At 42.8% G+C, this 140015-nt stretch overlaps 13 protein-coding genes across 14 annotated transcripts; 6 read left to right on the top strand and 7 right to left on the bottom strand.

Annotated features, from left to right (window-relative positions):
• Nucleotides 1–5481: 5481 nt before the first annotated feature.
• Nucleotides 5482–19270, bottom strand: mmp14b (matrix metallopeptidase 14b (membrane-inserted)). The gene is made up of 10 exons (XM_069684531.1): nucleotides 18663–19270; nucleotides 11173–11321; nucleotides 10937–11059; nucleotides 10304–10611; nucleotides 9680–9841; nucleotides 9383–9543; nucleotides 9161–9299; nucleotides 8873–9023; nucleotides 6996–7111; nucleotides 5482–6886 (listed from the first exon to the last, which is right to left on the bottom strand). The coding sequence occupies exons 1-10, from the start codon at nucleotides 18759–18761 to the stop codon at nucleotides 6408–6410; spliced, it is 1887 nt and encodes a 628-aa protein (XP_069540632.1). The 5' UTR covers nucleotides 18762–19270; the 3' UTR covers nucleotides 5482–6407.
• Nucleotides 19271–21019: 1749 nt separating this feature from the next.
• Nucleotides 21020–28284, bottom strand: sall2 (spalt-like transcription factor 2). Its single transcript, XM_069684814.1, has 3 exons — nucleotides 28273–28284; nucleotides 22635–26500; nucleotides 21020–22423 (listed from the first exon to the last, which is right to left on the bottom strand). The coding sequence occupies exons 2-3, from the start codon at nucleotides 26157–26159 to the stop codon at nucleotides 22112–22114; spliced, it is 3837 nt and encodes a 1278-aa protein (XP_069540915.1). The 5' UTR covers nucleotides 26160–26500; nucleotides 28273–28284; the 3' UTR covers nucleotides 21020–22111.
• A 6178-nt stretch (nucleotides 28285–34462) lies between these two features.
• LOC138611588 (proteinase-activated receptor 2-like) lies at nucleotides 34463–35416 on the bottom strand. Its single transcript, XM_069684766.1, has one exon. It carries the CDS (start codon nucleotides 35414–35416, stop codon nucleotides 34463–34465), a length of 954 nt encoding a protein of 317 aa, XP_069540867.1.
• A 5377-nt stretch (nucleotides 35417–40793) lies between these two features.
• On the top strand, nucleotides 40794–46859 carry trim110 (tripartite motif containing 110). The gene is made up of 7 exons (XM_069683926.1): nucleotides 40794–41279; nucleotides 41368–41463; nucleotides 42955–43188; nucleotides 45344–45366; nucleotides 45571–45716; nucleotides 46139–46410; nucleotides 46590–46859. Exons 1-7 carry the CDS (start codon nucleotides 40794–40796, stop codon nucleotides 46857–46859), a joined length of 1527 nt encoding a protein of 508 aa, XP_069540027.1.
• Nucleotides 46860–48699: 1840 nt separating this feature from the next.
• cbln12 (cerebellin 12) lies at nucleotides 48700–51694 on the top strand. The gene is made up of 4 exons (XM_069684833.1): nucleotides 48700–48891; nucleotides 49587–50264; nucleotides 50803–50922; nucleotides 50998–51694. The coding sequence occupies exons 2-4, from the start codon at nucleotides 49986–49988 to the stop codon at nucleotides 51193–51195; spliced, it is 597 nt and encodes a 198-aa protein (XP_069540934.1). The 5' UTR covers nucleotides 48700–48891; nucleotides 49587–49985; the 3' UTR covers nucleotides 51196–51694.
• Nucleotides 51695–53380: 1686 nt separating this feature from the next.
• chd8 (chromodomain helicase DNA binding protein 8) lies at nucleotides 53381–76458 on the top strand. Its single transcript, XM_069684765.1, has 39 exons — nucleotides 53381–53433; nucleotides 54551–55560; nucleotides 55742–56047; nucleotides 57690–57803; nucleotides 57897–58396; nucleotides 58527–58638; nucleotides 60248–60454; nucleotides 60576–60644; nucleotides 60735–60790; nucleotides 60881–60998; nucleotides 61096–61179; nucleotides 61275–61412; nucleotides 62455–62576; nucleotides 62881–63124; nucleotides 63204–63380; nucleotides 63534–63677; nucleotides 63779–63877; nucleotides 63976–64135; nucleotides 66116–66326; nucleotides 66429–66624; nucleotides 66768–66941; nucleotides 67033–67323; nucleotides 67441–67661; nucleotides 67753–67955; nucleotides 68176–68332; nucleotides 68431–68520; nucleotides 68622–68725; nucleotides 68888–69011; nucleotides 69136–69211; nucleotides 69315–69586; nucleotides 70872–71104; nucleotides 71203–71859; nucleotides 71945–72051; nucleotides 72170–72391; nucleotides 72476–72571; nucleotides 72657–72770; nucleotides 72875–72976; nucleotides 73069–73173; nucleotides 75525–76458. The coding sequence occupies exons 2-39, from the start codon at nucleotides 54652–54654 to the stop codon at nucleotides 75891–75893; spliced, it is 7683 nt and encodes a 2560-aa protein (XP_069540866.1). The 5' UTR covers nucleotides 53381–53433; nucleotides 54551–54651; the 3' UTR covers nucleotides 75894–76458.
• Nucleotides 76459–78932: 2474 nt separating this feature from the next.
• Nucleotides 78933–86211, top strand: tox4a (TOX high mobility group box family member 4 a). Of its 2 annotated transcripts, XM_069684829.1 has the most exons (9): nucleotides 78933–79368; nucleotides 79462–79527; nucleotides 80589–80888; nucleotides 80998–81219; nucleotides 81343–81678; nucleotides 81766–81846; nucleotides 81930–82640; nucleotides 85278–85420; nucleotides 85503–86211. In XM_069684829.1, the coding sequence occupies exons 1-9, from the start codon at nucleotides 79264–79266 to the stop codon at nucleotides 85558–85560; spliced, it is 2022 nt and encodes a 673-aa protein (XP_069540930.1). In that variant the 5' UTR covers nucleotides 78933–79263; the 3' UTR covers nucleotides 85561–86211. The 2 variants fall into 2 exon arrangements, with proteins under 2 accessions (XP_069540930.1, XP_069540931.1); XM_069684830.1 differs by lacking the exon at nucleotides 79462–79527.
• A 257-nt stretch (nucleotides 86212–86468) lies between these two features.
• Nucleotides 86469–92472, bottom strand: LOC138611653 (E3 ubiquitin/ISG15 ligase TRIM25-like). Its single transcript, XM_069684832.1, has 8 exons — nucleotides 92385–92472; nucleotides 91993–92264; nucleotides 91508–91825; nucleotides 90742–90834; nucleotides 90565–90643; nucleotides 90395–90484; nucleotides 89169–89225; nucleotides 86469–87614 (listed from the first exon to the last, which is right to left on the bottom strand). Exons 2-8 carry the CDS (start codon nucleotides 92260–92262, stop codon nucleotides 87076–87078), a joined length of 1446 nt encoding a protein of 481 aa, XP_069540933.1. The 5' UTR covers nucleotides 92263–92264; nucleotides 92385–92472; the 3' UTR covers nucleotides 86469–87075.
• Nucleotides 92473–93873: 1401 nt separating this feature from the next.
• LOC138611651 (uncharacterized) lies at nucleotides 93874–98114 on the bottom strand. The gene is made up of 4 exons (XM_069684831.1): nucleotides 97778–98114; nucleotides 97319–97464; nucleotides 96995–97088; nucleotides 93874–95767 (listed from the first exon to the last, which is right to left on the bottom strand). Exons 1-4 carry the CDS (start codon nucleotides 98034–98036, stop codon nucleotides 94812–94814), a joined length of 1455 nt encoding a protein of 484 aa, XP_069540932.1. The 5' UTR covers nucleotides 98037–98114; the 3' UTR covers nucleotides 93874–94811.
• A 12925-nt stretch (nucleotides 98115–111039) lies between these two features.
• casq1a (calsequestrin 1a) lies at nucleotides 111040–121068 on the bottom strand. Its single transcript, XM_069684626.1, has 11 exons — nucleotides 120658–121068; nucleotides 117411–117504; nucleotides 117048–117148; nucleotides 116777–116888; nucleotides 116442–116515; nucleotides 115176–115306; nucleotides 115035–115080; nucleotides 114830–114884; nucleotides 114525–114625; nucleotides 114325–114399; nucleotides 111040–112011 (listed from the first exon to the last, which is right to left on the bottom strand). The coding sequence occupies exons 1-11, from the start codon at nucleotides 120892–120894 to the stop codon at nucleotides 111658–111660; spliced, it is 1380 nt and encodes a 459-aa protein (XP_069540727.1). The 5' UTR covers nucleotides 120895–121068; the 3' UTR covers nucleotides 111040–111657.
• A 2674-nt stretch (nucleotides 121069–123742) lies between these two features.
• LOC138611860 (crystallin J1C-like) lies at nucleotides 123743–127584 on the top strand. Its single transcript, XM_069685112.1, has 10 exons — nucleotides 123743–123886; nucleotides 124503–124569; nucleotides 124800–124976; nucleotides 125274–125372; nucleotides 125476–125568; nucleotides 125657–125813; nucleotides 126486–126601; nucleotides 126841–126918; nucleotides 127091–127230; nucleotides 127312–127584. Exons 2-10 carry the CDS (start codon nucleotides 124503–124505, stop codon nucleotides 127408–127410), a joined length of 1026 nt encoding a protein of 341 aa, XP_069541213.1. The 5' UTR covers nucleotides 123743–123886; the 3' UTR covers nucleotides 127411–127584.
• A 1008-nt stretch (nucleotides 127585–128592) lies between these two features.
• Nucleotides 128593–134146, top strand: eif2b5 (eukaryotic translation initiation factor 2B, subunit 5 epsilon). The gene is made up of 16 exons (XM_069685008.1): nucleotides 128593–128776; nucleotides 129010–129134; nucleotides 129217–129402; nucleotides 129492–129669; nucleotides 129753–129833; nucleotides 129912–129989; nucleotides 130079–130391; nucleotides 130509–130654; nucleotides 131794–131935; nucleotides 132017–132118; nucleotides 132219–132320; nucleotides 132527–132617; nucleotides 132703–132826; nucleotides 132913–133038; nucleotides 133188–133298; nucleotides 133882–134146. Exons 1-16 carry the CDS (start codon nucleotides 128618–128620, stop codon nucleotides 133942–133944), a joined length of 2127 nt encoding a protein of 708 aa, XP_069541109.1. The 5' UTR covers nucleotides 128593–128617; the 3' UTR covers nucleotides 133945–134146.
• A 70-nt stretch (nucleotides 134147–134216) lies between these two features.
• Nucleotides 134217–136741, bottom strand: mul3 (mitochondrial E3 ubiquitin protein ligase 3). The gene is made up of 5 exons (XM_069685174.1): nucleotides 136659–136741; nucleotides 136396–136525; nucleotides 136223–136310; nucleotides 136015–136135; nucleotides 134217–135931 (listed from the first exon to the last, which is right to left on the bottom strand). Exons 2-5 carry the CDS (start codon nucleotides 136510–136512, stop codon nucleotides 135439–135441), a joined length of 819 nt encoding a protein of 272 aa, XP_069541275.1. The 5' UTR covers nucleotides 136513–136525; nucleotides 136659–136741; the 3' UTR covers nucleotides 134217–135438.
• Nucleotides 136742–140015: the final 3274 nt, after the last annotated feature.

Below are 140015 nucleotides of genomic sequence, written 5' to 3'. Positions count from 1 at the left end.
TAGGTCTTTGTGTCCAGCACTGTTCGGAGCTCAGCATAGAGGCCCTCTAAGCTCCACTTTCAAAGGCACCTCTGATGTGGCCTTTCTGATCTCTGCATGTCTCACTGACTTTGCGCTTACTCTCCTCTGACTTGGAGTTTTCCTTTCCCAGTATGTCTCATATTTCCCCATGGTTTCTCTCCCTCACACATGCACACTCGCTCCTATGGATTTCTTTTTGTTCTTTGACTGAAGGGTATCTGGCCCATGTCATGAAAACATATGTGAGGGGAATGATTAGAGGCAGCGATGTCTTGACAGTGTGTCTTACCACTCCTAGAAGTTCAAACCTCTCTTGATAAATACACTCCCTTCCCCCTCCTCTTTCTGTCCTCCCCTCCTTTCTCCCCCTCCTCGTCGTCGTGGTGACATGTATGTGCTTATGGAAACCAGATGTGCCTTGTTGCGATGGAAGAAGCGATGAGAGAAAAATCAAAACCAAGCATGAGGTTGTATGATACTTCATTAACAGACGGCAGGAGATGTGGAGAGGGGGAGGAAGACGACTAAGGAGTTTTGGGGTCTCGCTGAGTCTCTCTTGTGGTCTAAGAGTTCAGACAGTGATGTATATTTAGATGTTAGATCAAATGTCCCCGCTATCCTGTCCAGGCCCAGAGAAAAGCAGGGGGGTTTCCTTGCGGATATGGCTGGGTCAGAGTGAGGGTAGCTGGGTTGTAGAGCCTGAATCAGCATCTCCTGTGATGGAGATGTTTTTCTGCACAGCCTGGGAAACCACGGCATATGAGACCCTAAAGAAGTTTAAATGTTTATTGTTCAACTTCCTTGCACCTGTGTTTTTTTCACCCACACAATACCTCCCTCCGACATTTAAAGACCGCCACACCACACCCAATTCAAAGAGCAGAGTGTAACCAAAGCAGGCACGCAGCTTTTAACTGATATCTTCATGCAGATTCAGCACTGAGGGGGCAGACGGGGGCAAAACTGCATGGCTAAGAAAACAAAGATTACAAACTATGCAGAAATACTCGCTGGAAGAGAGAAAACTAAGAGTGGGACATCTGGGGCAACCAAAAAAGATATGTTTACCTAATGAGGAAAGTTATTTTCCATGCATAGCTCCTCGTGAAGCTAAATGGAATAATAAGATGCAGACAGGACGGAAAAAAGTATTAGGTATTGATCCCCCTCTTTCACTGGCAGTGTACACAGACCACAAATAAACTGTGTGTGTGTGTGTGTGTGTGTGTGTGTGTGTGTGTGTGTGTGATTGCATCAGCTGAAGAACTATTCTTGCACTCTTCCACAGTGTATCTTTCCTTGTTGAAAGGTCAAACTATTTTCTGCTTTAAAACAGATCATTGAATGGAAAGCAGACGCCTGTTGATGCAGGATAGACCTTTGCACAGCATTGTGACATGGTTCAAGCAGGAAAAGCACAGGTGTAACTGATAACCTTAACGACGGTTGCATTCCATTTATATCAGCCAATCAGAAGGCTGTCTGGGATCCTTCATTGTCGTTAATGGGCAAGCCCCATTGGGTAACTTAGATGAAATGAAGCCATCGTTAATGATATTGGTTACACCTGTGCCTCTCCTGCTATAAAAATGGAAAATTCTGTGCAAGTCTTTCCTGAACTGGGCCAGAATATCACAGTGGTACGTATTTAATGTTTCGTATTCAATATGTTTATGTCAAAATAATACAGATTTGGCAAATCTATGTGGTTAAACAGAGGATCTTTGAGCTAATTAAGGCAACAAATGACGACGTTTAGCAGGTAGAATATTTACCATGTTCATCATGTTACTTTAGCAATTTAGCATGCTAACATTTGTTAATAAATAGAAATATCTTTGGTTTTGCAAGTGATAATGATAATGGCACTAAATAAAAAGTTAAGATTCGTACAGTTATTCCTGACAGGAATATGACAGTTGTTATCAAATTTCAAGACAATCCATCAGTATTTTCCCTTCCCGTGTTTCTTTTGAAGACAATTCCCGCTGAACTACGAATGTTGTTATGGATTAGGAGTTACAGAGAATGTCGGGATAACCAATGTCAGTAGGTTACATTAAATTGTCTGAGAACTGTGTATGTCTGCACAAAATTTGCACTTTAATAGTGGTTAAAATGCACAACTGGGAAAGCACATGTGGTCTGGTGACCTCATCAGGGTTATCTCATCCCAAGGCGTGGAGAATGTTTTTTTTTTACCAGGCAGAGGCGGTGCTGAAAAGAAACGCCTCAGATTGCATTTCTTGTGTCTTTGCAAAAAAATGTCTCTGTCTTTTTCAACTTTATTAAGTGTTGTGCTAAATTGTCCCTTTGAGGAGTGACAGGCCTGCAGACTTAAAAATAGGGCCTTGTGATAGCGGTCAAACAATTGCCTTAGGGCCACAAAATCAACATGATTGTTTTTATCAGATGAGCACGAACAAAGCAACAAAGCAGATTGATGCCAGATTCATCCAATTTGATCTGGAAGGTCAGAAGCAATAAAAAGGCAACCACTTCACCTCTGCTCCTTGATGGAGAAGTGGACACCGTATCAAGCTCTTTACTTCCTGTTTGTGCATGTGTGTTTGGTCGTGTGTGACAGAGACACCAGAGAGAAAACCCTCCTTTCCTGTTGGCTCTATTAGTTCCTGGCAGAGCTTTAACTGATGCAAATGAAAACCATGTGTAACCTATATACCCACTCACCCTTTCCCTGTCGAAGTTCCCTTTCCATCATCCCAGATCCTTGTTACCAGGCAGACTGCAACCATTCTCTGTTAATCACTCACTCTGATTTAATGGGAAAGTTACTCAGTCGAGTCACTGAGGTTGGTGCTGCAATTACAGTATGATGTTCAGGCTATTATGAGACACAATAGCCAAGAGCAGGACTTCCCCTACTTGGAAGTTTCCATTCATCAGCCCGCAGGCTTCATGCATGCCAACTAAACAGGCAGGAAGTGTCCAGCACGGGGAAGGACAGACACATAAAAGGAGCTTGTTAATGGCGCTTGTTGAGTAGATTTCATTTAATGAGAGATTGAGATTAGTGGATGGGATGTGCAGCACTTGGCACGGAGGAGTTTACAGTTGAAGAGCAGCTTTTGTGGACAGTAGAGTCAGGATGGGAAATTACCTTTTCATATATCTGGGTTAAATGTTAGAGCCAGAGGAGTGGAGGTGGCTGGCTGGAGGAGGACGGGGCATTGTGGTGTGGTCTTTTTTTTTTCTTCTTTGTTGGGCTTTGTGAAAAAAGAAGTGAGTCATTCCGCAGACAGTGAAGAAAAGCTCTCCAGTTACACAGAGAAATGAGAAAAAAAGACTGTGGGGAAGGATTGTGCTGAGGCGAATCTTTTCGCTGTGCAGAATCAGCTGGGAAAGACAGAAAACATCGAGTAGTGACCCGCAGCTTAATGTCTGCAAGCGTGTGCAAGGTCAAGATAACATCATGCACAAATAAAGAAACAAAGTGAAACCTGATAAGAAAAGAAAGACACATGATTTATCCGTTGACATAGCAGATCCTTTTGTTGTGGTCTTGATAATTCAAAAAAGCTCATTAACAGATCCAAACCATTTCCCATCCCCCACCGCCCGTGTCCCGTTGTGTGTCTGGCCTACATGATGCAGTTGGAATTCCAGATGTTGCTGATGGAATTCTGCTCCATCTCTGGTCTCCAAATGTGACTTAACCCTCCTCACTCCTCCTTCATCTCCTCCCTCCTCTCTCTTCCCCCCCCCAAAAAGCCTCGTGACTTCTCTCCCCAGCTCTTCAAAACACCGCAGCAAAGTGGAGACAAATGGGCGCCCTAAATCTTTTCGGCACAATAGGAAAATACCTCATCATTTTAATTGCATAAAACCCTGTTGCTGTAATCATAACATATCATAGGGTTGCCGACCCCGACCCACCCTCTTGCTCTTGCAGTCACTCATCTTAACAGTGAGACTCTTGGCTGTACGGCAGTTATTCATTAGTGGGTTCATTAAGGAGAGGGGAGACGCCTAAGTTTGCTGTTTGAGCTTTTATTGGCACATGCTGAATGGGAGTGCACACATAAACATTGCAAAATGCACAAATAAACGCATTTATAGCCGTCCAAAACATGCATGAGCACACGTTTGTTTTGCTGTACTTGTGAGGGCCTACATTCCAGAGCCGCCCATCATAAAAAACATTTATTATCTCCTCTTCTTATCGAGCCCGGAGAAAAGATCATCCTCAACTTTGCATGATTTGCCGAATCGTTAAACTCTTGTGCAGGGATTATAGTCCTCACAAGTATGGAAACACAAGAACACCCACACACACTCTTTCTTTAACTGTATAGCTGAGATATGTTTTCCTGCTGTGCAGCAACGGCTTCACACACTCGTCCTCATCCCTGTTTCTACTTAAGCTTTGGATCCACTCCTCTTTTTCCAACCCAGTTTCTGGCCTGCCAGTTTCCGAGCCCCAGTAACGCAGAGTGGTGCAGTCGGGGAGCAAGAAACCTGGAGGTCCAGGATGACTGGGGAAGACCGGACGGAGGGGCAGTGTGATTGATATGAGAGGAAAATGCCGAGTCCATGTAAGAGCTGCAATATATGACAAGCAGTTAAGTTTTAATTTTACTGCATTTAAGGGGAGTGAGTAGCTTAAAGTGATAATTTAAAGATTTTCATGTAAATAAATGTCTGTTAAGTCACTATCTATGGCCAAATGAGGTAACACAATGGTGATTGAGCCTATGGCCCACTGATGAAAGCCTTTACATTTGCAGTATTACAGACTGGGTGTCGACTTGAGCGGAAAAAAGCACAAGCGCCGCCCAGTTAGTGACGCGTTTTCCATCACCCAGCAGTGGTTGGTCTGCCAGAGAGGGAAGGCGGAGCTAACGCAACAAATACACTTCCGGTCCCTGCTAGTGTTGCGAGTAAACAGTAATCTACTTAATAAACAAACAAAAGATCGATGACTACAGATACAACTTCAACAATAAGTGAAAATCCAAAGAAAAAGAAACAAATTTGACGCTCAGATGAAGGCAAACAGTCTGAAAAGGAAAGCGACCATCAGCGAGGAAAATCAAGAGTTACAACCCGAGCCAACCGTGGACGTCACACATGCAACGCTGTCTGAATATCTGGGAAGCGTAGTCCCGCAGTTACCATGTATCGCCATAGGTGTCGCCAAAGAGAGCAAAGATCATCACTTTAAGTTAAAGAAAAGCACTTAACAGAAAAATTGAGTGAATGATTTACTAAGTGAAAATCAAAGCACGGAGAGCCTTTTGTAAGTACTTTATTATGTAAGAAAGCTTAAAAATATAAGGGAGGAAGAAAACACACACAGTCTTGTTGAGTAAATAAGAATATTACCATTATCATCGTCACTAGAATCATTATCATTGCTGTTAAACTGCTTATAACCCCTGACTAGTAATGTAGCACCATGGTTTGAGAACTGTAAACAAGTACAATGACAAAAAGGAGTCATTTTCAGATCTTCAATTTATTTTCATTTGAGATGGATTCAAAGTAAAAAAAAAAAAACAATCAAGTTTCATTAATACATAACCCATTTCCCCATTCACTGTCCCCACATATATAAAATTAAGGCCACTTTCAAAACTGTATGTCACTGTCCAGCAGGACTTTTTAATGACAATGTACAAAAACATTCTTTACACAGAGGACAACAAAAATAATAGTAATAGTCATAATAATAATGACAACATCATTTATAATAATAATCAGCACTAAAGACATTGATATAAAAGAGGAAGAGACACAGTCGCATTTGTTGCTTTACTCTGATTCGATGATCTCATGCTTCACGAGGCTAATGTTTTGTTTCCCTTTTATGGTCTACATTGGCTCTGACATGTCACTTTACTGGAAGATTAAGAAACACAATGACTATGCCACTGCGGTTTCCAGATGTTTGTGTTAATGTCAGTGTGTGCAAGTTAACAAGGGGGAAGAACAAGCGATCAAACACACTTTTTGCTTACTCAAAAGAACATGCGAGAATGGGCGTCATCGAGATGCAGGTTCAAAGCGGAAATTCAAAAGGACGCAAACACTGACCACTGAAAAAAAAACCTAAAAGTAGGACATTGAAAAAGGCTAAAACAAACAGCAATGAGCTGGCGTCAGAAACCACGAGGAGAGAGGCAGAGACATAAGAGAGAGAGAAAAAGAAAAAAAGGAAGGACGGAGTGGTTGAGAGATAGAGCAAAAGGAATCTGGCAGTGGTACGAATATTTTAAAATGCAAGTCTGTGCTTTTCCTTCTGCTCTTTCTCCAGTTTTATCTCTTTCTCTCCTGCTCTTATGATCTCTGTTCATCATGTCTTTCCACTTATTTCTCCTTCTCTACCTGTATTTCCCTCCTCTCTCCCTCCCCTCCTCCTCCGTCTAAACCTTGTCCAGTAAAGATCGTTGGCAGTAGAGGAGTCGGCGTGGGGTGCCGTACCGACGGAAAAACACCAAGGCTGCCAACGTCGCAATCACGCACACTAACAGGAACAGGGGCAGCACCACTGCCGCCACTCCGCTGCCACCACCTACGCCTTGATCCTCATCCACTTCAATAATGATCACCTCCGTATCCTCCTCCTTCTCTGTCTCCTTCTCCCTCTCCTTCTCTCTTTCCCTCTCCCTCTCTCTTTCCCTCTCTCTATCTGTAGTTCTGTCCTTATCCTCGCGCTCCTTGTCCTTCTCTCTCTCTTTGTCCTTGTCGTGTCCGCCTCCGCCTCTTCCTCCGTCAGTCTTCGGGTCCTCATTAGGGCAGCCCATCCAATCCCGAAGGGCCGACTTGGGGTATCCTGGCTCCACGCGCATCATCTGGTTGTTGAACTTCCAATACTTGTTGGCTTTGTAGAAGTACGTGTAAGCTGGAAGAGTCAGAGGTGGAAGAAAGAAATTAGAGTGACAAAGCTAAACTGAAAGAAAAAGCAACTGCAACAAGTATCAGTTCACATAAAGATGTGGAGCCACCCTTACCTTGGTCTTTGCTCATGAATGCTGACTTTATGTTATCAGGCACTCCTTGCCATGTACTAACAGCTTTTGGATAGCCATCGTCAACAGATTGTGATTCTTCATTGAAGCGGTAATACCTAAACAAAGAATGAGAGGGGAGAGGTAAAGAGAGGAAGAGCTATTGTAAGTGAAAGGTCACATCTAGAGCCCTGAAAGACTTGCATCTTGACTTACTCTATGAACTTGACTTGGACTTTGACTTGGACCATAGACTTGTCTCGAGCCTCGTTCTGACAAGCAGGAGATTTGACTTACATGTCTTTAATAACCTAAGTTTTGACCCTGACTTGCCTCAAGGGACTTGACTTGAACTCTTAGATTTATTGAAGCTCGACTCAGTCTTGCCCTAAAAGACTAGAGACTTCTTTAGACAGACTTAAGACTGGACTTGGTTTCCCTTCAAAGACTTCATTTTAAACTTACTTGAACAGTTTTAAGACCTCACTCAGACTTGCCCTTAAGGCTTGTTCTGGCGCACTAAACACCTGGACCTGGCTTAAAAGACTTGAGTCTTAGACTTACTCTAAAGGACTTTTGACCTGATTTGGGACTTTTTACGACAGTTCAGAGACTTGGCTTTGATTTCTCCAAAAAGACTTGACTAAGAATTGACTTTACTTAAAACTTTGATAGACTTGAGACTTGACTTGGACTTATCTTGAATGACTTGAGACCTGACTTGGACTTGTTTTAAAATAGTTCAGACTTGGAAGCTTAAATTAATTCAGGCTTGACTCATGTTTGCCCGTATTGACCTTTTCAACAGACTTAAGACTCAAATTCAATTTCCTTTCAAAGACTTGGCTTCAAACTTGTTTACATAGTTTTGAGACCTGAGTTGAACTTAACTCAAATGACTCGTTACCTCACTTGGACTTGACCTGAATGAATTGAGACTTATCTGATAGGCTCAAAACAAATGGCAAGTCATTTGACGGCCTCAAGAATTTTGTTATTGACTTGAATTGCTTTGAGACTTTTTGAGACAAGTGAGTCTTGACTTGGACTTGGCTTACATGACTTGGCTTGGCTTTAAATCACCCTAAAGAATTTTTTACCTTATTTGGGACTTGAGATATTTTTAAGACTAGGCTTCAATTTCTCCCAAAAGACCAACAAATTGACTTGACTTGAAATCGTCCTGAATGACTGACCGACTCGGACTTGCCCAAAATGACTTCAGATTTGACTTGAGACTCTTCCTGCCAAAGCTTAGACCTGAGTTGGACCTTTCTTAAATAACTTGAGACTTGACTTTCTTTTGACCCCAAAACCATTCAGTGTTTGTGTTTCTGCTGGAGTAACCCTCTAGACAGGCCACAAAATTAGTATTGTTTCTGCAGAAATATGATGATGATGGATGTGTGTTAACTCTCCAAACAGCCAGACATGGTCTGAATGACTAAGATGAGAAATAAACATGTTGTCTGGTCTGAGGGTATGTGCAATCTCAGGTATATTTTAAAAATACAAGCATACACTTGTCATGGACTTTGTTTATGTAGGTGGCTGTTTGCACTGTAATCACTGGTTGGCACATTACACCTAGTGTTTTTTATAACCATGACTATGGCGTAAATATAAATAAGGGAGGCTCAGCAAGCTGTGGGCCTCAAGGTTTGGTCTAATGTTTAAAGAGAGGAATGTTTGTAACTCAGGATAAGTTATGGACCTAAAGCATTTTGGACCTTATAAGGTCAGCTTTTGGTGGTGGCGACGTAAGGGATTTTCTTTGGAATCAGTAGTTTATAAACTTCAGCACAGTTCCATCTTGGCACATGATACGAACACACACACACCATTGCACAGACATGCACACACACAAAGAGATGACTAACTTGTTTGCTCTGAAGAAAAATGTCTGTCCAGTTGGAGTGTAGTAGAGAGCAGCATCTATTCGATCTTTGGGAAGCCCAGTGCCCATTTCCCTTAGACTCTTGGGGTAACCAGGCTCCAGAACTGATTCAGTAAACACCCAATACTTGTCACCTGGAGAGGGACATGAAAAAAAGGTAGAGAGGGGACAGAGAAAGAACAAAGTTGAGAGAACTGCAAGATCTTTCCCATTTGTTGATGACTTGATGGTGGTTGTACATTTTTTAACAATATACTAAAGCCAGACTGACCTTTAAAGAAAGCAAATTTCCCATCTTCCCTTTCAAAAGCAGAAGTGACATGAGAGGGCAATCCCCTCCAAAAGTGACCAATCGGCATGGGGTATCCATCCATAACATGTTTGTTACGTACCCTCCAGAACCATTTGTCCTACGAGAGAAAAAAGAGATTTTGTAAACAGCCTGCCAGACGACCTGACGTATCAAAAGTCCGACAAGGTTGTGTGGGTTTACCTTGAACACAAACATTTCTCCTCTGAGGATGGCGATGGTGTCAAAGTGTCCATCACAGATGTTGGGGCCAAAGCGAGGCTTGTCTGGTGCGTATGTGGGCTGGGGGTCGTGGTTTGGGGAACGGGGTGTCACGGGTGGGGGCTGAGGACCTGATCCAGTCCCTGTGTGAATAAGGACATGGAAAAGATCTAAAACTGATCCTGTTCGACCTAATGAAACTCCAAGCATGGAAACATTAAGAGGCAGTTAGAGTTCTTTTTTGGCAGTGATTTGGATGATGAACTGTCAATAACGCACCATAAAGTTGCTGTATGCCTCTTTGATCATCTTCAGGAAGTATGAAGTTCTCAATGTCCATCCACTGGTAGAAGGGGGCCATGATGGCGGAAGGGTCATTGGAGTGCTCCAGACCAAGAGCGTGACCCAGTTCATGCACCGCAACCAGGAATATATTATTACCTGAAACAGAGTCAACACATAAACACCATTTAATCTGTCTTTATTATGAATTATAGTAAGAGATATCAAATTGAAAGTTTACTAAGGAGAAAGAATAAATGTTGCTGTTTCCTCTTTTTTAAGTGACTCAACCGCCACAAATAAACATCACAAAGGTTATGAATAGTGTAGGTCATGGGATGATGTGTCTGACTCAAACAGCTGATCCTTCAAAAATAAATACTTCTCCATTTTTGCAGTGTTAACACAACCTGGGGCATTCCCTCGCTCAAATGTTTTGACACAAGACCGGACATGCTGCTGCCTGTGTTTTGCTCTCAGCAAAATGAAGAGAGATCTCATTCCCACTATACAAAGTAACTCCCAACATTTGTGTCATCATGTTTAAGGGACAGAAGAGGAAAAACAAATCCCCTCATTTATCAAAGTGTCAGCATGAACATGGATATAACAGAGCCTCACCCGAAAAATCCTGGTTTCCAATAGTCCATGGCTCAGCTGCGTCAAAGTGGGTGTCCCCACCGATTCCATGAGCAGGGAAGTAGGCGTGCGCCAGGAAGCCCCCCTCCCCATCGAACGGGCTGCTGTCACCATGGAAACCCTCGGCGAAGAAGATCATGATGTCGGCAAACTCCTCCACCTTGTCCCGTATGTAGCTGTAGGGGATTTCTCGGAAACGGAGCGGGGTGATGTTCTCCCACACCTTGAAAGCCCTCTTGATGGCCTCATGGGTCCCATACTCTCCGACCTTTGGGGTGTAGTTCTGTATACTGAGGATGTGTGGGTGGGGGATGGGAGAGGTGGAGAAAGAGGGGAGACATGGAGTTATTCCATCTCTATTGGAAAACCATTTCAGCTGCTTAATAGTTACATCATCACTTTTGGTTTTCTCACTTTGGTTCATTGGGTACAACCGAGAGTTGTTCCAATACTGATACCAGTATTTGTATTGGCTTCCGATGCTGGCTAAAATGTGGTATCAGGTATCAGTGAGTATACCAATTAATCAGAAACCAAGCCCTTTGGTTTAAATTCATTTCAGGTAATCATGCCTCTGAATTTGCAGCAGGTTCATTTGGAGCTCTTCAGACTTACGAGAACGTGATTTCGGTCTTGTCCCACTTCATGCCCTGGAGGGCGTATCGCTTCCTCCTCAGGTTGGTCTTCAGCTCGGCTCCAAACTTATCTGGCACACCACAGCGCGGTCGCTTCATGGCCCTGCCAAAGACAAGACACAGTCCACTCAAAACAACGTAAGACCTACTCTTTTTATTTTAAATAGGAGTATTTTTTTTTTTAGTAGATGTAGAATAAAGCTTGAAGTTGCTCACTCAATGGTGTTGGTGTCAAAAGTGCCGGTGACGCTGAGGCCGTAGAATCTCTGCATGGCAGCGATGGCTGAGGTAACGGAGTGAGGGGAGCGGAGGGCGTGGGTCCTCATGTCCCCCGGGGGCAGGTAACCATACTGCTGCAGCCATGACTTTAAAGCAAAGCAAAAAGGAGAAAACAGTATGACTCATGGGACATGTGTCAAAATAAAACCAAGGAAACTCCAGTCTCGCGTTGCAGAATCACAGAAAGTTAAATTAGAAACAGAGGCAGAAAGAAAACAACATGAGACCTCACCTGTTTATTTTGTTGTAACAAAGCTGAATCAGGTTAAAGGAACAACAACTCCAGGATGTTTTTATGCGACTGAAGCAAAAACACATTCCTCACTGACAACGAAAATAAGCTCTTGAAAAATATCTTTCCATGATTTGGTATTTTGATACTCAGACCATCATTATTTCAAACACCTGGCATGTCTCCATTTGATGACTGAACGCAAAAGCTATTCACCCATCAACATTTGGCTCGACTGAAACTGAGGTCAACATGAAGAAAGTCCAAAAACAAAGACAGGTTTCAACAAAAAACCATGAAAGACCCAAACAGAATGAGGAAATACCCCTCAAGGAGTTAAAGATTAACTCCAGTTTCTACGTTCTGCAGCTACTTGTTTGTGCTTCAGTGCAGATTGCGACACTTATAGCTGAACCTATCCCTATTGTTGAGTTTGTAAATGAAGAAAGTATCGGTTTGAAGCACCCACCTCAGTGGTCACTGAGTTTTTCAAGCCTTCAGACTCTTGGTCTCGGCTTAGCTTGACCTTACTTTCCCCTGGAAACCCATTTCTTTGCGGTGCTGGTTTGACATCTGGACCTGTGCCAGCGGCTTTGCTCTGCACCTCTCCCACACAGTTTCTCCTGAACTCTTTCCCTCTCAGACTAGAGCTGAAAAATAACACTAAGGCTATTGTAAACGCAGTAAAAACCAAGAGTGCTTTGATATTCTGCTTTATACAGTCACTTTGCGAGCTTGGATGTAGTTTACACTTGACTAAATAGGTTACCTGTCAAAACTAAGTGACTTGCTTTTGGGGTGTTTTTTTTGCAAGCTATGGGGCGTAACTTTATGCAATCTGTTACTTGTTTTGTATGGTTCTGATTAAAAACCAAAGGCATAGGTATTGTTTGTGCAGAAGAGGATTGAGAGAGAGAGAAAAGAAAATGATAGGGAGTGTCCCAGGGTGAGACTCAGGCCTTGGGCAACCTCAGCCGATGTCTCCAGCCGTGCTGCAGCGTCAGTCAGTAATTTAACTGGGAATTTCTTCCTTGTTGCATCCAAACCTCAAAGTCAAACTCTTCCCCCAACGTCCATGTCCCTGTCTTCGCCTCGTCACTCCACCCCTTTTCCTCTCTTCTCCCTCATCCCTGTCTTATGGAAAACCCAGAGACTCGAGGGCAAATACTTATGAACAACCACACCCTGATCCACTCAATTATTGCTGCTAAAAGTTGCTAAATACAATGTTTCAGCATTTTCCCCCTTATTACGTACAGCACAAAGCAAATGTGTGCAAGTAGTGCTGACATAGATTATCCTAATTTGTTTTCAGGTCTGTGGGTTTATATTTACGCATGGCTTTGCTTGTGTGTGTTTGGGCAGGAGTGAATGACAGCATGGCGTTTTGGAGGCACTTGAAGGAGTAATCTCTCCCTTGCTGTCTGTCCTAAAGAGACATGGAGGTCTCAGTGTTTAGACTTCACCCCTGAATGAGCCCTTTCTCGTTCTGACTCACCCATGGAGCTCCAGTGGACACATAAAGACTCACTGTTTGCCTCTGTTACAGCACATCCACATGAGCGGGAAACCTAAACTTCAGCATTTCAGAATTTAATTCTTTTCAGTGTGAATATAAGAAAAGGGGTGTTCAAGACTTGTTAGACTGTGCTTGAAACCTCGGTCTTGTATTTTACACTTTCACTGTTTTCTTTTCGACAGAATCTGCTCTCAGCTGGGTCAAAAGACTGCTGTTGAGTGACACTGAACATTTGTTCTTAGCTTTAAGTTTCCCACACCTCTTTCACGAGGCCTTCAGATGACTTGACAAAGTCTTATTCACCATCATACTCTGCTATTTTTGACCACACTAATGGGCTGAGAAACTAAAGCAGTAGCAGGAAGAGGAAATGGTCACTATTTATTGTGGCAAAGGAGATGACAGGCCAAGCTTATACAGTCTTTTAATGTAGCTACAGCAGTGGTTTCCAACCCTTTTCGCTGGTCTTACCCAACAGCTCAAATACGTCTTCATTCACAGCCCACCCATAATTCCAATTACTTAATGATAACTATAACTGTTTATTAGTTACATAAAGCTATTTGAACAATTTATCCATAAATTTAAGCTAACAATTTGAACCATTTGTCCATATCTTTATGCTAATTGTTTTAACAATGTATCTGTTTCATAAATGTTTATGAAACTGTTTCATAAGTTTATCCATAGTTTTAAGCTAGCTGTAACTTAAGCTAAGCGTTTGACAATTTATTACAGGCTAACTTCAAGGGAACTATTTTATAAATTTATCCATAGCTTTAAGCTAGCTGTTTGACTGTTTATACATAGCTTTAAGCTAGCTGTTTGACTGTTTATACATAGCTTTAAGCTAGCTGTTTGACTGTTTATACATAACTCTAAGCTAACTGTTTGACAGTTTATCCATAACTTCAAGCTAGCTGTTTGGTTGTTTATCCATAACTTTAAGCTAACTGTTTATTCCTAACTTAAAGATAAGTATTTTAACTATTTATCTATAACTTTATATACTTTGTGGCTGATCTGTTTTTGCATCACTTTGAGCTTACAGTTTAAAATGATCTGCTTGTTTGTTTGCTAACTAGTTTTGCTATGCTCTTAAAACTTAGTGTTCACATATTTCAGCTGTCTCAATATGAGGAGTGTTTTGTTTTTTAATTAGTTTTGCAACGTCACAATCCACAACTGCTCAAGGACTACCTGGAGTACTGTAGGCTACCCCCGGCTAGAAACTGATTTAGTTTACTTAAAACTATGGCTCTTTATTGGTCGATATTTAACTGAAGGTACTTTGAGGAAGCCATTTCCAGGGTTTTGAGGTAAAGGGTGCAGCTGGCTCACAGGCAGTGATGTGAGTTTATTGTTTAATGGAAGATCCACAGGAATCAAACAGCGGTTGCTATGCACGTCAGGGGGCAGAGCGCTCTTTTTACATAGGATGAGAGAGGGAGAGGGAGGGATTGTGTTTCAGAAAAGAAAGGGAGTCAGTTGTTCCGTTTGGTGAGGGCCAATGGAAAGAAACTCTGGTCAACAGCGATGGGAGTCCAACTGAAGCATGCTGGGTATACAGCACACACACACAGCTGCTCATTACACATCCACTCACTCTGCCCAGAGAGCTGCAGTATATGTCACATGTCATAAATATATGAAATCATTGCCCCCGCTTTGCTTGCAACAGCTTGTTATTGGCTGTTAGCGTGCAATTGTGTGTTTGCAGATATATTGAGCGCAAAACCTTAAAATCGAGCTAATTAACATGAACATGTACCCGAGGCTAATTCTGCTCCTCTAGGAAGGTATTTACGGGCTTGCAGATCCTTCAGCACACATGTAGAAAAGTCTTTAAATGTGTAAGTGTGTATGTGTGTGTGTGTCTAATTCACCCAGCTGCTGTCTATTAAAAAAAGCATTCTCCAGCCAACACCAATAAGACTCAGTGACAAAAGAGTGGAAAAACACATCTCTGCCAGTGTCATTTGAGCAATAAGTCTTTCTCAAGTAAATCTCAATGGCAGGATTTTGTCTTCCCAGAAATTTGGCTCATTGCTTGCTTCCTTTATGAACAGGAAATGAGGTAATGGCTTGGCGTATTACCTCATTTCCTGTAACACCTCCTATCTTTCCTCAGGGAGGCTGCCCTCAGGCCACCCACTGGTGAGATTTAGGATGTGGCTTTGTCTGAAAACTACGTATCCTTCCTTCCTTTCCTCCTCTAAACAAATAGTCCGAAATCATAGTGTGACTGGTGTAAAATTAGCAATTAGTGCAATCTGAATTCTCTTTAGAGCAGAAGAAGAGAGACGTATATTCATACAGGATGTGAGCATGACAGCTATGATATACATCACGTCCTATTCAAATGAATAATTGCTTCATTTTTTCCCAACTGTCCTTTTCCCAGATTGCATCACTCCCATCACCACAATGGCTTCCTTTCTAGTTACAACAGCCTCCTCACTGTCCTCTCTGCTTTGCTTTAATCATCTCATTTCATGCCCATCTATCTTGCTTTGTAGTCAATGACCTCAGCTTGAAGCCATTTCTGTGTGCGTGCGTATCAGAAAAGATGTGTGCACATATGAGAGCGGATGTATGTGTGTGTGTCACGGGCAGGTGGCAGCTGACACACCAAAGGTATTCTTTCCTGCAAACTCCGCGGCCCACTTCCTGTCTCTGCCACAAACCACAGGACATGACTTCTGCATCCTTACATCCTACGTCAATTCATCTGACCAACGCAGAACTGACAAACACAACCACTCACTTAATTACGTTTTGTTAATTAAAGCACAAACATCCTACTCAGGAGAGGAACAGTGCACTGATACTGGCGACCTGTGGGTTTGTGGTAGCAACGTGATAAAAACGTCCCTTATTTGAATGAAGTAAATAAAGACACAGGAAGCAGTGAGTTTATAAAAATGTCAAGAAAACACACAGAAGAAGTGAATCACTAAATGAGAATAAACTCATTGAACCAACACACTTTCCAGGGCATTTGAGGCCAAGCCTTTTCCAGCACTTTGGTGAAAAGTCGAAACTTGACGGTCAGTTTACGTAAAAGGCCAACCACTGCTTTTTGGGCGTAATAACGTAGGAGTAGTAGAAAGTTCCACTTTCTCTCATGTAGACATGAAACATAATCAAAGTGCGCTGTTTGCTGCCTTACTTGTTGAATGTTGATGACTCAGCCTATTTACAAAGTAACACTTGGCTTGTAACTGATCTCCATGCTTCAGTTCTTGTTCTTTATTCTTAGACTTTTCACGCAACTCTTTTTGTTGATACAAGAAATATGGCTGAAACGTTGTTCCTATGATTAGATTAGAAAGGCAGTTATTATTGAAAAATATGCACTTTGTGTTTATTAACAGTTAACTGTTGCTAATAATCGATTCTGAAAACTCTTTGCATGATATTTGCATCACTAATAGTTTAACCTTTAGCTATGTATCCTCCTTTGATTGTTACTGTATGTAACATGTTTCTTTAGAATTTAAAGCTGTGAGGAGTTTTTCACTGGTTATGAAACAGACTGAAATGAATTCTGATGACTCTCTATGAGCTACAAAAGCAAACCAGACCATCAGAGACAAGATGGATTATTTCTATGTAGTTATATTTAATGCCTGGGACGAAAGCGATAAACAGCACGCTGCATTTGTTTACATTTTCCAGGGCAGAAATGTAAAGTGAGTGATACACACGACTGTTAAAGAAAGCAGGATGAAAAACTCCACTTAAGCATGAACGGGACAAAGTAACAAAGAGATAAGAGGTGCGGCTTTGTCCACAGGGGGCGCCAAAATCAACACAAACCAAAAGTTCCTCACAGCAGCTTTACAGTGGATTTTTGTTTAATTCATTATTATTCTTAATTTGGAAAAAAAACTGTAAATCCCGGTTTGAGGCCAGCCCTTCTGTTTGCATTGGGAACAAAAAATGAATAACTTTGATCGTGCAGCCCATAATGATGATGTCCCTCTCAAACATTGACAGTTGTATGTAGGTCAGTGGTGTTAACTCTACTTTCTTCCACTAGCACAGCTGGAATTATTATTCCACAGGCCATGGCAGGGTACAACGATTAAAGAGACGCTTGGCGCCGCTGTATGACCTACCAAAATCATTGAGGCCTTCTGCTCTTGTGCATGCATGTACAAACCCTCTCTCTTTCTTCTTCTCACACAAACAGACACAGAGTATTTTCTGATGACAGAGTAGGAAGCAGGTGTGTGGGGGTATCACAACAATGTCACTTCCTGCAGCACTCCCTGATGCAACACCCTCTTTGTGTTGGAGGATTACAGATGCAGCAGACAGAAGAGATCTGAGTAAACATCTCAGCTCCAACACTAGACCCACTATCTCAGCTCCGTGGGTTATTGGGAGTCTTTAATGTACTGAGCCAGGGTTCAAACTGTGGCGGGTGTTTTTCCACAGCTGACCCCGGCTGAGATGCTGCAGAAACTCTGATTGTAAAACTCACCTCCCCCCAATCCTCTGAGCCACAACTCAGGACAGATGTCAACAATTACATCTCCCCCCGTCCCTCTGAATACAACTGTACCCACGACTATCAATCCCCCCCCCCTCCACTCCGCTCCCACAAAAATGGCCTCTGTCTCTGCCCAGACCACAATACAAGCTCATGCATTTCTCCTCATTTGCTTTTTCTCTTTCTCTCCGGCTTTTGCACGCTCAGCATTTCTCAGCGTTTTCACGAGCGCCATCATCGTTATGGGCTGCTTCCTCTAACCCGGGGTCAAAGAAGCCCTTCCCATATCCCCGAGCTAACAACAGGCACCAGTTTAAATCAGCATCCCTCAGGAGGCAAAGTTTGAACAAAGCTTTAAAAAAACATGACGGGCTCTGAAATCAAAGTTGGTTGTTTTTTTTGACAAATCAGAAAACTTTTGCAGAAAACATCATTTGATATCACTCTAAATGTTTCATCATTTGTTTTTCTTTATTGCTCAACTTCAGAACTATTGATACGTTTTTAATCATCCATTTTGAATATATTTATCTGGCTAATTTGACTTTTCTGCATTCATTCAGTTTGTTTAATTCCTTTAACCTGTTGTTTTTCTGGTTTAATCCTTGATATTGGATGTCTTTACACATCTTTATCCCTTGGTTCTGGATTTAATTATCTGGCTTTGTTGACTGAGTCAGGATTTGTTTATTTGGATTTATCCCTTGATTATAGATTATTTTATCTGGATGCATCACTTGATTCTGCTTTTATGTATCTGGCTTTTCCCATTGATTATAGATTTATTTATCAGGGTTTATCACTTGATTCTGGATATATTTATATAGATGTATCCCTTGATTCTAGATGATTTTATCTGCCATTATCTTTTGATTCTTTATTTATTTATCTGGATTTATCACCTGATTGATGATTTACTTGCAGGCTTTATTCCTCGATTCTGCATTTATTATTCAGGACTATTTTGGGGGGATTTATCACCTGATTCTGGATTTATTTATCTGGCTGCATCCCTTAATTCTGGATCTATTTGTTTTTACAGATTCGTCACTTATTTGGGTGTTTGTTTATCCGGCTTTATCACTTGTTTTAGCATTTTCGTCCGGCTTACCCTGATTCTACCAAGCTTTACTTCTCTTCTGGGTTTGTTCTGCACATCTGGCCTCATGTCTCACCTCTGGATTGATCTGTCGCTCCGTCGCTCCTTGTGCGCTCAGCTCCCACACCACCGCCAGCAGCAGCAGTCGGAGAAGCGATTTGAGCTCCGGTGCCATCACGTGATTATCGAAAACAATAAAAAAAAACGGACAAATCCTCCTGTAACACTTGGCGCAAACTTCACTATGCTATTGTCAAAACATTATCTATGTATAAACTATCTCATAAACTATTTTCCGGGCGCCACAAAGATCGACAGATGACAGAAAGAGTTCCCAGAGGATATGCAGCCGTGCGTTTCTGCAACTTATAACTCGAGTTACTTAAACCACGGGAGGCTTTTGTCCTGGCTTTGCATTCTTCTCGCGTTTTTGGTGGAGTTTACCCAAATTATCGGACGTTACTTGAGGCAGGAAGTCTGAAGGGGGCCCTGGAGCTGCAGGCTGTGCGTGTTTTATGTCCAAATTCAGCTCGCGCTTCGCCCGAGAAGTTGCAGCCGTCTTTGTTTTCATGAAGCTGTCTCAACTGCTCGCTGTCCTCTCTTCTCTGTCCTCCACTCGGCTTATTTTGATCCCTTCTCCTCTTTCCCTCTCTCCCCTCTGCAGACGTGGTAGTTTGATTTTCCCCGGAGACATTCAGCTGGAAAGTAGAGGATTGTAAACCTCCCACTCTTAAATCAACCCGCCCCTCTGAGGGCTGGAATCAACTTAGTGACCTTCGCATTAGACTTGGCTTTCTCTTACCAGAAACAAATCACCTTCAAAGATGTGCTCGTTTATCAATAGATTCATAACAAAAATATGGCTTCACCTCGTCACAAACGTGAGAGATTTACGCCAACAGTTTTGACCCTAACTTTATTTTTTTCAAACTCAGTCCAAGAACCAAAAAACTATTAAAGTATTTTCAGTGTTACATTCTTTAAACATGTGACACTTCATTTTATTAGGCTGCTGGCTCTCCTTACGATAACTCACCGATTAACCAGTTATTTGTTGTGTAAAAAGTAAACATTCCTATCTCACACTGATTGTCCATGAGCTGTGCGCAAATCGGCCCAAACTGATGTATACATTATGGAGCAGCAGCCTGAAGCTGTGTTTAAAAGGTGGAATTGCGCCCTCTAATGCACACATTGCACATACATTCAAACGGTTACATGTCAGATGAGGTAAGCTGCTTTTATACCCACCGATTTTAGAGCCATGTCTTGCACTGACCTTGGATTATTCGTCTTGCATGCCGCTTTTTAAGGGTAAATCTGTTCTCCACCTTTCTACAGAAAGTGTTGGATTGATTTGAGATCATAACTGAAGGCTGCCACGTGCTATTATTGCAGGAAATGTGTGTTCAGTACAAATACTTTTACTATATTGTAATGTACATAAATCAAGGTTTGTTACTATTTTATTGTTAAGCTTATTTTAATTGTTTTCAGTTGAGTTTTATTATAATGTTATTGATTAATAAATTTTTTTGTCTGTTAAAAAATGAAACATGGCTGTCACAGTTACCCAAAGCCTGAACTGACACATTGACGGCGTATGTCCAACCAACAGTCCAAACTGCTGAACTATTAAAAAAAATAGTTGAAAGGAAATTTAAGCAAATCCTAACATTCAGCTGGAATCATGAAATATTTGGCATTTATGTAATAAAAATGACAAACAGCATTTTTCTGTAAATTAATTGTTTCAGCTCTACGTGTACACTTTATAAAAACATATTTATTACCTCTGCTTTTCTAAGTGTAGAGTTATAAGTACAATATTCTGCCATCAATTGTTATAGGTAGAAAGTAGCATAAAAGTAGAGTAGTGCAAGAACTTCAAAATCATATGGTAGCACACTACATGAGTAAATGTAATAAGTTACATACACAGCCTAATGCACACTTTAACAATTGACACAGCGCACTCATTGGCATGCATGTGGTAGCACTCGTTTGTTTGTGATAATGGCAGCAATGGATTTCACATCACATGGGATGACTGCTGTAGGCATGCTGCTAATTAGCAGCTAAGTCTGCACATGCACAGGGAGACAAATGAATATAGACATACACACATTTTTTAGACTTTCCTCCACGTGCACACATACTGAAGCTCAGCTGCTGTGCTGGCCATGACTGAGGAATCACAGCTGTCCTCCTCCACTCCACTTGTCTTCTTGGTTTATGTGACACAAAAGAGGGAAGCTTTGATCGTCTTGGCAGAGAGCAGGAATCATGGACATTATAACTCGACACAAAAAAAACTACAAGCTTGTGTACATTAAATGTTTACTAAAAATAATAAGTCTGTGCCCAAGTATATTTTGTTGTGTACAATTACATTAAATGAAACTAGGCAACATTTAGTTTTCCAAACTGGTTTTTAATATGGAGATACTCAAATTACATCTTACAACAAACAGACATAGACGCCGATATATATAGAAACTTAAAGGTTTAGTAACTGAAAAAGTGTTACAGATATTACTGTTGGACCAAACAACATTCATAATATTCACAAAGCTGAAGGTCAAAGGTCACACAACAGACCATGTCCTCACTGGGTTCACAAACACTGCAGGTGTGCTTCTGGTTTGACAGGACAACATGATTAAAGAAAACCACAACAACTTGAGTGAGTAGTTTATCCGAACCACAAAATGGTGGACAAACAACCTTACATTTCCCAAGAAACACATTCATTGTGTGTGCTTTATTCTTGCAAAGCAAAACAAAGTTGTATAAAGTAGTTGAGCCAAACAACTATACTTTGTTTCGGTTTCCTAATTTCCTCGTTTGTATGAGTTCCCTCTGTAACTGAAGGGAAGACTGTTTTAGAAATGAAACAGAACAAGGTTGGGATGCATTTGCAAAGGAATTTTCTTTTGGTTAGCGTGAGCCTCCTTTGGTGCCAGTTGGATCAGATTTGGTACATGGCACAACACAAAGACTACAAAAATGCTTACAAACTGGTACACAATTATTTAAAACTGCTCTTTAAGTGTTATTCTCTGTGAATCACGTATAAGCTGATAATATCCAATTTGCTCAGATGTGTTAAACTTGTCTATCTGCACTTGGTAATGGAAAAAAACGCTTATTACTTGATCCAGATTGGATATGAAACATTGATACAACAGGGATATTTTTTTGTTAGAAAGTGCATCAAACTATTAACAACTTCAGCCGGACAAATGTTATGTCACATTTTTATCAAATCCAGCAAAAACCGGACTCACTTTGTCACATCTTGAATATTTTTATTTTTACAATAGCTTTCTCTTTTTTAACACAAGACCAAGCTGGTTGACTCACAACTTTCACTTACAAACATATTACTCTGACTATCAAACTGACAGGATACTAAAATGTGTTAAGGAAGCAGGACTATGCAAATGCCCATACAGTATCACCAACAGGTAAACATTGATTAAAAACACCAGAACATTATCGGGTCTATCACGCTGACTCGAGTTATGACCCTTCACTAGACTCTTCCCCGGTTTCATCAAGGATTCTTGGATCCATCTGAGACTGAACAGGTGATTTTGCAGACCGTGTCAAGTCATTCTCCCCTTGGCTGCCAGCAAGTGGGTCATCAGTTGGCTCATTACTTGTGTTGAGGAAGGCTTGGTACTGGTTCCAGAAGCCAGCTGAGCTCCTGGTGGCAGGAATGTTCAAGGAAGTCATGGATGTAGAAGACGGAGGCTGGTCAGCGGAGGAACGACTACTCCGGGCGGAAGGACGTGTTGTTTTTGTTACCACGCCATGGTGCTTCATGTGCCCCTGGGAACAAGAAACGATTTGGAAAGGCTAAATATTATTATTAAACATAATGCAGTGTAGAGCAAAATCTATGTGAAGTTAAATCAACCATATGACTGGAGCAAAGAAATATTAGTCCCTTGAAACATATTGTTCTGTACTACCAATGTTAAAAAAAAACATCTTAAAGGTAGATTGTTTTTTCTCTTAATATCAAATATTTTCCCCTCACCTTGAGTCCACTGCGACTGGCATACTCCTTTCCACACTCAGCACAGCAATAGGTCTTCTTCTCAGGACGAGACATCGGAGATGGGAGTGTTGGGGCGAGGCTGATGGGGACAGAAGCATCCAGTGCTTCACTTGAAGCCGATCCACTACTCTTAACACTTTCCATTGGGTCTTCTTTCCCATAAGAACCAAAATGAAAGCTCTGACGTGTCTCCCTTACAAAAGTGGCAGCTCTCTGTGATGTACCCCTTACTTCAGCACCAATAGTGTCAGCAGTCTCCAAAGTGGGCATTATTTTGGAGTCCTCGTCAGGCACAGTTGCTTGGTCTTGCTTTGGTGTTGCTGGTGGGGAAGACTGATCTTTGTCTTCTTCCATGGGTTCCGGTGATTGGGGCCCTTGAGAGTCTGATTCCAAGGTTGGTGTTGCATCAACATTAAGAGCCTCTTGAGTCAGGATGGGGTTGGCAGAGGTGCTGGGACAGGTGTAAGCAAAAGAAGCATCAAGGCCAGGTGTGCTTTCTAAGTCCTCCAGGTTTGATCTGGAGCCAAGGAAGGAGGAGGTAGATGCTTCATCCTCTCCACAGTCTACTACCATATCATTAGATGACACCGTGGTTTTGGTTACAGTGGAGGAAATTGGTGAGGATGTGGATTTAGAAAGATGGACATCACCAGTGATTTGTTGTTCAACTTGGTTATCCTTGCCAACTGGGGAATCTTGACCCATCTGCTGGGACGCTGCCAAGGGGGCACTGACACAAAGGACAGGGGGGTCTACAGTTCCTGGCGGTGGAGTTTGTGTTGTGGTATTCAAGAAGGGGTCGGGGCTAAGGTCAGAGGGGGGAATAGGGTTCGGGCTAGGGGACCCAGACTTGCTGGACTTATTGGTTAACTCAACTGATTGATCATTACTAGAGACAGGGACAGAGCCAACTGCTGGAGTTTGTAATTGTGAGCCTGGGGCTGGGCTTTTAGAGTGGCCTGCTAGGGGAGGTGTTTTACTAGAGGCAGTATTTGAATCAGTGGACTTGGATTGAGATTCTGACAAGGGTTTGGCATTGGATTCAGCTGTAATCTCATGTGCAGAATCCTCTGTGCCATCTGTGGGCAACTGTCCACCAAGGTGCATACGGATATGATGCTGGAGCACTAGGGCATTTGTGAACTTGCGCTGGCACAGCGGGCAAGAGTTCTGGACACGTGCATTGGGTGGTCTGGCATGATGGGTGGCCAGATGTGACCGTAGGCTGCCTTTGGTAGAGAAGGATCTGCCACATATCTTACATGGGAAAGGGCGCTCTCCAAGGTGTGTAGCCTGGTGCAGACGCAATGCTCTGGGACAGCTCAGCACCCGTAGACACACCCCACACTGATTGGTTGTCAGGTTTCCAGCTGGTCCTGTAATGCCTAGTGATGGTAGTAACCCCCTCCCTAAAGAACTCCCTCCATTGGCACTCATGCCAAGGGCAGCAACCATCTCATGGGTGAAGTTTGAAACAGAAGTGGAGACAAGAGTTGAAGATGGTGGGGAAGCCATGACATATGTGCTAGAAGTGCTGGCATTTGTGAAACGACTATTGGCTGAACTTGCTAAAGAGGTAGTGTTACTGTTAGATAACATCTCCAGTATTGAGGTGGAAGTAGAGGATGAAGTCCATGGGGAAGAGGAGCGGGGAGGTGCCTTCTCTAGCTTCTCCACCAGCCTCTGCAGCTTGGAAGTTTCAGATGTAGGAGTGGCCATGGAAGAAGGAATAGAGGAGGGCGTGATGGTGGGTGGACCTGGGACTTTAGGAAAGGAAGAGAATGGGAATGAAAGCTGAGAATGGCTGGAAGAAGCAAGTTGGTGAGTGCCTGGAGTAGAAGGTAGTGGGTTACGCAGCAAGCCCAAGGCTGGATGGTTGTAGAGTGAGGCATGTGCCGCAGGGGAAGAGGAAGAAGTAGAGACAGATGGGAAAAGAAGCTTGGGCAGGTTGGCTAGCTGGGAGTAAGCTGCAGGTGAAAGCATTGGGGTGTGAGGGGGAGTGTTCTCATCAAACTGCTTGGTGCCCTTGAATAACCCTGCAATGGTGGAAGACGAAGACAAAGAAGGGTTTGAAAGGAGGGAGGTAGCCAGAGAAGAGGCAGAGGTTGAAGAGGAGGATGACTGGGATGACTGGGATGAGCCAGAAGTGATAGAAGCTGCAGCAGCTACAGCTGCAGCCCTATTGAGTTGCAGGAGAGAGTGGGAAATCAAAGCCAGATCCACACTCGGGGGCAGGGGTAGGGTAGCAGGGGTAGCTCCTCCAGAGGCCCCCAGAGAAAATCCAGTGCCGGTTCCACTAACCTCCAAATGGTCTCCACATGTTTCATCCTCAGGCCTGCTTTTTGGCTTCTTCTGTATCATATTTATACCACTTGTACTACTACCACTGCTCATGACCTGTCCCATATCTGATCCCCTAGTAGCTCCTAATGCTACCCCAAACAAAGAAGGTGGCAGGAGTGACAGTGAGAGCTCTGGGTTTTGCTCACGATGGCGTAGGAAGTGCACCTTGAGGTTTCCTCGTGTTGTGAAGCGGCTGAGGCACACAGGACACTGGTAGGGTCGTTCCCCTGTGTGTGAGCGAAGATGTATCTGTAGGGAAGAGTCACTGCTGAAAGTTTTACCACAAAAGCGACAGGCATGATGGAGGCGACCAGTCGTGGTGGAGCTGGATGCAGAGGAGTCTGCTCCTCCAGAGACAGATTGCAGAGCTTGTTGGGAGTTTGGGATCATTGGAACTGATGAAGAGAGGGTTGAGTTTAGGAAGGACATGGCACTTTGCCCACTCGATGTAGTGGTATTTGAAGATTTCTCATGAAGATAGCGGTTCGGCAGAGCTAAAGACAGGGCTAGTGGATAGTTGGAGGAAGCCATGGAAATGGCAGCAGAGGAGGAGGTGGAAGGAGCTGTGGATCGGGAACTCCCCCTCAGATAACCTGCCCCTGCAGGCCCTCCGGTTCCTTCCATCTGGGCCTTGTGAGGCTGCAGGATTTGAGACAATGAGCTGTTGGGTTTTGTTGGTTTATTGGCTGCTTGGGAAGGCAAAAGGGAGGAGAAACATGCCAGAAGAGGAGCCACAGAGGTGGAAGGCTGAGTTGCAGTTGGCTCAGTAGTTGGGCTGGCTTCCATTTTGCTGCCTTCCAGGCACAGCTGAGGCAAGGAAGGGAGGAGATGCTGGGAGGGAGTGTCTATGGTATAGGAGGCTCCACCAAGGCGTAGCACCTGTCTGCAGATCTCCTCAGTTATTTGCATCTGGTGGATCTGCCGTTGCTGCAGCACCCGCAGCTCCTCCAGGATCAGGGCAATGCTCAGTTGGGCCCTAGAGGGTGCAGCTGAGGAAGATGCCACTCCTGGGCTAGGACTGGGAGTTACAGGACTTGGGGGGCCCTCAGGCACACGGCTGGGGCTTCCAGGGTGTGGTGGAGGACAAAGGGAGGCAGAGGATGATGAGGAAGAAGAAGAGGTGGTGGTGGTGGCTGACAGCCCCAACTTGGGAGAGGCCATGTCTGCACTTCTAGAGGAGTGAATAAGGGCACTTGAAGATGACGTAGGATTGCAGTCAGACAGTCGAAGGGCAGGTGGATATTGAGAGTTGGAGAGGAGCGGAGAGTAAGGGAATTCAGGAGAAAGGGAGGGCTGTGGGTCTTTTAGGGGCTCGTGGGAGTGCTGTCTGGTTGAGCAGGATAGCAGTGGACCCTCAGTGGGTAGAGAGGGGGTCTGAGAGCCCTTGAGAGATGAACAAAGTGCAAGGGGCAACTGGGAGCTTTGAAGAGGGGAGGATGGAGAGCACAAGGGAGAATCCAGGATAAGTGGAAAGAAGTGTGATTTCACCGCCAAGTTGTCATCTAGGGAAATTGAGAGAAGAAAATTCAAATGTAATTTTACTATCCTTAAATTTTGTTTATTGTTTTTTAGGGCACTTGGAAACAACGTAAAAGAACCTGCAGCCAGAAGTGAGAGATGTTATAAATTAATTTGTCCATAAGGTGACTTTCATTCACTTGTTTAATTTCGTCCACCTTATCATCCACTACTGCTTTCTTTTCGTCTTTGTGCTGTCTATTCTCATCAACTGCTGCCTCCCTACCACTGTCGCCACACACATAAACTGGACACGTCATGCATGCAGGCACACATGCTAACGCACACATACACACTCAGACACATAGATTCCACTGATCTGCAAGAAAACACTGCTTACCCGTAGAGGAGTCTACCTTGTTTCCAGGGCAACACGCACAAGACAATGGACTTTACCTCACCCCCCACCCCAATAAAAAGAAGCCACATTCACTCACTGAGACACTCTTCCATCCCTGCCTCTCTCTTTCTTTCTTCTTCCATTCAATCTGTCTTTCTTTCATCTTCTTTAGAGCCCTTCCCCCAGTAGCCCAATAGGGGTGCTCAGGGTTGGGTCCTGGTTGGGTCCTGGACACTGTAGTGAGTGCCTGATTGGCTGGCAGACTTGACCTTAAACACTCTGAGGTCGCATTCCTGATATGGTTTAGGGCCAGGCAAAGGAAGAGAGGTGTCGTGCAAAGAAAACAAACAGCCCTGCAGACAGACATGATGACTCACAGACCATCAACAAGCTAACTTAGGCCGGAAAACGTAGCAGGACAGAGGTGAAAAAACATACACATAGCATACCTGTCAATGCACAACACGCAGGCACAAAAAAGCAAATACTTTGTATGCAGAAGGTTGCTCATGCACACTCAAACACAGACAGAAGTTACTGCTATGACACGACGTGGGCCCTTTTCCTGTAACTGGAGTGGACGGACAGAGACACATACACACTCTCACAAACCCTGTCACATACACACTTCTTCATGGGTATGCTCATGCTTCAGTGCCCAGCAACAAAGCTGAAAGGGGACAATGGGGTCTAATGCTATTGCAGTAAGAACACCTTATACAGTGCCCCACAAAGTTTCCTTTTTCCTGAACTCCTCATGCTCATCTGTTTGCCTCGACCAAACCTGCATCTTGCTTTCCCGAACACATTTTCATCACTAAACATTCTTTTCACAGATGTTTCTTTGGGGGTTTACAGTATGTGTCTTTATTCTGGGTGGTCTGTGCCTTTGAACCTGGCAGTGATGAGGAGTGAAGACATTTGGGTTTTACGGGGCAAAGAAAGCAGCTAATGGCTGCCACCACAGAGAATGAATTAAAGACGCTGCAGGCCGATAAGTCTAAGACGTCTTCTTTTTCTTAGAGTGCAAGTTGCCTATAACATGCACATAAATATTGTACTTGTGTAAACTGTTTTATAATCCTTGTATAAAACCATTTATGAATGATGATTCAGATCAAATTATTACCTTTTTATAAGCAAAATTTAAGTCCAAAATCCATAACAAAGTTTCTTTTCAAATACAAAACAGCTATTTCCCATATAAAAGGTAGTTAAAGTGATCCTAAATTACAATATGGTTCAAATGGTTAAAGCATTAGTTTAAAAATATGTCAAAAGTATACCATAACATATATTAACATTTAAACACAATTAACTAGACAATCTCTTCATGACAAATAACTTCTTTGACGTCTATCATAATTTGACCCACTGAGAGATCAGCATTCTTTTGATTAATAGTCTATTTCTCACCATGCTCATGTATCCGACAGGCACCGAGGGTCAGGCTCATAAGCTGCTGGGGTCGTTTCTGTTTCCGACGGGACATGCTGCTGCAGGATGGGACCGACGCAGGGGCGCATTGGCCAACACACAACTTTTATTCTGTCTCCCTGCACACTGAAAAAAGTAGGTATCTAAAATTACTAATAGGTTAAAAAAAACAGAAGAAAATCTAAGATATAAATTCCAAAAATGTAACAACATCTGCTCCGGGTTGATGAGCCTTAATAAAGTTTGTCCACGTTGGTGGCATTGTGGAGCAGAGAAAGGAAAACAGAACTAAAGTGCCATGTGACAGTTTCTCTCGACAAGTCTCCCTTTTCTCAAACTCACCGTTGGCCCTCCTTCCCTGCACACACACACACACACACACACACACACACACACAGCTCACTTGTTCATCCACTACTTTGCATTCAAATGGTGAGTGAACACCCCTTCTTTTGAGCCAAGAGTCCACTGCCTCTCTTTGGTAAACCCTCATAAATTGACGCTCAAGTTCATCGCATAATGGCCCTTTCCTGAGCTTTCGTGCACTGATATGATCCCATAAATCTACACCTCACCGTGTGTGTCTTTTAATGCGTTAGAGAACGAAAGTGGGCGCACAGGTGGGCGCATAAGCCAACGCCAGATCGGTTAAATTAATTCAGTTTCTTTTTTTTTTTCACGTTAAAACAGACATTTTGTGTCAAAGGCCACCTTGTCGTACGTCCACACAAACCTATTCCAGTCTCTTCGAGCTGAGTGGTTCGTGTGTGTGTGAGATTGCAGGATGCCCCCGCCGCCTCTAAAACAGGCTCCTGTGTGAGCTCAGTAAACAGAGCCGCTGAAATGAGGTGGAATTTGCAACAATGGCGTTGAGGGAGCACAGCTGAGTGAGCATCACCCTCTTAGAGCCTCTCCAGCACATAAGGCCACTGACTGGAGGCACAATGCTCCCTTTTCACCCTCATCCCGACCGCTTACCACGTGGAGAGAGGTAGTGAAAGAAAGACACAGCCAGAGTGTGGAGGAAAATAATTTTTCACCCGGGCCTTGTGACACCCACCACCCCACCAACACCCCCACCTCCTTTATGTCTCTCTGAGGCTTCGGTAGAATAATAAAGCGCATCTGAGGTTTGAAATTAAGTCTAATAGGTCCTCATAGGGTCGTTGTTAAATCAGGAAGTGAACTGTGCCTGAATTATTTAAAATAGATTTTCCTTTGTTGGACACTGAAAGTCAGATTAATTTCATATAAAAGACAGTTTACCATTAGATTTGTGTTATTTCTGTAATGGGCTCATGTACAGCTTTCTACGCAAACAAATTGATTTCCGAACAATATAAAATGATTAAAAATAAATTAATTGGGCTATAATCATGCGCGTCATTGCGTAATCGATCATATTTTGTCAAAGAGAAAGAAGTGATAACTCTTATATAGTTGTCAAAGAGTCAAAACGGAGAATATCGCTGCTCATTTCAACAAAACAGAACTCTATTGTGCCAAAAACGCATTCGTATTTTTTGTGCCATCTTGCCAATATGTTCGCGTACACGACGATCGGACGTTTTCTCACCAATGTTTGGAAACAAGCGCAAAAACGGCGGTGAGATGCGCGTCCCCGCTACTGTACGGCGACCTGTTGCACGCCACGCGCGCTCCCACATCATAACAAGTTATGATTCATAAAATATTATGACTTCTCCAAAAATACAGTCCCGGATGTGCATTTCCCCCACAGGCCGCTCGTCGCCGACACAACCCCGTTAAAAATAGCAGAAAAACAACTTACCATGTTTGAAACGATGATTTTGGCAGCGATATTGTGTAATGACAAGAGGGGAAAGGCTCAGGAGCTTATGTTGGGTCAGATCGGCTCCGTCTCTCAGCCGGGACACTGGCGCAGCATTTCCCTATTCACTCCCAGGGATGCGCAGTCGGACAGCCGCATTTTTTTCAATTATTTATCTCCGTCGCAAATCGCGTTTCTTTCTCTTTTGACAAAGGGTTATTATGCCTGAATGTATTTACTCATAGTCCTCTGGCGGGAGGAGAAGCGGGGCGGCGCGGAGAGCTGAACTCGCTACAGGGGGAGGATTATTTTTCTTGGCCGCGCGTGCTGCTGCTCTTCCTCCTCTCTTTGTATTTGTCGGGGCCTGCTCCTGTCAGGCCTGTCTGCGCTCTCTGCGGTACTGTCTCTCTGTCTGTCTGTCTGGTTAGCTGGCTAGCTGTCTGTCTGCCTGTCTCTTATAATTAATGGCCCTCGCCGCCAGACGGTCCTCTGGGAAACAGTGACCACGGTTACCTCCACATTGGCTCTCAGTGTGCATCTCACACAGGAGTGCAGGCCCGGACACACACATAGACACACACACACATCTAACGCAGGGCTGAGACAAACCAGACGGTGATTTAAGATTTAAATATGTGCACAGGTGTGCCCTTGAACCCCCCCCCCCTGCCCCAACCTAATAAGAATAATTCATATATTTCATATTTTCTGGAAAATCATATTTAATATCAGTAATAAAATAATTTTGTCTTTAATGTGGATCATCTGTTGCACTGGTCCCAGTGGGGTCTAATTATAGTCTCTGTTGGGGTTTGTCTCATAATCAAATTATTCTACAAGCCTCAATGACATTGATTGAAACCCACTGAAACCATTTCCACAGACAAAGACAGGTGCTTGAATCTCTTCAGCATCACATTTGTTCATTTTGAGACCTAATACTGATCATTTAGATCAATTAGTATAGCTAGTAATAGTTCTGCGCAGTGTTTACAGTCCAGTAAACATTTGGCACAAATATCTATAAGGAGTAGACTTTAGTGTAAATGATTTTAGCCGTCACACCGCATCAGTATTAATAGTTTTATTAGTTTATGTCCCGCTTAATACGGCACAAACCGCCCTGTCTCAGAATAAACATTATACGCTACACCCTTCTCTGATGATGTAAATAATATAAACCAGAGTCGCACGTATTGTACATTCAAAGCATTCATTACTCATGTGCTGAACACAGAAAACATCTTGTAAACACTTAAAAAAAAAAAAGGACAACCGTTGGAAAACTCAACTCATCATTATCGCTTAAAAATGTTATTAACGACATTTTCACAACACCTATTGTTGATTAACAAGACTGAGAGTCTGCAGCCATGCTGGCAGACATAAGAGGCTGTATGTATAGCTGTGTCTTCAGCTGATGAAGATATTTCAGTCTGGATCCACACTGTCGGATTCACTGTCTGTACCTTAGCCTGGTGCCTCGAGGTCAAAGGTTAGCACACAAATCTCATAACCTAAGGCTTGTAGGTTCAACATTTCATTTGGCAAGTATCGATACAGGTACAACCTGTGTGAAGTTTGATCTGCGAACAGGAATAGCACTAATCTCCTGATTAGATTTAGATAATCCTTTAATAATCCTACAGGAGGGAAATATGCAGTGTTACAGAGACAGCGAAGAAGGAACAGTAAAAAAAACACGATATTAAAAAGAAATCTAATCAAATATGAATATTGAATATTTATACAATAAATATTTCAAACAAAACAAAAGTTACTATAGTTTTTTTAAAGGCATTTCCACAGAGATCAATAATTTATTTATTTATTCTCTCTACTGGATCTGTTGCTGAAAGGCTACTAAATGTGATGCCGTGTTAACGCGCACTGATGATTTAACCAAAATGATGCCCCCACCTGCTTCTGTTAAATAAGATACAACTTTATTTATCCCGAAGGAAATTATAGTGCCAGATCCAGCTCCAAAAATATACAGTACAATTAGAGAGATACAAAAAACAACTCAAATACAAAGTTGATCAAAATCAAAGTGAAAATATAAAGTGCATGTGTTAATGCAAAGAGACTGCCTGATAGAAAAACAATATTACAATAGTTATTTACAGAAGTAGGCCGGAAGTAATGTGGGGCCCCGTCTTTTTTAAAGCCAAAAACGTGAACAAACTACTTCCATAAAGAAGAAAATTTAAAAAGGTAAAAGACGACGAGGAGCGACGTCCGGGACGGCGCCAGAAGTAAATGTGAAACGTGAAAATCTCGCTGTACTGAGGCTGAAACACCACGCGTGTTACATCATCTAGTGCAGGGTCAGTATAGGTCAGTAGTCGCAGCTTGACAGGAGCAGCACAACACTGAGTTTATCAGCTAATGATGGTGCTGTAAGAGGGCAGGCAGTGTTTCTAACATCTTCTTGCTTGTACAATTTTTCCAATGTACACAATTTTTATCTCATCATTAAATTGATCCATGTGCTCTGGCCTCAAGTGCTCTGGTTTATGTCTTACATCCTTACAGCCACTAGGTGTCTCTCAAAGACAAAACATTAGGGGCATTTGGCCTCAGTGTCTTATTTATTTTTAAATTACTGATTCCAGTGGTAATGTTTTTTAATATATATAGTACAGAAAAAAACAGACACAAATGAATAGCACGTTATATTCCCATGTATATGTTTTAACTTTCAAAAATAACACAATAGAGTGACAACAGATAAGTCTTCTAAGCTTAATTCTTCAAGGCCTCAAAAAGAAGATGTACGTGAAGAGTAACAATTTAAAGTACTAACAAAAGGAAATGTGCCACATTGAAATGCAAAGAAAGCTACTAGCAGCCTGTTGCATCACAGTTGATTTTAACACAAGTCCCGCCTCTGACTAAGCAAATAGCCAATCATAGTTTAGTAATCAGTTTATAAAGGGGGCCCAGGTCACCCCTCTGGATCCGGCCCTGTTCTAACTCACCAGTATTTTCCTGCTCTAAAGACAGTTTCTTCTTTCAGCATCTGCAGTCGACATTTCTGTTGTGTCTGGTACAGACATCCTGACAAACATAAGTCCATAGCTTCGCTCTCTTTTATCTCTGTTCGTCCTCCTTTTGAGAACAAAGCTGCTAATTGCTACAATACACTCACTCGCTAGCTCACTTTGTCTTTCTCCAATATCTTCCAGGGCAGGTAGTGTACAGAGCGTTTATTAGACTTGTTCCTGGAAACACCTGCCTGCTGTGCCTAATAACCACTGTAATGAGAGCAGTGAGAGGGAACCAAAACAGCAAACACTAAAACAATTTGCTGAAAGATGCTAAAATACTCAGTAAAGCTGAGGGACACTGTGGAATTAGGTGATAATTCCTTGTTAGTTTGTCAACAATGCAGAATCATGCCGCTTTAATCTAACATCCATCCATCCGTTATCTATACCGCTCATCCTGTTCAGGGTCGCGGGGGGCTGGAGCCTATCCCAGCTGTCATTGGGCGAAGGGTACACCCTGGACTGGTCGCCAGTCAATCACAGGGTTGACACATAGAGACAGACAACCTTTCACACTCACACCCACACATATGGGCAATTTTAGAGTCACCAATTAACCTTACAAGCATGTCTTTGGACTGTGGGAGGAAGCCGGAGACCCCGGAGGGAACCCACACATGCACGGGGAGAACATGCAAGAAAGGCCCACTATAGCTGTGAGGCAACAGCGCTAACCACTGCACCACCGTGCAGCCCTTAATCTAACATACTTTACATAATATACTTTAGGCTTACTTTACATAGCTTCACTTGCACATTGGAAGGTTTTGTGACCATAAGAAACTTGTCAGGTGTATTAGCGCAGTTTGGGTTTTTCTCAGATCCTTTTCAAGCATAATTTTGCATATTTGTGAGACAGCCAGAATTGACGCATCTGGTTTGTGAGGTCATTCAGAAATTCAAAGAATGTAGGTGTAACCTGGGAAAACCAGATGATTCAGACTGAGCCACAAAACAAGGCGTGTGATTTAAAGCTCCTGTAAGGAACTTTCAGTTGGTGTCGAGTTTGGCGCCTCCTGTGGACAAAGACATACCTATTATTTAATTGCTGATCTTGTCGTGTATGTGCGTGTAAGTAGTGTTTTCTGGTAAAAATCTCATCCTGCTTTCTTTTAACATTTAAACATTGAGAGTCTTTGCAGTGGAAAAAGTAAACACAGACAGTTTCACCCACATGATCTCCCTGTCTGACACCTCCCACGGCAGCAGTTTCAGGCATTACAAATAATCATATCGAAATAATCAATCTTGTCGTTGTCATGTAGATGCATCAGTAAACTCCCTCTTAGAAGCAGTTCCCTTTACAAACCAATTACTTCATCAGTTATAACTCCGTCTCTGTCTGCGAAAAGTCCCGAAATCCTTTTAGCTTCCTCAGAGCTGTATTGCAACAGGGAAATGCTTCCACCGTGTCTTTTATGTCACTTCTAATGAAAATATAGAGTAAACAGTCTATCAGAGGGCTGAGGTAGACCAGAGCACTGGTCAGAACACTGGACCAATCCCTGACTAAGTCCTCTGCGTCCGAGTCGTCTTGACCTTTCAGAGAGTAGTACAGGTTCCTGAAGCTGAAGGGGAAGAACAAAACAGTGTACGTCCCCAACACCAGACTCAACACCCCCAAAACTCTCCTCTTGTTCTTCATGTTGTTTCTCATGGTGTTGCTCTTGTTTAAGGCTTTCCACGTGGCTATGAAGAGACCCAGAAGAAACGGGGCAGGGAGGAGGCAGAAGATGGCGAAAACCAAGAAGGGGAATCTGGTGTGGCTCATTAAGTAATAATCCATAGTGGAGAAGGCCAGTGAAAAGATCCACGCGCTAACTGAGATCAGGATGGATAACTTTGCACTATTCTTTGTGTGATACCACACAGGACAGGCCACCATTACATACCTCTCTGCAGAAATCAGCAGCATGAAACTCAGACTGGAGGAAAGGCCCAGGCGGACAAAGAGTCGCGCGACGCAGCGGGCCCTCAGTAAGGGGGGGAAGGCGGGATCAAAATACCTGCTGATGACGAAGACCACCGTGATCCCGATCTGAATGAGATCTGACAGGAGCAGGTTGAGGGCGAAGATCGGTGCTGCTCTGTCCTTCTTGAGGAGACACAGGAGAGCATAGCAGGCCAGGCAGACTTCAGGAAGTCCTACGAGGAATATCACCCAGTCCACGGTGATACCGAGGATATTTGTGTAATAGAAGGGGTCTTCACAGGGAAGTGAGGCGTTTTCATTTACCTGAGTCATCTGGCTGCTGCTAGACACCTGTAGATCAACCATGTTGCTTTCAGCTCTGCAGTTCACAAAGTGAAGTTGTATTATCAGGCGTTAGTTTCCACTGATGATGAGAGATGATGACTAACTTCAGCCGAGAGCTGTGATCATCAGATATTATATAGTGTCACATCCTGTGCACACAAAAACAAACACACAAACTGATCACCCGCAAAGACAAAAAAAACATACAAACTATATCCCTAAATCTACAAAAAATGCTTCCAAGTTAACAATAAGTATCTTGTATATAACTTTAAATGATAGTTAGACACTGACATTTAACTCAGAAACTAACAAAGTATATGTGGAAGAGTTAATTTTGAATGACTTACCTTGCATCTCTGCTTCCCTGAATAATTTAGACCAACAAAATATTCACACCGCTTCCTGTAAGAGCAGTGATGTTATTCACCGTCACATCGTCGAGCAGTCACCTTTGTTACACCCAGTCATGGGAGGAATATGAGGAATTATGCAAACTTTTATGGATATCTGTTTCTGAGAAAAAACACCCCCCCACACTGTAACAGTATTCAAAACCAGGCAAAGCAAGCGAGCCTCACAGAGCAGCAGATAAGCAAATGTTTTCATATCTCTATTGGAAAATTATGTTGCCCAATTATTACACACAATACGCACAAACAATATATGTAATGATGTATGTAATTCAACACAACACATCAAAGTGAGACTGTAATGGAGCTGTTTCTGTCACTTTGTTCAGTCAAGTTTCTAGCAGTAGATCGCATATGTAAGAGTGAAATAGACTCAATTAAAATGTGAATTTCATAGGTTATGATTATTTATTTATTTAAGGTTACATAATCTTGATTAAAAACCTGCATAAAACGGTACATTTTATCCTACAGCTCATTTGACATTTCATGAGTCCTTTTTTGAAGACAAAGTCGTGTAAATTTCAACTACCTCAAATTTCCAGGACATGTTTAGCCTACCTTAGCATGAAGACTGGCAGCAGGGGAATCGGCCTAGGTTCATAAAAAAGTAACAAAATCTGCCTGTTAGAACCTCTATAGCTAAGTTACTGGAGTTTGGTAGCTCGTTCCACCGCCTGGGGACTACTGAGGAGAAGAGTCTAGATAGCAACTTAGGGCCCCGTTGTGATGGGAGTACCAGGCGCCTTTCATTGGCAGAGCGTAGTGGGTGAGAGGGAGTGTAGACCTGGATGAGGGCGATCAGGTAGGCAGGAGTTGTTTTTGTTGCTGTTTTGCAAGCGAGCTGCAGGGTTTTGAATTTGATGCGAACGGCGACTGGGAGCCGGTGGAGAGATATGAACAGTGGAGTGACGTGTGTTGTTTTGGTTTGATTGAAGACCAGTCGCGCTGCTGCGTTCTGGATCATCTGCAGAGATAAATACGACAACTGGTCATGAAAAATGACAACAGGTTGTTCTGTGCAGCGCCAGGCTAGCTGTTTTCTCTCTGCTTTTTGCTAAGCTAAGCTAAGGAATGGCTTACATTTTAAAAGACAGACATGAGAGAGGTGTAGACCTTTTCAAGTAAGAATTTTTATAAGTCGTCAACACCAGGTAACACAATGATCAGAGTTTTAAAGGAGCGTAAAACCGCCTTTCATATTTTATGTTACACAGTAAAATGCCAATGTTAGCTGGGAAGTGGTGACATTAACTCATGTCTAGCAGTAAGTAATGGGTCTGTTTTTCCAGATTTAAATATTCATCATCTTTTCAGTTGCCCATCAATTGGGAAGCAGTGAACGACACATTCGCTTTGCACCACATGCACCCTTCTCTTGACACCTATAGTCCTTTTGGAATGAGGTTGGTCTTGTAATAATGGCAGGCGAGGAAACGCTCACCGGTACCTCTTACACACCTGCTTCACCTCAGGGAGATTCCAAAAACCCCAGAGACCAACCCCAGGCTCTCCGTCATGCGCGCTCACTCTGATACTGCTCACTCTAATACACACAGAAACACAAGCACTCATGCTCACACATGACAAAAAGCTAGATTATAATACTCAAACATAACTACCAGTGCCCCAAACAATCGTGCCCACAGTTATTAATAAAGACTGTCCATTGTACATTAGGCACGCAGTCGAGAATAAAGACATGGATCCCAGCAGCAAAAATAAGTGAACGTATGTATACAGCCTTTCTCTGATGGTAAGCACACAGAACGCTTGTTAACATAAGATCTGATTGGTCCGATACTGTTGATAAAGACTTAGAGAGTTACGCTGTTGTGCCTAGTGCGTACATGTACGCAGCATCTCTCTTGATTTGGAAAGGTAATCGTCAGGTTTGCACTGCGTGTACCCTCACCAAGAATATGGACGCACAGTAGCGTGGGGCAACCCACATTCACATAGCAGCAGAAATCTGTTATTTTTAAATGTTATATTGTTGTTTCGCTGTCTCACTGACATGTGGCACTATCCATGTCATCCCTTTCACCAACATCTATGAAAATAAATTGCGAAAAAAAAAACATTCAAACTATTTTATTCAAACAACATTGTCAAAATAAGACATTAAAACAAGACTTTAAAAAAAGATATTAATTCTTAAGGCCAAGAGCCCCCCCAGTGGCTCAGGGCCCTGAGCACGTGCCCACTTTGCCCATGCAGTAATCCATTACTGGCTAACGGCAGCCACAGTTAGCAGCAGTTAGTGCTTACTTTATCAAAGCTATGGTCTATCTGGAAATCACCTAAATGTTTGAAAGTTGAGGAAGAGAAGCTGGTGTACATCGGAGGGCTAAATTGAAAATGACATTTCAGCAAAGCCGAATCACAGCCGTGCTGATATACAGTACAACAGCACACCCTCTCATGTGAAACTGCCTTAGAGTCAGAATCGGAATTTGTTTTGGTGTTTGGTGCAGAACAAATGAGCACCATGCACGAGGCAGCCATCCGCGGCTATATATATTCAACATATATTAAGAGCAAAGGCTAATCATTGTGCTGTGATCTTAACTGAATACAGTTTTACCTTGAAGTTGTTCAATAATTCCCCCTCCCATCTCAGGGTCATGTGACGTCCCTGAGTCCTGTGCGAGGGTTCAAGCAGAGGCTGATCTGTTGGGATTAGCCTCCACAGCCAGCACACTGTCAGCACACAACGCACACGCTCACCGATGGCCACCGTCTGCAAACATCAGGACAACAACAGGTACGAAATCCACTTTTGTTGTAGATTAACTGATTAATTGTCCTTAACATGAGTTGAGTTGAACGTATGTGCGTTTGTGTTTCAACACGTAAAAGCAGAGCACATGGAGACTTAATCAGGCCAACAAGCTGTCAAGGATGATCTCTTGATCCCCTATGCTTGGGTTCGAGTTAAGTTAACGTTCATTTAGGGTCAGTGTTTCAGCATTTTACCCTTTCTGTGATAAACAGCAGGTCATACTTTACTTTGTGTGCGTTTATATCCACTCAGTAAATCAATATATACGGTTACATGTCACCAAACGGTCCTACTTTACACCAGATTACGTCAAAGAGGTCTTGGATCAGCTTTATCAGGTTATAGTTTTTGTGCAGTCTGTGTATTACTTTGTATTAAGTTGTTGAGGTATTTCTGTTACTTGTCCCCTCTCTGAACACATCTTAGTAACTGGTTATAGTTAAGTGTTCTATATATAGGGCACAGTAGGCGAAAGCCCAGTACACAGGATTACTGGTCTGAGCGCACAGTTGGAGTGAAACAAGGACTTCACACTTGCCAACACCTCAAAACCAGCTGTCAGTTAATTCTCATCAGCATTAGTGCTTCTTACATGTAACAGCAGCATATGTCCTGTGCAAACGTTTTAATTTGGTGCTGCTCAGCACACAGCAAGATGTTTGGATTCATTTAGTTCAGTTTGTTTCGCACAAAATACAAAGCACGTGAGGGAAGTCTAAAAGCACGTGTGTGGGTGTGGTGGAAAGCTGTCAAAAGCTTGGATGGAAACCACACACTTAATATATACATGTATCTATAAGGTGATAAATACATACAAAATCACCAAAACACCATAAACATCAGTGTTAAAAGGATAGTTCTTTTTTTTTAAGATGGGTTGTTTGAGGTACTTATCTACGGAAGCCCGAAGCCGACATGCTTGCATACTTTTTATTTTCTCCTTTTTCCCGTTATAACGAGTAATTTACGGTTGTTTTTAAAGCGAGATCTCGATTTATTTATCTCAAGATAACAACGCTGCACCACTGTAACTTAAGATGATCATCACTCGTATTCTCAGAGTTGCAAATCCGCAAAATAAAAATAGAAAAAGGCTTAACTTACCTCATTAGTGTGGGCAATGGCAGCATGGCATGTCCTGCTCTGTAATATCACAGCAACATGTTGTTTTGTTTTCTAAATCGCTGGAAATCTCTTGAGAAAACAACCAGAAATGATCATAGGAAAATGGAGTAAAAAAAATGTATGGATGCATGTCCGCTTAGAGCAAGCTGTAAAGAGGGTCATGAGAAAAGCAAACTTTTACCACTTAAAGATATAATCTGGAAAATTTTCATGTAAATAAATGTCTGTTAAATCACTATCTAATGAGGTAACACAATGGTGATTGAGCCTATGGCCCACTGATGAAAGTCTTTGCATTTGCAGTGTTACAGACTGGGTGTCTTTCATGGAAAAAACCCCAAGCAGCGCCCACTTAGTGACGTGTTTTCCATCAGCCAGCAGTGGTTGGTCTGCCAGAGAGGGTAGGCGGAGCGAAGCAGCTGCTTTTCCGCTCTCTGCAAGTGTTGCGAGTAAACAGTAATCTACTATGGCTGAACAAACAAAGAAAAGGTTGATGACTACAGATACAACTTCAAAAATAAGTGAAAATCCAAAGAAAAAGAAACAAACTCGACGCTCAGATGAAGGCAAACAGTCTAAAAAGGAAAGCGACCGTCCGCAGGGAAAATCAAGAGTTACAACCGGAGCCAACCGTGGACGTCACACATGAGACACTGTATGGATATCTGGGAAGTGTGCTCCTGCAATTACCGTTTATCACCATAGGTGCCGCCAAAGAGAACGAAACTGAGATCTTTGAGATTACAACTTTAAATAAGTCCTACAAATAAAAAACATTTCAGGTGAAGTGTGTGCTATAGCTTTGAATATTTTCACTGTGTCAGACCGGAGACTAGACCGGCAAGGTCTCAGACGATTTCCATTAGAAGAAACAGGCTGCAGATTTAGAAACGATGCAAATTCAAAAAAGCCCAAAACAAATGCAACGAGTCAAACTTATCTGTGGATCATGTTTTTAAGATTGAATGAATATGCATTTAAATCAATGTGTCTCTGATCATCTCTTGTGTATATGTTGACTGTGCAGTTAGTCCCCGTGTGACAAACATACATCCAGAGCCTTCATCTGCCCACCATGACGTCCGCAGAGGAAGAGCTCACCTGCTCCGTATGCCGAGACTCCTTCAGCCAAGCCCACCCTCTGCCCTGCGGCCACAGCTTCTGCCCCGCCTGCATCCGCGAGGCCTGGAGCGCCCAGGACGAGGAGAAAACCCGCTTCACCTGCCCGCAGTGTCAGGAGGAGCACGGCGAGGTGTTCTGTGACTGCTGCTCAGAGGCAGAGGATGGACAGCAACCGTTAGCTGTCAAGACCTGCCTGAGGTGTGAAGTGTCGCTGTGCGCCCAACACATACAACCCCATCTGGAGAGGCCGGCGTTTAGCACCCACCTGCTGGTGGACCCGCTGATGGACCTCTCCCAGCGAAGATGTCAAACACACATGGAAATATTGCGCTACTACTGCGCGGACGAGAGGGTGTACGTGTGTGGAGACTGTCTGCTGGACGGAGGACACGCTCAGCACAAAGTGAAGGCGCTGAGACAGGTGGAGGAGGATCTGAAGGTCAGCCGGACGACTACACAGACTGTGTGTGTTCATGTTTGTGTGTGCAGGAGTGTGTGGTGGCTCATACATGTGTGTTTCTCCACAGGTTATTCTCCAGACGCTGCTCAGAAAAGCTGAGGAGAAGCTGAGAGAAGGAGAGCGAATACTCAGAGAGCATGAGAACATTGATAACACCATGACTGTGAGTAAAACTGTTTAAACAGCAGGGAAAATATTGTCAAAACTTAATTAAGTGTGAACGGATACAAGGAGTTTAACTCTGGTTTTACTTTACTCTCAATATATAGACACAGAAAAAGACATAAACGTGAGACAAGGACAACAAGCTTAAAAAAAAAATAACAGTCAATATTTAACTACCATCTGGCGACTACCTGGATGTCTACTGATGTAAATATATATATTGAAAGAATGATATATTTATACAGTTTAAAGGACAGTATTTACAGTGCATACAGTGTCCATAGATTCCCGTTAAATGCAATGATGATGCATAATTAAATCGTGGCGTATCCAAACATGAGAATAAATAATATATCTTACAGCAAAGTCCATCCATCCCTTATCTATACCTCTTATCCTGTTCAGTTGTGGGGGGTCTGGAGCCTGTCCCAGCTGTCATTGGGCGAGAGGCGGGGTACACCCTGGACTGATCGCCAGTCAATCACAGGGCTGACACACAGAGACCGACAACCTTTCACGCTCACATTCACACTTACGGACAATTTAGAGTCACCAGTGAACCTAACGAGCATGTCTTTGGACTGTGGGAGGAAGCCGGAGTATCCGGATGGAACCCACGCATGCACGGGGAGAACATGCAAGAAAGGCCCACTTTACGTCTTAACCAGGATTTGAACTAGGAACCTTCTAGCTGTGAGGCGACAGTCCTAAACACTGCACCACTGTGCAGCCCTTTAAATAACAATAAGTTTATTATTTATTCGCTGTTGTTTTGTTAAAGAAGTTATATGATTAAGTGGAATTATTGTTTACAATATTTGTTGCTTTATGCTTTTGTTTTGATAGAACTGGGCAGTTTGGGCACCAGATGGCGCACTTATATCAGTAGGTAGGATAGGATAGGCTTGCTACAGGGAAGGGTTAGTTTTTTACCAGGATAAGGAAAGAAGAAGACGCTGCCGATTTTTGCTTTTCTGCTGGAAAATTGTTCAATAAACCAAAGAACCAAAGAACTTAATTCTTGGCATTCTTGGATGTTTGTGTCCCTGGGTTATTGTACATGCATTTTGAGTTAAATGAGTTTAATGAGAGGCTGCACGGTGGTGCAGTGGTTGCCTCACGGCTAGAAGGTTCCTGGTTCGAATCCTGGTTCGGGCGTAGGGGGCCTTTCTGTGTGGAGTTTGCATGTTCTCCCTGTGCAGTGTGCGGTGAGTATGTGTGAAAGGTTGTCTGTCTCGATGTGTCAGCCCTGTGATTGACGGGCGATCAGTCCAGGGTGAACCCCGCCCCTCGCCCAATGACAGCTGGGAGGTAAATGTTGAAGATAGATCAGTTGTAAATCCTGTCCTATCTGATTTCCGACACACAAAGGATCACATTTAAATCCTTTCCAACAATAACCCTCAGACTGTCCTTGTTCTTTGATGATCTTTGGTTTGATCATCTGACGCAGCACCAACAAACAATCTCTCACGACTCACGGTTTCAGGACTCTCTGAAGCAGGACGACACCCAGGTGGAGCGGCTGGGCTCAGACCTGCAGGTCCAGGTGAAGAAGCTGGTGATGGCTCTTAGAGAGATCACAAAGAGGGAGCGACACCAGGTGATAGAGCGTGTGCAAGAGGACTGCTCCAAGGTGAGAGAGGATATGAGCCAAGCGCTGAGCATCCAGCACTACCTGTCCTCGCTGCTGGCAGAGTCCGACCCCTTCCTGCTCATCTGGGTAAGAGTCGGTGCTGGACATCTCTGACTTACATCACCAGGTTTATTGAGAACTATGTCATGAAAATGCAAATGATTCTGATCATTATAGAAATTTATCATAGATGTCTCTCAGTGTAATTAACTCTTGATGCCGTTGAGCTAATCTGAATATCTAAACCCAACAAATGACAACAGTGGTCTGTTTGTCAGTTCATCACGTTAGTCGAGACTGTTCAAAAGGAGTGGATGAAGCCCACGTGATGTCACCTTATTGTTTATGAACACCCCTTTTGAAGCCTCAAATTCAATTTGGGTGTCGCCATCTTGTTTTTTTGGATGCAGAGGTAACTATATTTCACTTTAAATAGGACCAAAGTTTACAAAATGAACATCATACTGTATTAAATCAGAATTAAAACTTTGAGACTTTGAGAAGTAAAGTCAGGTTTGATTCACTTCTTGGCTTCACTTTTAAAACACTTTCATACAGTCCCTGGTGCAGACTGAAACATTGAATGTTTTTTATCATTCAAGGTCTGAAGATGATGAACGATATTAACTTTGGTGATCCTCTGACTTATTCTCTAGCAACAATGAGGTTGACAATTATTGTTTGGATATCCGTAGAATTTAGTTCAGACACTCATGTTTTCCTCAAGATAAACAGGAAACATGCTAACATGCTAAACTGAACATGCTAAACATCTGTATTGTCAGCGTTGGCATATAGCTCACCTATGGTGAGAAATGGTAATTGCAGGAGCACCCTTCCCAGATATCCAGACAGTGTCGCATGTGTGGCGTCGACGGTTGGCTCCGGTTGTAACTCTTGATTTTCCTCGCTGACGGTCACTTTCCTTTTTAGACTGTTTGCCTTCATCTGAGCGTTGAATTTGTTTCTTCTTCTTTGGATTTTCACTTATTGTTGTATCTGTAGTCATCCATCTTTTCTTTGTTTGTTCAGCCATAGTAGATTACTGTTTACTCGCAACACTTGCAGCAACCAGAAAAGCAGCCGCTTAGCTCCACCTACCCTCTCTGGCAGACCAACCACTGCTGGCTGATGGAAAACGCATCACTAACTGGGCGCCGCTTGTGATTTTTTTAGCGAGAGACGCCACAGACACCCAGTCTGTAATACTGCAAATGCAAAGGCTTTCATCAGTGGGCCAGTGGGATTTAAAAAAATCTACGAGATAATGACTTTATTAAAGGTTTGGTTTCTCATCTGTTGTTCGATAAATACTAAATACACACTACTTGTTTGTATCTTCTATGTGGCATATTTCCCCTCATTAGGCAGAAACCGAGCAAAGAACAATTTTCTTCATATTGCTGTCAACAGAGGGAAAATCAAAGCCTCTGAAAACCTGTTTATACTATTAAATATTAATCAGAGTATTGCACCTCAAAACTGTTTATTTAAGTCATCCAGACTGGAAAACTACCTCAAGAAAAAACTCACTGTTATCAGATCCTGATTTAAATGCTTCTAAATTATGATTAGGGCCCAAATCAGTGAGAAGAGAAGAGACAAAACAGCACGGACTGTTATTTCTTATGAGAAATAACCAGAGCTGGTTAAACCTCTGCTCAAAACGTTGTGTTGATGTAGGACTGAATGTGCTAGTTGTAAGACGCTGATGGAGAAAACAGACTTTCAAGGCCTTTTAAAGTGTCCATTGTTGTCACATAAAGTCAAGTTATCTTCTGGAAAAGAAGAAAAAAGTGTCAGAAAATTCTGTGATTTTGTTTTCTAATCTTTCGTGCTTCTTTCTTTCTAAAAAATGGAATGTAAGAAGGTGTGTATTCAGCGACCTATTAAGCAAATGTTTTATATTCTGCTCAGTAAGAAAATCAACACATAAAATATTCTGAATTGCATTTTTAAGCGGTGAAATATCGCCTTGAATATCTGGAAAATATAAGTACAGAGCCACAGGTTTGTTCATTACAAGTATTGGATAAGTTTATATATTGAGGAGAAGAAATGCTGCATATCTCAGTAATAAAACATCCAGGGTCACAGATGTGCTTGAATAAAGGTGTAGCCTCGTGTTTATTTACTTTCAATGCCGCTCGGCAGATTCACGAGGACATCTGTGAAACTTTCTGTGAATACATCGATTTGTGTCGCCTTTTTCTCAGCTGTCCTTCACTCTTCTTTTCCTCAGGCCTTTCAATCAGATGACACAAAGTGAGTTCACACCAAGTCAATGACACTGTGATGTTGTGTGAGGCTGCGTCCTCCGGTGTGTGGATGTGTGTGTGTGTCGATGCACAGCCTTTGACTGTAGCTACGTATATGAGATAGAAACAGTGAACACAAAGACAGAAATGAATGGGCAAATGAATTAGATCGTTTACTCACAGGGAACACGTGTTGTGCTCTTGTGTTTAGGTTATTAGAAGACCTGAACAGCCCTCTGTTCACCCCTGATGGCGTCAGTCTGGACAGGAAACACATCTTGGAGGACATAGAGAGCAAGTACAGAGAGTTCATCACCGCCACCCTGCGCTGCCTCACCGACCTCAAACGGGAGCTCTGTGAGTGGCACATGGGTGACACACGGCCGCCATGTTTGTTTTCTTTAGGAGTTTGACTTCATGGGAAATTCATTTATTTAATGTCTTCCAGAAAGTTTATAAGATTGATCTCACTCTCATATTCATTCTTTAATAATAAGCTACAACCTGGTTAGCTTAGCTTAGCATAGAGACTGGAAACAGCTTGCTTGGCTAGGTCAAAGTCCCACACATAACCCTCTGTAAAAACACAACATCTTTGCACATTATTAAGTATATGTGGTAATAAGTTAGCATCTATGTTAAGCTAAGCTAACTACACTAAGCTAACCTGCTTCAGGTTTACAGCTTCTGCTTGAAAAAAGGTGTGAAATTCACACAAGAAATTACTAAAGCACCTATTTTAATATATTTACCAACCAGTTTTCTTCCCTCTCACACAGTAACCAGTCCGTTGACTCTGGACACGAACACGGCTCACCCTCTACTGAGCATCTCCGACGACCTTCGCTCAGTGTCGCGGGTTAAAAGCCGTCTGCCCTGCGCTGCTCACCCCGAACGTTTCGACCACTGGCCACAGGTGCTCACCGCCCAGACCTTCTCCTCTGGGACTCACTACTGGGAGCTGGAGGCTGAAGGATTCTGGGATATCGGCGTCTGCTACAGAAGTATTGGACGGAAGGGGAAGGAAGGCAACGCTTTTGGAAACAACAAGGTAAAAATGCAACATATACCGCTTTCCCACCTAAAATTAGCACGTTGACACAGTTTCTTAGACCCGGGAAGACTGACCAAGGATCAAAGTGTTTGCTGCCAATCAATAGTTTCATCTTTAGTTTAAACCAAAAGGCAAAACAGATTCCTCGATTTAAAATGCCTTTGCTTATATTCCAGGTATCTTGGAGCTTAACTCAGCAACACGACAGGAAGCTGGCTGCCTGGCACAACCGCAGGAAGACCCGCCTCACCTACCAGATGACTGGCAAACGAGTAGCCGTGGCGGTGGACTACGGCGCGGGCACCATCACCTTCTCTGAGGTGGGACCGTCCAACAACCTGAAACACATCCACACTTTCTCCACCAGCTTCTCTCAGCCGGCGTGCTTGGGCTTCGGACTCTACAAAGCTGAGCTCAACAGTCACATCTCCATCGTCAAAGTGTGAGGCGGAGGAAAGAGAGAAAATACCACTGATGGGTTAAAGTTAGATCAAATCATGCCAAGACAAAGTAGTGTTGATTTATTCACAGATGTCTGGAAACTTTTGAGGGAACTGTAACCATGAGACTCTCAGATGTTTCTCTGGAGCTCATCTTCGTCCTCGATAAACAGTAAAATCAGAGATCAGGGGAGATTTACATGGACATTATCTCAGCCAGAGAAAAATTACAATGGAGCATTGATAAGTGAATGATTGGATCCAATAAATGGACTGCAAAGAAGACAAAAAGGGACATAAACCGGTACGATTTTAACTGATGATTTAAAGATGTTTGAATGTTGTAAAAGAAGGTTTTAATGGTTGCTATTGATCATTTTTGTCTTATGGTTTGGAAACGTGTCCCATGTTTTCTTAAGCATCACTGCTCTACCTCAGTTTTCTGCTAATTGTTGTTTATACCAAACTGTGTTTGAGGCATCGAGTGTATGTTCATCAGGCTGTTTTAAAGACCCGCTCGAGTGAAACTCAACTGTTTAACATCTCCATGTGGTGTTCTTCATGTGCTATAAGACATATCGGGGACAACATCAGCAGTCATCTCCATGGCTGGGCCTGTCTGATTTTAAACTGCAGTGTATCAAGGACAGGCTGAACAACATGTTTTCAGATTGGCAGATTTGAGACATCACAAACCTAAGGAGCCAATCCCGTTAATGGACGGGGTGACGCTATGCATATCATTATGTGTAACCAATGGCAACCACTTTGGTGATGCGCGAGCCAGCTGTAACCATCGTAATTTTTGCAAACTCACTACTGACTACTAAACGTTAAACTGACAAACTCGATTTCAGTTTCATTCTCTTGGGCTCCCCCTCATGGCGACTGTGGGAGCACACTTCCCAGATATCCAGACAGTGCTGCATGTGTGACGTCCACGGTTGGCTCCGGTTGTAACTCTTGATTTTCCTCTCTGACGGTTGCTTTCCTTTTTAGACTGTTTGCCTTCATCTGAGCGTCGAGTTTGTTTCTTTTTCTTTGGATTTTCACTTATTTTTGAAGTCGTATCTGTAGTCATTTCATCTTTTCTCTGTTTGTTCAGCCATAGATTACTGTTTACTCGTAACACTTGCAGAGACGGGAAAAGCAGCCGCTTAGCCCCGCCTACCTTCTCTGGCAGACCAACCACTGCTGGCTGATGGAAAACACGTCACTAACTGGGCGTCGCTTGTGATTTTTTCCGCAAATGTCACCACAGACACCCCGTCTTTCATCATTTATGCATTCCGATACTCAGAAAAACACTTCTATGAATCTGTATCGGGAGCGCTGGTTAAGCTCAGTGTGTAGAGCAGACGCCTCGTGTACAGAGGCTACAGTCCTCAACGCAGCGGCTGCAGTTTGACTCCCGCCCTCGGCCCTTTGCTGCATGTCAGTCCCCACTCTCTTCCCCCCATATATCCTGTCTCTCTTCAGCTGTCTAATCTAATATGAATGGCCAAATAATAATAATAATAATAATCTATATCTGCTATAGTGTCTCTAAATACGTCTAACTAGCTACATAAAGCATCGAGTTGTAGCTGTTTTCTCCTGAAGGTGTAAAAGCAACAAAAGCAGCATGTGCTCCTTTTAACTCAGCTTTAACAAAACACACAAGGGAACCACTGATTTGACTGGACCCTTCAAAATAAAAGAGGAAAACGCCACTCATGCATTAGCTCGGCTCTTTTTCAGCTCAGATACCCAGTTATCTTCCCATTTTTCTTTACTTCACTGTAAAGGTGAGTGGGCGGATGTAACATAGAGGGTGAGAAAGAAGCGGGAGGAAAGGGAGGTGTAGCTGAGAGAGAGAGAAAGGGAAGGATCAGAGCAGACGCTGGCTCGGCGGCGATCAGACTGACTGCCGTGCAGAGAAACAATGTGACACAGGAACAACAGAACAGAGATTTTTGACTGTTTTACAGACAATCAGCTGGGAGGAAGCAGATCTCTGCTCCTGATATGGAATACAAGATCGCTCAGACGGAAACAGGTGATCATCTTTTTTTAAATTCAATTAAAACAGGAATTTTGCCACACAAAGAAAACCGATCGCTCATTTTAGGACACTTGTTTTACGGTGAATTTTGCAATAATGTGGCTCATTCTTAACGCAGGAAGCAGCTGTCTTTGTGTGTGATGAAATAAGTTAAACTGAAGCTCGGAATAGATGTTTTATACAGGCTGCGACTCATCTTGGTGAAAGATAAATGAATGGTTTTTAATGATTTATTGTTTTGAACTTCAGGGCATCACATGATGTCACGCTTCAGCTTTAATTATTGTGTTTTCAACGAAGAACTTTAAATAAACAAATAATGCAAAAAGCTTTATTTCTATGTTTAGATGTATGAGCATGCGTAAGTGTGAAACAAAAGTGTGTGTGTGAGGGAATGCGTGTAGAGCAGCGTTGGTAGGGAGGAGGGGGATACGTGTACAAGACAGATGGTCACTCAGTGGAGTTGTTCCCCCTCTCCCTCTCTCTTTCTCCCTCCCTCCTGGGTCTGACATCTTTTCCCTGTCACCTCTCCAGACTCTTACCTCAACTGTTTGCTATTTTCCCTGTCTCCTCTCCTCTCCTCAGCATCTTTTATCTTCTCCTCCATCTTTAACTTGAATCTTCACTCACTTTTTCTGCTCTTTAACTTAAAAAAAAACAACCTTTCTTCCCTGTCCCTCCGGCTTCAGCTCTTCTGGTTTCGTGTCGGGCTTTTTGCTGATGAAATCAACTTGAAAGTGCCGAGAGATTTCTGTTGTGATTGTCATTCTGGCCCCTGCTGACACAGCACGCAGGACGCTGAGGGGATTTGGGATTTGAAGGGGCATAAAAAGAGAGACAGCAAGATAAAGAAAGGGGGGATGATTGACGGCTGAGAAGGAGCCTGAGATTTCCCTGTATATTATTTGGTTTTAAGACATCTGCTGGTTCTACTGTAACCTAAACGTAGAAACTAAAACTACTAAGTTAAAGTTTAGAACATTTCTCTTCACCGTAGCATGATTGCTTTCATCCTAAGTTGTCCAAAGTGACACTTCCTCACAGCAGAATCAATCAGAAACATTCAACCAAACATCCCAGGTTCAGCCATGCACCCCGGGTTACTCCCCTCCCACCTCCCCACTCTGCTCCTCCTCCTGATGTGGGGTCCTCTGGAGTCCAGGGGCCAGAATGACACCGAGCCCATCATCCTCGAGGGGAAATGTTTGGTCGTGTGTGACTCCACTCCTTCCTCCGAGCCCGCCGGTAACGCCCTGGGCATGTCGGTCCGCTCCGGCTCGGGCAGGGTGGCCTTCTCCGCCAGCCGCCAGACCAACCACGAGCCCACAGACATGAGCAATCGCACCATGATCATCTACTTTGATAATGTGAGTACGGGACTGTGTTTGTCTGTCTCTAACAGCATAACATAAAGCGCACTCTTAAATTAGAGATCTCCACTGTAGTTTCATGACCAGGAGATTCTATTGTGCCACGATTAAAAAACAAGCTGGTCAGTTTCCTCCACACACCTCCTTGAAGCTGTATTCCCAGTAGTTTGTTGTCAGGAGTTTTATTCAAATGAGATGCACATACGATTAGAGTTCAGAGGAAAAAGTGGGAATAATGAGGTAAACACTGAACTTTAGACCGAGCTGCATTTTCACTGACATTTTGGGCTTTTTGGAAATGGAAATATCAGAATATTGACTCTGTATTTTGGGAAAAGTCTGAGACATAACTGGAAATAAATGGACAGAAAACTGATTCGAGTGACCCTGTGCAGGGTAATCATCTCCCCTGTTTGTCACTCGTCTTCTTGGAGATTTCTTCTACTTCACACCTTATAACCCCTTTCAGAATTTTCTGTATCACGCCCGTCATCTTGCATTTTCCTTGTACTCCTTCTCTTTACTGATGCATCAGATTTTGGTGAACGTGGGGACTCACTTTGACCAAGAGAGCAGCGTCTTCCTGGCACCAAGAAGAGGCGTGTACAGCTTCAACTTCCATGTAGTAAAGGCCTACAATAGACAAACTATTCAGGTACGACCTTGACTACGACACATACTTCACTGCATCAGCGTGCACTCTTTAACCCTTTTATTCGCTCTCACTTAGGTCAGTCTGATGCTCAACGGCTGGCCAATGATTTCAGCCTTCGCTGGGGACCAGGACGTGACCAGAGAGGCTGCCACTAACGCCGGCCTGGTGATCATGGAGAAGGGGGACAAGGCCTACCTAAGACTGGAGAGAGGGAACCTGATGGGAGGCTGGAAGTACTCCACCTTCTCTGGGTTCCTTGTCTTCCCCTTGTGAGAAAGATGGATGAAGTGTTGAGAGGAGAATTAGTAAGGGAAGAAAGGAAGGCTTCAATCTGTAACTCTTTATACAATGCATGAAAGGATGTGTTTTATGCAAATACGATGAAGATAATTCTCACTCGAGGCCAAAACAAAAGTAGGAAAGAGAGGCTAAAACATCCAGTAAATATGGTCTATCTGTGGATTTCATTTGCTGTTTCCGTGTATAAATATTTGCTGGGTTTGTAAAAGAGATACTTTAATTGTGACTAAAATATAAAGTAGCCATGTGCAATGTGGGCTTCTGTGCTGAGATATCTTTATTTTTCTTCACTGACAATGTTTAAAACACTGCTGTGCTCCACATGGCCTCCTGTCTAGCTAACAAACTTGCCAAACTTGCCCTTTAATCTGCTGTGTTGTATGACTGATGCTCCTCTATATGCCTGTTTGTCTCCTGCAACAAATGTTTATTTACACAGAAATTTATAATGAGGAGAAAATAAAATTATATAAAGTCGTCTCAGTATATTTTATGAATTATTAACACAGTTATCAGAGTTGACCCTTAACTATGTTGTGACAGATAATCTTCTCATGTAAATCAGTGTCCCTCCCTCCTCTCACGGCTCTCTACACAGTGCCACGGCAGCTGTTTGTAAATATAGCTCTCACCAGCAGAGTTGGCGTTGGCGTGGACCGAGCAGAGCAGCGTGGGGCAGAGTGTGAGTGTGGTGGGTAGCGGATACTCCTCGCAGGGCCGCAGACAGATGGAGGCTCTGGCGAGCAGGCAGGCTCCTCTCTGCAGGGCTGCTATGGAGAAAGTGCGGAGCGCTGTCACATGCAGTCACTCACGCTTCCCTGGTTCATGGCCACCACCTCTATTTCTTTCTCTGTCTCCCCGTCTTATTTCACAATATCACGTTCATGATTTATGGAGAGAGAGAATTCCTGAAAATAAAGAACCAAGACATTAATTTAAAGTGTCACATTAATGCACTCTCTGACAAAGCTTTAATGGCAATAGAAGGGAGACTTGAGTGTTTCTTTTTCTTAAGATGACTGAAGTTCTTTTGCAGAAAATTCAAGGCTTTTTTCCTTTTTCAACTCAGGTTATGTCCTACCTGAAACAACCTCTTTGACATTTAGGCTGAGGAGAAAATGAATGGTAACTATGACAAAGTAAAGGCAGCGACTTGCTGATTCCCAGATAATATCATAAATTGTAACTTCATTTGACACAGCTAAAATACTAAAATACAGTATAATCTGATATGGGCCGTAAGGTGTATTTTATTACCTGATCTCAAGGCTTCATCTTCATCTTAAATCATCTTATTTTGTCTTTACATGGTGCATATTCCTGAACTAATTTGTTATTCATTACATTGCCACCCAAAAAGAAACCTCTGGCACTTCACACATGCACAAAAAGTACAAGGAACGATGGGTTAATAGGGGCCCATTTCTGACAGGATAATCTGGCCATTCTTAAAATAAACACTGAAAATCCGAATAATTAAACGGTTTGTATTCAAGTTTCTGTCCGGGGGCGCTAGAGGGCGCCAAACCCGAATTACACAAAACAGAATGACCGAGGCAAACACACAAGAATGTCATTGATACCTAAAAGAAAGCCGTAGTTGAGCCCTCAAATTGTAAAATATAATCAGAAAAATGACGAACACAACCCGTTCATGTGTCTTCAGTTTTAGCATATATGTATTTTTTAAAAATTAAACAAGCGATATCATGAGCTGGTGATTGCTGAGCTGTGGCCAATGTAATAAAACCGTGAAAAAAAAGACCTGCCAGTGTCTTTCACAAACAGGCCTGTTGGGTTGCTCGCTGCGTTAAACATAAAAGATGTTTAAAACGTCGTTTATTTTTCTCCAGTCAGCTTCAAAACTCTCGCGCTCTCTATCAAGAGCATCTATGGCTGTAAAACAGCGATGTTGGAGATCACTCAGTCAAATGATCCAAGCTAGGCCGCATTTATTGTTTTCGCAACCTAACTATGGCTCTCATCCCGCCCAGAAGCGGACGCTCATGTGACGGAAAGCTCGCAAAGCCAATCAAGTAGCCGCATGCTGCCGGCTTAGGAGGAAATGGACCAATCAGAGTCTGATAGCATCCGAGGGGCACGCTTTCTACGCTCTCTCTGGCAAGAATGTTAGTTCCTGCTCTTCCCTGGCCGTTTCCTGTAATCGTACAGTGTTGTGAGACGGAGAAAGCCATGTGTGTCGATGCAAAGGTAAATTTAGCACCCCGAAATTATTACTGCGAGAGTTAGGGCAGTGGATATGATGGATATTTTCAGGTATTTTCGCCGAAAATTAGACGCAGACCAAGCGAAACAGTATTGCGGCCTAACCCGTGTCTGAACGTTGAGGGGCAATGGTTATTGTGGCACGTTGCTTTGGTTTGGTCCGGTTTGTTGATGAGATTGAAGGAGTCCGGTGGACTGAATGGTAGGTAGTAAATGACAGAGAAGCGATGTATCGGTTGCAAACATACAATTTACCGTATTTTTAAGCTTAAATATGTTTTCGGAGGCACACACGGTTTTGTAACAGGCACATCTTGGTGGCGGTCGAGCTAATGCTAGCAGACGGGTTTGAGAGAAAAGACTGCAACACACAGCAGAGGAGCATCCATCCCTCCAGCATCAGTACCCTCCACGTCTGACTTCCCTACTAACTATTTTCATTCACACTATCTTTACTGGGTCGTCTAACTTTGTATATTACAATGAAAACTCCCTGATTGAAGTGTTTTAGTGTTTTTCCGACCCGTTTATTGTCACATTGAGCCCGTTTTCTGGACACGTTGGCCACGAGTTAGATGTTGACTCACAAACAATATCTTTGAATAATCCAGTGATAGTCATTAAGTCATTTAAACTTTTATATATTAACTTAATAGTTATCAAATTGTTAGATGGTTTGAGGCACATAACTTACAGTAAAGTTGATCAATTCAGACACAACTCCGCAGAATTTAAATGTTACGTTTGTTGCTACAGAGTTTTTTGTTATTAACCAATCTTTTGTGCATTAAGAAATAAACTTATAATTAATTAAGTTTTGTTTTTTATCTGAATGGGAACAGAGAAAACATGGGAAACTGAAAGAGAAACAAGGACCAGAAATGACAGGACCGCTTTTTTTGCCTCATTTTTGCTTTGTGCTCTCTTTGTACTTTCAAACTCGCATACACTCATCATTGAATGAGGCACACTAAGTTGCAGTTGGTGTATACAGGTTTGAAACCAGTTCTGGCTATATAATAAGCAGTTTAACATTTGTGTAAATAATGCCAACGTCAGTTACTTGTGCTTCACTGACATGTGATTTTCTATCTTTTTCCAGCTCTTCATTTAAAAGTTGAGAAGAACTGGACTTCAACTATTTAGCTTCCATCTCGGAGTTCTTCTAACGCTGTGCCCGTCTCCCTGTGTGGAGTGGGCAAGATGGCAGATCCAATCATGGACCTCTTTGAGGACACGCCCCTGTTCAACCTGGACGCCCTACCGGATGACTCCTTCACTCAGGGCTCCTCGGACCCTGTGGAGGAGGCACTGAAGCTGGCCTTGGGCCAAGTGGACCCTCCGGCCGAGCCCGAGCTCACGGTCAACACGAGCCTTAATGTTCCTGTAGCAGCTCCCGCCATCCCTGACCCTGCCCCCATTCAAGTCCCCACACAGCAGCCAGTGCCAGTGGTGACTGCTCAGACTGTTTCCATAGCAGCAGCTCCCGCTGTAGCCTCTGTCCCTGTTGATACTGTACCTCAGATCCAGGCCCAGACCACCATACCCATTGCTAGCAATACCAGCGTGGCCCACAGTAGCACTGTCCTGCTGAGTTCACCTCTGACTGTTTCCAGCCCCACCATCACCACCACGGCCGCCACGCAGCAGCTCACACAGATTACCCACCAGCTCACCCCTCAGCAGTTAGCCGCCATCACACAGCAGGCTGGAGGGAAGATTGTGATTCTCAAAGGTCCCCAGGGTCAGGCCCAGGTGCTGCAGACTGTATCAGGAGCTGCAGGTCAGACCACTGGAAAGGTCATCCGTGTGCTGTCTGGCACTCCGCTTAAACCCGGCATGTCCATACTGCAGGGGGGGACGGTCTTGAATCAGGCGAGCCCAGGACAAGCTCAAGTCAAGGTGGGTGCTGCGGGGGTGCAAAGGCTGCTTCAGTCCCCCAACGGACCAGTGAAGCAGATGCTGCTTACCTCGCAAGGCCAGCAGGTTCAGGTGCAGATCCCAGCCCAAGCACAGATTGGCCAGACTCAAGTCCAAGCCCAGACTGCACAGATCCAGGTCCAGACTCAGGGTCAGGTGCAGCTTCAGCCAGCCATGGCGGCCCAAACGCAGGTAAGAACCTCCGAATCTTCTGCACAAGAGCAAGATGTCACACTGAGAGCTGCACACAGCCGGTGACGCTATGACTGGTTTTATGATTTGCTCATTGCTGCTGAGTTTCACAAGCTGTGTTTTCAGGTTTTTCTCTTTCCTCAGCATCTTAATGAGTATCATTCTGTGTTTCTGATTCTAGGGTGGAGAAGCAAAGCGCATCACCCTGGTGCTTCAGCAGCCCTCCCAGGCCGCTGTGACAGCAGGTCAAGCTGTTGCAACCCAGCAACAGGTGACTCAAGTTCAGCAGGTTCAGGCAGGCCAACAGCAGCAGACCCCAGCTAGACTGGTGCTGGGCCAGCTCCCCGGAGGCAAACTGGTGCTCCAGGGAAGCCAGCTCGCAGCCCTGACCCAGGCTCGGGCTGCAGGCCAGGCAGGAGGGCAGCCCAAAGTCCTCACGATTCAGCTGCAGGTGCAGCAGCAGCCCAACCAACAAGGAGGAGTTAAGGTAGGAGAGAGTTCAGAATTAATCAGATTAGTGTTTTACTGCAGTACATGTTTCTTGTTTTTCCTCTCTTCTTGTTTATTACTCAGAGCTCTGATGGGTTTTTTGGTGATAGTGTTTCTCTTCACAGAAATGAATTTGACACAGTTATTTCAAATGGCTCCTTATTACTTGTTAGTGGCCTGCAAAATTCCCCCAGCTATCACATCAGAACTTTCTCTGTGACTAAATTGAAAGGGTAGGGATTAATGTTTGTAGCGTTTATTTTATTTGTTGAAATTATGTTTTAATTCCGACTGAAATCTAAAATCAAAAGCTTTAACAAAATAATATCCGGACTATCTCATCTTAAAAATAGATTCTTTCCACTGTTTTTACCGGCGCCTGGTTGTACTCAGGTACTATTGCAAGACGGTGACTGTTTCGCATCTGAAAGCTGTTTGCTAACCGCCATTAAATAACAAGAGAAGAAGAAAACATCAGCGCCAGGTGCTTGTAAAACGGATGCGGTGCTGTGAGATTAGGAACTGGAGAAAAATAAAAAAAGAGTTCTTTGTGGAAGAAACGAAAAGAGGACAAGTGGAAACTTTGCCAGGTAAAACTAGCACATCATAAGTGAGGCTGATTCTCACCGTAAGAGAAACGATCCATGTCTGTGTATTATACAGGGAAGGTGGAGAGTTTAACGTATGTTTTATAGGAGTTGTTGCAGTACAGACTTTGTTGGTTTTATTTTCATGTCAGAGTTGTGAAAAAGGAAACCTGCCTCTCTCTCACTCCTGAACGTCGACACAGTTTGTGCGCGTGGGGACGATCTTTTCGAGTAATAGTCGAATAGTTCCCAGTGAATATCGAGTTGTATTTTTGCTTGACCCAACCGTAACCTTAATGTGCTTTTACATTTCTTTTAATTGGGTACCTTCAAAGTCTACTTTACTCTCGCTGGTTTGTCGCCTTCCCTCGCTTTAATCTTACTCGTACTGCTCAGCACACCACTTAAGTTCTATGTCTTCCTTTAGAACAGATCAGTCCAAATGACGAACATTCCCACATCGTCTCTGCTAACTAGTATCCATTAGTACTAATGTTATTGCTTTATTTGTGTCTAGCAGAAGAATTTGACTGTTGTCTCTTTAAAGGTTAAATATCCTACAAAATGTAGTTTCTAAAATTGCTAATTGATCACATCCATTAAGGTACAGGTTTACATCTTCAGCTGCTATTATTAACTGTTGCAGTTTTGTTTTGCCGTGGCCGTATCTGCAACCTGAAGCATCATATCAGTATTTTGGCAAAGGTACAGGATCTATTAAGCCTAGCGTGGCACAGTTTGGACGCATAGAGAAACAATTAGCCCAACACTTTAGAACTCAAAAGCTGTCAAGTCTAGAATATTTTTATTCCTGATCACAAAGAAAACTGCTCTTCTCTGACTGCTGAGAAGAAGCCAAACAAGCAGATTTCACACTTAGTCTGAGCGCTCTTTAAAATTCAGCCAGATTCTCTGATTCTCTGAACATAAACACACAAACTCTGCAACTGTTTTTCTGTCGTACCTCTTACCTGACGTGGGCTTGTTGGGTTGTGCATGTACGTCTTGTCAAAGGGCTTTTGACTTGACCTGTTTGTTCTTTCACTCTCACAGTACCAGCTGGTGTCAGGAGCTGGAAACGCCGGCAGCCCACAGGTGTTGCAGATCTCACAGGGCCAAGGAGGACAGAGAGTTGCGGTGCCACTCAAAATGCTCCTGCAGCCACAGGTAGGCCTCCAGATGTGCATGGAAATTATTATTTTATATACAATAAAGTGAGGCTCGGTGTTTCTTATATAATATGTCTTCTACACAACACAGACAAGCTCAGTAACCACGGCCGGCGGCACAGTCTCTGTGGTGAAGGTCATCAACACGTCGTCTGCAGGCCCCTCCACAACAACCACCACTCCGTCCCAGGCCATCCGCATCACCAAGGCGCCCGGCGAGCCTGCCTCCGTGCGACGAGTGGAGATCCTGTGCAAGCAGGAGAAAGCAAACCGCATCGTGGCTGAAGCTATAGCCCGGGCCAAAGCGCGCGGCGAGAAGAACCTGCCCCGAGTCCTGAACCAGGACGAGCTTCCATCCACACAGACCTCCCCGGAAACGGGAGGCACTGTCACCATTGTGACATCTGCAAAGAAGAAGAGCAGCGGAGGGGGAAGCAAGAAGAAAAGTCCCGTAGCTGGAGCAACGACGCCCAAATCCGCAGGAGGGGCCGACAAAAAGGGCAAAGTAAAGACCCCGGGAGGACCAACAGTGGCTGGAGGCACGGTGATACCAGGAGCAGGGAACAAGAGCAAAAGCAAGATTAAGACAAAGTAAGTGCCGTGAGGAGGAGGTGATCGATCACTTCACTCTAACTGATATCTGTATGTTAGGCAGGAGATAACCGCTAGTGTATGTGTGTGTTTGCTGCTGCTTCATTCGGTCTCTTCCACCTTCCTGCAGCACTATAACTCTAGTGGGAGCAAAGAAGAGAAAGAGGAACGCGTCCTCCGATCACTCAGACGGTGAGATGAGCCCAGCCTCACCTGCTGCACTGGAGGAGGATCTGATTACGGTACAAACACAAACATGGTCACGCAAACAAGATCTGCACACTTTTCAGACGGCTCTGTCACTGCTCAATGTGTTTTCAGTCCCGCTCTTCAGCCCTGCATGTATTCTGACTTGTGCGATTGGGCTGCACGATATATGACCATCGCATTTGTGATGTGGGAGTGTGCAATAGTTACATTGCACGGTGTTCGATGTGAAGCAAATTATCTTAACACGTCAAGGAGCGGATGTGTTTACTTACAGCGGCTACACCTGCAGCGCACGTACGCTGTAGTGTTGTGTGAGTCGACATGAAGTAGGAGTTGGTGAGCTTTTGTTTCAAAAAGTTACAGTTACTGGGCTGCACGCGCAGATTGAACAGACATTTAAAATTGTAGATGACATAAAATGAGACAACTGAGACACACAAGTCTGTTTGTGAAGAAATGTATCACTTCACCTGCACGCTCTACTTTCCATGCAAGCGTCAGAGTTGCTGAACCAAGTGTGGGTTTGTGTTTGAGGAAAATTAATCTGTATTTACAGATTCAACATTGAAATGTACGATCTGTAGGCAGGGACGTGGACTTTAGGGAAGGCAAGTGTTCTGGTTTCCGTCTGTAGTACGCTTGTAGTCTGAGTGATATCGAACAGGCTGCTGCGTATGCAGGAGTAACAGTCCGTGTGGAAAGCCAAAGCAGGCGGAACGTAATCAGCGCCATCTGATGATAATTTAGCTTCTTATTAATCTCTATAAACAGACGTCTTCATGCTAACAGCTAGCAAACCGTTCTAGATCAAAAATTCAACTTGAGATAAATTCCCTTGACACTGTGTCACGAAAGCCGTTCAGCATTCAGATTTCCGGACTTCCTTAAATGCATCACATCAATCTGACCTTTTCTTCCTCTTTTTTTCTTCTCCTCTTGAGGACAGACCTGACAAAGCTTCATTTTTACTTTTTACCAATCTGCATCATGATGTTGAAATTTCAGTGACCCCTTAATTAAAGTAAATCACAAGAAAAACGGTTTCATTTTCTGTAAGGAAGGAAGTCTTGACTGGAAGTTGTTTATCGCTAACTGCTGGCTACATGTGCGGCATGTTCACCCTTGTCCCCAGAGGCTAAATTGTCGTCAGACTGATGGGATCCAAGATTGGAGGAAAATAGACTTAAAGTCCCAAATAATAAATTGTATGATTGGAACAACTTCCTTTATATTTTTATGTTGCAGAAAGAAATCGCAATCTTTTTTTGTCCAATATGTTGCAGCCCTATTTCGTGCAGTCAAAACATTTTTAGCTCAACAAAAAGACTAGAAGCTTGTGTGAACTTACCTTTGTTGCGTCCCTGTGAGACGGCTGGTATATGCTTGTTTACTTTCTAGCACATGCTAAGTGTTAGAAATCATGTGCGATAATGTGGATGAGCGAGCCAGAATGTCACTCTTGCCGATGTTAAAATGTAGATTAATGCAGACCTCAGATGAACCCCAGCGGTGTCCGGCCTGAACGGAGTAACTAAGTGTTTCTTGTTCTGTGTTTTTAATCTACATGCGTTTGATGTTGTGGGTTTCTGTTTGAACATTTTGCTCGACGCGTTGAACTTACACCTTTCCCCTTTGGGCCAGCAGAGGCGCTCCAATCGCGTGGTGAAGAGGAAGAAGTACACAGAGGACCTGGACATCAAGATAACAGACGACGAGGACGAGCAGGAAGACGTAGACGTTACTACGACGGCGGCGGCTGTGGCCTCCATCAGTGGAGGGACAGCAGCGCAGCTTAAACAGGAAATGGAGCTGGATGTAGATGGACAGCCCAGCATGCAGTTCTTTGTGGTGAGATGTGGAAAGGATTCTCATAATCCTTTTTGATGTTGCTAAAAGTGTATTTGCAGTGTTGGATTTAAGAGGGTTGAAGGTTCAGAGGTATTTAAGGCTTTATTCTTTATTCTTACAGGAAAACCCGAGTGAGGAAGATGCTGCCATCGTAGACAAAGTTCTCTCCATGAGGTTAACGAAGAAGGATGTAAGTCAACTCAATTTTCTTCTGCTACAATTTTTTATTTAATTTAATTTAATGTAATTTTGAGAATCATCCAACCCTGTTCTCTTAAAGGTGACCCAGGGCCAGTACACCACTGTGGAGGAGTTCTTTGTCAAATACAAAAACTAGTACGTTTCTATATTTCAACAAATAACTTTGCTTATGTTCTTGACTATTTTTGTTCATTGTTGAGTAAAACTGTCGTCTCTTGTTCTCAGTTCGTACTTACACTGTGAGTGGGCCAGTTTGGAGCAGCTGGAGAAAGATAAGAGGATCCACCAGAAGATCAAGAGGTTCAAGACCAAACATGCACAGATGAGGCACCTCTTCCAGGAGGTACGTTTCAGGCAGCTGCAGAAACCTCTTATTTTAGGATGAAGCTCGGCTGCTTCAACGCTAACTTTGTCCACACCGACTCTGTGCTTCTCTGCAGGAGGAGGAGCCTTTTAACCCCGACTACGTAGAGGTGGACCGCATCCTGGACGTTTCTCACAGCGTCGACAAGGACAACGGCGAGGTGAGAGAGCAGATCACTTTAACGGCTGAAATACGTCCCTCTCTTCTTTTTTTTGACGCTCATACTAATACTTGCTTTCGCTCTTCTCTCTTCAGCCTGTTATCTACTACTTGGTGAAGTGGTGCTCGCTGCCTTACGAAGACGCCACCTGGGAGCTGAAGGAGGACGTGGACGAGGGCAAGGTTGAAGAATTTGGCAAAATCGCAAACCGACAACCTCGCCTGAAGAGAACGGTGAGCAGTCGAGTGGAGTTTATTTTTAATCATATGTTTTTACACACACTCCGAATTTGGTCATAAAGAAGATTTTATACTCGTCTCAAGGTGTGCAACAGAAAGGAGAAGATACAGTGAAAATGGACTGAACCTATCGAGGGAATACAAATGAATATGATGTTGCAGCAGCTCTTCTTCTTACAATGGAAAGCAGGGCGTTATGTGCAAGACCATAAAACAGTTTAGACACACTGTGCCCTGTGTGAGTGCCCTCTTCAATTCTAAGGGTGCTTTCACACCTAAAGTCCGTTTGTTTGATCCAAATCAAAAACCAAATTGTTCCAATGTTGCATTTGTTTGCAAGTTCGGTTTGTGTTCACACGGACGCTTTTACCAATGGACCAAAACTTTAGATGCGCGAGGAAACTGCTCTCTGATTGGCCAGACTAAAGAGAGAGAGCACACTGATCAATCGCACTCAACACGATCGCAGACTTTAATGTTTTGTTGTTTGAGTTTTTTTCACTTTTAACCGGCATCGTTCCACAGATCGATCAGTTCATTCTCCTTTAGTTTGCCATTGAACACGTCTGTGTTTTTGTGCGTTTCCACAAGCATTTTTGAAATTGTTTGGTCAGCCCATATTTCTATTTCCTCGTCGCTACCCCACGTCTGTCCTCTGCTCATCTTGCTGCCTCGCTGCGTAGCTGTCTCTGCGAGTTTCAGCACCCGTTAACGCATCACAAGATGGACAGGTAGAGAGACGATACCATATATCCCCCATGACAGACAGCTACAGACTGCTCCTGAAGCAGACTGTTGAAGTTGAGTTGAATCTTTGTAAACATGCTAGCATGGCCTAACATGACTCAAGACTCTCATTCTCAACCTGGAGACACAGCAGTTCAACTAAACTTTTACAGAATTAAACATTAATGGAAAAGTTGCGTCATAAACAGCAGGAACCTTTGAATCATCAACAGCATAGTTATGTTTCTGGTGTCATCACGGCTTCTCGTATTTTCATACCTTTCTCCTCTCTCCTTTCTCCTCTCCTCAGCCTCGGCCGGCCGCTGCGTCATGGAAGAAGCTGGAGGAGACGAGAGAGTACAAGAATGGAAACATACTCCGCGAGTATCAGCTGGAAGGAGTCAACTGGCTGCTCTTCAACTGGTACAACAGGTATTTATCACACAGGCATGTTTTTGGCTGACTGCCGGGGTCAGCCCTACACACGGGTCTGTATGTGACTGAGTGAGTGAGTGACAGTACTCACAGAGCCGTAGAGAGAGAGAGAGAGAGAGAGATGCGACATCACAATGGCGGATCATGGAGCATATTGGACCGCCACTGGCGCGACTCTCTGTCTATATGGCTCTGGACACCTTGTTTGCGGAGTAGGCGGGGCTGCTCCTCTGATGCTTCTTTACAGTAGTCATTTTGAAATGCTGTTTGTTAATTGCTTCACCTGCTTCTCGTCTCTCAGGCAGAACTGTATCCTCGCAGACGAGATGGGTTTAGGAAAGACCATCCAGTCCATCGCGCTGCTGTCTGAGGTTTACTCCGCTAACATCCAAGGCCCCTTCCTGGTCATTGCTCCGCTCTCCACTATCACTAACTGGGAGAGGGAGTTCTCCACGTGGACCGACATGAACGCCATCGTCTACCACGGCAGCCTGGCCAGCAGACAGATGATCCAGCAGTATGAGATGTACTGCAAGGACGATAAGGTGGAGGATTGTTCGACTGTTGGTGATTAACTCAACTGGTGTTCACTGTGTCTAACGAAACGTGTTATTCTGTCAACAGGAGCACTTGATCCCAGGTGCGTACAAGTTCGACGCCCTCATCACCACCTTTGAGATGATCTTGTCTGACTGCCCGGAGCTGAGGGAGATCTCCTGGCGCTGTGTGATCATCGATGAAGCTCACAGACTCAAGAATAGAAACTGCAAGCTGTTGGACAGTTTGAAGATGCTGGATCTGGTGAGAGGAACACGGCTGAATGTTTCATCCTCCTGCTCCTTCTGTGTCGCCGTCTTTTATAAGTCTTATACATCATAATTTTCCTTCCTTCCCTGCCTTATGAGTACTTGGTCCTGCCCCTCTACTCAAGTTGTATTCTGTGGTTTCTCTCAGGAACACAAGGTGTTGCTGACGGGCACTCCTCTCCAGAACACGGTGGAGGAACTCTTCAGCCTGCTTCACTTCCTGGAGCCTGCTCAGTTCCCCTCTGAGACTGAATTCCTCCGAGACTTTGGAGACCTCAAAACAGAGGAACAGGTGTGAAACAAACACTCACTTCAGCACTAAAACTCACAAATGCATCTCAGCGCCCTTGCCTTGTACATCTGCACATTTTAATGTTATCGTCCAATGCACAGGTTCAAAAGCTGCAGGCCATCTTGAAACCGATGATGCTACGAAGGCTCAAAGAGGATGTTGAGAAGAACTTGGCACCCAAACAGGAAACCATCATTGAGGTTAGAATAAACGGCAGATTTCCCACTGAAACTGTGCGTTGTGTTAGGAGATGTCACTGACAGAAAGAAGACAACGTTTTGATTGTCTCGTCTCTCAGGTTGAGTTGACGGATGTCCAGAAGAAGTACTACCGGGCCATCCTGGAGAGGAACTTCAGCTTCCTCAGTTTGGGGGCGAACAGTAACAGCAACGTCCCCAACCTGCTCAACACTATGATGGAGCTTCGCAAGTGCTGCAACCACCCCTACCTCATTAATGGTAATGCATCGCATTAACTCGCAGTCTTCTGCAGGCAGTGTTGTTGTTACATGTTTCCTCTTTGCTGATGTTAGATGTGATAAATAAGATGAGTTGGAAATCTTTATAAACATTTACTAATGACTGAGCGGAAACGCCAATACTGTCCGTATGATCATTTGAAGGGCGAGTCTAAGTATTATGAACATTTCACTTGGCAGAAGAACATAATCAGTATTGCTGGAAGTGCTACAAGACATTGTATCATCATCATTTTGTGTAGTGGGCCTAAGGATAAGTTTCACAGTGATCCCTCCAGTGATTACTAGGGATAGGCATTTCCAGTAATCTCAATATTCGAGTAATCTAATTACCTTATGAACGAGTAGTCGAGTACTCGCAAATTATATTTTTTTTTTACCCTGTAAAAAACATACGTCGGACACGGCCCTCCCGGCCCGGAAATAGTAGGCTGTATGCCTGTAAGAGAACATTAACACTTTAACATTAATGTAAATAAATTGCCAACAATAGAAAGCAGGTTCAGTTTCAAAAGCACTGAACAACCTTAACAGACCCTTCAATTAAAGCTGTTGTCACAGCGGTAGCGGACTGTATGGACTTCTGTTCTGTGCTGCTTCACACGTAACTCGCATGTTTTTCACTCTCGTAGCTGTTGTCCGTTGTGATGGTGGCTCGTACTCCGACTCAACAACTGGCATCAGCTCACGGAAGCCTTCTCCTTCCGCAACACTTAATGGGAGCATATCTCCAGTCACCATGTTCGTTATTAGCAGGCTAATCTTCTCCGCTCTGGTATCATCACAACGACGTGTGCTAACAGGGCTAGCAAATGATGTGATGCGAGACTGCCTGTTGTCTGTCTCCGCTGGCTTCTCCTTGTGCTTTAAGCGTGTGTGGTTAAGCATCGAACTAGTATTTCTATGATATACAAACACCACATATCTTGCACAGCACGTTACCGTCGTCTTTTTTGTCAAAGTATTTTCAGACATCACTTTTCCTTGTCACGGCTGACATGGTGCATGTAACTGAGTTAAACTACTTTAGCCGCAAACAACACATGCACCAGTGTGCGAGTAGTGTAACATTACTCGCATAATGACGTCAACAATGAGTTCTCGAGTACTCGATTATTCGTCCCCATCCTTAGTGATCACACGTATAAAGTCTAATCCAGAGTCCAATCCAAGTTTTCTCATGGTCATGGTTTGGGCTTGGGCGAGTCGTCGGCCTTATCAAAGTCGTTGATTAAAGAAAAACATTGATTTGCATAACGTGTGTCGATGCGATACAGAAACTGATCTTGTCACTCTTTGCTGTCTGTCAATATGGGAGGTAAGAACAAGGTCCGGCTCACTGGGGAGCGCTGACTTGAGCCTCAGAAAGTTCCGCTTAAATTGAGCATCGTACCGGGGCTTCATTCAAAACGTCTCTCTGCTCCGCTCGTGTTCACCGTCACTCTGCCGCTCTCTCTCTCTCTCGTATACTTGCTTGACCACTCACTCAATGCGCACTTCATGACACAAGGTACAGCGATATGTAGGGATGTAGTAGGGATGCGTTCAGGTCCAGGTTGAAAAACTCAGTCTTTTAACAGAGGAGAGGGTAATAAGTCAGCCTCTGTAGTACCTCTCTGTTTAGTAGTGCGTTCTGTTGTTTAATTAGCTCACTCTGCTCGTTTTAAGTAAAACTACTGATTCTCCAGTTCAGGGAAAGAGTTGCTGTGACATATAGTGTTTAAATTAATCTGTGTGTTTCAGATGACATGTTTTAGTTGTTTCACATTTAGAAACATTAAAGGGAACTCATAAATGGACCCTGATACCTTACTCAAGCTGATGATGATGAAGAATTTAATTAGTTAATCTGCATTAAAATACTTTATGGCTGCCGAGTAGATCAGTGCCGTTTCCCTTGTTGTAAGCTAGCATCATCGGATAGCGTGCTAACGTTTCACCTCTGTCTGTTCCTGTCCAGGCGCAGAGGAGAAGATCGTAGCGGAGTTGCGGGAGGTGTATGACCCGCTGGCTTCCGACTTCCATTTGCAGGCCCTCATTCGGTCGGCCGGCAAGCTGGTGCTGCTGGACAAGCTGCTGCCTCGCCTGAAGGCTGGCGGCCACAAAGTGCTCATCTTCTCCCAGATGGTGCGCTGCTTAGACATTCTGGAGGACTACCTCATCAACAAGAGGTGAGAGGGCCCTGATGTGACTATATACAACTGAAGATTGTTTTTTGAATGGAGAGAAAATATTGCCACAACTATTAAACTTATGTACCTTATTTTCTACAGATACCTTTATGAGCGAATTGATGGCAGAGTTCGTGGGAACTTGCGACAGGCTGCCATCGACCGCTTCAGCAAACCTGACTCAGACCGTTTTGTCTTCCTGCTGTGTACCCGCGCCGGGGGCCTGGGTATCAACCTCACTGCTGCCGACACATGTGTGATATTTGACTCTGACTGGAACCCTCAAAATGACCTGCAGGTACGAGACTGTTATTGTAAATAATCGTCCCATGTTTTTCTCTTTGCATGTTTTTACATTTTATGTTCAAAGCTTGGAGCCGTTCTCTTTATTCCAGCAGCCTCAGGATGCGTTTTTAACCCCGGTTTAAATTCTTCTTTCAGGCACAAGCACGGTGTCATCGTATCGGCCAGTCTAAGGCGGTCAAGGTCTACCGTCTGATCACTAGGAACTCCTACGAGAGGGAGATGCTGGATAAAGCAAGTCTGAAGCTCGGCCTGGACCGTGCTGTCCTGCAGAGCATGAGCGGAAACAAAGACAAAGACAGCGTTAATGGAGTAAGAAGTCCTCCTGGTCTTTGCTGTATTTTATCGTCTTTATGTCAAACAGTGAGTTTGTCTAAATGTCTCTCTGCGTCACCTTTCACAGATCCAGCAGTTCTCCAAGAAGGAGATCGAGGACCTGCTGAGGAAAGGAGCCTACGCTGCCATCATGGACGAGAATGATGAAGGCAGCCGCTTCTGCGAGGAGGACATCGACCAGATCCTTCAGCGGAGAGCGACCACCATCACTATCGAGAGCGAGGGGAAGGGCTCCACGTTCTCCAAGGCCAGCTTTGTGGCGTCTGAAAACCGCAATGACATCGCCCTCGATGACCCCGAATTCTGGCAGAAGTGGGCCAAGAAAGCCGACATAGACATGGACACCATCAACAGAAAGGTCACACAGTACTCCCTATATACTGTAGCTTTTCTGATATGTACATTTCTTCTTCTTCTTGCATGTCGACTTGTGTACAAAGAGACATGTCATTGAAAGTTAATTCTCTCCCCACAGAACACACTCGTGATCGACACTCCTCGAGTCCGTAAGCAGACCCGTCAGTACTCCAGTTTACGAGGTGAAGGTGGCGACCTGTCTGATCTGGACAGCGACGACGAGTATCCACCCGCCAATTCCAGACAGTCGCGTGCCTCCCGCCGCTCCGACCGCCAAAGTGGAGGGGGTTACGGACGCACTGACTGTTTCCGGGTAGAGAAACACCTGCTTGTCTACGGGTATGCAGACAGTTTTTATGTTCAAATACTCAATTTATACTCCTTCCTGTGGTTCTTGTTCTCACTGTATTGCCTTTTTTTTTCACTTAAGCTGGGGTCGCTGGAGGGACATCTTGTCCCACGCCAGATGTAAGCGTCGCCTCAGTGAACGCGACGTTGAGACGATCTGTCGTGTCATCCTGGTCTTCTGTTTGCTCCACTATCGGGGAGATGAGAACATCAAGAGTTTCATCTGGGAGCTCATCACTCCGCCAGAGAACGGGCGCGAACCCCAAACACTACTCAACCACTCTGGTAGGAGCTGAACACTGAACCTTTTTAAATGTTTTTTAACTTTCCCAAACTAAAAGAAGTTAATCAGTGAGTCTGTTTGGAGGATAAAATATGTAAATGTAACATTCTTTATCCTTTATCATGTATTCAATGCTCAAGACTGCTCTTTGTTTAATGTTGTCTGTTGAATTATCAACTATTTGAATGTATCATTAACTGTATATTAATTTCCTCCGTCCAGGCCTGTCCATCCCTGTCCCGAGAGGCAGGAAGGGTAAGAGGGTAAAGGCTCAGAGCACGTTCGATGTTCAGAAGGTGGAGTGGATCCGCAAGTACAACCCCGACACGCTGCTCCTGGACGACAGCTACCGCAAACACCTCAAGCACCAGTGCAACAAGTCAGTGGAGCTCAGTGTGCCGTGTTTTCACGTGTATAGACAAGTTGAAGTGATGTCATCCATGTTCAAACACTAAAACGTCTCCTCTCAAACCGCAGGGTGTTGCTGAGGGTGCGTATGCTCTACTACCTGAAACAGGAAGTGATCGGCGAACATTCAGACTCTGTCCTGAAGGGGGCTGACATCAGGTATCTAACACTGCCATTTGTATATCAAGCAAATGCACACAATGAATGAAGTTTACTGTGATGCACTTGAACCCAGAATGACATGCTTTATCTTTTTGTAGGGATGTTGATATCTGGATGCCTGAGATGGAGCAGCAGGAGGTTCCTGCAGGATGGTGGGACGGAGAGGCCGACCGCTCTCTGCTCACAGGCGTATTTAAACATGGTGGGTTTCGCTCTATAAGCTCAAACATTTAAGATGAGGATCTTTTATGGCTTCAATACAAAACACTTTCTTGCTTAAGCTGCCTCAGTTGCCTCTCATCTGGAACTCGTCATTGCACAATTTGTGATAATTGTTTTTGACTTTATCCATCTCTGTCACCAGGTTATGAAATGTACACCACGATGCGTGCTGATCCGTGCCTCTGCTTCCTGGAGAGAGCCGGTCGGCCTGATGACAAGGCCATTGACGCTGAGCAGCACACTGGTGACGCAGAGCTGGGAGACGAGTGAGTGATCCTTCGCTAACAGAGCCTAATGAAACCTCTTATAGATTGATCGCAGAAGTAAGAGTGAACCGGACATGTCGCTGGGTCTCTCTTCCTCTCTTAATGCTTTGTTTGTTTTCCTCAGTGCTGACTATGATAAGTACTCGGAGGACCCGGAGTTTAAGCCTGCGTCAAGACACGCCAAAGATCTTTTTGATGAGGTAAGAGTCCAAGCAAAGACATTAAAATGATCCATCCTGTCTGTCTCTTATTTGAAACTAAACAATAGTGATTCATGTACTGATTCTCTGTTTTACCTTCCAGCCTGACTCCATGAACGTGGACGATGAGATCTCCGTGGAGGACAAGGTGGGGCCAGTGATCGTAGAAAACGTATCCAGTCAGAGCGGCGCGTGTGACTGGCCCTCCAGCTCGTCACTCACGGCGCGGCTGCGGCGGCTCATCACAGCTTTCCAGCGCAGCTACAGGCAGGAGCAGCTGAAGATCGAAGCCGAGGCGAAGGGCGACCGCAGGCGCAGGCGGTGCGAACAGGCCAGCAAGCTGAAGGAGATCGCACGGCAGGAGCGCCAGCAGAGGTACGGTGGTGTTACAGTGTCTTCTGTCTCCAATGAAAGAAAGTTATTATCTTACTTCAGAGTATACTTTAGATTTCTACTGGCTAGTCAGCGTTTAAGTCGAGGCCTTTTTCTAATTGGCTGTAATATTTCGCTGTTTTCCTCTTTCTGTCAAATATGCTCACATCTAAATCTTACTCTTTGAACAGCTGTAAAATGGTTCCTTTTGTAAATCAAAAGTTTTAGTGTTACTCACCAAAACGCCTTGTTACTTACTCCTAAGACATTGTAAAGCTCATTGTACAATGTCTTATTTTAGTAACGTTTTAGACTAAATTTATTTGCAAACTTTGTTCTTCTAACTCGCCTGTGTGGGTGTATTTTTTAGTGTGTCTTGGTGCATTACATACAGCCACCTGTATAGTGTGAAATCGAGAGTCTGTGAGGGTTTGAGAACTGCATAAAAATAAGGAATGGGACACACTATCATGGCATCACATGTTGCCTGGAAACCAGAAGCACCATTAAATGTAATAAGAAAAAAAGCCATCCTCCAGCATGTATTTGTGTCTTACATGAAAGTGTTCATCAAAAGTCAGAAAGACATTATTGTTAATCATGTGTGAATATTTAACTGAATAAGACAAACGTCTCTAAAAATGTGAATGAATAAGCACAAAAGTGATATAAGTGAACTACATGTTGTCATTTACAGATAAACATGTTCCGTCTGTGCTCGCTTTGTTTTCCTTTGGTAGTTACCCAGAATTCATAGCTATCTTGGTGACATACACATTATTGTCCGGCCCCCCGCTAAATGTAAACAAAATGTTCGTATATTGAAGTCGTATTCAATAAAGTTTGAACAAAAAACCTAAATGTAAGCAAAGCGAGCGTGGATGGTGACGGAACTGCAAATCTGTATACTGTAAATGACGACGTATAGTTCTTCACTTTTGTGCTTATTTATTAACGTTTAAAAATGTTTGTATTATTCAGGTAAATATCCGTCGCATGTCCGTGATGAAGCTTTAGCTAGATTATAGCGCCATCATCTGGGTAAAAAACCGTAACATACTTGTCTCTGCATTTTATACTGGTATATTGGTCGCACCGGTATATAGGACGCAGCACACTTTTTAGATGGAAAAAATATTCATATATTAAAAGTGCGTCTTATACAACAGATTTTGCGGTACATCTGCAAGTGGCACAATTAGTGTAGTCAAAGTAAAGTAAACTAACATGCCACTGTAGTATCAATGTGGACACAATTATTCACTGTTTTCTGTCGTTCTTGTTCCAGGTGGACTCGTAGGGAAGAATGTGACTTCTACCGTGTGGTGTCGACTTTTGGTGTGGAGAAGATAAAGAAGGAGACGGGTCTGCAAGAGGCCGGAGACCCCGAGTTCGACTGGAACCGCTTCCGAACCTTCGCTCGTCTGGATAAGAAGACTGACGAGAGCCTCAGCAGATACTTCCGCTCTTTTGTAGCCATGTGTCGGAGAGTTTGCCACCTCAGGCCAGGCCGGGGTGAAGGTAACTACTGCTGCATATTCTGCTGATAGACTCGACTTAGCTACTCTTTCCTTTGCTTTAACTAAATGTTTTAATCTGTCTTCGTTCCTCCTGCTCAGATCCGTCAGAGGTCTCCTCAGCTGTCGCCCCCATCACAGAGGAGCGTGCTTCCCGAACCCTTTACCGTATCAGCCTCCTGCGCCGCCTCCGAGAGCGAGTCCTGCCCCACACCTCCCTGGAGGAGCGTCTGCCTCTGGCTCCGACCAGCTCCGAGCTACCCGCTTGGTGGAACATACCAGAACACGATCGCCAGCTGATGCTGGGCGCCGCGCTGCACGGTGTCAGCCGCACTGAGCTCTCCATCTACTCAGACCCACAGTTCACCTTCACTCAGGCTCGGGACGACTTCATCCTGAATCAACAAGCCCCGCCTCCTCCACCTCCACCGCAGGCGCCGCCCATCATACCCCTCAGCACCCCAAAGACTGAGGAGGACGTGCCCGCGGTGAAGGAGGAGGGAGCGGAAGAGGACGGCCAGCTGCTCGGAGGTCAGATCAGTGCTGTCCTGCAGAGTACACCGTTAAGCCACCATGACGGAAAGGCACAAGGGCCGGGCTGGAGCCTGAAGAGGAGCAAGATCAGGGTGGGAAAATCAGGAGGCAGGAAGGGAGAGGGAGGATCGGATTCAGACTCTGACTCTGACTCAGGCTCGTCGTCGTCTGATCGATCAGGCAGCAGCGATGACAGCGGAGAGAGTGAGGAAGAGACAGAACGAGGTTAGTTGGTAATTAAAGAGGAAGTGGTTTTTGTACTGCAGGGACGAAGGCAACAAATTGAATGAGTTCCTGTTTTTGTTCTCAGCAGGCATGAAGCTGTGTGACGGCGATGAAGAGAACAGTTTACTCTCTATGACTACGTCTCAGGACGGTATTCCTCCTCCTGACCCGCTCAGAGTGGATTGGCCCAAGGTAAATAATAATTCAGTTTATGTACTTGTAAACTATTAAAGAACTAAACCACATTTTTATTCACATCCATCTCTTTGTAAATGAGTGACACTTGAGGCTCCTTCTTTGTCTCTCACAGGACCGTGTGTTGATCAACCGTCTGGACAGTCTGTGTACGCTGGTGGCGAGCGGTCAGTGGCCCTCGGGGCGGCGATACGTCTCCGAGGCTCAGCTCAACCCGAGCTCGGAGCTGACGGGAGACGAGATGACGTACACGCGGTTGATCCGCAAACCCAGCAGCATGCCTGGTGGCCCCGGAGCGGAGGGAGACGATGGAGAGTTCACTGTGAAGCTCCTCAAGGTGAGAGATTTTCGTGCAGTTGTTCAGCGTTTGAAACGTAAAGCTGGTAGTTCATGGCTTAATAAGAGTGTTCTCTGTCGACAGGAGGAAGGGCTGAAGCTGACGTTCTCTAAGCAGGCCCTGATGCCTAACGGCTCAGGAGGAGAGAGCAGCAGCCGCAAGAAGCGCAAGGACCAAGAGGTACATGTCTCAGGTTTATTTGTTCCTCTATCACACAGAAGGAGTTGGATAAAAAATAACTTTATTATCGCTGTCTTGTTTTTAGTTTTCCGACCAAGATGGACTCCACGATCCACTAGAGCGAACTCCTCGCCGCAGGGACCCTCCCACCTGGTTAAAGGAGAACCCTGATTATGAGGTGGAGGGCGACATGCTGGAGGTATATTCCTGCCCTGCTTATATTAACGCCCTGGTCTTGGGTTGACAATGAAAAGTGTCTAAATAATCTGCTGCTTTAACACTTGGCACATCTTGTTCCCTCAGCTTCTTGTGAACAGGAGCAAGAGGAAGAGGAGGAGGAGGGCAGACAAAGCCCTGACAGGCAGTGAGAAGGTCAAAGTCATAAACATGAGGACAGGAAAGAAGGTGAGACAATCAGTAATGAGATCATACACTGTATTTGTTAACAAGAGAAAACACAGCCAGCAAATCAACATCCAAATCTTTGTCCTCTTCAGGTCGGAGCTGCTTTCTGTCCAATGCTGCAAGACTTGAGGGAATATCTGGAGGAGAATGCTGATAATGCTGTAGCACCTGAGTGGTCTGACTCAGTTCGAAACTCTGTACGTACTCAAGACTTAATACGTTGCTTTCTGGTGCTGTTTGAAGAGACTTTACTCTTTGATCTGCTGCTCTGTAATCCTAAACTTTAGTAGAAAAGTGCTGCCTGTATGACTTTTTGGCTGACCGCCAGGGTCAGCCCTACACATGGGTCTGCATGTGACCGACATATGGACCTCCACTGATGCGACTCTCTCTCGCACATGGCTCTGGATACTTTGTTTGGGGGAGTAGGCAGGGCTGCTCGTCCGCTGCTCGTCTGCTGTCCTCACCATGTCCACAGCGCGCATATCCAGGGGTAGTTTCAGGTCTTTGTTTTAAAGGTTTCAGTGGGTTGGTCTTAACAGAAAACGATCTTATTGACATTAGAAAGGGGACCTTAATTAACACACAGCGAAAACAACCGTATGAGATGAAGAGACAGAGAGCGAGCGACGGGGAGAGAGGGAGAGATTGCACCCACGTTACGTCTGTGACATGATGTTACTTATTTATTTTTACTGTATACTTATGGCCTGCGGGAGACGTATGACTATGTTTTTATTTTAAAGAAAATTAAGCAGGAACCACAATATGGAGCCTGTGAGTGACTTTATCCATCAAGTAACTTCCTGGAAAAGTTAGAAATAAAGTTAAAAACCACAACAGCAGCCCGGGAAACACTGAGCATTGTGAGGGGATCAGAATTCCAGATCGGGCTTTGACTTTCAAACAGCATACCAGAAGTGCTGACCTACTTTACTCTCCATGCCTGTGACTTTTACTACAGGAAGAGATGTTAATGTTGCTGTCAGAGATCAATAGGACTCATCACAATTCACTTTCACAGTGTATTTTGGCCGAGAAAAAGAATAACCTCGTATTCTCTACATTTTTGGCACGTGTCACGCTAGCAGTGTGAAGACTCTCATCTGTTTTCATGCATTTAAAATGAAAATGAACACGCCGTCACACACGCACCACGCTTCCAGTGTTGCCCACAAAAGCGCACATTGACCTGATGCGGTCATCCACATACTAGGTTTTGACCTCGTCTTGTTTTATGTAGATGTTGCGATCTGCAAAATTGAAACTAGGGTTGTCACAATACCAGAATTTTGAACTTTGATACGATGCACGTTTTAAAACCACGGCAACAAAAAAAGAACTCTTGGGTCCCAAAAATTGGCTAATGTTCTGGTTTTCATTTTTTTCTTGCACAGTGCTGTTACAGAAAGTGACTGAACACACACCAGCTCATTTGACATACTGTTTATAGTAATGAAAGGCTTAATGAGCAGGATTTTCCTAAATAATCGTGTTTATTATTATTTGATATTTTTAAGACCCAAAATAAAATATGGCCAACCCTCTCAGTTGTGTCTGTATCTGCAGAGAATCTGCCCTTTATCTGTATTTTCTCATTGTCTTCTTATTCTGCCGTGTTCGGGACATCGTGTCACAGCCAACAGTCGGTCGGGACTAGGCTTAATGAAAACGTGGCACCAGGGTCACATGGCTGTCTCTCTGCTCTGCTCTCTGTCTGTAACAGACGCTATCGTAGCTTTTGCATCTTTATGAGACGCCAAAAGGACTTTACACAGCTACAGCTTTTGTAGACATATGAATGAGAACAGTCCGCTGTGTCGTTGCTGTGCAGAGCTCCAGGTGTGACGCAGGGCCGAGCAGACAGACACAGTCGGCAGGATGAAGCTCAACTTCAGCTTCAGACAAACGAAACCTGTGTTGTTTAGAGCGTAACTGCTGTAAAACAATCAGAAAAGAATGTCTTATTTCTCTGTTTCATTGCTTTATTTACATTAACAGCACTCACTCTCTTTACTTCCTGTCTATGTCGCTCAATCACAGCTGCACTCTCTCTCTCTCTCTCTCTTTCTTGTGGCAGCTTTGGGTTGAAAACTGATTCAGTATCGTTTTGAAACAATATAATATTTTGACAACCTTGACTCAACTCTTTAAGACGGTTTAACTATGGTTACCTCAGCACCAGAGAAGGGAGACTGTGTCTATGCCTCTGCACAGCCGAGGGCCTTGGTTGGTGGCGTTATGTTTTCAGCTTGCAAGTCGTCGATCTGTTTCTGTGTCCTAGAAAGAAAACCTTTCAGGCCGTTCCTGTCCTATTTTAGAAGATGATATCTCTGGAAGGCCCACAGAGAATATCATCAGATAAGGAGGTAGAGGATGCATTTATCAGATTTTGGAGGTCAAAGGTCAAGGTCACTGGCTTTCTCTGGTTTATTTTTATGATGTTATACGTCCAGGAGAACAAAGCTGCCCGCAACGGATGAGCCCTCCCTGCCCTGTCCCTGACCTCTCTCCTGTAAATGACTGCAGTGTGTCCTCTTTCCCACAGGGCTTCCTGCCAGAGACCTTCTTCCACCGACTGCTGACCGAGCACTCAGACATCCCGAAGAAGAGCCGACGCCGGCATCACCACCACCACCACCATCACCACACTCCAGAGCCCACGCCCGAGGACCCCAACCTGGACGGTGTTGAGGAGACAGAGGAGACTCTGGTGTCAGATGGAGCCTACATGATGGACGAGGAGGACCTGGAGACCTCCCATCACTTCCTCACCAGTCCAGACTTTGACGTTAAAATGGAGGGCGGCGACAGCCTCTCCCAAGGTGACTATGACAGCTCGGATCAGGAGGCGCTATTAGACGATGTCATCATGGCACAGAAGGACTCTGACTCCTCGTCAAGCTCCGAGGATTGACTGAACCCCGCTCTTCAAACACATCAGACTTAGTCCCTGTCTCAAGAATAAATCATGTTATTCCTCATCATTTATTTTTACCATATTATGTATCAAATTATGGATGACTGTGTTTTTTGTTGCTACTTTTATTCATTTATTTTATATAGGAAGTTTTTCCATGAAAGGAGCAGCTTTGCACCAATCTCTTTTCTTTTTCATCACAATTATGTTTCATCCTCGTCTTCTCGCCCTCCTCTCTAACCTCTGACAACATGGCATAAAGCTGAGCTTTCTTACTTCACGACTCGTCATTCTCCTCCTCTTCCTCCGATCCTTTTCTTTCCCATCACATTCCCAGCCATGACCAAAAGGGGACTCCTGCTGTACAGACTCCCTTTTCTTATCTGAGAACCTCAATGCTGGTCCTCTAGCGCTACATGAAACTGGACATGTGTACTGAGCAGAGCCCGGATCCAGATCCCACAATCCCCTGCTCTCGTCTGGTCATGTGTTCCGCGTCCAGACGGGTCTGTGAACTAAAGGGGGGTCCAGTGGGTGGATGTACTGTTATTGTTTTCACTCTATGGGAGGGTGGGGGTTGAGAGGGAGGGAGGGGAACAGTGGCGTATTAGTTACTGAAGCTAGGAGGATGGGTGTATTGTACAATGTAGAGCTGGTCAGTTGTGTACTATGGTGCAAAGATGACGGCAATGAGTTACTATTCTTGTTTTATGATCTGAGTGTATCTGTGAAATGAATAACAGCAATCTACAGTGAAAGCATGTTTGTGTGTGTTATTGTGACTCGCATCAGGCAGAATTAATAAGGAGGTTTACTGTTTTATATTACATTGTTTAAGGCATAGGAGTTTAGATTATTCCTATTCATTACGAACTACAGGTTAGTAGCAGCAATGTCCACGTACACAAACATCTGGACACTTACAAAGTGCTTAAAGCCGAATTAAGCAACTAAAAAAACACCTGCAAAGCTACATTTTTTTACGTATGCAATTAGAGAAAGAGTCAAACTAGCCTTTCCACCTTTCTTGCGCAACTAGCCTGCTAAATTTAGCTTGTGGAAGACTCTGCTAATGGTTATAAGAGTGCATGCAGACAGGCAGTGTGCTCAGTCCTCATGAAATGATTGGACAGACTTAGTGCAGTCCTGCTACAGTCGTAGACATCTGATCTTACCCCTCCTTGTTTTAAGAGCATTTATTGTAGCTGTCGGGATGTGAAGAGAATTTCTACAGCATTGCAAAGAGTGCATCTAAAGTAATTTGCCTCTCGTATCTTTAAAGGGAACACTACCAAATCAAATTACATTTAATCTAGCGAGAGTTAATGTCCTGCCTTATAAAGCCCCCGTTTCACAATATGTAGCTCTTCACTAAATGTTTACGTCTTGATTTTTCTGACACATGGCAGCTGCAATATGTCATTAAATATATGGCTATATTCCAAACTTTTATTATTACTACATTAGTACATACTGTATATGATGAATACCTTCAAATAATTTCTGCACAACTTCTACAAGCATGTAATCCCCATTTAGCATAGAATATATGTAGAAAACCACTACATCAACAAAAGACAAAGTAGGCTAAATTGGGCTCAACAATGATGGGCGAGAGATTTTCTCCTGTATCGCAGCGATGGCCTGTACTTGTAGAAGGAGGCAGTGTTTGTGTAGTAGACATCCTGAGAGGAGGTCCTGCTGCCTGAAAGGCTGAACACTGGGAGGGAAAACAATCCACAAATCAAACATGGTAAAAGTGATTAAAAGCTTTTTTGGAAGGACGCTGCATCTCACTAAACCCTGATGATGAAGGTAAGATGATACTGAATTTTCTTTTTTTTGTTGTCATGTTGTGATCCTGTTGGACAGGGTTTTTATTTTTGGGTAACAAAAACAAAACAGATTCAGTATAAAATTCGAACACTAATCAAAGAGCCAGGGGTTTATAAGATTTGGCAGAATAATGTTTAATGTCTTGATTTTCCTTTGCTTGTTGAATTCGAAATCAAAAAGCAGTTTTACATATTAATGAAACAAACTTTTTGTTTATATTTTTGTAAGAAGAATGTTGTCAACAACCTAATCTAATTCATTATATCAAGATCATTGGCTTTAAGATTAAATTAAACAAAACATTTTTTCATAATTTAACATCTTTGAAAAATATATTCAATGTCAAATGTTTAATATTCTTGCGTGTTAAGAGTGATAAAGAGTGTTAAACTGTTCCTACTTGTAAGGCAGCCACACTGATATTGTCAATCTATGTCCACAAAGCTTAAATGTAGTGAAGTGAATGTAAAGTAAAGGTATTTAGTTGTAAAGGGAAGATCCAATAGATGTCTCGGTTTCAAGGTTGTAGCCATATGTCATGGTATACAGGCCTTGATGCTGCATCAGATGATATCATGTAATATAATATTTCATGATAATATCATGTGTTATGTACATCATTATTACTACATGCTATATTGACATCTGATACATTTTCAGTTTTCAGCAACAGACCTGCCAGCTTTTACCTAGAGCTTCAAGTTAATCTCAGAAATAAAGTACTTCACTTAAATTGAACTATTTAAATGGTCATTCAACATTAAGCCTTCTAAAAAGAGATTTAAGGTAATGGCTAAGAAATTAAACAACATGATTAAATCAAATGTAACTAATGCCTCCGTTTGGTTTATCTCAAACATTTATTTTGACAGTGCCTCATCAGTGGAGTTGTGTTTGAGAAGTCCTGCCTGATAGGAAAGCAGTGCTGCCTTCAGGGCTACTGATTTGCTCGTAAATTGAAATGTTTTTAAACAGTACACCAGCTAAGAGAGGTAAAAAACCAAAAAAAACCCAAAATATTTGTTCATTAAAGGTAACGTCTTATCAAGTCATAAAACTGGCATAGAATTGACTAAAACTTAAGGCACCGCTAGATGTTCCAATCAATAATAATACAGTATCGCATTTTTTCCCGATAGTCAGTGAATCCAACCCTAGCTACTGCGTCCGGGTCGGAGAGGGTGGTGGGAGGTAGCATCACTTCAGCTTATGAATGGGTTTTGTTTGGCCTTTGTAACATTTGAGCCAACGCGTAGTATTTTGGCAACAATAGTGTTCCTATTTAGGTGTTAAGAGCATTAAATCAACCCCTTCTCTTCTCCTAAGGGGTTTCAAAGCTAAAGTAGCTTAGCCTCATCTCGACCTTAACGTTATGCTAACCGACAGTAGTTAGCTAGCTAGCAAGCTAACCGGTAGCAGCTTTAGAAAATGTTGGGGTAGTTAACCTAAATGGAAAGGCAATTAAGAAATTACATTTTTTATATAGTAAACTACTTGAGTGAAAGCTTATTGTAGAGCAAATCGTTTCAAAATGGATCTTAATTTTTACTCCGACCTCTCTGATGGCTGTGCGCAAAATGTTGATTCAGAGTTTATGGACACCCAAGCGTATGGTGGATACTCACAGGAGAACAAGGTAACGTCAGCCTAACATTAACCAGTTTTAAATTAGACAGGCCAGCGTTGACTTAATTACTTTGGTTTATTAAATGGTAACGGTGTGTTTCAGTTTGCAGAAGGCAGCGACAGTTATCTCACCATCAGTGGAGCGGGACACCCTTTCTTGTCCGCTGAGGTTAGTGAGTTAATTCAAACAGCATGCTAGTGCAGTGTAACAGGTCTTCGTTGTTTTATTTGTTTAACCCATATTTTACCAGGTAAGTCCCACTGAGATCAACAATCTCATTTTTAAGGGAGACCTGGCCAAGACAGCAGCATAAGAGTGACAGACAGAACACATCAACAACAATGAAACACAGAATAGAGGCTATACATTAATGTGTCAGAACATTAAAACATTATGACGCCTACGCACAATTACAAGAACCAATCGAGTCGTTCACCATTGTACTTATTCAAGCTTTAAAATCAGGCAGCGGGACCAGTTCTCTTAGTTTCTAGTCATGTTGTAGGCTATTCCAAGTGAGGGGAGCAGAGCACATAAAAGCTGTCTTTCAACATTCGGCCCTTGCACTTGGTACAATCATCAGGACCACATCCTGAGATCCCAGACGGTAACTACAGTCAGATCTCTGCACAATCAACGTGCACATGTAAGATGGGAGTTTACCCAGAATGGCTTTATAAAAGAACAGTGACTGAGCCTACGAGTGTTGGAGAAGGCCAACCAGACTTGCAGTAAAGTGTACAATGATGAGTGAGGGCTTTACTGTTTGTGACAAATCTCAATTCACTGTGATATACTGTATCTAACATAAGCAAGCAATGTGCCGGAGCATTCATGTACAGTACATCCCCATAATCAAGAACTGGTAAAAACGTAGCAGAGATCGGTCTTCTCCTGGCCTCAAGGGAGAAACAGGACTTGTTTCTGAAGATTTTCAACCTGGGGTTTAAAAGAAAGGCTGTCATCAAGCCAAATACCGAGATATTTATAACAAGAAACAACTTCCAACTTCTTTCCCTGTGCAGTAAAAATATCACTAATGTTCACAGGCTTCTTTCTAGCATTTGTGAAATACATTACTTTGGTTTGATCGCCATTTAAAACCAGCTGGAGTTGTGACAGCTGAATCTGAACAATATTAAAAACAACAATAATTTTAATCCTACCCGTGTTTCAGTTCAACAAAGATTGACCCAGAACTCTCTCTCTCTCTCTCTGCCTCCAAACAGCAGACATTTCATACTCCCAGTCTCGGCGATGAAGTCTTTGAGATCCCCCCCATCTCCCTGGATCCGGATCCGACTCTGAGCATCGGTGATTCAGTGTCTCACTTTGAGCTGACAGATGGGTCCGACGGCACCGTGGGACCTTCTGGCTCCCGTAGTCTTGTTAGCAACCTGGTGGTCGAGGCCAATGACCCTTCTTTTGCTTCCACTTTTGTGAACTCTGGGTCTCAGGGCCTAGAGCAGCTGAACCTCGGAGCCATGGGGCAGACTGGAGGGGGAGCCCTGCTGAGCTCTTCTGCACTGGTGAGTGATCTACCTGCGGACCCTCTCACAGAAAGCCATTTTGCTGTGTTTAAAAGTTCATTTATATAGTAAGAGTATTTTCCAACTGTGTGTGCTAATCCCTCTGCAGGAACTTGGAAATTCAAGTGGTTCACATTTCAGCAGTTCGTCCCCAATGACCATCGACGTCCAGCTTGGTGACATCGGTCATGGTCTTTTAGGAAGCAGTCACCTGTCCACTATTAACCAGTCGGAGCTTGCAATGGGCCTCGGGGGTCATTCAGAGCAGCCGCTGTCTGCTACACCATCACCAGCAGGCTCCCTGCAGGATGAAGACATGGACGACTTCAAGGTGAGGAGTTACATACACCTTACGCAGTATTTGCTCTGACACTCTTGTATTAATGTGTTTAAGGTTTGATGCTTTACTAACTGTTCCTCTCTCTGTTCTTTTACTTTCCCTCTCTCTACTCAGAGGAGTGTTCTTGTCGACTCCCCTATGTCTCTCTATGTCTCTGCCCTCTCCCACATGTCCTCCCATCCAATGCCTACATCATCTGTTTCCCCGGCTGCAGCCAGGAGAGGTGGGGGTAAGCCGGCCACACTGGCCGCAGTGACCGGGGCGGTGGGCGCTAAGAAAGGAAGGAAGAAGAAAGACCCGAATGAACCACAGAAGCCGGTTTCGGCGTACGCCCTGTTCTTCAGAGACACCCAAGCTGCTATTAAGGGCCAGAACCCCAACGCGTCTTTTGGGGAGGTGTCAAAGATTGTGGCGTCCATGTGGGACAGCCTGGCTGAGGAACAGAAACAGGTAGAAGAACACGTTCTTATATGTTCAGTTTATAAGAGACAAAATAAGTATATTTATGGCATATAATGTTCGTTTTGTGTCTAATAGGTGTATAAGAGAAAGACAGAAGCAGCCAAAAAGGAATATTTAAAGGCTCTGGCAGCTTATAAAGCAAACCAGCTCTCACAGGTAAGATCATATTGTTCTCTAGAGAAAATACTGCTGAAGGTATGATGGAATTTTTCTAATGTTTTGATCTGTCTTCACCGCAGCCTGTCGTCGAGGAGATGGAAACCGCCCCATCACCTCCCCCACAGGTCGTCAACCCGACACCTGCAGTCCTTCCCTCTGCAGTTCAACAGGCCATCCGTCCGGCTAATAGCAGCCTGGAAGAGAACACCATCACCAACATTTGTGCCTCCAACATCATCCTGGACGTCCCAGAGATGACCACTCGTTCCCGCACGGGGGCAAACAAAGCTCCAGCGCCTGCAGCGCCCCCTGCCCGGACCATCACCAATATCATCATCCCAAAGCACATGCTGCAGGCGGGGGGCCAGGTGGTGACTGTGCTACCTGGAGGAGTCCGCACTCTACAGCCTACACTGGTCGTGTCGGGCGCCTCTCGTCAACCTCCTCCGCTGCAGCAGATGCAGAACGCACCGCCTCCACCACGGCTCCAGCAAATGGCGCCAGCACCCCCGCCCTTACAGGCCAAGCCCCGGGAGGGAAGCACAACGACAGGCCTTCCTGTGTCCGTCACGGCTACACCTCCACCTCCGCTCCAGATAAAAATAGTCCCTGCCTCCTTGCAGGGCAAAGAGGCGCTGCCAATTATTGTGTCTAATACAGCGAACGTGTCATCCACTACGACTACATCTGCCCAGTCTACACCCATGGTGTCTGTGCAGGTGGTGAACTCTGCTGACACGCAGGGCAATACAGACGACGACGAAGTTACAGAAGTGCTGAATTCGGAAGAGGTTAGTGTCCTTTTTCGTTCATTCTTATTGTTTTGATTTAAGCTGGGACTTTGATAGCGAAAATAACTCTAGCTTTATTTAATTGTTGAGGAAGTGACCTTATTTAATGTAATTTCTGTTCTTCAAAGCTGTCTCCAAATCTATCCTTGGACATTGCCGTGCTTTTGTCATAGCAAAATATTTCCAACTATCAAAGTTTAGACTATTGTTCATGTTCAAGTGGGCCCAAATTTTTAAGTAACGTCCAAATCTTTTGCTCACTTGTCAGAAGACTTTTAAGTCTCATCCCGCCTACTAACTGCTAAAACACTAAAAATTGGGCCTGTAAATGTTGGACTTTTGATGTGTTTGTTTTACAGCATTAATTTGAGTTTAATTCTTGTCACTTGAAAAACATACTCTCTTATCAAAGTGAAAAATGAGCCATAAATACCGGCTACACACCTGAATCAAAACTAGTGCCGCCAAATGTTTATAGAAGTTTCATAAGTTGAACAGAAATCCCTCGAGAATTTAAGTTCAGACATCTTAAAATGTCCAACATCTGCTCGATTCATGTCCTGTAAGAAACCACAAAGACACTCGAAAAATCCTCATAAATCTGTGTCAAGTTTGCAGTGAATGTCCCTCAGAGCAGGGTCAGCTCATTCATTAGAGAGAACATGGTGCAGCTCTAAATCAGGCCATCTTATGTCTGGGTTTGGAGGAGCTGTGCACACAACTGCGGTTTTCTGGGTGTTTCAACAGTTTCATAAGTTTCTAACAGGCTGGGAAAAAGAAAACCACAGTGCTCACATGACATCTTGGGTAGTGAAAATTACAGCTTGAGCAGTTTTTCATAGATGAATTGGGGGAACAATAAACTTCCCAGAAACACAACCTCTCTACATTGGTCTAAAAAGTTACTACTGTCAAAGTTGACTGAACTAAACGCTGATACAAAGAGGTTGGATACTGCAAGCCCAACCAGTGTGGGATTGTAGAGGTTGATACAGTCGTACAGAGGGGGAAGATTCACAAATAACTGATATGATGGTCGATACAGTGAATTTCAGAGCTGGAATTAATATGCACTGATTTTGCATTGATATGGAAAATCAAAAGGCTGCTTACTTAAACATATAACATTATAAAAGGATATGTCTTTAATGCACTGCTACATGTGCTGCAGATTATGCTGAGAGTGTTCTAAACTATGGAGTGGTTTTGTGCTTTGATGGATTAACTACACAATGACACCGTTTTGTTTTAGTCCCCCCAAACATTGTTTTGGACATTTATGTTCTGAAAAAAGGTTTCCCACTGCAAATACGTACAGGCAAACATTTACACCATCCCAATTCCCTGACCGTTCTCTGTCTAAGAAGTTTTGATGACACTTACAAACATAATTAAAGAAATGTGATTTTAATATTTTTGCCCAACTATGTAGGAATGTAAACATATAATGATGAAAATAACATGAAAATGTTGATACTTACTTTTACCTCAGGATAATAAGAGTGTGATGAGTAACGGCTACTTTCTTGGGGGGACAGTAAACACGACAACAGCCCCTGGAATAGCCCGCCCCATTTGTTTAAACCATGGAGAAATATGTATCATTTTAAAGTTAATATCATGATCTACCAGGATAAATAATCATATATAGTTTAAAAAGTGTTCGCTTCGTCGTTTCGAAGGAGGCGGTCCATGGAGGATGCTCCGTAGACCATTAAAGCCGAACTGAAATGAGACGGTCTGGTCTACCCTTGTGTCACCAAACGCTGCTCCTGTCGCCTAGCAACAGGTAGCAAGCTAGCATAACTAACGTCGAGTAAGTTAACCTATAATTTTAAAGATAATTTGTTTCAAGGGCCCTTTCATTTTCTTAAGCATGTGCAACTCTAGCTCGTTGAAACCAGAAACTTTTACATTTTAAAGTGTATTCCTTGGCCGCGTAAAAAAGTCCGCCATATCGTTTGAATTGGCACGCAAATGCATCTCAGGATACGTTGGGCCGCGAAGGATGCACCTGATGGATCCTTCACGGCCCGGGGGAAGGAGGATGCATTTGTCGGCCGCATCCGAAGGAGCCTCCGAAATGGGACAGCCTTCAAAGGCTGCCGCCCCTGGATTAGGACACAGCTATACATTAGCAGGTGTCTTTAATGGACAGTTTTTGATGAAAAATACATTTTTCCATTCAAAAATACAGTTTTCACTCAACCCGGTAGCGACCATCTTGAATTTCTGGGTTAAACTGGTGTCATAATGTCAAACTGATGTCAGAATTGGAATCCTCTTATATGAAAAAGTGTCTTCATACATGATTCTAGGTGCTTTGGTTCAAAGCAGGCAATAATATTTAACTTCCATCCATTATCTAAATCGCTTATCCTGTTGAGAGTCGCAGGGGAATATTTAACTATTTAACATTACATATTTTTCTCTTGGTTTGTGCAAATAAATCTGATTTAGATTCACTTTGATTCAAAGTTGTGACACAATAATAAGTCCAAGAGAGTAAATATTTACCGCATATAGGAACTGTATAAATTTCCATTCTCACTATTGCTTGCACTGTCATTGTGGAGATGTAATATTGCCACACACCCATGTTGATGATGCTCCTCCATATCTTTGCCCCTTTTTCAGGATGAGATGGAGGTGAACGGGTCCAGCGATGGCGTGACTCTGAACAGTTTGTGTGTGAGGACGGGCTGCAACAACCCTGCCATAGAGAATGAAGACTGGGACAAAGAATACTGCAGCAACGAATGTGTGGCAGATCACTGCAGGTGTGTAAGGGTTTCAAACACGCTGTTTTCAGATGACATTTGAGAATGTTTTTAAACTTCATATTTTCTTTTTTTTTTTCAGAGATATATTCAGGGCGTGGTGCTCGATCAGGAATCAGAACATGGGAACAGTGAAATGAGGAGCTGAAAACAAAAACGGTCTCACCGCAGTGTCAAAGTTCTCTCATTGTTTTGTATTTGTACTGTAGGTTTGACAGTGGCTGTTCAGGACAATTAAAAACATAGTATTTGTACATAATACTGAATTAGGACAGCAATTCCATGTTGGTATTTTTGGCACACAAACTATTCTTATAAAGTGTTGTAGGCAGCTAGAGGAAAGATCAATACAATAAAGCTTTTAGGAGAATGTTCTGGACTTTTTTACTGAAGTGCAAACAGGTCAGTTTATACTTGTCTAATGTGCAGCGTTGGAAAAGTCTTCTCAAAAGGGATCAACATTTCAACCTTTTTTACACTAAAAAACACGATTGTACTGTGCCATCCGTCTGGTGTTACATTAATGCTCTGAAATGTTCTGTTTCATGTCTCTTGCAGTAAGTGAGAGCGCCTACTTCTCCTCGTTTACTGAAATATGCCTTAGTTTGGATGGAAAAACAGTTTGTATCACTGTATTTGTACTGAGGATAATGGCCTTCCAGGTTTGATAATGCCTTCGTTTTGTAAAACCATCTGTTCAGATCATTCACTTGTTAGATTATGCTCGACATAAATGTTTTCTAAATAAATGAGCGATTATGCTCAATCAGATTTTTCTTTCTTTTTGCTACTTTGAGTTCACTCAGTAATTTACAGTGGCTACGATTAGCAGCATTCAGATAGAAATGATCTAACTCAATACTGAGCCTGTTTTTTCTGACTCTTCTCTCCCTTTGTTACTGTGAAGCTGCATGTTGGCACTTACCAACCAGATTCAGATTGCTTTCACTTCTTTTATCTTTCACTAGAATAGAGAAGCTGAAATTCTGTAAACTCCACGTAGAGGTAAATAAAGCTTTCTGTGTCTGTTTTGGAAAAAAACATTTGGCAAAGTTTATTAAGCAACAATTTTTATGATTTAAGATGTTGCTCTGATTACATCAGGCTTTTTTTGATTTACTTTACATAATACAACAGTAAGTTTTGACCAAGTAATCTGATTGGACAAGAGGCATTCCATGAGTGGTGATCATAGAGTACAACAGCACTGTGACTAAACTGCGGCATCACACCCTCATGTGATATTGCTTAATGGACAGTTTAACCTTACATTAAAAAATTAAGCCAAAGGTTAAAGAGTTTATTTCCTCTTTGGTGGTTTAACTGATTTCAACTTGTAAAAATTCCCTTAACATTAAGAAAATGTTTGTCGTCTTTCAGCATGCCATAAGTGTCTGTCCTCTCATCAGAAAGCAGATCAGTATTTGATAAATATTGTGTAAAATAATGTACATTGCAGTTACATTTATATTGGCAACCAAAAAAATAAATCAATTAATCATTCATACTGTACATTCATGAACACATTTTGATAGAAAGTATATTCCTGAGTTTTGTTCTATTTTTGGCTTTAACCTCTCCCCTTTAAGTGCAATTAGTTAGTGGTCTCTTTAAGGCAGTCCAGTGTGGGCTAAATAATGTCACAGTTTGTAGGATTATTCAGGGAACTCTGAAACAATGGAGACCCTACTGGGAGGATCCACACGGTACAGCCCCAAACCCAGGCACACCGGCTCGGTCAGTTTCGCCTTGAACTCATGCAGATGTTTGATCGAGGACTCAATAGCACTGAATGTGATGTTGCCTTTCTCGATATTAACCATCACTGCTATCCGGCTGCTCTGCAACGTTCCAGACACGACAGTTTTTTCTCCATTATGATAGGCAAATAGCTTTCCTTTGCCATTGTGCGTAAGGCTCCAGGACTTGGCGTTGTTTCCGAAGGCACTGTTTTGCTTGTTCTTGCGTAGGATGCTCTTGTAGGACACGGCGATGTCCCAGTATCCCTCAGCCTCCACCTCCCAGATGTGGGCACCAGTGGAGAAGCAGCGGGTGGAGAGGACCTGCGGGGCCACGTCAAAGCGTCTTGTACTGTTGGGATAGTTCAGCTTGGTTTTCACTCTCTCTGCTGTTCTGAGGTCAGTGGAGACTCCAAGGAAAGGACTGGCTGTGTTCAGATCCAGCAAGAGGACTCCTGAGAAACCAACAGACCGTTGAAGTTTACAGAAACATGTTATTGCTTTAAAGTGGTTTCTAGCTTCCTGAATTCAAAGGTACTCTGTAATAGCTGTGGTATATGTGCATTAGACTCCCCTGACGTCTTGCATGTGACTTTTTTAATTGTGTCTGTCCATAAATATTTGGTTCCTTACATTTTAATGTAACAAATAGTTCCCTTTAAACTAGATCTACTACTTCAGAGAGTATGATTATTTGCATTAGACTGTAAGATATGAAATGTTAAGGTCTAACTTCTAAAAGAGTAAATAACATTCCTTTGCAAATAAAAGTTACGAATAAGCTCAGGTATTTACACTTTCGGGGTTATTCTGCTGCAGGCTGACCTGGTCTGGTATGACCATTAGCTTATGGTGGCTAAGGTTAGCTCATCTAAGACAGATATGGCTCTGTAGCAATTATCATCCATCCACTTTGTGGACTTTGTGTGGCTAATTTTTCACTTGTTCCACAGTTAAATTACGTTTCTACCTTCATCACTGTGTAACTGTATTTTGTGTCACTGGTAAGCAAAACTTTCATGGTCCCATTTTAAACCAAGTCTCTGTTTATGCATAACATATTTGTGTGGTTTCCTTCATATCTAATATTTAATGTACAATAATGTACAATTTACAATTGACTCTGGACAAAATGATACATACATACAAACAATTCTTAGTTATGATTTTCTTTTCATGTCAACACCATTTTTTTTGTTTAACAAAACTAGACAGGCAAAAATTGAGTACTTAGAAATTGCGATACAGTGGAAGTGTGAACACTTTGTCCAGGTTGTCTTTCAATGCTTGTAGGCCAGGGCAGTTCTGGGGGGGGCAAGAGGGGCCAGTGCCCCTGTAACACTGAGCTTGGACCCTGGTCTACAACCGCCATTGGGTGCACCCTTAAGGGCCCGATCAGACAGAACGCGTTTAAACAGCTGGAGGCGCCTTTTTTGTTATTGTTTCTAATGAGAGGGCTGCTTTTTGCGCGCTGCTGTTGTGTTGCAGATTATCTCACGTTTTTCCACTCTGTGCAGGCAAAAAAGGCAGTGCGGTTCCCCTCGCGTTCTACAGCTTGCACAACGTGTTCTGTCTGATCGGGCCCTTAGTCATGTTATAAAGTTGTCAATAAAGCAGAGCAAAACAACGTAATAATGGTGTACAGGCTGATGTACAAAGTTAAGGTCTAACAAGAGATGCAAAAGATAAGTTTGATGTGAGATGAATCTAAACACAGAGCGGTAAGTGCAGCAGAGCCCAGGCAGCCAGAAAACAAATAAGCCCCTTTAGTAACAGAAACAATGCAAATGATCAGAAACAATTTTTACATTAGAATAGCCCAGGCATGTTCAATGCTTTAATGACATCCAAATGACTTCATGAGAGCATCACTCTGACAGTAAGTTTTAGCATCTCAACCAGGCTATTCAATGCACTCCAACACACCCACACACACACTGTAGTCCTCTCTGAACGCCTTTAATCTACATTTCCTTTGTCACGCCATGTCTCAACAGATCGGCCTGTACCTGCTTCTTCTGTCTCTGGATGTTTGTGGCTCTTCATCTGACGATCAACCAAGAGTTCTTTGTAGAGATGAAAAAAAACAATTATGAAAAAATTATTTGAAAAAAATGCAACAATGGACAGGTTATAATAACAAAATCAAAACAAGTTTGGGTGCTCATAAGCCTTTTTAAACTACAAAAAAGTGTGCAAACTTGGATGAACGATACTGGATATCCGATATTGTCCAACCCTTTTTGCCGATTTCGATACCGATATATTAGGCACAGGTTTTTTTCCACCTAATTGCAGAGAACATAAAGTCTCCCCTGTAGTGGAATTGATATCATGCCTACTCTTATTGTAGAGGCCCACTGGCAGATGCAGAAATAACATAATACAGTGCTTTTTATAATATAAGAAAACTACTTAAACTTAGGTTAGGTACAAAATGCCATATTTAATTGTATAACATTTTCTTTCAAATGAAACTGTAATATTCATACAACTTAGACATGATGCTCTCCCTGAGACTATCCTGACAGTAGCCACAGCAAATTTTACCTACTGCACAGAACAAATACATAAAATGAAATCAACTTTGCTCTCCATTTTGGAAACTGAAAAACTGCCATACTGCAGACATCTTGCACCCTTCTTCACGCTTGATTGAAGGTGTGTGGTGCAGGCAGTGCGCATGCACACTCTCGCCGAGTAAAAGTTCTAGCATTACGTCAAGCTTTTTTAGGGATCATCGAGCATGTAAACATAATTAAAGCGGTGTTTTATCCACAGAAAATATCATCAGTAAATATTGGCAGGAAAATGACATATCTGTAGATGCTGATATGTCATATCGTGCATCCCTACTTATTAATGTGGAGCATAGGCGACTAACATTAGGCTATCAAAAGAAATAGTGGGACAGTTTTGGATCTATATGCCTTTACTCACGTTCTTTCCAAGAGTGCATAAGTAAGTAATAATAACATAAATGAGACAGATGATAACTCTCTCACATCATGTACGATACTGTTCAAATGAATCTGCAGCCAGCAAGTGGTTAATTTTACTAATAGCTAGCCTGACAACCACCTAGTTGTACCTGATGAAGAGATAGTAACCACAAGACAAAGACTACATGTGTTATCATGGCTCATCATTAACTCCTATGTTGTTGAATTTCCAGTTTTTGTTGTCGTCATGCTAACAGGCAGCAGTAGGGGAAGTCTGAAGTCTGCGTTCTTACCAGCAAAGGAGGAATATATGTGATGCACACGGTTATGCTGCTTGTCCAGTGCTTCAGTCAGCGCCTGGTTCTCCACAGAGTAGTTGTAGGCTGGAAACAAAGACAGACATCAGTGAGAGGAGGTCGCAAATATAAGACAAAACTGCTACGAGGGAGTCTTGTTCTCTCACCATAATACAGAACAATGAACCACAGAAAGAGCAGCACCACAGTGACACTGTTGAGGGGCGAGGCGGCAGCTTTACCTTTCTGTTTCCGTCCAGAGAGAAAATATGTGTTAAATCTGAAACACTGTTGAAAATAAACTAAAAAACACACACATGCAGAATGTAATTAGCTGAGCTTACCTCTCCTTCGACGTCTTTTTGCAGTTTTTTTACCAAATCAGTGGATTCTTTTATTTGCTCCCCGAGCATTTTGAAGTGCTGGTCCATGTAGTCCTGTAGAATGCACACATGGAGTTATACCTTAAACCCCTCAACGTCCAGTTTTCCCTACAGTAGATTTGAGTTGAAAGACACTGACAGTATCAGGACACATTTCACCGAACAACACATAATAATGAAGCTTTTAGATTGTACATTCAGATCCAAAACAATCACTCCCTCAAACACTTTCTGCTCTACTTCACGTAGGAACGTAACACTAGATCAATTTCACATTCACTTATTCCAGTACAGTTTTATGAAAACACATTTTCCAAATAGAATAAAATCTGGCATTAGATCCCAAATGACATGACAGCAATAATATATTACACATTTCAAAAAGGAAAAAAAATATATCTATACTTAATTATATACTATATATGCAACCACTGTGTAGTGTCTGTCTTTTATTTTGTGTTGTATAACCTGCTGGTAGCCAGTCTTAAGTGAGTCACACATTTAATATCTTCCTGTATAATAATAATAATGATAAGATGACATAATAAATATGTCCTGTATCAGCCTTTTGCTGCTCCTAAGTTAATAAGTAAACTGTGTGTTAAAGACTTTAGAAATCTCAGGGACCAGAAAATCCAGTTTGTCCGCAGCATATTCAGCAACAGGAATTCCCCCACCGCTTACAAGAAACTGTTGCTATCTCACTATCATGTTATTGAAAACTCACAGTCAGCTGTCTCCGCAGGACCGTGGAGGCCTCACTGGCATGGTTCAGCTTTTTGCTCTCCAGGGCGCACAAGTTGCAGATGTAGCGTCTGGACGTGTTGCAGTAGTACCTCAGCACCTCGTCCTCGTGCTGCGGGCATTTCCTCTCCTGAAGGTCACCCAGAGGACTGACCAAGGGGTGGCCTGTGAACACCGGCAGCTCCAGGTGGTCCTTGACGTGCTCCTCGCACAGTGACACCTCACACTTCAGACATGTTTTCTTGGCCACAGTTTTTCTGTCTGTGCAGCAGTCACAGTACACAGTTTTTGTCTGCTGGTTCTGCTCACAAAAAATAGGATATTGAGATGTGGGGAAAAGGTGTGTTAGACGTTGGTCCATTTGAGGATTTGTTTTTATATCACACAACATTTAGTCTATTCTCTACATCTTTACATTTCATGATTAAAGAGATTTTACGTGTAAAAATGCTGAAAAGGGTTCTTTACCGTCCTCCTGCTGATCACCCTGAAGTCCTCTGCGATGCTGGCCAGTGCGTAGCTCCTCTGCACCCCCACAACCTGTCCAAAAAATCCCCTACAGTCTGGGCAACGGAATGGAATATCGGAGGAGTGATCCACCATGTTTTCCAGACAGCCCATACACATGCTGTGGCCACAGGGCAGCTGCCGAGGATCCTTAAAGATATCCCGGCACACTGGGCATGTCAGCAACTCTCCAAGCTTTGTTTTATCTGTGTCATCCATTCTTGATTCCATGTCTTCAAAGAGTGCCAATGAGAAAAGAGACGATAGGAAGGAGTTAACTGCAGAGTTTGAACAGTACTCAGCTGCTGCATTTGTAAACAAGTACTGATTTGTTTGTCTTGAATGAGCCTTACCACAAGATCATGAGGTCTTCTCAGTGAAGTTATTCCTACAGGTTAGTAAAGCCCTCGGTATTGCCCTTCTTCTGTCTTATACACTGACATCGCTGAAAGTGAAAGCGAGTTGGTTTGTACTTCCTGGTGGGCGGGGTCTAAGTGGAGGAGGATCCAGACTTACTTCTAAATGTAATCAAAATATCATCATCTGCTATGGCAAAATAAGATAACAACTGTTAAAAGTGACCGACTTTCTGATTCATAGGCCTACAGAGAGTGATGAAATAAACACGTTTGTGGACTAATGTTTTTAACCAGTTTTAAAAAGTTGTGAAGTTCACTGAATCCGCAGAGGGAAATGTGGACAAGGCAAAACAGATTAAATTGTTAACATTATAAATGCGCCTGATAATTCATGCTCTATTTATGAAAGCTGGCTGTCAGGGTTAAACTAAACGACCCAGAGCTATTAATGTTATAGGCCTTTTTCACAGCGGACATTTTCATACCCAACAGGAGGAAAAGCACAGGTGTTTATAGTAGCATTAATGATGGCTTATTCCATTTAGCTCCATTTAGCTCAATTTCATAGCCCTGGTTGTGTGCATGCTGACTGCCTGTCATCGCGTTCTCAGACACCTGAATATAACAGAAGCATTGTTAAAGTTATTATTAACGCCTGTGCTTTTCCTCCTTTTGAATGTCCGCTGTGAATTAATAAGCCCATTAGTGCCACCTGTGGGTTTCCTGCTGGTCAGATCAGCAAAATGAACCGAAAGCGCCTTTGTGTGGATGAAGATGTGTAGGAGCTCCACAACTATTTTCAACTGTGAATAATGTAATGTAATTCAGCACATATACTTTGATTGAACCAGAGTTTATTAACGGTTTTATAACTGTATAAATAACCGTTATTCTCCGAACTTAAAGCTGAAACATTCCAAACCGTTAACGTTGACAAAATTAGCGTCAGAAGTCGCTCTCGAGCTGCCCGACATTAAATGTTGTTTTTTTTAATGTTTTATATCCATAGGAATTTAAAGTTTATAAATCAGCTAGGCATATAATAACATACACCGTGACATAAGTATCAAATTAAAGTGACTCTTGTTTATCTAAGGTGACAAGATCTGCTAAAAACTTATTTAGTATGGCTTACCCTGACGGAGATTAATCAATATGTAGCCTACTATTTAAGTCCAAAACCGCGACACAGTTGTAGTCATTAATACACAATTTAACTACTGTATATATGATATTAAAGCCTCTCTTTCTGTACCCAGATATAACTGACTATCTCCAAGGCAACATCACACTTCCTGTTCATATCACCCAAAGCATGATGGGAAGACAGAAACAGAAGTACAGTATAAGTTTTCGTTAACTATTTTTAATGAGGTGCTTTAGAGAGACTACTTTTCTTCCACAGGGAATGTAGTGTGTTTGAGGTTTACAAAATAAAACAACTAAACTATGTTTGTTAGAAATAATATTTTTTAATCACACACAACAAAAACCAGGCATCAGAATGTAAAAGAACTAAAAGAGACATTTGTCAATGTAGCGTATCTGAATAAAGGAGTATAAAATAATTTTAGAATGATATTTAAAAAGAGGCAAGAGACATCAGATTTGTTTCCCCATACAAATAACAAAAGGATTGCTATTCCAATATGTAACATTTTATCCAGATTTAGTAATAAAGTCAGCCTGATAGTTTTAGACATCAAGGTTATAAAAGTAAAGAATTTGTTATACATTCAATAATCACAACATGAGTACAAAACACTTTTTCTTTTACAAGAGACATGTATGTAAAAAAAAGCTTGGTATAAAAAGAACAAAGATAAAAAAACATGCATCAGTAGAAGTATTTTATACATAACTTTGACACAGAAATGTGTGGCAGGTAGTGTCTGTATATTGTTCAAACAATCACCATATTAGTCTGTCTGTATCCACGAAAGCATTTTATTTTAATGAAGCTTAAATGCATTTACAAGACACAACAAGCTGCCAGGAAGAGGAGTGCTTCCACACCTATGTAGTATAACTGGTTAAGTAAGCCAGGTGGAGGAGACTCCTTACAGACTGATGTTCTAATGCTATAACGTGTTGAGTTGTTGTAAAACTGTTGCATACTGTTCCAGGCCAAGTATGCATCAATGTGCGTAAGAAGCACAAAAAAAAAGAGAAATAAGACTAAACCATGAGTGGAACTATATGAAAAATGTCCCTATCATACTTAAACCCATCTATTATGTTTGTAAATAACCTTTCTGGAATGACTAAGTGATATTGAGTGTCAGGATTTTGGATCATTTCTGTTTCCCTCAAAGCTCTAGCTTTGCTCATCTTAACTTTACACCCTACAACAGCGATTCAGTGTTTTCTGTCTGAGGTAGAAAATGGTGCAAAACCACAGCACGCCCCTTTTTTTCAAAGCTACAAGCCAGCGATCGTCCTGAAAGAGGGAACAAAGGCCACATCGCACTGGTGTTTCTCAAGGTTCTTCGAGATCCTGAACATCTTTCCACAGGTGATGCAGCTGAAGGGTTTCTCTCCAGTGTGAAACCTCAGGTGTGCTTTCAGATTGTCTCGTAGACGGAAGCTTTTGTTGCACTGCGTGCAGGTGTGCGGCCTGTCCCCTGTGTGGAACCTCAAGTGGCGGCGGAGGCTCTTCCTCAGTGCAAACGTCTTTGAGCACACCGAACATGGGTATGGTTTTTCTCCGGTGTGAAAGCGCTCATGCCGACGGAGAATCTTCCGCCGCTTGAACGTCTTCTTACAGATGCTACAAGCGTATCCATCCCGAGAGTGGGTGACGACCTTTTGTAGCTGCCAGATGCCGTTTCCACAGGAGGTGAAGCAGCAGAGACGATGGCCTGTGTGGAGACCTTGGTGGCGGCGGAGGTCTTTAGGCAGAGGCCAGCCAGTTTTGTGGCAAGCATCATGACCTTTAGCTAAATCATCCGGAAGCTTCATTGTTGACTCAGTCAGTGTGAGCATGTCCACTAGTTGAACCGCGCAGGGACGCATCAGCTTTTGGTCCAGAGAAGTCTGTTTCAGTTTCAGGCTGAGGTTGCTCTTGGTCTCCTTTGTCGTGTGGATCTTTTCCCAAACCTTAGCGGGAGCCGGAGTCACGGCTCCATCAGACGGGGACGGGCTGTAGGCGGTGCCCTTTGCGGTGCTGACGCAGGCTGGCTGAGGCTCGGCTTGGACCGGTGTCTCTGAGCTGTCAGGTTTGGGAGCTGGAGACTCTGGTTTGAGGATCAGCGGGCAAACAAACTTCACCTTCTCACCAGAAATGACGTCACTGGTGTCTGGTCGGATGATCAGAGGCTTCTGTTTAGTTGGAGTAGATCCATGTTTTAATGTCTTTGTCCTTGTCCCTGCAGAGGCTGAAAAGATTAATCACACATGTTAGATTGGCATCAGAGTAAAATAAAGAGGCATTGAAGCTCAATGGTTTAAGGTCTTCTCTCTTAAGCTTGAGAACAAATTTAACTCTTATGTAAAGTCAGCTGCAAAAATAAGCTGTTTAAGCTTAAATTCTAGGATAATCTCATCATTTTATTTGAAAAATATATCAATACAGAGAAACATTTAATCAATCTACATACTTTACAGTTAGCTTAGGCAGTGTGGTTTCACCTTGCCTGAATTACTCTATGGTAAAAAAATATGTATACGTCACTAACAGGTGCAGAGTTTAATATTCATCAGAAAAAGTCTCAAGAATTTGCTTTAAAAAAGGGGCAGGGATGTGGAGAGATACACAAGTTTGTGTGTGTTGTAGTACCCCACAGCTGCCACTAGGTGTTAGTAAAAACATATTCAATGGCTTCTGTTTATATGGCCAAAGGTCCTTTTTGTAAAGTGCATAGAGTCTTTCCTAGCATGCACTGTGACACTTAACAGTTTAAGATATGTTATGTTCATGGCTGTTTTTGTCTTCAACAGCACCATGCACATTTAAGGAAAAAAGCATCACACAAATATAACAAGATCATCCTCATATCTCTTATTGCTGTTGATGGCAGTATGACAAATATTACATACTCAACTCTTGAAATTAGAAACCCAACAAGCACACACAAATTGGACGTATCATCTTTACAGTGTTAATTTGTTCGTTAAGTATTTGTTTCTAGCAGAAAAAAATAAGGAATTGAATCCATGGAATATATTTACATTTAAAAAGCAGATTTTAGACTTAAGTTAGTTAATGAAATGACAAAAAACACACACACACAAAAAACACTGGTTCTATAAATGTCTCACATCCCTTCACGACATTCAATCGAGGCGATGTTCAATAAGCTAATTAACAAGCACTGGAACTGTATTTTGTTACGGTTTACTCTAGCATGTAGTAGGTCTTTGTTTTTTTCTACAGCCAGTTGTTTCTGTTTACTGTATTGCACTGTGCAGTTTTACCAATGAAGAGAATAATAAAATGATATGCCTCATATTAAGTGCAAATCTAAGCATTGTTTTGCTTTAACAAGTGGGATGTGAAACCTTTAAATCAGCATCTGACGAGCTTTCACTTTCACACAAACTTGCAGTTAGAGCCAAACAGTGTGTCAGAGATTTTATCTCAATGTCCTGGTGCTTTTTCTTACCATTCAAAGCAACCTCTGTTTGAAGATCACTTTCAGCTGGAGACTCTGCTTCAAACTTGCTTAGCTGCGCCATATCCACGTTCTCCACTACAGTCTGATAAGAGGAGCAACATAACAAACTTAAGCATGTCTGCAGTACAGTCTGTGTCATGAGAACAACCTTGATACTAGACACTCCATAAAAAACACAAACATGATAAGGTGTTCTCCTGAACAACAGGCTCGGCTGAGATGATGTGCTAATGTACAAGTCACAAAGCTGCTCACAGTTTCTTTTCCTCCCCATTACACGGCTGATTAATACCCCTGTAAATCCTCACTGACCTGTTCCTTCAGAGAGGACACCTCGGGGTCAACTTGTCCATTATCTTCAGCCAGGAGGATTTCTGAAGGAATGAGGCACTCTTCCACCACCACCTCCTCCTCCCTGAACTCCCGTAAACAATCACCATCTGAGAGGAGAGGGGGGCCTGTGGAGAAGAGGGGGAGGGGTTAAGACAGAGGGACACATTCCTTTACGTTGAGTTTGCAGAGGGGGACACCCTGCAGGACTTCAGTGCGACGATACAAACTAACACAATGTGTGCCTGAGCTAAACGCAAATTTATATCAGGATAAATGTTCGATGAATGCATAGAAAATGTGCAAAACTATATTTCAGATTTCATGCAGTTTCAGTCTTAAGTAGCACCTAGTCTGCACTCCACTCATGCATGCATCTCTGCTCCCTAGCCATAGACGTAAACAGGAAGTCGGAGCATTTAAATCTCGAAAGACACAAACCGTAAAACTGCAAAGGATGAAATGTGTCATCGTCCACTTGTACTCCAATGCTGCGTTTTGTTTCTCCAGTCGGTAAACTATCCGGTGTCTTCAGGGTTTCATTTTCCTTTCTGTCCTCAGTGCGGCCCACTTCCAAATCCAGCGCCGAGGCTCGATACCTGCTCTCGAACAGTTTGGTTAACTCCACCGTGGCCGCTTTGACCAGCGCTCCGAGCACCGACTCCACCTGCGCGTGGAGGTTCACTCCGCCAGCAGACATCTTTGCTGCTCCGGCTGTGCAGACGCTTGAGCTTGTACACAAAAAAATCCGAGTTGAATGGCCGTTAAAATTTAGCAAAGATCTTTATTTACCATCGCCAGCCACATGGCTTGCAGGAAGAAGGGGCGTGTCTCGTGCTGGCGCAGGCGCGTTAAACACACAGGGGTGGCGGACACGGGAGGGGCGGAACTAAAAGATTAAAGAGCCGACAGAGCACAGTGCTTTTCTAAAGAAAAACAACAGCATGTTTCATACTGCATTAAAAAGCACATGCAAATACATAAGCAAATTAAAAATATCTTTATCCATTTCACAACACTTACACAGAATTAACAAATGGAACTGCAATTACAGACAACACATCTAAATACCACAACACAACTATATCTATGGAAGACATTTAAACTTCTCAAGTGGTTACATGTGTGTCCATGTTGGGGAAAACTGCACAAACATTACTTTAAAAAAAAAAAAAAAAAGCCTTTTTATTTCCAAAGACTTTTTTCCCTTTGCATCAGTTCCTCTTGTGGCTGGTTGAATGTTAAAATGTAAAATTGAATTTGTGCATCACTGATAACTGGTTTGCAAGGTAAATTAGCAGAGCATTAGCAATGAGCAGCAAAAAGAAAAATGCAGCAAATAGAAGCAAATAGAGCGTTTTTCTATTTGCTGCTTGTTTTCTAAAATTTCTAAATGCTGCGCATGTGTTGTCAAATTGACGAAGATGTTTTCTTAATTTGCTTGTGTTTTGTGTATTTGCATGTGTTTTCTTAAGTTGCTGTGCGTTGAGCTCTCAGGGCCACCGTAAATTATGACTCAATAATTTAATCATCATCATCATCATCATCAGGACCGATTTCACCTGACAGAGCATCCTCAATCCAGTCCTCCAGTTCATCTACAGTTGGCAGGTCTTCACCATCATCCATGTCCAACCACACACTGTCAGCCTGCAGAGCAAAGAAGAACCAATGAAACAAGAGTTATGTATGTAATGAAGGTTCTATGAACTCGGATGATCATCCAAGACCGTATGTTAAACCTTTATATAAATGTATATAATATATATATAATAGAACTCAGACAATGTGTCCATGTACTGTCTCAGAGCCCAAACAGGACAAGATAGTCTGCCATTAGTTCCCCCGCCCATGGGACGAAAAATGACAAGCTAGTAGGCTGATTGACGTTAAATGGCAACAGCAATCGTTCTAGACAGCCAGCTTAGGTCAGTTCAGTTCAGGGGCTCAAACAATGGAGAACATAAAGTATCCAGGACGGCAAATCTCTTAAAGGGACCTGTACAACATGTGGGGGACACTACCAGAGAGCAGCGATCTGAAAAAGCCCCAAAAGGGGATGTGACCCCACGATATGTTTTTCCACCAAAACATGTTACTAGAAAAAAGCAATATACACCTCAATGGTGCAGACAACGAGACCCTAATCCAGCAACATGTGCCATGCAGTTTTGGCACATAGCTATCATCTGGGTCCACATGTTGATCCTGCACCAACTGTATAAGACTGTTCACCTGTTGGCATTGAGGATGTTCTAGCTTAAAGTATTGGGTTGGACCACAGCTTGACTGCAAGAACTGGGTAGCAAGCGTGGTCTTTTGGGGCAGAATGCGCCCCCCATCTGAAAGATCCTCAGTGGGAAAGGCCAAGGCTCTCCATTGAGACAAAACAGTCACCGGAAACCATCCCCTCCCTGGCCATTATGGGGCTGCCAGTAACACTGCAGAGGATACCAGCGCATCCTGCCAGAGTAGGGCGAACCACAGTGGACAGAATGTGGATGTTCCCTACAGGAAACAGGTGGACTTCTGCCATACCTCTTCCAGATCATATAAATCACCATCAAGTTCAGTCTCCACTTTCCTGGAGGGAGCTTTATCCAGATCTGCAAGTGTTGCAATTGTAGTATCTGACCTGAGATGGGAGTTGCTTACACAAGTGGCTCTGGAATGGTCTACGTAAGCGTAGTAAAATAATGGTATATGCCCCGTCTAAAATGATGTATATGATACTTTTAACATGCACAGTGAGAAGAGGACCACTCCTTATAAGGTGATGTATCAGGCGCCTCTCGGTCTGAAAGAAAAGGGGTCCTCGCCTAATGTAAACAATATGGTAAGGGAAACGTGCACTCACCTCGGTCATCTATAAGTGCATGTTGAACTGTGATTCGAGTGAGACACTGAGAGTGTTCTCCCAGGTGTTCTAGAAGCCTGATCGATGCTGATACTTTGTAATAAACCTACTCTTATGCAAACACGTCGGTGTCAACGGAGGTTCTCTCATCACCTTCGCATCATCGATGTCTGAGAAACAACAAGAGTTTTGGCGAACAAGATTCAGATGTGGTTTCTCCAGCTGCCGACAACTTCGACGCACCTAGTCCCGCAATATTTTGACTTGTCAGGTGAGTGTTTTCTCACTTATATTGGGGCGCTGGTTCGATGAGGCTGTTGTGTTTTTGCGGGTTGGCTGCACTGTAAAAAATCATTTGTGCGGACATGCTGTGATACTCTAAATTGGGGTTTATTGCGTTGTTAAGGACGTAAAATAGGGTAGTTTCGTAGAGTAAAAGAAAGAAAAGAAATAACAGTTGAAGTTAAAAAGTTTAAGCTAAAAGTTGAAGAGAAATAGCGTTGAAATAAAGTGTAGAATAGCCGAACTGGTAACAATAAGTGAGCTAAATAACGATGCAAGATTAATGAAGCCAGGGCCCACATCTTCTTAACGGTAAGACGTGTAAATTAGAAGATGAGTGAAAGTTGGCGTCTTTGGAGGATAGTTTGAGGGGTTTTTGTCTGCCGGCTGTCCCGGGTCTCTGTATGTGTGTGTGTGCTGAGGAATTTTTTTGTTTAAGCTGGGTGTAGGAGGCTGTGTAATGTATTTGCTTATGTGTAACTGATAGAAGAAGAATATACTTCTTATCAAGTAGACATATAAACGTTGTGATTGGTTAAAGGAGATTTAGTAACTCATAAGGAGATTTAGTAACTTGTTAGGAGAGACATGTTCGCCTTGCCACTGCCTTCAGTGTAAAACACCTGTGAGCCTAATAGAGGACGTTTATACATCTGATAAAATATATGAGCCTTTGCTGAGTCTAAGGAGAAGTGGAGAGACCAGTGAGAACATTCTGTTCACACAAGCACAGGTAAAAACTACCTATAGGATTAGCAGATTGATTGATTGGTGTGTGGTTTCTCTCTCTCTCTGAATTTGTCTGTTCAAAGAGCATATAGTCTTATTCAAAATGAAGGAGAAGATAGGTTTAGCTGCGAGAGGATACACTTTGTATTTTGCCTGCTGATTGAGAGGATACTGAGTGGGCTTTTGTGCGCGTTCTTTGTCCCTGACTCTGTGCCCTAATATGCTGGGTTGATTTGGGCCGGATCTCCACGCTCTGATGACCAGTGTAATCTGGAAGTCCTTGCTAAAACTTTGAGAGGCGGAGCCGTTTTGAGCACCAATAAGTTTGCTCTTCCTGATACGGAGAGTGTCAGCTCCCCCTCCCTTCTCTCCTTGTGAGATAGAGAGAAAGAGAGGAATAAGACTTAAGGGGTTATTAGAATGAAAACAGACTAAAATATTTACTCTTTCGATTCCTAAATGGACAATGCCTTGTATAAATAAAATAAGTATGATAATTTAGAAGACATGCAAGTGAAAAGTGAGGAGAGTAATATGATAGATATGATCAATTTGTGCCAGTTAGAAGTTGCTGAAGGTGAGGAAAAAGTTGCCGAAGGTGAGGAAAAAGAAGCTGAAGGTGAGGAAGGCAAGCTGAATGTGTTGGAGAGAAGCTGAAGGTGAGGAAGAGAGAAGAAGAGACAGACAGAGCTTGGCATTCTGCAGTTGTTTGAAAGAGAGGGACAGAAAGTGTTAAAAGGGAAAGTAGTGCAAAAGATATAGAAAAGAGTGTAAAGGAAACAGAAAAGCTAATGCACCCTTCTCACATACAGCCCCAGTAAAGAAGCCTCCAGTAGGTGAAGTTTACCGATGTTTGTCTCCAGCTCCCAGTGATTAGAATTAAGAGATTAAAAATGTACAATTAATTAAAAGATTAAAAGAATTAAAATGTACCCTAGCTCCAAAAGTAAAAGGGAAAACAGACGTATGGACAGCACGGGCGGCCAGAGGTATAGACGGATGCAAATGGGAGATGATAGTCAGAGTGATTTGGATGGGGCCGTTGGTGGATATGACCCAGTAGACGGATGGATGTTAGCTAAAGCGGAGAGAAGAGGAGATAAATCATTGAGGAAATTGGGTCCAGGAAGGGACAACACTGAGAGGGAAAACGGGGACAGTGACAGAGACTCGGAACTCGAGTGTCCTTCAAGTTCTTTTCCCTTAGCATCCAGTGCCGGGGGAGAAGAGGAGAGACGGAGTTTAAGGGAGATTGAGAAAGCTATAGACAGATGCCTTTTGGAGTTGGTTGAAGCTAATAGTCAAGAAAGTCGAGAAGAATTGGAGGATCAATTGCAAGAGCTGGAGAAAGCAAAGAAAGAAATATGGAAGAAAAAGTCTAAAAAGTCAGAATCTTCGGGGTATTTATTATGCCGAAGAAAAGACAAGGGACCTGAAAAGCTGGAGTACAAGCCATGGCAGAATACAGATATGTCAGACATACTTGAAAAGTTACCTACTCTTCAAGATGGAGCACATCCTTGGATTGCAAAGTTGGAAGAGGTTTTGGTGGGAACGCAGCCTGCCATGGGAGATATCAAGAGACTTTTGGCTCGTCTCCTTGGGGTCCCAGCTATGGAAGAGATCCTGCAGAAGGCAGGACTAAATCGATACGTGAGGACAGCAGTAAATGACCCGGAGTTGTTTTCTATAAGTAAAGGTTGGATGTGGGGAGCGCTGATAGATACAGTTCCAACAAACCCTGATAATATTGTCATTGAGCCATTGGGGCTACAGGAAAACCCAAGGGCTTACGTGTCGAGGGTTCATCAGGTGTGGGGAAATGTCACAGGAAATGACCCGGATTTAAACCAAATGGAACAATCCATTTTGCGAGTTAAGTTACAGAAAGGGCTGCCCCTGCCAGTGAGGAGCAAACTGGCAGAGGTGGTTGGCCTGGGAAGCATGACAAAAGGCGTCTACACAGATCATATAGCTCATCAAGTTGAGCTGTATCGTAAAAAAAAGAGCAGGACCAGGAGCCGCTTAGAAAACTTAATCAAATTCAGTTGGTGGATAATAAAAAGAAGGAACAGAAACAGGCTTTGGTTGTGCAGAATCAGACCCGACCAAGTCAACCACCACTACAACCACCGATCCAGTTTCAACCGCCCCAGCTGTCATTCGTGGCCCCTGCTGTTTTCTTTTCGCAACCAGATTTTGGTCAGTCGCAGATATGGAGAGGAAGAGGTCGAGGAAATTTAGGAAGAGGAAGAGGAGGAAATTTTAATTTTCAACAGCCTCCTGAAGCATGTTATAACTGTGGACAGCTAGGTCATTATGCCCGTGACTGTAACATGCTAGGAGGAAGTTTTACCAGAGGAGGTTTCAGAGGAGATTACAACAGAGGAGATTTCAGAGGAGGTTTCAGAGGAGATTTAAGAGGAGGTTTCAGAGGAGGTTTCAGAGGAGATTACAACAGAGGAGGTTTCAGAGGAGGTTTCAGAGGAGATTTAAGAGGAGGTTTCAGAGGAGATTACAACAGAGGAGGTTTCAGAGGAGGTTTCAGAGGAGATTTCAGAGGAGGTTTTAGAGGAGATTACAACAGAGGAGATTTCAGAGGAGGTTTTAGAGGAGATTACAACAGAGGAGGTTTCAGAGGAGGTTTCAGAGGAGATTACAGAGGAGGTTTCAGAGGAGGTTTTAGAGGAGGTTTCAGAGGAGATTTCAGAGGAGGTTTCAGAGGAGATTTCAGAGGAGGTTTCAGAGGAGGTTTCAGAGGACAACCACGACCACCCAGGGGACCGGTGAACCCTTACAGGGGTCCGGAACCAGGGTTATAGGGGTGCCCAGAAAACTCGCAAGGGAGACGTCAGCTGGTAGTGTCATGGCCGGAGCAAGATCCAACAATAGTGGTGAAAGTAAATGATCAACCATTGGAAATGATGGCGGATAGCGGAGCTGCTTTCACCTGTATTCGGCCTGAAGATGCTATACATCTCCCAATGTCTGACCAATTGGTACAGACAATCGAGTTGGAGGGTGTTAAACAGCTGATTCCTCTCACAAAACCAGTTGTGCTCTGCTATAAAAAGAGGAGGATCAAAATACCTATACTGGTGTCAGAACACACGCCCATTGCACTCCTGGGTGGAGATGCTTTGTGCAAACTGAATTTGTTGTTGAAAAAGCGGAAGTAATACCACAGCCTGCGTCCGCACAGCTTGCTGAACTTGTGGGACTGACCGAAGCATGTCTGTTGGCAGAAGGCAAGCGGATGACAATATATACAGATTCTGCATATGTACATAATGTGTGTCACTTGTTTGTAAGAAAACAGATTCTCCTATACAGCACTATGCTCAGATAATGAATGCAATGATGAAACCTAAAGAAATAGCAACAGCTAAGTGCATGGCACACAAAATGGACACGTCAAGGGTCACACAAGGTAACAAAGCGGCTGACGAGGCTGCAAAAGCAGTAACAGGAGCAGACAGAGTGGGCAAGGTACTTCTGGTCACCCATGAGGTGGACTTACGCTCAGAGATGTGGTCTCAATACAAGAAGCTGCTTCTACGATGGATAAACAATTATGGCGAGACCGAGGTCCCACTCAAGATTTTACCGGTCTGTGGCGAAATCATGAGGGACTGAAGTTATATATCCATAAGTTTTATAAATTAAATGTTTTAAAAGTTAAAGTTTTTATAGTTAATATGTCTTAAAGTTAACGTTTCTATAGTCTAAAGCCTTAAAGTGAAAGTTTTACAGTCAAATGTTTTATAGTTAAGGTTTGACAGTCAAATGTTTTAAAATAAGTTTTTATAATCCAAAGTGTTAAAGCTCTAAAATAGAATTCTAAGCTGAGAAACTCGCTGGGCTCATTATAAAAGCCAGGTGCAGATCAAAGGTTGGGCAGCTGGCCAAGAAAAACAGGTGTCCCCCCGAGCCCCTCCCTTATCTGTTGTACAGTGCATGAGCGTGCCTAATTGGCCGGAGTGAGGAAGAGTCCTGCGGAAAAGTTGGAAATGGGTCGGGCAAAACTGAAAGGAAACAAACTGAGGGCAGAGAGCCAGAGCGAGGGGGGGCGGGGGGGCTCCAACAGGTGGTGATACATGCTGAAGCCCAGCGAGGGAGGGGTTTAGAGTATATAAGACCCGAGCGGCTGACCTGTGGGCAGTCTCATCCGGATGGACTCGGGTTTATTTCTTTGTATTTATACGGGAATAAACTCTTTTCGCATCAGATTCTGCCAGTCTCTAGTGTTTGCTTGTCTGAGTTTTTGAAGACTTTGATTATATTTTTAAGAGTTTTTCAACCATGTTTTATTATCTATTGGAGATTGAAATTAAGTAGCTGACAAGAGGGTTCGGGGAACTTTTTTGCCACAACAGTGGCAGCCCCAGACCTACTAGGTCTGATGATTCAAGAAGCACATGGGTTAGCTCATGTCGCAAGGGGGGAAGTTAGGAGAAAGATCACGAAGGAGTATGGTTTTTGGGCACCATACTTGCTTGAACAAATTGATCATGTCATAGGCAGGTGTACTATCTGTCTAAAAAATAATGTTCGGAGGGGTGTGACGGTTCCTCCTGGTTACATTCCAACTCCAACAGGTCCCATGTGTGAATTGATCATGGATTTTTATTGACATGATAAAACCAGTTGGAGGCAAAAGATATATGCTAGTTGTAGTGGACAGATTTTCACAATGGCCTGAGGCATGTCCAACCAAGCGGAAGGAAGGAAGCGCCAAGTTTTTGTGTCGTGAGGTTATAAGCACATGGGGACTTCCAGATCGCATATCCTCAGATAATGGAAATAAGTTTGTGGATAAAACAGTAAGATTGATTTTACAAAAATTGGGAATTAAACGGCGTCTAGGAGCAGTTTACCATCCGCAAAGCCAAGGTGTTTGTGAAAAAATGAATGGTGTGTTGAAAAACTGCATTGTTAAAATCTGCCAACACGCAGGTCTAAATTGGGTAGAGGCGCTTATGTTAGCATTAATGGTATGTCGTTCGAGTGAGCTCCGTGATTTGCGCATGACACCCCATGAATTGGCTACGGGAAGACGGATGCGGAAGAGGTCAGAGTCTGGCCTTTTTGGAAGACGAAATGCAAGCGTACGTTAGATATATGGCTGCTCTACATAAGAGAATATCTACATACAACCAGGAGACAAGGTGTTGGAAAAATGTGAAAGTATGAGAAAAAAAAAAGAATTTATTACAATATACTGCATTTGATGTTTTTGCAAGATACTGGTTGGTGATTTCTTTCTTCCCAGGACAACATGTGGGAGACCAGTTTGAGGGTGACTGCTTGTCCAGGGATCCCGACAGTCTAAATGGACTCAAACATTCAAACATGGACAGTGAAAATGGACAGAGGACCCTGAACAAGGACTATAACAACGACACACCCTGATTTAAAATACCATTGAGAGTACATTACACGAGAAGATGATGTTGCTGAGTAGCAACAGTCTGATATGTTTGCATGTTTTTCTACACATTTTTACAGTATTGGATGTTGTTTTATTATATTGTAATCTGTGATATTAACAATCCTAGTAACATATAATGCTTGGGTTTAGTTTTTGAGTTTGCTATAACTGCATGAGTAACATATAAGGGTCTATAACAGGGGAATATGAGGAGTGTAAGGTATGGGGTTTTCTTTATTTTGATTGCTTTGAGAATCATGTTTTCTGTTATGATGCAAATACATTGGGACCTCAGGTGTTTTCTTTTTTTCTCGAGTGTTCAGGGACAGAGGAGTTAGGCAGGGGAAAGTCCACAAGAAGGTGCGATGGGTCGACCAGCCTCACTTTGGACATTTTCTGATTTTTATTTCTGAGGTTCCCACATGCATTTGCTTACATTTTATTCCTACACAAAGTTTTTAGAACCCTCCTTTTCAATTGGCTTGGAGTACTATATGTGGTTGCCTGGGGCAGAGGGACTGTGGGAGAATTTTCCTGTCTGGATGTTTGATACTATAGCAAGCACGGACAGGAGGAATGTCGTAAACATTCTGAGTGTGTCATTTTTCTCCTTTTCGAGACTCTGTGGGGTCTCGAAGGGTGGAAATATGCAGTATCTGACCTGAGATGTAAGTTGCTTATACAAGTGGCTCTGGAATGTTGTTGTGTAAGAGCAGTAAAATTAATGGTATATGCCCTGTCTAAAATGATGTATATGATACTATAAACATACCAATGAGAAGAGGACCATCTCTAATGTGTTGCTGTATTAGGAGCCTCTTGGGCTGAAAGAAAAGGGGTCTCCGTCCTAATGTAAACCATATGGTAAGAGAAACATGCACACACCTCGATCATATATAAGTGCATGTTGAACTGTAATTCAGGGAGACACTATTTGGCTGAGGGTGTTCTCCCATGTATTCTAGAGGCCTGATCGATGCTGATACTTTGTAATAAACCTATTTTAATGCAAACAAGTCGGTGTCAACGGAAGTCCTTTTCATCATCTGCGCATCATCGATGTCTGAGAAACAACAATACTTTGTAATAAACCTACTCTTATGCAAACAAGTCGGTGTCAACGGAGGTTCTTTCATCACCTGCACATCATCGATGTCTGAGAAACTATACTTTCTTCTCGTCTTTGTCCACAATTTGCATAAACAAGGTTTTACCTCTTTATATTCATTTTCTTTTAGCTTTTTGTCCACATCAGCGAGGAAGGTATCCATCATTACCGGCTTTGGCTTCAACTTTTCTCTGAACCTGCAGTCACGTGACACGTCACTCAACTCGTTGTTGCTCTTTCTCATGTTTTTTTTCACTTTAATTCCCGCACCTTCTCATGCTAAGGACACATTGTTGCAAGTTAAAATAAACACTCACAGTACTTTAATCATGAACACTTTCTAATCATGGGTCCACTCGGGTATTACACATAATGTTGAACAGACCCGAAACCGAGGATTATAGAACAAGTCCCGACCCGGACCCGTTTGACCACGTAATACGTGGACCTGAACCTGTCCGGATCCCGAGTCCTTGGGTTCCGTTAGACCGGTGAAGACCTCTACCACACACCCATGTTGATGATGCTCCTCCATATCTTTGCCCCTTTTTCAGGATGAGATGGAGGTGAACGGGTCCAGCGATGGCGTGACTCTGAACAGTTTGTGTGTGAGGATGGGCTGCAACAACCCTGCCATAGAGAGTGAAGAGTGGGACAAAGAATACTGCAGCAACGAATGTGTGGCCAATCACTGCAGGTGCGTAAGGGATTGGCTGTTATCTTTGTTTTCAGATTTGAGAATGTTTTTAAACTTCATATTTTCTTTTTTTTCCCAGAGATATATTCACGGCGTGGTGCTCGATCAGGAATCAGAACATGGGAACAGTGAAATGAGGAGCTGAAAACTTCTCAGGACAACAAAAACTGTTTCACCGCAGTGTCAAAGTTCATTGTTTTGTATTTGTACTGTAGGTTTGACAGTGGCTGTTCAGGACAATTAAAAACATAGTATTTGTAAATAATACTGAATTAGGACAGCAATTCCATGTTGGTATTTTTGGCACACAAACTATTCTTATAAAGTGTTGTAGGCAGCTAGAGAAAAGATCAATACAATAAAGCTTTTAGGAGAATGTTCTGGACTTTTTTACTGAAGTGCAAACAGGTCAGTTTATACTTGTCTAACGTGCATCGTTGGAAAAGTCTTCTCAAAAGGGATCAACATTTCAACCTTTTTTACACTAAAAAACACGATTGTACTGTGCCATCCGTCTGGTGTTACATTAATGCTCTGAAATGTTCTGTTTCATGTCTCTCTCAGTAAGTGAGAGCGCCTACTTCTCCTTGTTTACTGAAATATGCCTTAGTTTGGATGGAAAAACAGTTTGTACCACTGTATTTGTACTGAGGATAATGGCCTTCCAGGTTTGATAATGCCTTCGTTTTGTAAAACCATCTGTTCAGATCATTCACTTGTTAGATTATGCTCGACATAAATGTTTTCTAAATAAATGAGCGATTATGCTCAATCAGATTTTTCTTTCTTTTTGCTACTTTGAGTTCACACAGTAATTTACAGTGGCTACGATTAGCAGCATTCAGATAGAAATGATCTAACTCAATACTGAGTCTGTTTTTTCTGACTCTTCTCTCCCTTTGTTACTGTGAAGCTGCATGTTGGCACTTACCAACCAGATTCAGATTGCTTTCACTTCTTTTATCTTTCACTAGAATAGAGAAGCTGAAATTCTGTAAACTCCACATAGAGGTAAATAAAGCTTTCTGTTTCGAAAAAAACCCATTTAGCAACGTTTATTAAGCTACATTTTTTATGATTTAACATGATGTTGCTCTGATTACATCAGGCTTTTTGTAGAAATTAATTTTGGTCTTCTTATTTTACATAATACAACAGTAAGTTTTGACCAAGTAATCTGATTGGACAAGAGGCATTCCATGAGTGGTGATATGGAGTACAACAGCACTGTGACTTTAAACTGTATCAACAATGTATCACTCCGCCTCAGCCAGGTGTTCTGAATACTGTTAATATTACAGCAGGCTGTGTATGTCTACATTAATCAAGCTGAATCACACAGCAGACTCTTATTTCACTGGTTGATGATAAATTAAAACAAACAGATAAATGTACATAATAAAAACAGCTGATCTGTGGTAACCTTTGGACACAGAATGCAGGAGAATGGTTGGGTTGCTTGGCAACAAAAGTGCAGTTTCAAGTTTATCTGATTAATACTTTTTACATCTGTTTGCCGGTTGTATAACTGTTGTATAAAAGCAATATCACACTCGAGGTCATGATTTGGACTGAATATCAGCACTGCTGTGATTATCTGCGGCATCACTCCCTCTCATGTGATATTGCTTAATGAACACTTTAACCTTACACTGAAAAATCAATCTCTTAAAGGCAGTCCAGGGTGGGCTAAATAATGTCACAGTTTGTAAAGGACTGCAAAGGATAAAATGTGTCATCGTCCAATGCTACGTTTTGTTTCTCCAGTCGGTAAACTACCCGGTGTCTGCAGGGTTTCATTTTCCCTTCTGTCCTCAGTGCGGCCCACTTCCAAATCCAGCGCCGAGGCTCGATACCTAGTCTCGAACAATTTGGTTAACTCCACCGTGGCCGCTTTGACCAGCGCTCCGAGCACCGACTCCACCTGCGCGTGGAGGTTCACTCCGCCAGCAGACATCTTTGCAGCTCCGGCTGTGCAGACGTTTGAGCTTGTACACAAAAAATCCGAGTTGAATGGCCGTTACAATTTAGCAAAGATCTTTATTTACCATCGCCAGCCACATGGCTTGCAGGAAGAAGGGGCGTGTCTCGTACTGGCGCAGGCGCGTTAAACACAGGGGTGGAGGACACGGGAGGGGCGGGACTAACAGATTAAAGAGCCGACTTGATTTTGTTGTTCGAATCTATCAATCTATGGAAGACATTTAAACTTCTCAAGTGGTTACATGTGTGTCCATGTTGGGGAAAACTGCACAAACATTTTGCATTATACCACCCCCTCCTTTTGCTTTGTGCAAAGTGAACCCATATCACTAACTTAAACTAAAAAGCAAGAGTCAATAAGGGTGCATTATATTATCTTGCTAACAGTATCATCATTGAATCATAACCCTTGTATAGTGGTGCTTCTCGTATCCCCAGCCCTAATGCTGTATACACGCAATGAAAATATATAGTCATATGTATTTCAATTACTCTTTGATTCACGCACACACACACACACACACACACACATTCTCACACCTTTAAAAAAGCTCTACACTAATGGGGTTTCTGTCCAAGCTGTCATTTATTTAAGACTTTACAGTTAGTTAAATTTCTCTTGTTACAAAAATAGAATAAGGCTGTTATCATATTTCATCATCGTAGAAAACATCCATATGATGTACAGCACTTTCAGTGTACAGCGTTACATTGATTTCACAGAGTAGGCTGGTGATACTTCAGACCCGTCAGAAAAGCCTGCTAGCACCCTTGGATCAGTTGTTTCAATACTGGGGCAGACAAGAAAATAAGTGAACAAATAAAACACATTCAAACTGCAACAGACTCCACAGATGGACTCAGACATAATGCATACAAAATTGCAACAGTACTTTGGAAAATAAAACTTTAATAGTATGAAAATCAATAGCAGTAGAAGGAAAGGTTTTGAAAGAATTTCTTCTTTTATTGTACCAGACAGTGTTACATGTGGGAATAAAGGCACCGTGGGATCTTAGAAATAACTTTGTTACATGGAGGATTCTGAATATGTTGGTGAGAGGGATAAACAAGTAATGGAATATTGTTCTGATGAGATGAGGATGATGAAAAGATGAGATATCAAAATGAACTGACAAGTTCAAAATAAGATACAAAAGAGGATGATTCGACAAAGTTAACGATGTTGACTTGATACTGCATTGGTCAGAAGAATAAATTATGACTCAATGATTTAATCATCATCATCATCATCATCGTCATCATCATCATCATCGTCATCATCATCATCATCGTCATCATCGTCATCGTCATCATCGTCGTCGTCGTCATCATCGTCGTCATCATCATCATCGTCGTCGTCGTCATCATCATCATCGTCATCATCATCATCATCGTCGTCATCGTCGTCGTCGTCGTCATCATCGTCGTCGTCATCGTCATCATCATCGTCGTCGTCATCATCATCGTCATCATCATCATCATCAGGATCGATTTCACCTGACAGAGCATCCTCAATCCAGTCCTCCAGTTCATCTACAGTTGGCAGGTCTTCACCATCATCCATGTCCAACCACACGCTGTCAGCCTGCAGAGCAAAGAAGAACCAATAAAACAAGATGTATGTATGTAATGAAGGTTCTATGAACTCGGGTGATCATCCAAGACTGTATGTTAAACCTTGATATGCTATGATAGATCCTTGACACATTTCTCTCATTCTATTTCATTCTGACCACCAGGGACAGTATCTTATTCGTGACCCATAACCAACAAGGTCTAGATAAATAAGCCAAGTAGAATCCCAAGTAGCTGCAGCATAGATGTCACACCCTTCATGCAGCCCAAGAACAGGAAATACTTCCTGTTGAGTTGGAGGGGGGGGTGACTGGAGGCCCAGGCGCCTGTATGCATTTTTGACGGTATGATATGGTAAAACAACTGTGTTAAAGAATCTCTGTTTAAGCGCAACCCTTCCTGCTCCCTCTATAACAAAAATATAATGCATCAGATTTACAGAACTCAGACAATGTGTCCATGTACTGTCTCAGAGCCCACACATGACAAGATAGTCTGCCATTAGTTCCCCAGCCCATAGGACGAAAAATGACAAGCTGATAGGCTGATTGATGTTAAATGGCAACAGCAATTGTTCTAGACAGCCATCTTAGGTCAGTTCAGTTCAGGGGCTCAAACGCTGGAGAACATAAAGTATCCAGGATGGCAAATCCCTTAAAGGGACATGTACAACATGTGGGGGACACTACCAGAGAGCAGCCTTCTGAAAAAGCCCCAAGAGGGGATGTGACCCCACAATATGTTTTTTTACTTGAGCAGTATTGGCACATAGCTATGATCTGGGTCCACATGTTGATCCTGCACCAACTGTATAAGACTGATCACCTGTTGGCATAAAGCTTACTGGTTGAGGATGTTCTAGCCTCAAGTATTGGGTTGGACCAGCAGCTTGACTGCAAGAACTCGGTAGCAAGCCTGGTCTTTTGGGGCAGAATGCGCCCCCCATCTGAAAGATCCTCAGTGGGAAAGGCCAAGGCTCTCCATTGAGACAAAACAGTCATTGGAAACCATACCCTCCCTGGCCATTATGCGGCTGCCAGTAACACTGCCTAGACAGTCTAGCCAAGAGGATACCAGCATATCCTGCCCGAGTAGGGAGAACCACAGTGGACAGTATGCGTTTGTTTCCCAAAGGAAACAGGTGGACTTCTGCCGTACCTCTCCCAGATCATATGAATCACCATCAAGTTCAGTCTCCACTTGCCTGGAGAGAGCTTTATCCAGATCTGCAAGTGTTGCAATAAGATGGGCCCTAGGGGGAAGACTGTAGGCATAGGGCTTATGATAGCCTGGAACCTCCCTCGAAAGGGTAGACAGGGCTGAAAGCTGTAATCCACTAGATTCAAAGCACATATCAACCATTTGTCCAATAAGGAAGAACCTGCATGCCCATTGACTGTAGAATAGAAAGTGCTGCAGAAGTGTATCTGGTAAAGATCAGTGGGGTGGTAGATGGGGATGGTAGGTAATCAGAGAAACAGCCGGTAGTGGGGTGCCACTGACACACTGAAACAAGCCTCAAGTTGATGCTCGTAAACCAGTCTCCGATACAGTCTTGAGAACATCAGCTGAGGTAAGCATGTGCTTAGAAGAAGAAATCTTTACAAACTAGTTCAGCTGCCTGAGATCGAGGAATGGACAAAGCTGCCATCCTTCTTAGAGCAACAAAATAAGTTTAGGCCCACTTATGTTCTATTACTTAATGTTCTACGGCCCCTTTACTTAAGAGCACCAACATTTTCTGTCTGACAGCAGAAGATCTCAGAGGGTTGTTGCCAACAGTCATTCTGGATGAACTGGATACTGTATTGCATGGAAAAAGTTGAAAACAACTAAGGGTCTGAACCGAAGGCCCTCCTTGTAGCTGTGATATGGGGAGAAACTGCTTCTGCCAGTTCTATGGGAGACAGGCTCACCTGGCGTTGGGCAGGAGCTGTTTTGTTTTCCAAAAGGCAGGCTGTGGTGGGACCTGCTAAAAGTGGCCCTGCAAAAAGATGAACTTTTGGCTCCCCATAGTGCTGGCTGCAAAGCAAAGTTGCTGATCTTTCTTTTAAAGTAGGCAAAAATATATGCCTGTCCATGTTCATTTGCGCATTGCTCTTTAATGCCTGTTGGGCTGAAGGCCCAAACATCTTGCTTGATATAACAAAGTGTGTTAAAAGTGTCTTCCTGCAACGCTCTGAAATAGGGGACTGGGGCCACCAGCCAAAGTGAAAGTGTCTACCTAGAGCATCACTCAAGCTCTTTATATGTATAACAGAGAGCAGCAATTCAAAACATTGCAAAAGGAAACCTATGATTGATGTAGCAAAATATTACTCACATCATCAGCATCGACAACACCAATCTGTGGGTGGGACAGGTCAATTCCAAAGGTCTTCTCCCAGTGTGGCAGAAGCTGCAGGGAACATCAATGAAAATGAATTGAGTGCTTAGTCATTGAATCTCAGTCCTCAGTTTAATGAGTCTTGGTGTTCTTTGACTAGTTTCATGTATGCAAGGTGAACCGTGTTATATTCTTACCAGGGGGAAGTCGTCAGGGTCAATCCAGACAATGCTGAGGTCAGGGTGATCTGTATTATCCTCGGCAACTTGCTTCAGGATCTCAAGGAACTCATAACCATCTTAGAAGTGGAGAGAACAATGATGCATGTGAAACTAAACTAATAGTTTACTATAGGTGTGAATCAATAGGATGGTAATGGGTATCTGCTAATCCTTCATTCGCCTTCAGAAATACTGTTAAATGGCACAGAACAGTTAATTTGGCTACACATTAATCTGGTGGTGTTTCTATCTAAAATGTTGACAATCAAAAATTCCTTTACCTGGGTCTGACTCCTCTGCAAAAGCAATGATATGTTCACCATCAACATCATCCTCCTGTTGAAAAATAATAATTCCCATTTGTCGGATAAATATTTCAGAAATTTCTCTTTTGATTTGTAATCTCACCAAAGTCTCTTTATGGATAAATAGTCAAACAAAACAGACCTTTGGCCTAATTTGTTGTGTTGTTGATTAGGTTCTTACCCAGATCTCGTACATGTTGTGTGGTTGCAGCTTCCTCAGGGTTGGTCTTCAAAAGCACAGAGGAATAAGAGTTAATGTGTTGTTTTTATTACGGAAGTTAAAAATATATAAACATGACATCATGTTGTATAGCATTAATACCTATCATTATCTTCAATGAAGTCCACCAGTTCGTCCTCAGTGTAAGGTTTTCCTGGGATGACCACTGGGTCGTCCATGAAGGGTTCATAGAAGTCTACCTCATTAAGCTTAAGCTCCAAAGCCTTGGCAACCTGTAACACACCGTCAAAGTATTATAACCAGCAATGGAGTGAGGCCATAGTCATATAAACTCTTCTGAATTTGCTCCCTTTAAAATCTGGAACAGAATGTAATATCATTCTTCTCACCTACAAAGCCTATGTTACAATGCAGGCTAACTTGTGGTACACAAAGTCTCCAAAAGTAGTATGGGCCGCAGAATCTTCAATTATCAGGCTGCTCTCCTGTGGAACCAACTTCCACATTGTGACGGACAGTCAGATACCCTTTCTACTCCTCTCTGCTGAGAGTAGGCTTGAAACTTTCATATCTTAATTGACCTTATTGTTGGGGCTGGCTCAAGCTTGCCTTGGACTCCTGGTTATGCTGATATATGCTGACACTGCTTGGGGACTTGATACAACAAACTCTATCTCCTCTCCTTCTCCATCTGTATGTCTTCTTGTTCCATTGATGCTTCTTACTAAGACACTTTGTATCTTCCCTGGAATTTTTTGTGTATTCTCTGTCTTGCAGGTTAACTTGGCTCGTTTTTGTTGTTGCATACCGCAATATGCCTGCTTAACGCCATCTGCCTTATTCATGTCATATTTCTAGTGATATCCTTATCATGATTATTGTTGTTATTGTTGCTGTGCTTCTCTGTCTGTCTGTCTTTCTGTCTGTTTCCTTACCCTTTTTACATTGCAATTCTGCCACAATGCCGTAATGAAGCCCCCGTTACGCCGCCTTTGCCATTTTACATTGAGCCATTGAGGGAGGCGAAACAGTCAAAAACATGAAATAAAGAATGCACAATTCACATATGGCATTTTGTGTTCATCAATGGTCAAATGTCAAAGATGTCCATGCTTCATTATGGAGTGCCTCAGGGCTCACTTTTTGGCCCTTTCATTTTTTTTAATTATGGAGTGCCTCAAGGCTCACTTCTCGGCCCATTGATTTTTTAAAAGTTGTAATCATGTATACTTTACTTACATAGATAATTTAACACTAGCACTTACTGTATGTTAAAGCTCAACTAATGAATATTTTACAACAACAATGGATCAAATGAAACCTTGCATCTCTATCAAGTAAGAATGAAAGGCATTTTCATTTTGAGTACCAACAACATTTGTTGAAGGTAACAAAGTTAGTACTCACCTTGGCACTGAATGTGGCGTAGAACTTGATATGAGGATGGAACTCTTCAGCAGCATCGGCAAATGCCTCAAAATCTGAAACGTTATAGGCATCCATCAATTTGTTTTAGTAGATCATCCGCAGCACAAAATATCTTGTACACTTTCTCTCATTATTTATGTAGCTTCTAGCGTGCTCACTTGAATATAACCTTATAAAGCTCAAAGTTAAATGAAGCCAACTCAGCTAGGTCTCTGATACACTTGCTTGCTGATACATCATAAGCAATTCAATGAAAGCGAATGCAAAAAACAAATTGAAACAGGTTATCATGCCATCACAGTACAGATTCTTACGTTCTGACTTGTGACTCTTAAAGTAGCCCACCAATTTGATGTCCTCTTCGACGTTTTCAAAGCCTTCCAGTTCCCTACTATTGTCAATAATTTCCACTGGGTCCTCAAGAACCTGTGAAGGAAAACAATGGTCATGGAGGAGAAAGTGAGGAGACAATGGAAGAAGAGCCCAGAGTGTCAGCGTCTGTGAGTCATCCTCCAAGAAAACAAATTAGAGTCTTTTTGCTGAAATAAGACAGGCTATTAACTGGGAGATTATATCCTCACGAACATCATAGATGAACTCCACAAGAGTGTCTGCTGCGAGCTCGCCATCATATTCAATGACTTCGTCATCTGTGAAGATGAAGATGCTGTCGGACTCATCAAGGCCTGGGGAAAAAGAGAAGAAGTATAGGCTGTTTATTCTGAGACCTCGACTAGAGTCACTTATGCTTGTTCAGTTATTATGCCTTATCCTTCTTGATCTTTAAAATGTATCCTATATTAGGTCAGGAGGCATTAAAGTAAACACTGAGAGCTCAATTATCTCAAGTAACATTGGTTATTTGAAATTATTGGACACACAGTTTGACACTGGCACGTCTCAATTTGCATTATGTCGTCTGCTGTGTTAATTCAGGTGTCTGTTTACCTAATTTCTTTGCTACGGCTTTGTCGTGCTTTGCGTCGATGAGGCCGACACCGATATCTTCATCATCAAACTCATCCAGGACCTGGGCTACAAGCTGTAAAACAAAGACACTGTCGTCAGTTTACTAATGGTTTATAAAACATGGGAATGCATGCGTGTATGATTGTGCATTAATATAAGTGTTTATTTCCATATCTCTTGCACATTTACACCTTTTTGATACAGTTGTCTCACTCAGAAGCTTCATTACCATAAAAGCCTGCTTTTCAGAGCGCTGCTTATGCACTTTCTAAATCTGTATGAAACTTGAACCTCATGACTGACAGGTTGTTTAACCAATGGCAAGGCCACATTCACAGCCTGACTGCAAGGAGGAAGTGGTTAGAGTTTTGTTGCAATGTGTTTGGTGGGTAATAAGCACATACACACACACTCATATGCACATTCACATGCATGGGTGCACACTGGTGTCGGAGATCTCGAGCAGCTGCTTTTATTGGCATAAATAGTTTGACTAACCAGAATGACCCGCAGGTTGTTGTTGCAAATAATTCTCAGTATTTCTTTCACTGTATCTGTGTTCAGATGGGTGCGGCACCATTAAGAAGTTTATAGTTTGTAGCTTAGCAGCAGGTAAGTTAGCAAATATTTATGTGTTTTTAGTTATATAAATGTAGAAATGTGTACAATTGAAATTAGGTACACTTTACAAAGCCAATGATGTGTTCAAGTACAGTATTTATTGGACTATTAACTTTTTTGACATTGCAGTATATTTTGTTGCAGACCCCACCCTTTTGGCATTTAAGGAGCTTAAAATAAACCTTTAAAGGGCCAGTGATAGAGGTGAACTAGGCTTGATACTATCACAGCAATTGAGGAGGGGATACTATTGATAATATCAAACCATTATGATATTAAACTATTATGATAAGCTAAAAAAAGAACTTATTTTAATCCATTCTCCATCTGGACGACAGTATAGATTAGCATCTGCATGCATGTAGATGCATTCAGAGTTGCTTGTCTTGATTTAAACACGTCATTTAGTGATCTGTTTTTTTCTCTGATCCAATATTAAAATTAATTCATAGCTTTATATGTGCATGTACTCCAAAAATACAACATGCAATGTTGTCCTTGGGCCTCGGTGTTCAGAATGTGCATCTGCAGTAATGTGGCTGATATCATTTCATCAGAGTAACTGAGCCCCTCCGGCTACATGTAAAGTTAAACCAACAGCATCAGGGTGGAGTTTCATTTCAGGGCCTGATTTCTGCATGTTTTCCAGATACACAACATGCAAACTGCACCGCAGCTCTGCACTTTGTGGAGAAAAACATAGATTGCAGAAAAATACAAACACAATATGTGATTTAACTTATCTATTGACGTGATAATGAGATGTATATATTACTCCTGTGGATCGATGATGATTTATCCTGCTCTTGCACGGTGCAGAGTCAGAACTTCTTGAAAAAGTCACATTTATGAGTATTTTTTCTATAATGTTTTCAACGACGTGTTTCATTTTAAAGGTACAGGTGCATTTAGTCTAGAAAAGTCAGGCCATCTAACATGAAACACGGCCATCTTACAACACTTTAACACTTCCTCACGCTCGTCATGTCATATTTCATTTAACTTTCATTCAACTTGAGAGCCCACGTAGCGCCTTGACCTCTGAGATTTAAGGCCCTTTTCCTGAGGCCTGTTACTAATAATAAATCCTCATCAAATATAAATCATAATACATTCATAAGGAGAAACACAAGCCTTCAGGGAGCTCGACCAGCCACAAAAGCAGCTCGGGATAAATATAGCACCAGAAGCCACACCACCACCAGGGACTATTTTGGCGAGGTGGCAGTGATGCTCAGCGCTCTGGGATCCGCTGACGAGTACAGTACTGCAAGTGTCAATCACAACGCAGAGCTGAGCCGGCACTCCTGGAGCCAGAAGCTCCAGAGCTGGCCTCCCGCCCTGAGACTGAGCCCTGACGCTCCCTTACAGAGACACGAGAAGAGATGATGTGATGTGCTGAGAAGAGCAGCGTCTCTCTCGCTCTTGTTTTCTGTATTTTAATAGATTCTGTACATATTTAGTTCTGCAAAACAAATCTTGAAATAATATAACTATGGTAGCTAAATCATTTGGATAGTCAAGTGATAGCAGCCGTAAATAAGGGGTCAAAAAAAGAGCTGTTGAGTGTTGATTACACATCTCTTCGTGCTCACAGCTTTCCTGGAAATGCACATATGCATCAGGACCACTGTACACTCTGTGGTCAACATGCCACATGCAATTAAATATGGTTGCCACATGATCCATCACAACCACACTGCAACTTTTACAGCAGAAATCAGCTCAGCATGTCTTTAAATTACATCACGAGTGTCTAAAATGCTGTTTGAGAACGAGTACGGCCTTCATTTTGTTTCAGTAAAGAGATTGTTGTTTGGTCTAAATTAAAATGGCGTCAAAAAAAGCAAATATAACTCTTCTTGGTGAATGTGCTGTGCATGAAGGTGACATGCGATATTCAGTGTTTGAATGATGATGTAATGTCTCTCTGTGAGGAATGGGATGAAAACTGCTGAGCATCCATGCTGAGAGCAGGCCTGAGGTGTGATAGGCATACTGATGGAGGTGTGTTGAGTGCATCAACGCCCACACACACACACACACACACACACACACACACACACACACACACACACATACACACACACACACACACACACACACACACACACACACACACACATTGCACACAAGCCAGAATTATTGATATCTTGGCCCTTCACATCACGGCTATTTTCCACCTCGTAGCATCACTTTCCCATGTGTTCAATTTCACTTTTAACATGTGTCAAATCCTGCAAAAATACTCCCTTTCCTTTTCTGGTAACCTCACAGTGACACCTTTATAATAAAAGAACAATCTCATTTTACCATCTTCAATTTTATCTCAAGCTTACATGTCAAATTTAAGATCCTCAAGCAGCAGTGCAACGTCACAGACAAAATATCTGCACGAGTTAAAGTCTAAACAACCAAGATAAATTAAAAGAGATCAAAACACAAACTCTGCAGGACCTTCAACCCAAACTCACAACCCCAACTTTATGTTTAAGAATGACTAAACTATGTTTTTCTCTGCTTTAATTATGAATTAAGCTGTTCCCTCATTGGTAAGCCTGCCTATTACTTTAGCCAAGAGTTCCCATCTCCCATCTCAACCCACCTCGAGGGCCAACTCCTCAATCTCAAACTGTCTCTGGGCGACGCGGCTGGATCCAGGATGGTCATGGTAGTACACCACCATGACATCGTACTTCTTCATCACAGACTTATAGTTCTTAGCGTTGAGGTCGTGGACGCGGTCCTTGCCATCGAACTCTGGGAAGTCCAGGCTATCCTTGCCCAGCGTGAGTGCCCCGAAGGACAGCAACACCGCCACAAGCACCCAGGTCCACTTCATGGCTCCTCTCTAAGATAAGCTTGATGTATCTGCTTCAAAAAAAGTTACAAAAAGGGGTGAAAAAAATAATATTTTGGTAAAAGTATGGAGAACCCCTTCCAATCCGCGTCACCCAGAAGAGAGCAAGACCAACTCCTGCATCCACCTTATTAAAAACCTCACATGGGCAACTGGCAGAGGGGCACAGGGTGCAAGAGGGGCTGGGCTAAGTCTGACATAGGTGTAAGTGGGTGTCTATGTGGGGTGTTGCAGAGCACGGGGGAAGATGAGTTGGGGGGTCACTGTGGTTGCTGGGGTGACAGCTATGTGTGTGTGTGTGTGCGCGTGTGTGCTGTCAAAGTGGGTGGAGAGAGAGGATGAGGCGCAACCTGCTTCTCTCTTTACCCAGACTGAGAAGAGGGGAGGAAAAGGATGGAGGTGGAGGGAGATGCATAAAGATAGAGAAATATAGAAGGATTTTGTGTGTGTGTGTGTGTGTGCGTGTGTGTGTGTGTGTGTGTGTGTGTGCGTGTGTGTTTAGCCTAAAAGAAGAAAAAGTGATATGTTGCATTCAGAGGTAGCTGAAAATACGAGGCACTCTTTTCCCATATTAAGCCCAGATGGAGGCCTGGATCCCGGCTAAAAATAATGGATGTGGGACAGAGAAGTACATATCAGGAGGGGGTGCTGGTGTCTTATTTGCTGCTGCTGGCACCGGTACAGCGCTAGAATGTGCTGCTGGGTCACACAGGGACATGGAGGGAGAGCGGAAAGGAGAGGGAGGTGCACCTGCTGAGGAGTCAGAGCAGAGGTGTCACTTAGCCCTGACTCAAGAAGAAAGTGAAACATAGAGTTTTACGCGGGGGCCATGGGCCAATTTTTAAGATGTTTTCTCGTCTGATACGTCTGGTCGTACAGTACACGTGTGTCCTGTATGCTGAAGATGATCACATGTGATATTACTTTACAAAGTGAAGAGGTATATCTATAAATAAATGCAGGCTACATGGTATCTTAATACTTCGTTTGACCCGCGACACACGTACACGACACACCCCTCTTTCCGTAGCAGGACGTGAAGCCTACAGTATGAAAGTGTGAAGACTGAGTGGATTGATGCACTAAACACTACAGGTGTGAGGTAGTGATGGCAGAGGGGGTGTTAAGCAGGTCTGTGTGGCGTCAGTGACTGTGGAAGCTAAACAGTGGCTCACTGTAGGCATAAACATTTAAATTATAACGAAGCTCAAAACATCATGTCGCCACATTACAACTTTCATAACCACTTTCTGTTTCTATATCAGACATGAAGGAATTTCTTTATACATGAGAAAATATTTCAGTCACTCATTTATCGAATAAAACATGTACGTCAAGCAGTTTAGTTGACTATTGCACGCCGTATATCATATCGTACGGTATACAGCTATACAATAGTTCCAACCAAGTGATCTGATTGGATAAGAGGCATTCCATGAGTGCTGATGAGAACAACATCACTGGGACTTTTCTCTCTGTGTATCACTCCGCCTCAGCCAGGTGTTCTGGATACTGTTGATTAACATCACAGCAGACCGTGTGTGTCGACATTAATCAAGCTGGTACCTCTGAATCACACGGCAGACTCTTATTTCACAGGTTGATGATAAATTAAATCAAACAGTATTGTACCGGATAACGTCGCGGTTGTGATTACCTGCGGCCTCGTGAGTGTTGAGTGAATGAGTGTTGAGTGCTGACAAACATCTACCTGTTAAATTGTAAAATGTTTTTATCGTATTATTTCAGCATACTTTGCACTCAAGTGTTGTTTTTGTATTTTATCATTATTCTGTTAAATATAGACTTGTAGACTTGTACATAATGTACATATTATTCTAATGTGTAATGTTTGTGTTACCTTGTCAAGTTAGTTACCCTTGTTTTAAGTGCTTATTCATAAGTTATATTTCTTGTGAACATGGAGAGGTATGTTAAACCACATACCTGGCCAACAAAGCTGATTCAGATACTGATATGGCTCTTTATAGGCGCTATAACTGTAAATCCATTTTTCTGCTCTCTGTGGGCTGAAACATTCAAATATGTTGCACTTTTGGTCACGTCCCACTCAGTGATGTCACAGCAGGTTTCTTAAATTTGATTATATTAGCAAACACCTGCTCTGACATCACCGATAAAGGCTCTGTCACTGTGCATTTGAACTTTGATGAGGCCCAAGCATAATGAGGTTAATTTTTTTTTACAGCCTATTACAGCCTAGCAGGCTTATTTCAATTTAGCTGCCTCATTCTGGGCCCTGGTATTGTGCATGATGTTACAGTGTCATTACTTACTGGGACACTTGAAGAGCAAAGCCATCATAAAAGTTATAAGCAACACCTGTGTTTTTTCTATATGGCAAGTCAAGATGTCTGCTGGGGAAAAGGCCTCTGCTGTGGAGTTTGAAACTTCTGTATACATCACTCAACTCTATGTCCGATATAATGTCACAAATTCGTGCCAGACATTAACTTGACCTGCCTGATATCTCAACAGAAATTCTGTTTGTTTGTTATTATAAGTTTTCATTGTTTTCATTTTGTGTTTTTCATTATTTTTGGTGTTTTATATGTGTAACATTTGGTGATAATCATATTAATACAGTTTTGGGGGTATTTATGCCTATGTCTCTCATGATCTTGCACTGAAATTACATTCATTGAGTCAATTTTCAAAGTAGTTAGTATTTGTGTTGCATAACAGTTGTTAAAATCTTTACTTCAGTAAGTCAATAATGGTCAGTCTGTTGGTCAAACGTTGACCAAAGGGAGGCGGGGTTATACCGTTTCTTTCCTGTGGGTGGTGATAAAGAGCTACAACATTTCATAACACAGGAGGCGGAAACAACCTTTACCATACATACAGCGGAACATCCCAAAGACAGAAGAGAATCGAAATAATTTCACATTATACTGCAGTGTGAGCTAGAATGTAATATTAGTTTGTACAAATACATTAAACGGAGAATAAGGTAAGACTTTTCAATGTCAGGCTTACGTTACGATCCAGTCTAGTGTTTAACGCCATCTGCACGGCTGTTACTCATTCCAGATCATAGTTGTAATCTGTAACAATAGAGAGACGATGTTAAGTTCGAGTCATGTGTTAATGACGTAGTTAGCATTGAAAGATGCCTCATAACGAGCTAATAGTGATTGAACACTTTGTTCTTGTGCTGCACACAGCCTGTTAGATAACAGGGGAGAGTAACAGAGTGCAGATATAATCGAACTTTCCTCCAATCAGTCTGTTAAACATAAACAAATGAGTAGATGGTTCACTTGTAATGACTGTTTGACAAAAAAATTCCTGTTAAAGTGAAAATGACCTTTGACAATTTCCTGGAGTGCAATGATACAACTTAAATTACTTGTTAACTCCTAAAGATATTCAGTTCACAGTGAAATAAATCTGTTATTAGCAGCAAATCCTGAGAGTGAAGAAACTGAAACAGGAGACTTCTGCTTGATAATTGACCTAAAATATGAATTGATTATTAAAATTGTTGCCATTATGGTATATTATTTATTAGAAAATAATAATTATTCTCCTAATTCTAATAGTTCTGTGTTATTTCAATGTTACAGATGGCTGCAGCTCTGGCCAACAGAGCGATGGGAGCCATCGTGGGATCAGCTGTTGCTGATGCAGCAGGTAAGAAAAGCAAAAGTTTGTCATACTGTAGTTTTGCATTGTATGTAGTCAGTGAAAGTTGCTTTGTCCTGAGCCCCTTTTAAAACTCATGAACACATGAAAGTGTAAACTTTGTCTGCTTGCACAATGCTGCAGAGTTTCTAGTTTTCATCTTTTGCGTGTTTGGGCACCTATACTATGCTCAGCTAGCTATTCAGAATAATATTGACCTGATGACTCCTTCCCTACAGCGCAGCCCCTCCACTGGGTGTACGACCTGCAGAAGCTGCAGGGGATTCTGGCTCAGGAGCCAAACCCTGAGTTCCGCCCGGAGTCGGCCAACCCTTTCTACAGGAGGCAGTCGGGCCAGCAGAGCTGTTATGGAGACCAGGCGTTTGTCCTGCTGGAGTCCTTGTCTGAATGTGGAGGTAGGGGGTAAAACTTCTTCATCTTATTGACAAAATATACTGCCTCGTGGTCCCTTAAAACTTTAACATCTGTTATATAAGAAAAAATAAAACCTAACTTGCATGCTTTTTGCAAAAAAATGGTTGTTGACCGTTAGTTGAGTCTACCTCCCATCATTGTTGACACTATAATAACATCCTTAACCCTGTGCCTCACAAAAGTAAATGTATGAACAGGTTGTGGCATGTTCTGATTGCATACCTCATCAGTCTGAATTTTATGTTTACCCCCGTTTGTTTTTTAACATGTTTGGTCAGGTCTTGATGTTGATGATCTGAAGCAGCGCACCCTGAAATTCTTCGGGCCTGGGTCAGAGTACGATACTCCTATCAATGATCCTTACAGAGAGAAAGGAGGTAGGGAAGCCCTCCATCTTTTTTGTTGTTGCTGTAGAATGAAGTCACCTCTTTCCTTGCAGTAAGGGGGGAGTAATGATGATCTTGTGCTTTTGTACACCAGGGCCGAGACCTCAGCTGCCCATCGAGGGACCATGGAGACAGGGGAGTTTGAAGGGCTTCCTGAAGAATGTGGATGCAGGCAAAGAGGAGACAGGTAAATCTACCATCATTTCATTACAATATCTGAGGCATAAATAAGAAAAGAGCTCTAATTGACGTGTGTGTGTGTGTGTTTTTCACAGGCTGTGAGAACGACTGTCAGATTGATGGAGTCGCCAAACTGGCTCCCATCGTGGCTTTTTATGCAGGAAAGCCGGACATGCTGGAAAAGGTGGAGCTGGCCGTCCGTGTTACACAGAACAACGATGAATGTGTGACAGAGACTCTGGCAGCTGCAAGGTCTGTATAGTTTCTATTTACATCAACATGCTGTAACTGCAGGAATCAGTGCAGCACCTGATTGAGGCTTTCTGTCTCATCACTGTCAGAGTCCATTCACCGTCTTTAAGCACCGCCGTATCCCGTACTGTTCTCTTTAATGTTTACTTCATGTGCCGTCTTCAGTTTTGTAGATCTCTCTGTCTCTACAGTTTTTGTATCGTGTAACCTTTATTGCTTTCTCTCCGCTGTGACTTCTCTCGGCGGGTTGATATGATTACAGTTGGTCCACCAGATTGTGTAATTAGAGCTGAATCCCTAGCAACGGTCTGTTCTTCACAGAAACGGTCTGTTATCGAGAAATAGTAGACCTGGGAATGCGGTAATTAACCAGTCAGAATACACCGATATTGTACCGTTACAATAGCAAATGCCGCAGACATAGCCTAAAATGTAGAATCAGCAACTACACCAGTCAATGCACTAATCTGATACCACAATTTAAAAGCCTGGAAAAAAAACTGCTGCAAACCAGAAGCTTGAAATGAAACGCAGAAATCCTCAAACTAAATAATTAAAATTTCAGGTGTGAATAAGCAGATTAAATGCTTAAAATAATTCACTCTGTTTGTTTGAGAAAACATGAGAAGAAGAAAAAAGATTAAATGGACTATATATTCATTTATTTTTTAGGATCCTGGAGCATTTCATCCTGAATGGTCCTGATCCAAAAGTCTTGGACTCTGTGCTCAATCAGCTCAGTGACCCGAACAGAAAGCAGCCGCAGGATCTGGACAAAGCAGTGATCGGTATGTGAAGCATGCAGATTTGTTACAACCAAAGTCATGGGACTGAGTCATGTGATTTATGGGTTCACCCTTCCTCCTTTAGTGTGAGGTGAAACTACATATTATGTAAAATGCTGACCAGACTTTACACTAAATTCCTCAATATAGAAACAGGGTTAAAGAAAGTTGTGTTTTGACATATTTGATGTTTATTATATTTGAGTGCCTGTTTGTTTATCTTCTCTTCTGATTGATCACAGCTCACATTCATCAGGTGAAGGAGAATCTCTCAAAGACTCCTCGGGAGCTGATCCCCGCTGTGTTTCCAAACACATGAGGTACCCTCACAAAGCTCTTTTTAACCTCTGTCATCAGAAGCTCAGAACATTTAATAAACATGATCAGTAGTTGAGCAGTGCCTGTAACTGTCAGCTGTCATCTACTAGAAAATTGTTGAGAAAAGCAGTGAAAAAGCCTTCATGTTGTTCACATGTGGTGCTGACCTTTCAGGTTTGCCGGGTGCGTTCCAGGCAGCGCTGCATGGAGTCCTGACAGCCAAGCTATATGAGCAGGCGATCAGAGACACCATGAGCTGCGGGGGGTGCACCTGTAGCAGAGGATCCTTCATTGGAGCCTGTATTGGGGCTCAGGTATGACCCTCTGATCATCTTGTATTAATTATATTTGATATTATGCCATTATTGTGTTTATAAAATAAACTTCTTTCACAGGTTGGACTGGAGGGGATTCCAGCTTCCTGGACTTCTAAAACCCTGCGCTATGACTTAGTGTTGGAGCACGCCAAGAAGATCACCAAACAACACCAATAGTTTGTCTTTTCTGGCAGGTTAATGTTTCACAGTCTTAGAACAAAAGAAAAACTGTGGAGCTTTCACAGAACAGTGAATGAAGGTTCTTGTCTAAACTTTTGGACGGCAGGAGCCGGATGTTTTTGTCTCTGTTTAAGTAAAACATTTTTCTGAAATAAAGTAAAAAACATGACATCCAAACTCTTTGTGCAATGTTTATTTGTACTGAACTGTGATGCAGCCGAAGTTTACCTGCGAAGGTAAAGCTTATTAGGAAGACAGAAAGGCCTAAAAAGGTACTAAAAAAACGTATAAGAAGAGATGTAATTTACAGAAATAAAGTTAAATGAAATTTAAAGAAAACAAGCTGAATTATTTAAAGATAAATAAAATGAGTAAAATGAATGTTTGAAAATGAAGTTAATAAACATTAATTTATTAATCAACTTTATTTCAGACATATACTGTAGGTCCTTACCTGTATAACTTCAGCGAGGGAGGACTTTCATACAGAGAACAAAGATTATAAATATTTCTATTTGATATATTGTAAAGCTGTTCAGTGAAAAAAATGTGTGAAACAGTACAAACATTTCAGTCCATGTTGGACTTCCATCAGTGCTTTCCCTGAATACTGCACCCGAGAAGAGCAAGAAAAGGAACTTGTGAACCACCACATCAGTATACTAAACATAATAAAACAACATGAGCACAAGATATATACAGATATAATCATTGCCATCAACCGTGATTATAACACATATGGATATTTGTTTCTATATTTTTTTAAAACAAGAGGAGCCAGTTGTTTTCATTTGCGCAGGCTAAATTAGATGGGCTGTCATGAACACATTTTAAAAATTGATTAATTGGCACATTTGTCCAAAACATCACGACATATTTCATCACAAACATATGGCTGGATGTTGTCCGTCTTGGCAGGTTAAGGAACTTTCTAAAGGCTTAATTAAATTTAATAACAAAACACATGAATTCACTGTATTGTTGGTCATTATCTGAAGTTCCTGGCCTGGGGGGCTGGGACTTGACCTCAAAGAAAAATGGAGAAATAGAGATATTAATTAAACTAATTAATTAAGAACATGGACTCTGAATCCTGTCAGACCCACGCGCAAACACCTGCTGCATTGACTACATGAAAAATGTCTCGCCGCAGCCACTGTAGTTGTGTCTGACGACAGAGTTGGTTAGCATCTAGAAATCAAACATGGCCGGTAAAGGGGGAAAACAGAGTCGCTCGGGCTCTGGCCTTCCAGGTAGAAAAGGTGCAGGTGAGCAGGAGGAAGAGGAGCAGCCGCTGCAGGCTGTTTTAGTCGCTGACAGCTTCAACCGGAGGTTTTTCCCAGTGACCAAAGACCAGCCGAGGGTAAGCAGCGAGCTAAGCTAACTAACTGCTAATGCTAGCTCACTGATGTCCATGCTTTAAACAGTGACAGGGCTGCACTGACATATGAAACGTTTGTATCAAAGCTTAACACGTAACTTGATTGAACTGTTTAGTTGGTTGCCGTATGTAAATTATATTTTGGGGACATATTTTCAGTCCCGACTGTGATGCTGTACAGTTACTTTAATCTGTCACATTTACATTGATGACAGGCTCTGCTGCCGCTCGGTAATGTTTCCATGATCGACTACACCCTGGAGTTCCTCACCTCCACCGGGGTGCAAGAAACATTTGTCTTCTGCTGCTGGATGGCCAGTGAAATCAAAGACCACCTGCTGTAAGTTTAACTATCACTGTGTTATTATTACACCAACATCTGTTCTCAGTGAAAGATGCTGAGCTGTGTCTTTGTCTGACAGGAAGTCCAAGTGGTGTAGACCCACCTCTCCAAACACAGTCCACATCATCACCTCAGAACTGTACCGCTCCTTAGGGGACGTGCTCAGGGATGTTGATGCAAAGTCCCTTGTGCGTTCTGACTTTGTGTTGGTTTACGGAGATGTGGTATCGAATATTGACATCAGCCAGGCGGTGCAAGAGCACAGGTAAGACATAAAAGTCCACAGGAGAAATCACAATGTTATTGATCTGCAGGACTGTGTTGCGCTACTGACATGATTCTTCTTGTGCACAGGTATCGTCGAAAGATGGAGAAGAACATCTCAGTGATGACGATGATCTTCAAGGAGTCATCGCCAGGTCACAGGTCCCGCTGTGAGGAAGATGATGTCATTGTTGCTATGGACAGCAAGAGCCAGAGGATCTTACACTACCAGAAGACACACGGGCTGAAGAAGCTACAGTTTCCTATGGTAAGAGTCCAATAATTTATCACATCTTTATCTTAGTGAGGCTTTGGATTGATGGATGACAGTTGCTGCTGTTTGTTTTGCAGAACATTTTCCACAGCGGTAGTGATGAGTTTGAAATCAGACACGACCTGCTGGACTGTCACATCAGCATCTGCTCCCCACAGGTTAGTTTCCAAACAGAGACAGAAGCTGTTGAATCCCTCATTACTGATTTATCTAGCAATGCTCTTCTTGTTTTTCAGGTCGCTGAGCTTTTCACCGACAATTTTGACTACCAAACTAGAAATGACTTTGTCAGAGGGATGTTGGTCAATGAAGAGGTAAGACACAGACCGTTATTTTTATTTAAATCAGTATCATGTTACCCCGTAGTGCGGCGTAAAAGTTAATGTCTTTCTTCCCTGTTTAGATTTTGGGCAACCAGATACACATGCATATGACCAAGGATGGTTACGGCGTCCGAGTGTCAAACCTCCTCATGTACGATTCGGTGTCGTCGGACCTCGTGCGGCGCTGGGTTTACCCGCTCACGCCTGAAGCGAACTTCATCGACCAGAAGGGACGCAGCTGCACGTATTCACGCCACAACGTCTACAGAGGGTCGGGGGTCAGCCTGGGCCACGGCAGCCAGATGGAGGAGAACGTTCTCATTGGCTGCGACACGAGCATCGGCGCTAACTGTTACATCTCTAACAGCGTCATCGGTAACAATTGCACCATAGGTAAGCTCGTGGATCAGAACCATACAAGACTTGCAGTGCTCATTTTGTGTGTGTTTGAAAGAAGCAGATGAGTATGTAATAAAAGATGTGTTAACTTTTGCCTCTTTATTGCAACAGGTGACAATGTAAGTTTGGATCACGCCTACATCTGGAATAATGTTCACATCGCCAGCAACGTGGAGATCAGCCAGTCTGTGGTCTGCGACAAGGTTGAGGTCAAAGAGGGCGTGAAGCTGAACAAGCAGTGTGTCCTTGCGTATAATGTAAGCAGTACATTTATTAATTATATAATAGTTATCATAAATTCAGGACTGCTTTCCATGTTAAAGATGCACTGACAAACTTTGCAAGCACATACTCGACCTGATTCCAACTATTCAACTTGAACTGACATTTCAATTAATTTCACCTTCTGCACATCAAACTGCTTTCATCTCATTACTCACATTTCAGGTTCTTCTGTCCTGTATCTTTAAATCAAACTAAATGAAACAGCTTTCAATAGCCCCACTGCCAGTTCAAGGCGGGATTATTACGCCTCGGCTATGTTCAATCTTTACGCTCGGAGGCAGAATGGTTGAGAGAAGTCGTTCTGCCTCTGAGCCGGTATCGGAGGTAGTAACAGAGGCGTAACAGAGGCGAAACGGCTTCTGTGTAAACAGCAGAAGCGGAACAGGGCAATGTGTGTGTATCTGAAGCACACACTGTTTGTTTACACCTCACGCATGTTTTGCTTCCACAATGCCAGAGCACTTTGTAATAACACACAATGGGGCGGCTTTACGCCGGCGTGGCTTGGTCTGATGTAAAGTGGCAAAGGCCACATGATGGCGGAGCTTCATTACGACGCTGAGGCGGAACCGCAGTGTGAAAAGGGGCTAATGACTACCCTCAAATTAGTAGTTAGCTCATTGCAGTGATTAACCTTTAATTGATGAGATCAAATCCTGCATTGCTTACACGTCAACTGACTCATCGATCTAATGCCTCCACTTCAAACCCTTTTAAGGCTCCAACAGACTCCTTGAGTTCTTTGTTTTGACTGTAACTCAAGTACAAGCTCTCCCAAGCTAGCAAGTAAAACTGAAAAACCTTTTTACTTTTTTTAATTTGACAAAAAGTTTAACCAAAAGTCATTTTAGTGAGAAGCTGATTGATGAAATGTTCCATTTGTTTTGAGCACATTTTACTTAACGCTGCACTTTGCATGTTAGCAAAGTTCATGCAAAAAGCAAACCGAACAAACAAAAGGAAGGTTTATGTAAAAAGTCATGTTTTTGTAGCAGAACTTCAGCTGATAAGTTTTTTACTCCACCCATCCATTGTGAAAAACCAGCAAACATTCAGTGAAATCTTTTTCCGTCTTTATTCCATCTCTTAATCTGCTGTGATCTGTTTTTAGGTGGTGATTGGTCCAAACATCTCTCTACCTGAGGGCACTGTGGTGTCCATGCACCATCCGGAGGAGGAGGAAGAAGATGACGATGAGTTCCTGAGTGACGATGCTGAGGTTGGTCACAGTAAAGACAAAACCAAACGGAAAGGTGTGTATGGGCCGTGTACTGAGGTAAACACAACGCACAAACATGTTTCTAGGTTTAAGCTGTGTTTCTTCTGTGCTTCAGTGTCTAACCCTGCAGAGGTCGGAGCGGAGGGGAAAGGCTACATCTGGAAGGCGAGCAGTCTGGACGACACAGAGGACGAAGAGCTGGCGCAGTGTCTCTGGGGTAGGAGAGCAGCTTTGCAGCGAGTTCATCTTCATAGAGTCCTTCACACAGGGATTTCCCATGATGCTGTGGTTCATTGCTCTTGTTTCTTGTGCCTCAGGTTTGGTGTTGAACCCCGACCCTGAGAGTGAGAGTGAGGACAGTGAGCCGGATGGTCCTGACGATCCAGTGATCCCCTCCCCGGAGATGGACGATGTCAAAGGTAAGAGTCTTTAAATTTACATGTCTGTGGAACTGTAAGACCGCCCCCTAGTGGTTAAAAAGACAGAATATCAATTATTAGCCACTCTGTAACATGGGTTTTTCCTTTAGAAATCAAGACAACTAACTAAACTGTGTTTTGCCTTAAAAGGATATCGAATGACCTTGTTGTAAATGACCTTGCCCTTTGTTGTCTTCATGTTTTAGTCTTCCAGCTGGAGGTGCTCGGGACTCTGCAGAGAGGTCTGGAGGAAAACATCAGCTTTGACAACCTTGTACTTGAGATCAACTCTCTTAAGTAAGGAGGAGCTTAAAGATGCCTTCACTCCTGTTGCTCTTTCTCAAAGTGTTTTGCGAGTTTGACCCCCTCTCTCTGTCTGCAGGTACGCCTACAACATCACCCTGAAGGAGGTGATGCAGATTTTAACCCGAGTGGTGCTGGAGTACCCTTTCCAGCAGCAGGGAAATCAGATCACCACATCACAATACGTTTCTCTGCTCCTTCCTGTAAATATGTTTGATTTTTTTCAGCACATTTAACTGTGGAATTATAGAAATACCTGTCCTAACTTTTCACTTTGTCTTCCTCTCAGTTACTGAAGAAATGGGCTCCGGTGTTTAAGAACTATGTGAAGAGAGCTCAGGACCACCTGGACTGTCTTTCTGCGTTTGAGGAACACTTCCTGGAGCAGGAGAGTCACTGGGCTGCGATGGTCAAGGTCAGAGTCAATCAACAGCATTAACACAGTTATCTGCTGACTGTTAAAAAGGGGCTGAACCTATTACAAGAAAAAAAACCATCCTGAACAGAACGGTGTAATCCTGGAGTTCACTCTGCACTCATTAAGACTGGTGTTTTTCCATGCAGGTCCTGATGAGCATGTATCAGCTGGAGATCCTGGAGGAGGAGATGATCCTGCGCTGGTTCTCTCAGGGAGCCACAACAGACAAGAGCAGACAGCTGCGCAAGAACCAGGGGGTATGTAGAGAACGGGTTAACGGGGTCACACAGACTTGACAGATTGATGCGAGGTAGATATCCATGTAAAAACAAACCAGCTGCCAGCTCAACATCTGAGTTTAGATAGCATTGACTTGATGAAAATAAATAACTAAACATTATCAACTGGGATTATCAAATGTGCTGGCGTGTTGATCATGAATAATATGGAAGGGTTTTTAGGTGATGATTTGCTTTCTCCACAGCACCGAGGTGAGTAACACCTAATATAAAAATGGTGGAGTTAAAGTATCTTGTTTTGCATAGAGGCACATCATCTGACCCGTGTAGCAGCTGTGTGTCCTGCTGTATATTAGACAAAGTCAAAGAGACCCCTCACTACCTAACCTTGGATTTGTGTATTTACCTGAATATTGTGTTTCTATTATTTGTGTATTTGTTTTCTGTAAGAAGAGCAAATTCTAGAATATATGTTAAACTTTCTTTCCAGATCCTTGTTACTGCAGTTGTTTAACTTGTTCAGCAGGTATCACTTCACACTTTTCCTCCAGTGCTGGGTTCCTCACATCTCTGCTCTGATCTGTTTCTATTTCCCAAACAGCTTCAGAAGTTCATCCAGTGGTTGGAGGAGGCCGAGGAGTCTTCAGAGGAGGAAGGGGAGTAAAGAGGAGCACTTGACGAAGGATAAAGAGGACTCTTGAGAACTGTTGTGTGAATAAAAGGATTCAGGCTGCTTGTTTTAGCTTTCTGCACTAACATGCATCAGGACCTCCGCTGCTCGAGCTGACATACATTTCATCACACAGCGCCACGTCATGTAAGGTGTGCGCTACGAATGTTAACATCACAATAAAGAAGGAAGACGCTCAGACTGCTTCGAAATGTGTGTAAGTATCATCATTTGTGTCTGCATCACATTAAATCTCAGTCGCACAGTTTTTTAAAAAGGAAATTTTATTTCAAACGTACGAGATGAAACCACCACCGTCTGCAGAAGATCGTTTCTACAGCACTGACTGCAGGTCACATGACAACAACACACAGCACATAATGATCCAAGAGGTAGAAGATTATCTGCTTAATTGAAAGAGTCCTAATCACGTGACAAAGTTTTAAGTTCTGGTCTGGACGTGATGAATGTGGACGCACAGTGATTAAATAACATTTAGTCACATTCCTTTGATCTGATTCACAGTTTAAATCTTCCAATCAGGATTTAAAGACAAAGAATATGAAAATAAAAGACAATGATAAATGATTAGAAAAATACAATGTCTTAATAAAAATATAATGTGCCCTTGAGACAGTAGCTGTGTTGGTTTAAAACCCACAGTTAACATTTTTAAGTCAAGTATCCTTTGGGGAACGCTGACTCCACTGAGATGTTTCACAACTCGTCATTTAATAACAACGGCTCAATGACTGAAGAAGAAATTAGAGATAAAATGATCAAGTTTGTACTTGTTAACTAACAGGAAACAGCTCGCACACCTCCCGCCCAAATTGTCAACTGCCATATTCGGCCTATGACCTCATCATCAGGTGCAGGATTTGGGAATATAGACAATACAGTTTTATTTATGTAGCCCGAAATCACAACAAAAGTCTTCTTGTGACTGAAATCTTGTGACCGTATATTTTGTAATAATACTTTTACAAGATACTATTATTTTTGGCTAGAGCTTATGGTCCATAGGTACGGTGGCCACTAAGGGACAAAACAGAACAACTTGGACAAAACACAAAATCTTAAATACCTGATATTTCAGAAAACACAACAGTTTATAAAGTAAATAATTGACTGTTGCTCTGTTGAATTATAAACAAGAATTGTTGCCGCTACCTTTTCTGTTTTTGTAAAATATGGCTGCTTTTATTGTCGCGTGTTTCCAATCTTAATTGTGTTTTTTTAAATATTTATTTTGCTTTCTATTTTTCTTTAATGTTTTTTCCAATGTCTTTGTGTTTTGACCCTCACAGCCACCGTACAAATCTTGCTGCACCTTTCAACCTGTCAGCTTGTAATCCATACTTGTTATTTTAGCATCAGGATGTTGCCCTTGCAAGTAAGATAAGTCACCTGAGGCATTATTTGGCCACAAAAACCTGTGATACAACTTTATAAGTTGTTCCACCTGCCGAATTCACGTCTTCAAGCCTACTTAGATCTGTCGTCCTGATTTCCCACCAGGCCGTAGATGATCTTGGCTAGAATAGTAGCTCCTGAGAGGCCAGTAACAACAGTCAGCGTCTTCCACATGTTTGCTGAACTCTCGTGTCTGTCGATGAAGCTCCTGTAGTCAGAGGGCACCAGGATAAACTTTCGGCCGTCCTGGGGGGCCTGCAGCCTCATCACCTGGCCCCCCTCCAGCACCACCTCCCCAAAACCAGTCAGGGTGCTCCCCACCCGCAGCAGCTCTTCGCTCTCCACCATCGCCACAGGCTTCTCCCCGCCGAGGCCCTGCACCACTACGTCCACCAAGCCCTCCTCAGCTCGTCTCACTCTGTGGTAAACCCTCTCCAGGTAACACCCAGAGGCCTCCAGAGGGTTTTGGACCTTCACAAACAAGTCATTGATGTAAGCGCCGGGGCTGACCAGGCTGAAGGGCACAGAGTTGTTGGTTTCTTTTTTGTTCATTGTTCGAGAATTCCTGTAAAAGAAATCACACTTTTCTTATCAGGCTTTAAGATAAATAAAGAGTTATGTTTGGTTGTATTCTGTAGTTGAATATACCATGTCCTGCTGAGGGAGTTCCAGTATTTCCAGGTCTCCTCCACTGATATCTTCTGAATCACACCAAAGCTTCGTGGGACAAACTGGCTGGCCAGAGGCTCCCCATCTGCCTGGACCAGACCTGGAAATGAGGTGTGACAGAAACTGTGATTCACTTGCAAAACCCCATTCAAAACTGCATTTACAAAAACGCTAATTCTAGACATACCTTCTACAGCAACATACTGGAGTCTCTTGTGGGGAGATGCTTTCAGTATTTGGATCAAATGTCGATCAGGCTTGAAAACTGGTATTTCCTATGGAGGCAAAAGCCTGTTTAAATCATTGCAAAAACCGAGTAGCATTAATACTTTAATAAGTCTTAAACAATGATGTACTTGCCTTCAGCTTTTTCAACTCCTTTTTCTTTTCCTGATATAAATGATAGAAGACGCCAGAGAAGGCAAAGCTGGTCCCGACACCAATCACAACCAGCGGATTCACAGGAAAGTCACCCATAACTGTAAGTTATCTACGACAAGAAAACAACAGGCAACATACGTCAATGTAAACTACTGTACACATACTAATTACAAGTGTTGAAGTACGTCTAATGTCATGAAAGAATAACAGAATAAAGGACAGACAAGTGGAACAAAACTTACTCTTGTGAAGTAGCAGGTTGAACCCTGAGTCATGTGAAATATGGACTCATAAATCGAAAACAAAACCCTCAATTACCTTGGATTCACTTCCTTGTTTGTCCTTGGTGCGTCACGTTTCATCAGCCAATAGGAAATGAGCACAAGTTTTTCTTTACGCTTTTTGACCACTAGGTGGCAGCATTGTCTTGCACACGTTGAATTTACATGGTTAATTCATAGGATCACGCAGTATACATTTATTTTTATAGTATAAAAATTATCTATATTTTAAATTTCTAGTATATATTTATATTTTATAGTAGCATATATATTAAGCCGAAAATTAAAACTCTTTAGGTAGACCCAGCAGGCTACCTAAACCCTATTTGCTGTTTATAATTAAGTCAACATCAATCAATATCATTATTCACCTTAGTAAAAGTAGCAATTCTAATCTATAATGATATAATACCTATATACAATACTACTAATACTAATTATGAGTGAAAGTACATAAGTCAAAGCTTTACTCAAGTAGGTTAAATGTACAAAAGTGTTCACAACAACATCGACTTAAGTACAAAAGTCAAGGTACTATTGCAGAATTGCCCCTTTTGGTATTATAATATTTTTATGCATTAACATGTCAGTGTCAAAGTTTTGCTTGGTGGAGGTGGGACCAGTATTTACAACGTAATATACCTTTGACTAGTTTGATTTGTAACCATATGTCAAATTTTATGAACTATAGTGTGAACATTTTAGACGAATATATTAAGAGTAATAGGTTAACAAAGGTCCTCCAAAATATAAGCTTTTTTATTTAAGTCTTATTAAGTTGCACAATATATATTTAAAGTATAGTAAATGGCTAAATTCAATATGTAACTTTCCATTGTTACTTAAAAGATATATTACGTTTCATGTAAATGTTTCAATTTACTTTTAGTTTCATATTAAAAACAGAAAATGAGGGACCACATCATAGTGTTCAATAGTAAAACAAAAAGATCTAAAAAATAAGAAGAGTGTCAAACAGGTCCAGTCAGGTTTATTTGTATAGTCAAATATCACTGTACATACAGTGTGCCGATGGGCTTGTCTGGCCCTGTATTACTGGAGTTCCCACACAAGGTGATCACTGGGGTAAGAAATAAGTTTAAAAAACAGTAGTTTTCATCTCTTTAGATGTTTACAGGAAGGAAAATCAATATTTAATGCAGCTTAGGAAATCTACTCAAGTACTATGTTTACACTTTGAGGGTACTTGTACTTCACATGATATCTGATTGTTACACTTTTTTGTACTACTACTCCAATAACACTCAAAATAAAATGTAAAGTGGGATTTGAGCTACACTGGAAATAACGTCATGTCACTGAACTCTGATTGTATTTACAGGGTATATGGTCCCGCCCTCACAGGGCAGATGTCAATCAACTGTTTGAACACACCGTCCTGAGAAGAAGTCTAATAAGGCAACATGGTTGAAGACACGTATGTGAGATGGATTATGTGTGATTTGACATATAGATACAAAGTTCATAAATAATCACTTAAAATATGTGACATTAGTACTGAACATATTTATTGTTGAGTTGAGTACTTTCATTATCCAGATGTTTTCAGCACAAAAACATAGACTGTATAAAAGAAGTGGACTTCGCCATCCAGACGTCGCCCATTTCCTGCCACTGACCGCTGTTTGAAGACTCAAATTTAACATTATGGCTGTCGCCATCTTGTTTTTTAGGGAGGCAGAAGTTATTGTACTTTGGCGACAGAAGCAAGGGGTTAGCAAACGCAAAGCTGTCTATGACAGGGCTGGTCAATTTGGGCACCTCTGACCTATAGAGTATACCTAATGCTTATTAGCTCACTAATAAGCTAGTTTCCCACAGAATGAGAGTCTATCTGTTATGGGGGCTGACTGGAGATGTTTATTTCTTAGACTACAGAGGCTGAGAGAGCTTATAGGACAGGAACTCGGTGCTTGCCACATTTCTGGTGGAAGAGTGAGCAGCAGGTAAATGTCAGGAAGCAGGTTAAATACTTAAAAGACCAGTGATTTTAAATATTTCTACACCTGTCATCTCCTCCGCAGGGGAAAGCCAGCAACAGTCATGATGCACCTGCTGCCACAAATAAACCCGTGTAGAAACACAAAACAAGCCAAGATTTTAATACTAGAAACAGTTATAGTAAAAACAGGTGCACAGACTTCTTGCATGGTCTGTTAGTAAAATAAACGTCACAGTAAGCCGTATTATTAGTCTGATATTTGCATGAAAAAATCCCCAAAAGGCTCCAACAACACAAACACGACTGTTACTCAAAGCAGCCAAGCCCCTAGTTATGCATTACTCAAATCCTTCATATTATTTAAACAGGTGAGTTAAAAATGTACCTTTTGCACAGTGGTTATGAACAGAGTAGTGAGCTACAGAGATGGAAACTGTTATTTGTGCCAGGCTTTAAACATGTTTAGTTCTGCTGTAAAGTTTGGCATCCTAATATGGGCCTCTATGGGGGAACTGCAGTTATTGGTTTAGTTGACATCTCTTTCCAATGTATGTAGATGGGAGAAAGTAATGTTGGTCAGACTGCATCATGTGACTTAGAAGTTGTATTTACACAGTTTTGCCGCTATTTCAGATTAGCTTCTCAGCCTGGTGCTCTTCTCGGGCACTCGCTGTAGTTGTGATAACTTGCAGGGAAACACCAGATTAAGATACGATAATACTTTATTGATCCCCAGGAGGTAAATTCGGGATTATACGTCAGAAGTCATTTTGGACTCTTGATAACTTGGATAATCTGCCCTTTCACACGTCCCTCACAGCGGGAGATATTCCCTGTTGGACGGAGAGGGATGTTTCTCATGCAGCAGGACTTGACGTAAAAAGTACGTAAAAGGTCCCCGCAACTGGCGAATGATTAGTTTGCAGACATCTTTGCTGTTGTAGACTTGGATGTTTTTAATCATCCATCCATGTGCCGCTCCAATAGCACATGTTGAATCTCCTCCATGCTAACAGGCAATCTGTAGTGTCGCTTACGTGATACCTTCATCTTCTTTGACTTTTAATGGCGGTTGGCAAACCAGCCTGAAGGTGCATTACCGCCACCTACTGGACTGGTGGCGTAGTCTAGTTACTTTTACAGTTTCCCGGTACTTTAGGCCGCCGTGGAAACGCAGAAAACAATGGGCCACAGGAACCATTTAGTTCCTTGAAGTGAAGTTCCTGGAACTTTTGGTCGAAAAGCAGCTTACGTATGTGTTTTTCATGACCCTGTCTATAGCGGTACACCGCATAGACAGTACGCTTACCGCCCTTGGCCGCGTTTCCCAGATTTGTTAAGAAGCTCTTAAGCGC

Source organism: Semicossyphus pulcher, unplaced genomic scaffold (genome assembly GCF_022749685.1).
Source record: "Semicossyphus pulcher isolate SPU_LCO1_2020_fin unplaced genomic scaffold, fSemPul1.0.p SCAF_7, whole genome shotgun sequence".
Classification (NCBI taxonomy): Eukaryota; Metazoa; Chordata; class Actinopteri; order Labriformes; family Labridae; genus Semicossyphus; species Semicossyphus pulcher.
Note: the sequence above shows the minus strand (reverse complement) of the source record. Positions and strands in the feature narration are given on the sequence as shown.

Coding starts and splice junctions, on each gene's coding strand:
- sall2 (XM_069684814.1), bottom strand. CDS start 26,159: ATGGCCTCTCCCAAGTTGGGGCTGTCAGCCACCACCACCACCTCTTCT. Junction 22,424..22,634: donor CCAGTCGCAGTGGACTCAAG/GTGAGGGGAAAA, acceptor TCTTGTTCCCAG/GGGCACATGAAGCACCATGG.
- chd8 (XM_069684765.1), top strand. CDS start 54,652: ATGGCAGATCCAATCATGGACCTCTTTGAGGACACGCCCCTGTTCAAC. Junction 72,392..72,475: donor TCACTGTGAAGCTCCTCAAG/GTGAGAGATTTT, acceptor CTCTGTCGACAG/GAGGAAGGGCTGAAGCTGAC. Junction 73,174..75,524: donor CTGACTCAGTTCGAAACTCT/GTACGTACTCAA, acceptor TCTTTCCCACAG/GGCTTCCTGCCAGAGACCTT.
- cbln12 (XM_069684833.1), top strand. CDS start 49,986: ATGCACCCCGGGTTACTCCCCTCCCACCTCCCCACTCTGCTCCTCCTC. Junction 50,265..50,802: donor TGATCATCTACTTTGATAAT/GTGAGTACGGGA, acceptor CTGATGCATCAG/ATTTTGGTGAACGTGGGGAC. Junction 50,923..50,997: donor ACAATAGACAAACTATTCAG/GTACGACCTTGA, acceptor GCTCTCACTTAG/GTCAGTCTGATGCTCAACGG.
- LOC138611588 (XM_069684766.1), bottom strand. CDS start 35,416: ATGGTTGATCTACAGGTGTCTAGCAGCAGCCAGATGACTCAGGTAAAT.
- LOC138611653 (XM_069684832.1), bottom strand. CDS start 92,262: ATGGAATCAAGAATGGATGACACAGATAAAACAAAGCTTGGAGAGTTG. Junction 90,835..91,507: donor TCCTGCGGAGACAGCTGACT/GTGAGTTTTCAA, acceptor TGCATTCTACAG/GACTACATGGACCAGCACTT. Junction 90,644..90,741: donor AAAAAGACGTCGAAGGAGAG/GTAAGCTCAGCT, acceptor GGACGGAAACAG/AAAGGTAAAGCTGCCGCCTC.
- mmp14b (XM_069684531.1), bottom strand. CDS start 18,761: ATGGCACCGGAGCTCAAATCGCTTCTCCGACTGCTGCTGCTGGCGGTG. Junction 9,544..9,679: donor AGGCATACAGCAACTTTATG/GTGCGTTATTGA, acceptor TTATTCACACAG/GGACTGGATCAGGTCCTCAG. Junction 7,112..8,872: donor TTTTTCTTCAGAGCAAACAA/GTTAGTCATCTC, acceptor TTCTTTGTTTAG/GTATTACCGCTTCAATGAAG.
- trim110 (XM_069683926.1), top strand. CDS start 40,794: ATGACGTCCGCAGAGGAAGAGCTCACCTGCTCCGTATGCCGAGACTCC. Junction 41,280..41,367: donor AGGTGGAGGAGGATCTGAAG/GTCAGCCGGACG, acceptor GTTTCTCCACAG/GTTATTCTCCAGACGCTGCT. Junction 45,367..45,570: donor TTTCAATCAGATGACACAAA/GTGAGTTCACAC, acceptor TCTTGTGTTTAG/GTTATTAGAAGACCTGAACA.
- mul3 (XM_069685174.1), bottom strand. CDS start 136,512: ATGGGTGACTTTCCTGTGAATCCGCTGGTTGTGATTGGTGTCGGGACC. Junction 136,311..136,395: donor AGGAGTTGAAAAAGCTGAAG/GCAAGTACATCA, acceptor TTGCCTCCATAG/GAAATACCAGTTTTCAAGCC. Junction 135,932..136,014: donor AACTCCCTCAGCAGGACATG/GTATATTCAACT, acceptor TTTCTTTTACAG/GAATTCTCGAACAATGAACA.
- tox4a (XM_069684829.1), top strand. CDS start 79,264: ATGGATCTTAATTTTTACTCCGACCTCTCTGATGGCTGTGCGCAAAAT. Junction 79,369..79,461: donor GATACTCACAGGAGAACAAG/GTAACGTCAGCC, acceptor GGTGTGTTTCAG/TTTGCAGAAGGCAGCGACAG. Junction 81,679..81,765: donor TGGCTGAGGAACAGAAACAG/GTAGAAGAACAC, acceptor TGTGTCTAATAG/GTGTATAAGAGAAAGACAGA.
- LOC138611651 (XM_069684831.1), bottom strand. CDS start 98,036: ATGTCTGCTGGCGGAGTGAACCTCCACGCGCAGGTGGAGTCGGTGCTC. Junction 97,465..97,777: donor TCATCCTTTGCAGTTTTACG/GTTTGTGTCTTT, acceptor TCTTCTCCACAG/GCCCCCCTCTCCTCTCAGAT. Junction 97,089..97,318: donor TGTCCTCTCTGAAGGAACAG/GTCAGTGAGGAT, acceptor TCCTCTTATCAG/ACTGTAGTGGAGAACGTGGA.
- casq1a (XM_069684626.1), bottom strand. CDS start 120,894: ATGAAGTGGACCTGGGTGCTTGTGGCGGTGTTGCTGTCCTTCGGGGCA. Junction 116,889..117,047: donor TTGTGGAGTTCATCTATGAT/GTTCGTGAGGAT, acceptor TTTCCTTCACAG/GTTCTTGAGGACCCAGTGGA. Junction 114,400..114,524: donor ACCCTGACGACTTCCCCCTG/GTAAGAATATAA, acceptor TGTTCCCTGCAG/CTTCTGCCACACTGGGAGAA.
- eif2b5 (XM_069685008.1), top strand. CDS start 128,618: ATGGCCGGTAAAGGGGGAAAACAGAGTCGCTCGGGCTCTGGCCTTCCA. Junction 128,777..129,009: donor TGACCAAAGACCAGCCGAGG/GTAAGCAGCGAG, acceptor CATTGATGACAG/GCTCTGCTGCCGCTCGGTAA. Junction 129,670..129,752: donor AGAAGCTACAGTTTCCTATG/GTAAGAGTCCAA, acceptor TTTGTTTTGCAG/AACATTTTCCACAGCGGTAG.